Genomic DNA, 114,169 nt, shown 5'->3' with positions numbered 1-114,169 from the left:
TAGTAAAGACTAAACGGTTCTGTTTTTGCTTATAATTCAATATAATGAAAAGCCTTATTAGACCTGGTACTTTTTTTGGATAGTCATCAAGGAGATGGTGTATGAGAAACGTACAGACACAGAAAGCACAGGTATATGCTGCTTTTTTTCATTTTATTTCTAACAATGCATTTCTAAAAGGTGAATCTCTCAGATGTATTTGTATGTGAAGTTGAAACCTGGCAGACCTGGAATTTTCTTTCTTTCTTTTTTTTTCTTTTTAGGGCTGCACCTGCAGCATATGGAGTTCCCAGGCTAGACGTTCAATTGGAGCTGCAGCTGCTGGCCTACACCACAGCCCCAGCCATGCCAGATCCAAGCCACACCTGTGCCCTATGCCGCAACTTGTGGCAACGCCGGATCCTTAACCCACTGAGTCAGGCTAGGGTTTGAACTCACATCCTCATGAATACTAATCAGGCTTTTAACCTGCTGCGCCACAATGGGAACTCCAGGCCTGGAATTTTCAATTGTCATAATAGTCAATTCAGAAGGCAATACAGTTCATTTGACTAACGGTTATTCACTATTATTTAAATATAAATATAACATTTACTCTTCCTTAAATATAACATCTACTACCAGTAAATATTACAAAGCACTTTCCCCAATATTTTACATGAATTAAAGTTCTCAACAGCTCTGTGGGAAAGGAAAATCAAAACGGAGTCAGTATTGCTGAGAGTTCTCTAAACTGGAGCTGGGAAGCCATTAAGGAAGTGTGGCTTACGCATGCTTATAAAAGTCTGGTTGGAATCTGACCCTTTGACCTGATGAAGTCATCCAGAACATCTGCCAGAAACTCCTAGAAGTCTATCTACTGGTTAGACTTACCATAAAAAAACTCATGATTCTTTACGGACAAATATTTCCTGATTCACAAGTCATTCACAAGTCTTGCAAGGCAGCTTTTAACAACCTTGTGTACTTTTGCCTTTATAAGCCCCTGACTCTTTTTCTTCCCAGGAACCTTCCCTCAGGATTACCCAGGTCTGTGTCTCCCAAACTGCAATTCTTAAGATCCCAAACAAACTTTTCTTAATTGTAGCTTCCTGAATTACTTTTTGGTTGACACCTGGGAGATAGATTTTTACTACTCAGATTCACAAATGAGGAAAACATGACATAAACAACTCGAGTATTTAAGGTCATTAAACCCCTAAGTGGTGCTGGTGGGCTGACAACAGACCATTTGACCCCAAAGTTCTTGCTCAATATCACTTGAGTGAATGGAAGCTCAATTAACTGCTTCCAGGTGAACTCTTGAGCACTTCCAGGGGGGTACATTAAATGTCTTCAGCTGTTACCCCCACCCAAATAATCCAAAGTTGACCCTCAGAATGAAAATATTTTGGGAAATTCCCACCTAGTGCAGCGGCTTAAGGCTCTGGCTGGCCACAGCTGTGATGCAGGCTGCAGCTGTGGCACAAGTTCGATCCCTGGTCTGGTAACTTCTACATGCCATGGGTGTGACCAAAAAAAAAGAATGAAAATATTTTTAAAGTAATAGCTATTATCAATTATCATATAAGAAACTAAGTATCCTTTCTACATACTACCTCATATGTAGTAAATATAGAAACAACTCGCCAACCCCAAGATTTTTGGACTCTCTCTCAAAATAATTAAATTTGCAAAAGCAACTTTTTAAACTAAATGCTTTAAGTTGTATAATCTCTGAATGACTGAAGACATATCAAATGAGACATTTTGGAGGAATAATCACTTTCACTTGGAAGTCCAAAATTGTGCTCAAAAATTGAGTGGTAGGGAGTGGCATATACACACTACTACATATAAAGTCAATAAATTACAAGGACCCACTGTACAGTACAGGGAAATCTACCTAATACTCTATAATGACCTACATGGGAAAAGAATCTGAAAAATAATGGACATATATATATGTGTAACTGATTCTCTTTGCTGTACACCTGAATTTAACACAACATTGTAAGTCAACTATACTCCAATAAATTTTTTTTTTAAAGTATTACAGAGTTGTTGTGGCACTATGGGTTAAGAATTGACTGCAGCAGCTCAGGTCACTGCAGAGGCTTGGGTTCAGTCCCCAGCTGGCACAGTGGGCTAAAGGATCCAGCATCGCTGCAGCTGTGGCTTGGATTCAATCCCTAGCCTGGAAACTTCCATATGCCATGGGTGTGGCCATTAAAAAAAATACAGTTTATATACAAAAATGTTTTTAAATATTTAATCAAATTGAAATTAAAATATTGGCTTTACTGCTGTGTAGCATTGAGAACTATGTCTAGATACTTACATCGCAACACAACAATGGGAGGAAAAAGTATGTATACATGCATGTGTAACTTGGTCCCCATGCTGTACAGCAGGAAAAGAAAAAAAATAGCTTTAAACCATTTTGATCTCAATTTTTAATTTTCTTTCTTTTTTTCTTTTTTGTCTTTTGTCTTTTTAGGGTCACACCTGCAGCATATTGAGGTTCCCAGGCTAGGGGTCTAATCGGAGCTGTAGCTGCCAGCCTATGCCACAGTCACAGCAACGCCAGATCCAATCTGCATCTTCCACCTACACCATAGCTCACAGCAACGCTAGATCCTTAACTCACTGAGTGAGGGCAGGGATGGAACCCGAAATCTTTTTCTTTTTTTTTTTTTCTTTTTTTGTCTTTTTTGCTATTTCTTTGGGCCACTCCCGCGGCACATGGAGGTTCCCAGGCTAGGGGTCGAATCAGAGCTGTAGCCACCGGCCCACGCCAGAGCCACAGCAACAAGGGATCCGAGCCGCATCTGCAACCTACACCACAGCTCACGGCAACCGCCAGATCCTTAACCCACTGAGCAAGAGCAGGGACCAAACCCGTAACCTCGTGGTTCCCAGTCGGATTCGTTAACCACTGCACCATGACGGGAACTCCTGGAACCCGAAATCTTATGGTTCCCAGTCATATTTGTTTCTGCTGCGCCAAGACAGGAACTCCTTAATTTTTTTTCTTTTTTTTCCTTTTTGCTTTTTAGGGCCACACCCAAGGCATATGGAGGTTCCCAGGCTAGGGGTTGAATGGGAGCTATAGCTGCTGGCCTACGCCACAGCCACAGCAACGCAGAATCCCAGCTGTGTCTGCAAACTACACTACATCTCACAACAACGCCAGATCCTTAACCCGCTGAGAAAAGCCAGGGATCGAACCTTCAACCTCATGGATGCTAGTTGGGTTCGTTAACCACTGAGCCATGATGGGAACTCCAGGGAACTCCTCAATTTTTAATTTTCATTCTTGTAACTCGTATTTTGATTTAAAAAAATTTTTTTTGGACATGCCTGAGGCATGCAGAAGTTCCCAGGCCAGGGACTGAACCCTCACCACAGCAGTGACCTGAGCCCCTGCAGTGAAAATGCCAGGTCCTTAACCCACTGTGCCATGAGGGAATTCCTTGTCTTTTAAATTTTAAAATAACGCATTTGAAATTTTAATAAATCATTCAAAATGGTTTGAAAAATTGTGCTCAAATATAGATAGAAATAATTATTTAATTTCTGACTTCCTAGAGGGGAGGCAGAACCCTGCATATTGACCCAAAGTAGATTCATAAGAATCTTTTTTCCTTCTATCAGTTTGGCTTCATTAACAATCTGTTCATAAAAGTCGTAAAGGCTTATGACCAGCAGGAAACAAAGACTGGACCTTGAATGCATAATCAACGAGCGAAGGAAGAATTTTAAGTTTCTAGTAGCTGGAATTTGCTACTAAATCTTTGCATACACCCGCTTTACATTCAACATTGGTGCGCCTTTAGTCTCATTTATAGGGAATATTTCCTCTGCAAATTCAAAAAACACATAGCCGCAGTCCCAAGGTGTAGGATCCCAAGAGAATTATGTAGATGATGATTGCAGGACCTCTCCACTAAGGGAGCTTTACAAAGTTAAATTTAGTTATTTGGGTAACCAAACAGGAGATAAGGGGATGTGAATCTACACCAAAATATTCCACTACTAAGTAAGAAAGAAATGACAGACTATGCTAATTTTGCAAACCTTTGTGAATTAATAGATATGGGCATCATGCATCAACAGCTCGTAAGATCATCAGAAGAGACAGAACCTGCTATTACGTGCCTCCCAGGGGAAGACTACACTACCCTGCAAAATGCTGCTAAAGAGATCAGACCTAAATCTGGTCTAGACTTTCCAGCTGCCAATTTGAAGGAAACACAGAGAAGAAAGGGAGGGATTGGGCTGCACCTTGATGAGGCAATCTGACGTGGGAGACTCTACAGGTCAAAAGACCTCTGTTTTTCAAGACATAAATTGCGAAGTTTAAAAAAGAGATTTTGGAGTTCCCGTCATGGCACAGCAGAAATGAATCCGACTAGGAACCATGAGGTTGCAGGTTCGAACCCTGGCCTCGTTCAGTGGGTTTAGGATCCCGCATTGCCAGAGCTGTGGTGTAGGTTGCAGATGCAGCTCGGATCTGATGTTGCTGTGGCTGTGGCATAGGCCAGAAGCTGTAGCTCCCATTCAACCCCTAGCCTGGGAACCTCCATATGCTGAGGGTAGGGCCCTAAAAAGCAAATAAATAAATTAATTAATTAAAAAAAAGACTTTAAGTCTTTAAAGTCATTTTAAAGACATCTCAATATTTTAAAATGTGTGTTTATGTATAGAGGAAGACTATATCTAGGGGAGAACATTTGGGTGGCAAAACCATGAAAGAAAAAAGGAGGTAAACATAGTTATTGTGAAAGTTAGGATAATGGTTACCTATTAGATGCTGGTGGTGGTGAGACAGGTACGTGGAAGGGCTTCTAAGGGTAGGTAGTGAAGTTCTGGTTCTTGAGCTGGTGGTGGTTACAAGGCTGTTTGCCTTAGAATAACTGATTTAAGTCCGACATTTCCTTTGCGTTATCTTCTGTTTCTGTGTTTTATTTTAAGATAAAAAGATTTTAAAAGAAAATGTTTGGAGTGAAAGGCCAGTCCCAGCCAAGAGCTGAAATATATTTTCTCCACACTGAGCTATTTGCAAATGTATCATTTGGTTTCCTGGGACAATATTTAGGTTAAATTACTTTAAAAAGAAAATTCATGCTTAAAGAAAACTTTTGAATGATACTCCACATTGTAATACAATTTGGGAATTTTATTATTTTTATTTATTTATTTTTTGTTGTTGTTGTTGTTATTTCTTGGGCCGCTCCCGCAGCATATGGAGGTTCCCAGGCTAGGGGTTGAATCGGAGCTGTAGCTACTGGCCTACGCCAGAGCCACAGCAACGCGGGATCCGAGCCGCGTCTGCAACCTACACCACAGCTCACGGCAACACCGGATTGTTAACCCACTGAGCAAGGGCAGGGACTGAACCCGCAACCTCATGGTTCCTAGTCGGATTCATTAACCACTGCGCCACGACAGGAACTCCCAATTTGGGAATTTTATTTAGATGTATTTTTCTTAAGAAGGTAATGGACAAGTAGGTAGTAGTATGTATTTTGAGTGTTAGAGAAAATGGGTAAAATGGAATGATGAAAGATAAAGAGATTAGAACAATTTCTTTTTGTTGTTGTTTTGGCCACTCCCATGGCATTTGGAAGTTCTCAGGCCAGGGATTGAACCCACACCACAGCAGTAACCAGAGCCACAGCAAAAACCAACACCGGATCCTTAACCCACTGAGCCACCAGTGAACTCCTAGAACAATTCCTTGAAGCTTAATGGTTAAATCATAAAAGTCAGGAGAGTAATCTATTAACATTTCCCATTGAAATTTTGGTGGGAGCTTGAACTCCCTCCCTTTCTCACCCACACACCAGGACAATTAATCTCAGAACTTTATGATTTTATTTTTATTTTTAGTCTTTTTAGGGCTGCACCCACAGCATACAAAGGTTCCCAGGCCACGTTTCTAATCAGAGCTGTAGCTGTCAGCCTAAGCCAAGCCATAGCCACACCAGATCTGAACTGCGTCTTCAACCTACACCACATCTCACGGCAACGCGGGATCCTTAACTCCGTGAGCGAGGGCAGGGATTGAACCCACAACCTCATGGTTCTTAGATTCGTTTCTACTGCGTCACGATGGAAACTCCCTATTCTATATACTTTTCTATTATTTTTTTTTGTCTTTTTGTCTTTTCTAGGGCATTCTATGGATGTTCCCAGCTAGGGGTCCAATTGGAGCTGGCCTACCCCAGAGCCACAGCAATGTGGGATCCGAGCCGCGTCTGCGACCTACACCACAGCTCACAGAAATGCCGGATCCTTAACCCACTGAGCAAGGCCAGGGATCAAACCCAAAACCTCATGGTTCCTAGTCGGATTCACTAATCACTGAGCCATGACAGGAACTCCCTCTATGTACTTTTAAAATCTTAAAATTCTGGAGTTCCTGTCGTGGCACAGTGGAAACCAATCTGACTAGGAACCATGAGGTTTCAGCTTTGATCCCTTGCCTTGCTCAGTGGGTTAAGGATCCTGAGTTGCTGTGAGCTGTGGTGTAGGTCACAGATGCGGCTTGGATCCCACATTGCTGTGGCTGTGGTGTAGGCCGGTGGTTACAGCTCCGATGAGACCTCTAGCCTGGGAGTCTCCACACGCCACGGGTGCAGCTCTAGAAAGACAATAAATAAATAAATAAATAAATAAATGTACACAGAACAGAATACTCAGCTTGAGATTCAAGTATCAAATCTCTGTAAACAGAAGTCTCATGGGGAGTTAGAACGAAAGAGTCAAAGAATGTGGACATATGTTATCCCAGGCGTCAGCAGAGGCTGTGTGTAAACTGATAATATGTTTATCTATCTTCCGTTGCTCCTGTTACCTGTTTACAAACAGACTCTGACTTTCCAGTCCCACGCACCAGCTCTCACAGCTCACATCGCCCAACATCACAAACACATAGGTCTCATTCTTGAAACCAATACTGAGAATGTTGCGACATTTTTTTTTCTTCTAAACCTATATGTGTTTTAAATAAACTGCATTTGAAAAAGAAAACAAATAGACAAGCCCCCAGATATACATTCTTCATACTAGGATTTGAACGAGAGACAATTAAGCTATTTAGATGTCAGTCACCCACTGAGCTACCACAGAAAACCTTGAGGTTCTTTCACTTTGCTCAAATCATACCTTCTCCTTTCCCTGAACTTCCAATAACTGAAAAAAAGAACAAAATCTGTTTACCAAAGCATGTGTCCTGGCTCCTTATCTCTGCTCTCTGAGAAAATGTATAATGAAAAACAAACAGGTAAACAATAAGATAAATAACAGGAACAAGGCAAATTCAGAAAAGTTTATTCTGCATGTCAACAAGGAACTCAGAGCTCCCCTTGCTTATTTGGAATTGTGATGCCTTCTTGGAAATAAGTTTGTGAATGTACAAGGTACATGAAAAGGAAGTATAAACAGAGTGGGAGTTCCTGTCATGGCTCAGCGGAAACAAATCTGAGTAGGAACCAAGATGTTGAGGATTTGATCCCTGGCCTCGGTGAGTGGGTTAAGGATCCAGCGTTGCCATGAGCTGTGCTGTAGGCCAGCAGCTATATCTCCAATTAGACCCCTTCCCTGGTAACCTCCATATGCCACCGGTGCAGCCCTAAAAGGCAAAAACAAACAAACAAACAAACAAAAACAAAGTGACACCAGATTCATAAGGCAGTGTGAGGAAATGATGTGGTTAAAAAAAAAAAAAAAAAAAAAAACAGTGGAAAAACCAGACGGACTCGGTTTGAGGCTATTCCACCACTTACTGACTGAGCAAGTCACCCAAAAGCTTGAGTTTCCTAACTCATAAGATGATAATTGACTTATCTCAGCTATGAGATTGTTAAAAGGAAGAAAATATAATCAAAATGTATGCAAACGTATTTTGTAATTTCAAAGCATTAGAAAATTTTAAGGTACGTAGATTAATATTATGTAATACTATTGTTATACATACACTCCATCCAAACCGATATCCTCTTTAAAAGGAACACCCAAAGAATTTTTTGTGAGATAAAATTTGCCCTCCTTGAGTTCCCGTTGTGGCGCAGCAGAAACGAATCCGACTGGTATCCAGGAGGATACAGGTTCGATCCCTGGCCTCAGCTTTGAAATTCTAGGATTCCTTAGAGAGAAAATCCCTTTGGGCCTATGCTTCCCTTTTAGAAATTCCATCGATTGGGATTCAGTCATGAAATGCCAAATGTGGGGAGTTCCCGTTGTGGTGCAGTGGTTAGCGAATCCGACTAGGAACCATGAGGTGTCGGGTTCGGTCCCTGCCCTTTCTCAGTGGATTAAGGATCCAGTGTTGCCGTGAGCTGTGGTGTAGGTTGCAGACGCGGCTCGGATCCATTGTTGCTGTGGCTCTGGCGTGGGCCGGTGGCTACAGCTCCGATTAGACCCCTAGCCTGGGAACCTCCATGTGCCGCGGGAGCGGCCCAAGAAATAGCAACAATAACAACAACAACAACAACAAAAAGACAAAAAAGACAAAAAAAAAAAAAAAAAAAAAAAGAAATCACTTGTTTAGAAGGTCCAAAAAAGATCCTTGGCCAGTCTGTGGTAATGATTTATTTTCTTTCAGGCTTGTCCGAAATGTTCAATGTAATCTGATTCCATTTGGACAGAAAGAAATATATGTGGTGGGTGAGGAAGTTGAATTTTGCTTGGGCTCCAAAAGTTCTGAAAGATGACCTGGGTTATGTGTATAGGTATTGTCTGTCCCTGAACAGACATTTCCCCAAAGAAGATATACAGATGGCCAACAAGCACATGAAAAAATGCTCAACATCACTGATTATTAGAGAAATGCAAATTAAAACTACTAAGAAGTACCAGCTCCAGCGGTCAGAATGGCCATCATTAACAAGTCAACAAATAACAAATGCTGGAGAGGGTGTGGAGAAAGGGAACCCTCCTACACTGTTAGTGGGAATGTAAATTGGTATAACCATATGGAAAACAGTATGGAGGTACTTCAGGAAACTAAATATAGAACTACCATATGATCCAGCGATCCCATTCCTGGGCTTCTACCAGACAAAGCTTTCATGAAAGAGATACATGCACCCCTGTGTTCATTGCAGCACTATTCACAATAGCCAAGACATGGAAACAACCATGCTGTGACTGTGGAGTAGGCCTGCAGCTCTATCTCCAATTGAACCCCTAGCCTGGGAACCTCCATATACTGAAGGTGCGGCCCTAAAAAGCAAACATAAATAAATAAGTAAATAAGAAAAAGAAAAAGGGGGAATGAAAAAAGAAAAAGAGAGATGGAGTTCCCGTCGTGGCGCAGTGGTTAATGAATCTGACTAGGAACCATCAGGTTGCAGGTTCGATCCCTGCCCTTGCTCAGTGGGTTAAGGATCCGGCATTGCCGTGAGCTGTGGTATAGGTTGCAGACATGGCTGGGATCCCACGTTGCTGTAGTTCTGGCGTAGGCCGGCGGCTACAGCTCTGATTAGACCCCTAGCCTGGGAACCTCCATATGCCAAGAAATGTCAAAAGACAAAAAAAAAAAAAAAAAAAAAAATAGAAAGAAAGAAAGAAAAAGAGAGAAACATAGGAAGAAAAAAAGAGTTGAAGAGAAGAAGGAAAAGAAGAGGGAGTGACACAAAGTTAGAAAAGTTAGGCGAGTTAAGGGAGTTTTTTGTTTTTGTTTTTGGCTATGCTCGTTGCATGTGGAACATCCTGGGCCAGGGATCAAACCCTTACCACACCAGTGACCTGAGCCACAGCAGTGATGATGCTGGATCTTTAACTGCTAGGCCACCAGGGAACTCCAAAGGAGTTCTTTTTTTAATTCTACAAATATATATATATATATATATATTTCTTTTTTGTCTTTTCTATGGCTGAACCCAGGGCACATGGAGGTTCCCAGGCTAGGGGTCTAATCAGAGCTGTAGCTGCTGACCTATGCCACAGCCACAGCAACGCCAGATCCGAGCCGTGTCTGTGACCTAAACCACAGCTCACGGTAACACCAGATCCCTAACCCAGTAAGCGAGGCCAGGGATCGAACCCACAACCTCATGGTTCTTAGTCGGATTCGTTAACAACTGAGCCATGACAGGAACTCCTCTACAAATATTTTTTGCCCACCCACAGTTTACAAGGCACTCTGGTAAATTCATTTCTTTTTTCTTTCTTTCCTTCTTTCTTTTTCTTTTTCTTTCTGGCTTTTCTTTTTCTATCTTTTTTTTTTTTTTTTTGCTTTTTAGGGCCACACCCGCGGCATATGGAGGTTCCCAGGCTTGGAACAGCTGCCAGCCACCGCTAGAGCCACAGCAACGCCAGATCAGAGGCTCTCCTGCAACCTACAACACAGCTCACAGCAACACCGGATCCTTAACCCACTGAGTGAGGCCAGGGATCGAACCTTCAACCTCATGGTTCCCAGTGAGATTTGTTTCCACTGCACCACAATGGGAACTCCCCTAAATTCATTCCTTGAAAGAAAAAAATATGCACTACTCTACTGCAAAAAGAGTTCATGATTTCATTGCTTAAGTAACTTTTTTTTTTTTTCCTGAGAATGAAAGTAACTTATGCTTATTTAGAAAATTTAGAAAATGGGAGTGGGATAAAGAAACTCTAATCCTCTTTCTCTGGAGAAAGGAGGGGTAAAAAAACAAACTGTAATTCTAGCCTGTTGACATTTTGCTGTCTTTTGTTTTGCTTTCTTTCTGATGCTCAGTCTGAGGGGCATCAGCTACCCTGGGAAAAGTCTTCTGATGGAGATGGCAGAGGTACAAAAGGGCAAGCAGAAGTACACCAGGCCTCTTCAGACCTAGGCTTGGAAATAGCACCCTGTCCCTCTGCTCCAGAGTCATGAAGCCATTGCAGAGATGTGGATGCAAGATAGAGAGACATGGGGCCAACAATCATATATATCTAATTTTATATAATATAAAAAGTATAACTTTCTAAGTATAGCAAATTTAAATTTATATTTTTATCTCTCTGGGACAATGCAAGGACCTTAGAACACTTTTTTAGAGCTGTTTTTTTGTTTTTTTTTTAAACCAGAATCCAAAGTTCACGTATTGAATTTGGTTGTTTTATCTCTTTTGCCTTGTTTAAACTAGGGCAGTACTCCCCATCTGCCCACCATTTTATCTTCCCATAGTACTCATTTTTTTCCTTTTTTTTTTTTTTTTCCATACCCATAGCGGGCAGTGGCTCGATGTGGTATCTTAGTTCCCAGACTGGGGAATCAAAGCCCAGCCATAGCAGGGAAAATGCTGAGTCCTAACCACTAGACTACCAGGGAACTCCCAATACTAATTTTAAAAGAGAGATTAGCCAGTTAGCTTGCAGAATGTTCTGATGACTTTTCAGACTTAGAGCAATTTCCAAGGTCATTCTATTCTGAGGATTTCTTCGTCCTTATCTTTCAGTACCTAATTTTTTTAACTGAATTTTATATAGTTACAGTATTTGTAATTTCCAGCTGCTCTTTATTGCTCTTAGACTACTTCTTCTTTTAGCATGCTGTTCTTATTTCATAGTTATCTGATGATACTATGATTTCTTTGAAGTATTTTTGTGTTCCTTGCACTGTCTTGTTTCCTCTGATTCCTTTTTCTCCTGATTCTACATGCTGGAGGCTTTTTATTTTTTTATGTTGAAGTAGCTGATATCTGGTGATTTTTGTCCACTTATATTTTAAGCGTTAAGTCCTAAAAGTTGATTGGGGGCCTGAGTGTGTGTTCGAGTCTTGTCAATTGAAGAGATTCACTGTAGGCTTTTCCCACGAGTCCCCTAAATGTCAGTATCTGTGGCTCTTATTTCCAGCATGAGTAATTTTTCCTGAGAAGTACCATTTATTTTCTGCTAGGGAGTAGAACTTGGCTGTGAAGTTATGTAGCCGAGCAAGAGAAGAGACCTGAGGGTCTCATTTTCAGATTTGGACTTAATTCCTCTCTTTTCAGTAAGATGTCTCATTGACAATCTGCTCTATGCCTGGTATCCCCGAATCTAGAACTCCCTTGGCTTACTTTCTCCAGAGGTGACATTTCTTTTTTTTTTTTTTTTTTTTTTTTTTTTTGTCTTTTTGCCTTTTCTAAGGGGCTGCTCCTGCAGCATAGGGAGGTTCCCAGGCTATAGGTCCAATCGGAGCTGTAGCCGATAGCCTACCCCACAGCCACAGCAACTCGGGATCCGGGCCACATCTGCAACCTACACCACAGCTCACAGCAATGCCAGATTCTTAACCCACTGAGCGAGGCCAGGGATCAAACCCACAACCTCATGGTTCCTAGTTGGATTTGTTAACCGCTGTGCCACGACGGGAACTCCCTACATTTCTTTCTTTTTTTTCTTCTGGCTGTACCAGTGGCATATAGAATTCCCAGGCAAGGGATAGAATCTGAGCTACAGCTTCAACCATGCAGCAGTTGTGGCATCACCAGATCCTTAACCCAGTGTGCTACAGTGGAAACTGCCAGAGGTGACATTTTTTATTTTCCATGAAGGTAAAAATAATAGCCTGATTATATCAGGTAAAGTCGGGACCTGGGAATCTGACCACTTTTTTTCCTTTTCTCTTTTTAGGACTACATCTGCAGCATATGGAAGTTCCCAGGCTAATGGTCGAATTGGAGTTGCAGCTGCCGGCCTACACCACAGCCACAGCAACACCGAACCTGAGCCACATCTGTGACCTAGGCTGCAGCTTGCAGCAATGCCAGATCCTTAACCCACTGAGCAAGGCCAGGGATGGAACCCACATCCTTGAGGACACTATGTCAGGTTGTCAGACTGCTGAGCCACAACAGGAACTCCCTGACCACTTCTTAAACACATACTCACACAAATCTCTCTTTTCGACACTACACTCCTTCCATCTCAACTTTCTCCTGTGCTTTATCAGCTTCCAATTCCTGAGTCTTTGCAGGATTTCTCTTGGTGATCAGCCTTGCTTTTCCTTCCTCCTTCTCCACCACTTAGATTCGACCTACCTTGGGTCTGCTAAGTCCTTTACAATCCTCCATCCATTTTCCATTTTCATGCATTGTACTTTGGGGTGACTATCAGTTCAATAAAGGTGACATTTGTGTTTCTGGGTTTTGTTTTTCCTCCTTTTCATTTGTGAGAGAGGTGGTATGGGGACTATTTCAGCTTTTTTTTTTTTGTTTTTTTTTTTTTTAGGCTGCACCCACAGCGTATAGAGGTTCCCAGGCTAGGAGTCAAATCAGAGCTACAGCTGCCAGCCTATACCACAGCCACAGCAATGTGAGATCGAAATCTCGTCTGCAACCTACACCACAGCTCACAGCAACACCGGATCCCCCACCCACTGAGCAAGGCCAGGGATTGAACCTGAATCCTCATGGGTACTAGTCAGATTCGTTTCCACTGCACCACTATGGAACTCCCTCAGCTACCTTGAACTGAAGGGTCTTCACTGTTTTAATTTTTAGTTCTTCAAATGCCTTGAATTCTTTCCTGTCCCTGGTCTTTGGCATTTGGTGTTCCAGCTCTCTGAGACATTCTTTTTCCCTTCCTCATTTTCCCTCTTGGCCAATTCTAAGTTATCTTTTAGATTCCAGTTTAAATATCATTCCTAGGGAACTCCCGTTGTGGCTCAGTGGTTAGTGAATCTGACTAGGAACGATGAGGTTACAGGTTCGATCCCTGCCTCGCTCAGTGGGTTAAGGATCTGGCGTTGCCATGATCTGTGCTGTAGGTCGCAGATGAGGTTCGGATCTGGCGTTGCTGTGGCTGTGGTGTAGGCCGGCGGGCAACAGCTCTGATGAGACCCCTAGCCTAGGAACCTCCATATGCCGCGGGTACGGCCCTAGAAAAAAGGCAAAAGGACAAAATAAATAAATAAAATAAACATCATTCCCAGATGAGTCCTTGATCATCCCGACTAGGTTAGGTACACTCCCCATGGCAGATTCTCAGAACACTTGCCATGAGTCTATTTAGCATAAATGCCTGTCTCCTCTGCTAGACTGTCACCTCCACAGGGAAGGGACCATTTAACTGCATTCAGTAGGGGATCAATATATATTTTCATTGTTGATAACATATATTGCTCACTATAAAGATTTGTAGCTTAATTTACAATTGCTGCCACCAGTAAGTAGTTATTCAGAATTCAACAATCCCATTTATTATAATTGTCTAGGTATTGATATGAAAACACTATAATATGAACTCTGGTCCATCTTCCAAATTTATTTTACAGTGATCCCTTTTTAAATTATCATGCACTGACAATAATACAAAGTGCACTCAACTCAACATAGTATATGAGTTTGCTATTCCTGCTGTTTCAAATTACCACAGATTGGGTGGCCTAAAACAATAAAAATTTATTATCTTATGGTTCTGGAGGTTGGAAATCTAAAAATAGGTTGGCAGGGCTGTATTCCTTCTGGAGGCTCTAGGAGGGAATCAGTTTCCTTGCCTTTTTAAGCTTCCAGAGGCTGCCTGCATCCCTTGGCTCATAGACCCTTTCTCACATCACTCTGCCTCTGCCTCCACTGCCTCCTCCTTCTCTGACTCTGACTCTCCTAACTCCCTCTTATAAAGACCCAGGATTAGGTTGGGCCCAGATAATCCAGGATAATCTGTTTCTTTTCAGCCTTAATTTAACCATACATGCAAAGTCCATCTTGTTATGTAAAGGAAAATATTCATGGGTTCTGAGAATTAGCCTGTAGACATCTTTGGGGGAATCATTTTTCAGCCTCCCACAAACAGATAGCAAAATATGAACCCATGAATGAATGAGTCGCTGCAAGAAATAATAAGCATATATATATATATATATATATATATATATTTATATTAGAAAAACCTCCAAAACAGATAAAATTACTAAGTGAAAAATTCATAAATAAGTATCAACATAAGACAAGTACCTAGGAGTTCCCATTGCGGCTCAGTGGGTTAAGAACCTGACTGATATATGAGGATGCAGGTTTGATCCCTGGCCTCGCTCAGTGGATTAAGGATCCAGAATTGCCACAAGCTGCAGTGGAGGTCGCAGATACGGCTCAGATCTGGTGTTGTCATGGTTGTGGCGTAGGCCTGCAGCTGCAGCTGTAGCTCCAGCTCTGATTCAACCAGTAGCCTGAGAACTTCCATATGCTGCAGGTGTGGCCCTAAAAAAAGACAAATACCTAACATAAACCAATGATTATTAAATAGACAATATATATCAGCTCTGTAGTTGCCTAGGCTTTCCTAATGTCTTCTATTATCATGCTTTAGAGAACCCTGGGATTTCCTGGAGTTTTCAGGTTGGCGCAGCATAAAGGTCTCAAGGCAATTATACCAATCACTATATAAAAGTGCATAGAGTTCCTGTCGTGGCTCAGCGGTTAACGAACCCAACTAGCATCCATGAGGATGCGGGTTCAATCCCTTGCCTTGCTCAGTGGGTTAAGGATCAGGCATTGCCGTGGGATGGAAATCCTGTGAAATCAGATTGTTATGATCATTATACAACTACAGATGTGATAAATTCATTTGAGTAATTAAAAAAATGGAAAAAAAAAAAAGGATCAGGCATTGCCATCAGCTATAGTGAGGTCGCAGATGTGGCTCGGATCCCAAGTTGCTGCAGCTGTGGTGTAGGCCGGCAGCTACAGCTCTGATTAGACCCCTAGCCTGGGAACCTCCATATGCCATGGGTGTGGCCCAAAAAAGACCAAAAAAAAAAAAAGTGCATATTGTTTTTCTTAGATACATTTAAAAATAAACTTTAGATGAAAAATATAGTGGGCCCTCTGTATCCACTGGTTCTGCATCTTCAGATTCAACCAAATGCAAATGGAAAATATTTGGGAATAAAAATTCCTGAAAGTTTTGAAAAGCAAAACTTTGACTTTTTTTTTTTTTTTTGAGGATCAAACCCTCAACCTCATGGTTCCTAGTTAGATTCGTTTCCACTGCACCACGACAGGAACTCTGAAAAGCAAAACTTTGAATTTGCTGTGGGCTGCCAACTATTTACAGAGCATTTACATTCTAACTACTTACATGGCATTTACATACTACGTATTATAGGTAATCTAGAGATGATTTAAAGTATACAGGAGGATGTGCACAGGTTATATGCAAATCTATGCCATTTTAATACCGTACTTGAGCATCTATCATACTTGGATTTGGTATCCAAAGAGGATTCTGGAGGGGTTCCCCTTGTGGCACAGTGCAAACAATCTGACTAGGAACCATGAGGTTGAGGATTCAATCCCTAGCCTCACTCAGGGGGCTAAGGATCTAGCATTGCTGTGAGCTGTGGTGTAGTTCACAGATGTGGCTCGTATTTGGCGTTGCTGTGGCTGTGGTGTAGGCCGGTAGCTATAGCTCTGATTCGAAACCTAGCCTAGGAACCTCCACATGCCCTGGGTGCAGCCCTAAAAAGCAAAAAAAAACCCCAAAAACAAACAAACAAAAACAACAACAAAGAGGAACCTGGAATCAATACCCCATAGATAACAAAAGATGGCTTATAATTGGCATTGATTATTTTTCAATCTACTTGGGGAAAATAAAGTCCAACATTCCCCATTGTTTATTTTAAAAGACCATAGTTAGATATTTTACTCTCGGTTATTTAGCAATGTTATATGAACAACTAGAACAAAATGATAGTTTCATAATGAGATGATGGATAAGGCTTCCTGCTGGTTCTGTCAGGTAAGACTCTCACCCTGAAACTGCATCTTGACTGTCAAAGTTGCCCATTTAGGAATTTTTTTTTTTTTTTTTTTGTCTTTTGTCTTTTGTTGTTGTTGTTGTTGTTGCTATCTCTTGGGCCGCTTCCGTGGCATATGGAGATTCCCAGGCTAGGGTTTGAATCGGAGCTGTAGCCACCGGCCTACACCAGAGCCACAGCAATGCGGGATCCGAGCCGCGTCTGCAACCTACACCACAGCTCACGGCAACGCCGGATCGTTAACCCACTGAGCAAGGGCAGGGACCGAACCCGCAACCTCATGGTTCCTAGTCGGATTCGTTAACCACTGCACCACGACGGGAACTCCCCATTTAGGAATTTTATCCAGGGCTGATCTGGCTCTGATGCACTAACTGGAAAGGATAGCCTTTTCCTAATGGAAAGTTTACTCGAGAAATCAAATTAAGGTTAGAAGACTGCCTGATGAGTGTTGTTAAAACGTCAAGCCACCTAAGGCACCCAAAATGTCCAGGAACACACAACCCTTCACCCCACAGCTCCCTCTCCCCTAAATGGCCCAAGTTACAATAATAAAAATTTGTAGTAGCATTCTACACTGGAAAATGTGGGACATTTGAAAAATGATGAATCACCATTTTACTTGACGATTTCTCCCTCCTTGTTTTGTATAGCTGAGATAGCTGCTTATCACCTTTCTTTCAAAGTCATTTCTTTTCAATTCTTGCTTCTTTATCTAAAGCTTCAATACAGTCTTACAGTGCTTACTGTTCAATACAGTGGCCACTAGCCATATGCAGTTACTGGTCACCTGAAATGTGGCTGGTTTGAGTTGAGATGCATTGTTAAGTGTAAAATACATACCAGATTTGAAGACTTACATTAATGAAGGTGTAAAAGATTTCATTATTCATTTTTCACATTGATTACTTATTGAAATAACACTGAGTTTTATTTGGGGATATATTTAATTAAATAAAATATATCATTAAAATTAATCTCACCTATTCCTTTTCACTTTTTTGATGTAGCTACTAGAAAAATTAATGTTACATGTATAGTTCACATACTTTTACTGGCTAGTACTGATCATTGATCTAAGGTTCCTAAAGGCCTCCCCTGTCATTTTCTTCTTCTTCTTCTTTTTTTTTTGCTTTTTAGGGCTGCACCCTTGGCATATGGAAGTTCCCAGGCTAGGGACCAAATTGGAGCTGCAGCTGCCTGTCTAGGCCACAGCCATAGCAATGCGGGATCCGAGCTACATCTGCAACCTACACCACAGCTCATGGGCAATGCTGGATCCTTAACCCACTGAGCAAGGTCAGGGATTGAACCTGCATCCTCATAGATACTAGTTGGGTTCATAACCCTGATGAGCCACAATGGGACCTCCCTTCAATTGTTTTTCATAGTCTGACCTCTCTTATCCATTCCTTCCCTTTCCAGTAACTGCTTAGATTTGGAAGGTGAAATGGCAAGTCAAGCTGCGGCCAGCCTTTAAATAAGAGAACTAAGTGCACTGATAGACAATGAAAATCTTCAATTCTTCAACTTATTTGATGGGTGCTACAATACTAGAATAAAGGGCCGGGGGGGACTGGGCACAGGAGGATAGCTTTCATTAGTGTCTATAGAGATGGACCGTGTGTATACAGAGGATTAAAGAGGGAATACAAGACATCTGCGGAGGAGAACACACACAAATACACAAATAAGACAAAGAATGTGTTTCATTTCCATCCTTTCCTACCTGTCTAGTTTTTTAAATCTATTTTTCTTTTGGCTACAGTAATTTTTCTCTCTTCTTCTATGTGTACTAATTTAGACTGTTCACTTGATGGTATGTGGCTATTAAAAAGATGAAGAAAACTGCTGGGAGATGAGGATACTGGGTGGTGCAGCAAATCTAAAGACCAAAAAAACACAGAAAGACTTTCACTTAAGTTGAAGAAGATTGTAGAGAAAGATGACCCTGTTCCATTTTCCACCCAAATTCACTACCCTTTTCTATATGGGATAAAGCCTGCTTATGTTAGAACATCAGTGTTCATCTAACATATATACTGAGAAAAGGGGGAAAGCCTCTGAAAATTTATATCTTCCAACAGGGAAAAAACATGAAGAAAAAACATGATGCCATTGTTTGTGAACCTAAAGAATACTGAATCCCTCTCCCAAAGTAACAAATTGTTGCAAATCACTGTGGGTGAAATACAGTTTTCAGAAGGCTTACATGACTAGACTTGTCAGCTCCCAGCCAGTTCCAGCCATGTCAAGGAACCCAGGTAAGATATTATTTGTCTTAAACTAAGTTAAATATTCTACTTAGCATGTATTTTTCTTGGTATTGAGGACATAAAATTGGGCATTAAACAGAGTATTTAAACATTAACTGTGAGAAGGAGTGGTAAATCTATCCATCAAAGTTCTTCTGTGGTAAAAATCTAAAGCTGTCTTTGCTTCATGGTATAAATCTCTTAATATCTATTACCTCTGAATCACTGATGTGACAACTAATTAAGATGATTCCAAATCGGCTAAAATAGATCAAATTTATCTTTTAATAAAAACTCATCTTTAAATTTGACCCAAAAATCTCTGTATTGTTAAAGCAGGGAAAATTCAGTTTGGAGTCCTTCTTGATTTTTGTCACTATAGCAAAGAACATGAGAGAAAGATAAACTTGAAATTTTGTTTTGCAAAAATGTATGATTCCTAAATGTCCCAAAAATGTTAGGAAATTAAAGTGTTATGTTTTGAAAAACATTAAACATTCGGGTTAAATGTATGGGGTTTTGGTTTTAGACTTTTAGATTAAAAATATGCTAGACACCTGAAAGGAATTATTAAAACTAATCTCAAACTATTCTCCAATTTTAAAAGAATTACATGCCACTGAGAAAGCGGAAATTTCAAGGTCTCTTACCACCATGTCTAATACGGTATCCATTTTCTAAAAAGTACCTAATTGACTAAAATTTTGAATTTTCATCAGGGCGGGTGTCAACAATTATTTCTCAAAGCCCGAGACTTCTAGAACATATATTTTGTTCTTTTAAATTGAAACGTAACTCATACACCATAAAGTTCAAACTTTAAAGGAACACAATTCAGTGGTTTTTGTATGTTCACAAAGCTGTGCAATAGCCACCGCTATTCTAGAACTTGTATTTCGTGGTGAACCTTTTGCAATGTTTTCATTTCACTTTCATACCACTTAATCCTCACAGATCCTTCATGAAGCTGAGGTGCACGGTGGGCTCTTGCCACATCTACCCTCTAATGCTTTCCTAATTACACTTTCACCTCAAAAGCAGAAGCGAGGTGGAGAATTAATAATGCTACTACCTTTGAGTTAGAGAATTAACAGCTAACAACCTAATCTACGTGTTTCCTTGCCCGGAGTTCTGGTTTTACTATGTCCATAAAACCTTACTTGCGCCTCGCATTTTCGTCTGCTGCCCAACCAATGTGCATTCAAGGATTGCCAAACAGAAACGAGGGGACGCCCCCCAGTTAGGTGGCAGCAGACTCCTCCCACACCCCCCATTTCCTTCCCTCACTAGCTCACGGGGAAACAGCGCGTTTCTTCCCTTTTACTGTATCGCGGAAGAAGTGGGGAATGTGGAGACTGAGGCGGGGGCGATGTGAGAGGGACCGAGTTGTTAAAACGTCATGGAGAACCCTAAAGCCAGGGTAAGCTGAGGCTCCAGGCGGTAAACCCAACTGCTCAGTCTCCCGACCTCTCACTCAGGTCTGAAGGTAGGAATGAGCAATGCGCGCCACCGCGGGTGCGGGAGACCGCCTCCGGCTGAGCGCTGTGTGCACTTCTCATTGGTGACAGCCGCCCACGCGACCCTACTGCCAGCCCCGCCCCAAGCTCTTTTCCCGCCGGAGAGCTGGACTCCGAGCCTGCCCAGGTGCCAGGCACAGAGTACAGGACCCTGGGAAGCTCTCCTGCTGGGAACCTTAAAAATGGATGATGACAGATACACTGGATTACATGGATGGATGGATATATGATAGATAGGTAGATAGATAGACAGACAGATAGATAGATAGATATATACCCTAAATACTGCCCGAAGTAAAACTCTTACCTAGGAAGCTGATTATTGAGAAGGTCCCTTTCTCCTTTTAGTGGCTTTTTTGTCCAGGGTTGTGACACAGACTGTAAATGGACATCACAAGCTATTGTTGATTGAAAAGAGACTCGCTGAAGCCCAAATGTCTCTTACTTTGAGAACATCCACACTACACGTATGAACATAACTCCTTGAGGGAGGGAAAAAAAAAAACCCATAATATTTGAATGGGGAATTTAAAGACACTTCTTAGAAAAGTTGAGAGTGTGGGTAGGATTTTGGGAAGTCCAGAGCAATCATCCTGATGCATCATTTAAGAGAAATTAGACACTCTTGGGAAAACAAAAATAATTGAAAGCAGAAAGAGGCCCTGCCCACCTCTAAAAATGTTATAATTATTGATAGGAAAGGGCAGAATTCAAAATACATATGTATGCATACACATATTGTATAGGTAGTATAAATAGGATCTATTAATTGTAGACGTCAGTTATTCAAGTTCTTTCTCTCTTTGAGTGTGCTCAGATGCTCATTTTTGCCATGTGTGTGTGTGTGTGTGTGTGTGTGTGTGTTCTAAGGCTCATCGCCTCTCCCTTTCCTCCTCTAGATGGACATGTTTACTTTTTCAAATCATCCAAAAAAAAAAAAAAATACTAGGGCCTACCATATTCTAGGCACTGTGCTAGGTACTGGGGTGACAATAGTGAGTAAAAAATACTAACAGTGCCTCCCTTCCTGGAGCAGTCTGGTGAAGGAGGCAGGTAGCACATACAATGTTAATGTGAGAGAAGCTAAGAACAGCTCCAGATGCTATAATGGGGCTCTGACTTGGCAGGGAGGTTAGAGAAAGCTTCCTTTGAGATGTCACCCTGGACTGAGACGCGAGGGGGTTAAGGAGGGTGCAGGTTGCAGGCAGAGGGAGCAGCTCGTGTGAGGGAGAGCCAGTAGTCTATCCTCTTCCAAGGATTGCCCATCTCACCCACTTCCACTATGCATACCTGAATCTTGCCTCCTAGTTCTCAGAAGACACTTTTTTCATTCAGTTCTGAGTTTTTAGGGAGTAATGATAACCCATAGTTATTGTTAAACGTGCATTCTCATCTGTTATTTTACATAAGGAAAACATGCAATGATTGTAACAAAATCTAGATCATGATGTTTCTCAATAGAACTGAAAGTGCTATAGATATTCAAAGTGATGAGAGATCACATTATTTTGAAAGACTCAAAATAAGCATCTTAGGGAAAGTGATTTTTTGAGATATACTTTACAGGTAAGATTTGGTCAAATGGAGATTTGGTCAGTTTGGTTAGGGCATAAGGTTCAAGAAGAAGAGTAAGGAGGGTGAACAGATAAGTTGCAATTATTTTAAAGTCCTTGAAAATCAGTCCAAAGAGTTTGTAGAAAACTACATAGAAATGTTTTATTTAAGTTTTAAGGACTTTGAAAAGATGTTTTCCCCTTCTAAATTTACCTTGGAAAATTTAAAATCTATAAAAAAAGTTGCATGGATAAGTCTATGGTTACTCATATGCTGTTCACATGGTCTTCGCACAGAGTTACCTCTTTTTTTTTTTTTTTTTTTTTGCCACATTTGCTTTCTCTCTTCTCACACACACATACGACCATATACATGCACACACACTCATGCATGCATACACAGATGTTTTTCTTTGCTAAACTATTTGACATAAAGTCGCAGACATAACTAACTTCATCTCTAAGTAATTCCCCATATTGTCTCCTAAGAACAAAGATATTTTCTGCATAACCACAATACAATTATGACACTTCTGAGATACTTTTAAAATTAAAATTTGAATAATATTTATGTTAATAAATAAATAATTAAAACACACCACTTGGTTTTGATGGCTTGCAACAATGACACATTGTAAGTGCTGTATGAGTGTTTACGTAAAAAGATATTTTCATGAATATCTAAACTAAAGAATATGAAAAGGCATGTAGTGAAAAGTCTCTCCTGCATGTTCTATCCCCCCATCTGCTGCTCAGTTCCTACCATTTGGTCAGTGCCATTGTTCTTAGATTCTCAAGTATCCTTTCAGAGGTCTTTTATGTGAATATGAAAAATGGTGAATATAGATTTTATACCCTCTTCCTTTTTAGACAAAGATAGCATATTAAGCACACTGTTCTTGTTTTCTCACTTAACACAATTTTTTGGAAATATTTCTGCATTAATATGTACAGAGCTTTCTCATTCTTACAGTGGTATAATAGTCCACGGTGGGGATACACCATAATTTATTAAATAGTTTCCTACTAATGTACACTTGGGTTGTCTTTCAGTTGGTTAATACTGAAACCTGTTGCTACAACAGATAACCTTGAGCACATCTGCATTTGTAAAATTTGATAGATACATTGCCCCTCCACAGACGTTGTACTAATTTCCACCACCAATTGTGAGAGTGTCAAAAGGTTCCAAGAGTTTAGAATATGTGTACATTATTGTTGCTATCTTGCGACTTTAAATGAAAAGGGCAGCTGTCTTCAAGACAAACTAAAAGGTAGGGCTGTCCTGAGATAAACTGACAGGGTAGCCAACATTTTCCCTCCAACCCTCAGCTTCTATGTCCCATTCTCTCCACCCTCCTATGCATCTGCATCTTTATAATCATAATCAGCACTATCTGGGTGGGGCAATGAGCTAGGTCCCAGAGTTATGAAAAAGATACATATCCTCAAGGGTTTCACCGTTAGCTGGTCAGACACGCATAAAATAGAAATAGTTATTATGTTGAGTACCAGAATGCAAAACACCTCTCTTGCTTCAGGCACACTCAGTGCTCTGTTGCATCCTATTTCTAGGTCCTTCCTTCTCTGCCTCTTCACCTACCCAAGTGAGATACCCAAGGCTTGCTGGCATCCTTATAGCTCTTCGCTTCTCCCATTTGTCCATTACTGGAACTTATCCAATTTGTATTCCATCTTCCTACTGCAGATACTTGATTTTGTATTTCCCAGCTGACAATCAGTTGAAATAATAGTTCCAAGAGTTCTCGCTATGGTGCAATGGGATTGGTGCTGTCTGTGCAGCACCAGGATGTGGGTTGAAATTCCCAGCCCAGCACAGTTAAAGGATCTGGCTTTATGTAGGTTGCAACTGTGGCTTGGATCAGCGGCCGAAAAAGAAAAAAAAGGGAGTTCTCGTTGCAGCTCAGCAGAAACAAATCTGACTAGTGTCTATGAGGACGCACATTCGATCCCTGACCTCACTCAGTGGGTTAAGGATCCAGCAATTGCCACAAGCTGCGGTGTAGGTCACAGAAGAGGCTCAGATCTAGGCTCAGATCTAGCGTTGCTGTGGGTGTGGTGTAGGCCAGCAGCTACAGCTCTAATTCGACCCCTAGCCTGGAGAACCTCCATATGCCTCGGGTTTGGCTCTAAAAAACAAAAAACAAACAAACAAAATACAAATAACTTAGAAAAAAAAGAAAATAACTTGCAAATCATTATGCTTTTGATTGGCACGAGCAGGGCTGGCGCTCAACCCATTTTGCAGTTTGGAGGGTCTCACCACTCAGCTGCCCTTTCTTCTCTCTGGGCACCTTGCCTTTGGGGTGACTCTCAGCCCTCACTGGGAATCTCTCTCCTTTTCTTAGATAATTATCAAATTATCCTTGCTAGGCTGTTAACTATTAAGGTATCATTTCAAAATGGCTTGAGGTGAGATACTCTTGAAAACAGCAATAGAAACTGAAATGACAGGCAATATGGTTACAATTTTAGTCAAAGGGCCATCTATTTCACCTACTATTTAAGCCTCCTTACCCTTGGTTGAGGTGAATTAATGCACTGAGACCCTGGCCTTCCCTGTCCCCTTCTTTCCCCATCTCATCCCTCCCACTTTTTTTTTTTTTTTTTTTTTTTTTTTGCCACACCCATGACATGTGGAAGTTCCCAGGCCAAGGATCAAACTCTCACCTCAGCAGTGACAATGCTGGATCCTTAACCACTAAGCCACCCCTTAAAATCCCTTTTAACAACTGAGAAATCTGAGGCACAGAGAAGCTAAGAACAGGAAATTAGAAAGTTACTGAGTCTAGGAGTTCCTGTTGTGGCCCAGTGGTTAACGAACCTGACTAGTAGCCTTGCAGCTGTGGGTTCGATCCCTGGCCTCGCTCAGTGGGTTAAGGATCTGGCATTTCCGTGAGCTGTGGCGTAGGTTGCAGACATGGCTCAGATCCTGTGTTGCTGTGGCTGTGGCATAGGCCAGCAGCTGTAGCTCCGATTCGACCCCTAGCCTGGGAACCTCCATATGCTGCGGGTGCGGCCCTAAAAAGACAAAAAGAGACCAAAAAAAAAAAAAAAAGAAAAAGAAAAAAAAGTTACTGAGTCAAGACTGTCTCCTAAGTAAGGAAAGGATAAAAAATTTCTTTAGATCCAAGTTTAGGACTCTGGCCAGCTGGAAAGAGAATGCACATCAAGGTCATATAAATATTCTTTAGCTCCTGTTATACAACTCTAGGTAGCTTCCTGTTTTCCATTTCTATTAGTGACTAATTTTGGCTGCCTCAGGATTCCCCTCCTTCTCGGCAGAGGGTCGAGTTTTCTGCTTCATGTATAACACTGATGTCATCGGGGTAAACACCCGAATCCCCTCACCCGCTGTCAAAGGTTTCCCTCCACGAGCATCACATCTCATCGCTTTCTGTCCTGTCTCAAAGGAAGGACCTCCTTTCCTGTTCAAAATGAATCCTTCCACGTGTTTTCTTTCTCATTTCTCCTAAACCCTTGGGACTCTGCTTCACCAATCTTCCATTTTCCATCCCTCCTGCTCTAATTCCTCTCCTCAACCTACGAACCTGCTCAAGACTCAACTTAAGAGTATTCCTTCAACACACCTCTTCCTCTGGCTCCTGTCCATTCTCTCCCATCCTTCATCAGGGTACCTCTTGGAAGAGTTGTCTACACTCCCTGACGCCAACTCTAGTCTGGTAGCTCAAACTCAAATTTCGATGCTGTGAGCAAATTTCCTTTCATTCTCCATGTGTGACCAGTTCTCTTATACTTCAATTCTGGGTGATGCTAGCAATCCTTTTTAAAAGTGCAGTGTGTCCTTGGTAAGACACCTTAAGCCTTCCTGAGATTGACTAGTAGTTAAATGTAAGCACCATTTTTGGAAATTATATTCAGATTAGGTAACAATTGGACATTCAACTATAATACCTTTGATTGATTATGAGAGGGTGTGTCCTTGGAGATGGGGCAATTACTGTTGATCTTGAACTAGAAAGATTTAAATGTTAAAAGTGATTGAATTATTTTATTTTTTGGCCACGCCCATGGCATGTGGAAGTTCTCAGGCCAGGGACTGAACCTGCACCACAGCAGTCGACGCAAGCCACTGCAGTGACAACACCAGATATTTAAGCCACTGCTCCACAAGGGATTGAGGGAGTTCCCAATGTGGCTCAGCTGTAACGAACCCAACTAGTATCCCTGAGCACTAGGGTTCAATCCCTGGCCTTGCTCAGTGGCTTAAGGATCTGGTATTGACAAAAAACAATCAAACAAAAAAAGACGACAAACAGAAAAATGAATTTTATTTCATCACTCATCATACAGGTCAAGCACTGCAAAGTTTAACACAGAGGAATATCCTTTTGAAAAGAACTCTAAAACAAATCCTTTAGTTTATTTTTATTTATTTATTTATTTGCTTTTTCAGGGCTGCAGCTGTGGCATATGGAAATTCCCAGCCTAGGCGTCAAATTGGAGCTACAGCCACTGGCCTACACCACAGCCACAGCAACGCAGGATCTGAGCCGAGTCTGGGACCTACACCACAGCTCATGACAATGCTGGATCTTTAGCCACTCAGCGAGGCCAGGGATGGAACCTGCATCCTCATGGATCCTAGTAGGGTTCATTAACTGCTGAGCCATGAAGGGAACTCCCTCCTTTAGTTTAAACTTAAGGCACATTTTAATTTGCTTCATATTTGGACCATACACTTCCTGTATGAACTTTTATTGCTTTCTTGCCTCTCCTCTCCTCCCATGATTTCTTATGATATTCTCAAGTTTCCCCTGTTTTCAGCCATGCTGTCTCTTCCATCTAATCTCACTTTCCTCAGGGACTTCACTCCTAGGGCTGTTTCCTTGCTCCCATCTCAACACTCTCTCGGCCCCCCTGCACCATTGCCATCCGGAGACTTCCCTTCTCACGGGTTGGATCCATTTTTTGCTAAATCTTCTTTTTCTTGGTTTAGTCATACTCTGCTTGACTGCAATACTTCCTCAAGAGACTTCCTAAGAAATTATGTATGGGAGAACTACTCCGTGAATCCTTGCGTGTCTGCAAATGTCCTTATTCACCTCTCACAGACGACAGAGAATTAGATAGATGCAGACTTCTAGGGTGAAATGATTTTTAAAAGAAAAACCTTGAAGGCATTCATCGTTCTGCTATAATCTAGCATCCATTGTTGATGTGGAGTCAGTCACCAAATGAATCCATGTTTCCCTTTGGAGATTTTTAGCATCTCCTTATGCTTGGCATTTCGAAATTTCAGTGTGTTCTAGAGGGAAGGATTTTATTTCCCCATTTGCTGTCCTAAAATGTTGTGGGACTTTCTGTTTTCAACGGGACTTTCTAATCTGAAGTTTGGTGTCCTTTAGTTCTGGGAACTTGTTTTACACTGTCTTCATAATTTTCCCCCTCTATCTGTCTCGTTCTGATTCCTATCAGTTGCTGGTCTCTGTATCGCCTATCTTTTCTCATATTTTAACATTTCTGACTTTTTTTCTGAGTGATTTCCTTGACTTTATTTTTTTAAGACCATCAATTATATTTTTAATTTTGTCAATTGTATTACTGAAAATCTGAAAGATTTTGTTGTAGGATTCTTCTTTTTTCATAGCATTCTCTTTTGTTTCCTGAATGTAATATTTTCTTAAGTCTCTCTAAATGCACACAGTAAAAGTTGCAAATATTCTCTTCTTTTCCCTGAATAATATCTGTCTTCTTCAGGACTACTGTTTTGTTTATCTGGTATTTCTCCTTCAGTCTGTAATTCTTCTCAATTGCGTGGTGATCCTTTGTTATTTTAAAGAAACATGGACCAGCTAACTAGTGTGGGTTTTTTTCTGCTGTTATATGAGTGGGACTGTTTTTCCAGGTGGTAGCAGTAGTTAACACTTAAATAACATCTATCCATGTTTCAGGTACCATCCTACAAAGGCTAAATATATTAGCTCATTTAGTCATCTCAACAGCCCCTCTATGAGGTAGTTACTATGGTATCTTATTAAATTTAATATTCCATCAATTGTAAAATGTACCATTATTTTGCTTCCTACTAAGAAGGTAAACAATGCTTTACTACAGGAAATTTAAAATTAATATGTTGCTTGAATTATATTTCTACTGGACAGAGCTGATCTATTCCAATGCAAGGCTTTGCTTTTTGATGATTATTATACTGACGGGATTTCATCCTTCTCATTGTCTAAGGGTTTAGTGACTCGTAGTGAGTAACAGATAGTTAATGGAGTAATCTCTTTGAACTCTTTTTTTAATTTTTTTTTTTTTTGTCTTTTTAGGGCTGCAGCTGTGGCATATGGAAGTTCCCAGGCTAGGGGTCAAATCAGACCTGCAGGTGCCAGCCTATACCACAGCCACAGTGATGCAGGATCTGAGTTGTGTCTGCAGTCTACACCACAGCTCCAGGCAATGCCGGATCCTTAACCCACCAAGAGAGGCCAGGGACTGAACCTGCATCCTCATGGATACTAGTTGGGTTCGTTACCGTTGAGCCAAAACGGGAACTCCCTGAACTCTATTTCAAAACTGAAGTATAGCTGCTATACAATATTGTATGTTTCAGGCGAATAACATAGCAATTCACGATTTTTAACAGTTATACTCCACTTACAGTCATTATAAAATACTGGCTAGATTCCGGATGTCGTATAATGTATCCCTGTGGCTTATTTTCTCTGTGACCTCTTTTCTGTCAATGCAGATCACAACCCACCTTTTCAGCCCAAGGAGAATAGCACTGGCCAGAACCATCACGAGGAAGAAATAATCCACAAGCTGGCCATTCAGTTGAGAAACATTGGGGACAGCATCGATCAGAGGATGGTTCGAGAGGTGAGGCCTCAGTTTCCCCAGCAAGGGCCTGTCAGGGAAGAAGAAAGAGCAAAGAGAACAATGGCTGCCAAGTGACTGGGATGCCCAGGAATTAGCAGAACACACAGATTAATACTGCGCAGATTACCGAACATTAGATCTGAAAATTGTGAACCTGAGTGAAAGCCAGTATTTGATCTCATACCTGCTACTCAAAGCATGGTCCCTGTACTGGCAGCAGCAGCAGCATTTGGCAGCTGGTCAAATGTGCAGAATCTCAGGCCCCAGCCCACAGCGCTGGAATCTGAATTGACCATCTTACACATACCCTAGGAGATCTGTGCACACATTAACGTGTGAGCAATTCTGCTCCACACCCCAACCAGGATGCATGTTAGAATCACCTGTGGGGTTTTAAGAACTATAATGCCTGAGCCCCACCTTGAGAGACAGTGATTTCATTGGCATGAGGTTAGTCTGGGCATCAGTCAGTCACGAGAGAGAGAGAGAGAGAGAGAGAGAGAGAGAGAGAGAGAGAGTGTGTGTGTGTGGCTTTTTAGGGCTGCACCCTCGGCATATGGAGGTTCCAGGCCAGGGGTCGAATTGGAGCTACAGTCTGCCGGCCTACGCCACAGACACAGCAATGCCAGATCCAAGCCATGTCTTCGACCTACACCACAGCTCCCAGCAACGCCAGATGGTTAACCCACTGAGCAAGGCCAGGGATTGAACCCGAGACCTCATGGTTCCTAGTTGGATTCATTTCCGCTATGCCACGATGGGAACTCCCAGGCAGTCACTTTAAAAGCTCTCCAGGTAAATCTAAGGCTCAGTCTGGGAGGAGAACCTTTGCCTTAGATTGTGGTTATTATCCTTGAATCAACCCAGAAGTTATGATCAAAGCCTTGCTTCTTCTGATTTCTTTGTTTCTCCTAAGAGAAAACAAGAAAGAATAATGATTATTTTTTGAAATCTTCGGGGTGATGAAATACTCAGCCAACTTAGTTTTCCTCCAGAACAAGCTGTTCAGAGAGAGGATGATCACGTGGGACTCCGTTAGAGGGGTGGCTGCCTCAGAGCCCAACTTTCTGCCCTTAAATTCATCCCAGGACGGTACCTGTGCTGACTTCCTGTTGATCACTGCTACTTTCATCATGCTGACTTCAGGGAGTGCCAGACCACCTTCTGTGCTCTGGTCCCAGTGTGGCAGTACTCCGCCATTCCCTCAAAGAAAACATCCCCTGAGACAAAACAAATTGGGAGATCTTAGGAGCGCCCCTTGTGGCTCAGCGGGTTATAAACCCAAATAGTATCCATGAGGATGTGGGTTCAATCCCTGGCCTCACTCAGTGGGTTAAAGATCCGGCATTGCCATGATCTGTGACACAGGTCGAAGATGCAACTAGGATCTGGCATTGCTGCAGCTGTGGTGTAGACTGGCAGCCGCAGCTCCAATTCGACTCCTAGCCTGGGAACTTCGATATGCTGTGGGTGTGACCCTAAAAAGAAAAAAGAAAAAAAAAAAAAAAAGAATGGAAGGTCTCAACAATAATGTTACTCAGGAAACTATATCCAATCACTTGGGAAGATAATATGAGAAATAGAATGTGTATACATATGTATGACTGGGTCACTTTGCCGTACTGCAGACATTGACAACACTGTAAATCAACTATACTTTTAAAAAATTTTGGAGTTCCCGTCGTGGCGCAGTGGTTAACGAATCCAACTAGGAACCATGAGGTTGCGGGTTCAGTCCCTGCCCTTGCTCAGTGGGTTAACGATCCGGCATTGCCGTGAGCTGTGGTGTAGGTCACAGACACGGCTCAGATCCCGCGTTGCTGTGGCTCTGGCGTAGGCTGGTGGCTACAGCTCCAATTAGACCCCTAGCCTGGGAACATCCCATATGCCGCGGGAGCGGCCCAAGAAATGGCAAAAAGACAAATTAAAAAAAAAAATTTTTAAAGAGGAAAAAAGAAAACTAAAGCAAACTTAATGAAGGCAATTTACTAGCAAAGGTTTTAACAAACTGTTCCCTTATCTGTTGATCTGGAAGACAAGTTCACTAATTTCTAAATCAACTATAATTCAATATAAAAATTAATTTAAAAAGCAATAATATTACTAAAAGTAAGAAGGAAACAAACATGGACAAATAAAATGTTGATAGACCAATTTCAATAAAATATTTACTGAGTCCCGTGAGAGAGACTAACTGTAAAAGCAGATGGCTAGACTCTAGTCAGACAGGGATGTGGGTTCAAAGCAGGATCAGGAGACACTGAGTGATGGAGAGTGACTTTGATGGGCCATCAGGGAAGGCCTCTCTGGGGAAGCAATATTTGAGTGGAGACTGCAAGTGAGGGAGTAGGCTACAGGAGCACCTGGGGGAAATGTGTTCCGGAAAGAACTGAGAGTGCAAAGCTTTTGGGACAGGAACAGACTTAAGGAACAGCAAGGAGGCCAGAGTGGCTGGAATGGAGTGAGTTGAGATCTAGAATTGACCTCCTCTTAGAGGCAGTGGTAAGATGTCTGGATAGAAGGGAAGCTTCTGAAGAGGGAGGACAGGAGAGTGCCATGTGCTGATTCATATTTATTTAAAAATTTTTTTTTTAGGGCCACATCTGCAGCATATGGAAGCTCCTAGGCTAAGGGTCAAATCAGAGCTGCAGCTGCCGGCCATAGCCACAGCAACACTAGGTTCTGAGCCTAGTCTGCAACCTACACCACAGCTCTGGCAATGGCAATGGGGGATCCTTAACCCACTGAGTGAGGCCAGGGATCGAACCTGCAACCTCATGGATACTAGTTGGGTTCATTACTACTGAGCCATGACGGGAACTCCCAGATGTGCAGTTTTAAGGGAAGGAGGTCTTCTGAGTAAAACTTTGAGAGGGGGCAGGGAAGGGCTTGTGGAAATGGGGAGAGCAGTGAGGAGGTGGATAGAAAAGACCCGAAGCAGGATCCTGTCTGCCGTGTCTGAACAATAGCAAGGAGGCCAGGGCGCTGGAAGCTGAGTACTGGAGAAAGCAGCGAAAGGTACGGTCAGAGGGGAGGGTGGTAGGGCCTTGGGGGCCACTGAAAGGGCTGTTCTGAGTGAGGCTGCACCACTGAAGGTCCTTGAGCAGAGGGGCTGCATCTCAACAGTCCCTGAGGATGCTGTGCTGAGAACAGTGTGCAGGAGGGTAGGGCCAGGGCCAGCCCTTTGTGTTGGGCCCTCAGCCTTCTTTTCCCGATGCTCCCATATAAACAGTGGCATTTACTTACAGCTCCACAAAACTGCTGTAGTCTTTGTCCAGCTTTGCCCATATTAACTCCCGTCTTTACCATCTAAGTACATTCTTCTGACCCCAAGGCAGACGTCCTTGCTCCTTGAAGAGGACTAAGATCATGCTCTGGGAAGCCAGAGCAAGAGTCATCAGTTATCACCCCCTGCAAAGGGCCCCAAGCTGCTGATGCCCAAGATGGGAATACCCGTCCATAGGAACGCTTCCCAAGGTGGTGTGGAGGATATGGACATTATGGAACTGACCAAGATGGTCTTCCAATTCATAGAGCAGCCCCAGAAGCTTGTTTATGGCACTGATTGAATTAATATTTATGCTGAAGTTCTAATTTTGGATTATTTTATTTTTTATTTTATTTCATTTTTGCTTTTCAGGGCCACACTCATGGCATATGGAGGTTCCAGGCTAGGGGTCAAATTTGAGCCACAGACACAGCAACACGGATCCGAGTCACGTCTGCGACCCACACCACAGCTCACAGAGATGTGGGATCTTTAACCCACTGAGCGAGGCCAGGGATCGAACCTGCAACCTCATGGTTCCTGGTCGGATTCATTTCTGCTGTGCCACAACGGAAACTCCTGGATTATTTTTTTTACGGCTGCACCCAAAGTATATGGGCAGTCCCACACCAGGGACTGAATCTGAGCTGCAGCTTTGGCAACGCCAGATCCTTTAACCCGCTGCGTGGGCCAATGGGCCAAGCTTCCGCGGCAACCCCAGATGCCAGAGTTCATTTTTTTTTTTTTTTTTGCCATTTCTTGGACCACTCCCCACGGCACATGGAGGTTCCCAGGATAAGGGTCAAATCAGAGCTGTTCCCAGAATAAGGGTCAAATCTCCGCCGGCCTACGCCAGAGCCACAGCAACACAGGATCCAAGCCGCATCTGCAACCTACACCACAGATCACAGCAATGCTGGATCCTTAACCCACTGAGCAAGGCCAGGGATCGAACCCGCAACCGCATGGTCCCTAGTTGGATTCATTAACCACTGAGCCACGACGGGAACTCCTAGAGTTCGTATTCTTAACTCACTGTGCCATGGCAGGAATGCCTGTTGTTGGTTTTTTTGTTTAAACTTCTCTCTTCTTTTAAACAGGATTTTCAACAGGAAGGCAGAGCTCTCCTGGCTCAGTTTGTCTTAGTTTTTGCTGAAGGCGTGCACGTGTTACTGCGCTTTCTCTGGAATAACCATTTGATGTGAAAGGAATGTAAATGTCGTTCTATCCTCCAAGGAAACAGGAATCTCACTGGAGCAGGTGGGAGGAAGCCCCTCACCTGCCTCTTCACCGTTGTTGCTTTGTGCCCACTTTGTTGGAGAACTGTGGACCCACTGGCCATTCGTCTGTTCAGAACAACCATGGATGAGATGTCTGACCAAGGAACCCAGGAGACTTTAAACACGTCACGCCAGTGCTGTGGATAGTCCCGGTGCTCCTCCGAAGGAAGCCTTGACCATTTCCTTCCATGAGTGAAACTGAACCCCAAGCCCAAACCAGAGGTCACAGAAATGGGTGCTTCCTCCTGGGCCCCTCCCTGGGTCCCGGGCCCTGTTGGCCCCACTGCCGCCCGCCTGTGAACAGATCTGCAGTGCCCCGTCTTTTTACCTTTCTGTCTACCTCATATTCCCTCCCTCCCCTCTTTGAGAAGTCTGTTAAGAAAGTTTATTGTTATAAATTATAAGTTCTGTATATGCATTCTGAGTTCTTTGTAGGAAAAGTGTTATTTAAAACTAATAATTTTTAAGATGAAATAAACACGGTTATTTTATTGAGCATGAAACACCTATGCACGTTTCTTTGTGAAGCAGGGATTCCACTTGTTTCTGCTCATATGAGTTCGTAATTTTGTAGAGTCTGATCAAACTCTACAAAGGGAAATGTCCTTCCAAAGGAAAATGTCCCTAATTTTTTAGTCTGTCTCAGGCAATGCCTATCATCACTTAGGTTTTGGCTTCCTAGTGGGGAATAGAACCTAAAATGTCTTTCTTATTTATTTTTTCCCCTTTGGAATAGGTATTTATTTATTCACATGGTTAAAAAAAATCAAAGCCATATCAAAAGGTTTACAATGAAAACCTTTGCTCTTATTTTCTATCCTGAATCCCAGTTACATTTATCATGTATTACATATCCTTTCAGTTTCTTTGTACAAATACCAGTACTGTACATGGTGTGTATCTATATTATTTACACACACACAAGGAAGCATGTAATATACACTGTTCTGTACCTTCATTTTTTGCTTCACATGGTGCTCAGGCACTATGCTAGTTGTCTCACAAATGTTAACCCATTCACTCTTCCTAAGGACCTTATGAGATAGGTTTTATTATTAGCTCTATTTTACTGTTAAGGAAACTGAGGCAGTAGTTAGTAGAGAGAGGCAGTGCATCGGTTAACTGAGTTGCTCAAGGGCACGTGGCTGGTAAGTGGCATAGCTGGGTTTCCAAGGCAGGCAGGCAACTGTCCTCAGGGTCTAGGTTCTTAACCGCTCTGCCACGTTGCCTCTTGGAGAGCTTGCCACGATTCGCAGAAAGCGCCCTCAGACAACACACAGGATTCTGTTAAATGGATGTAGCAGAATTTGTCTCATCAGCCCCCTGATGCCTGGGTTGCTTCTAATCATTTGGTATTAGAAGCCATACGGAAAAAAATAACCACGTACATTTTGGATATGTGTGGGTGTATGTGTCGAATACTTTTCCAGCATTGGGACTGCTGGTGAAGGGGAAATACATCTGTGACGTTGCTAGGCCTGCCTCGCTGGCCTCCGTGGGACCGCATCACTTTACATGCCTGGTGTTCTCTGTTCCCCTCAGCCTCTCCAGCAGCTTATGCTACGAGACTTTTCTTTTCCAAGCTAAAGGATTAAAAATATCTCAGAATAACTTAAATTTTCCCTCCCTCCCTCTCTGTTTCTCTGTTTTCTTCTTTCTTTCTTGCTGAACTCGCAGCATGTCGAAGTTTCCAGGCCAGAGATCAAGCCCTCGCCAGAGCAGTGACCCAAGCTGCTGCAGTGACAACACGGGATCCTTAATCCACTGCTACAAGAGAACTCCTCTGGTCTTGTTCTCATTGATTTCCAGAAGCTCATGCTTTAGCAGTGCTAAGCCGACAGCATCTACACTTTCAAGAGTCTGGGCAAGTTATTAAGGCTTCTTGCTTTCTTATCTTCCCCATGTATTGGTTTGCTTTAGTGCTTACAACCTTTCTCAGCTTCCTCTCAAGGCAGAGGGAGCTGAGACAGGTGTGTGTGTGGGGGGGGGGGGGAGGTGGGGGGTGGATAGGCGGGTGGGCACCACACCAGAGCAGCCAGAGGCCTGAGGAAAGGTGTCAGTCAGATGCCACTGAGACCTGGGTCTAGGTCAGGAAGAGCATCACAGCCTCTCTGACAGTGGCCCTTGGACTTGGGGTAGTGGGGACTCCTTCCGGCCAAAGGGCAGGCGGAGGCCGAGCTGGGGCCGGGGTCACTCGCTCCTGAGGGAAGAGGCATCTGGTCCAGGCAGACAGCATGAGAGGCTCCTCCCATCCATCTGCGAAGATGCACAAGTGTGTCGTGAAGTTAGCCTGTTCTTGTCGCCAGCCCAGGACCAGGGGTTCCTTCCGCTCTCTAGAAGCACAGAATCCCACCTCTGTGCCAGGCTGCGTGAGGAGCTGTCCATCCGCTAAAGAATGTAAGCAGGACCGCCGCCTCCCAGCCGGCAGCGGAGAGCGCCCCCGGCCTCCGCTACCGCAGCGGCCAGCCCCCGCCCTTCGCCAAGCCGACCTGGGCGGGTGTGGAAGCCGGATCCCTCTCTTTCATTTTCGTTTCCCGGAAGGATAGCAATTACTGAAGCGCCGTGCGCGCCTGCTCGCCCGGGAACCGAGGGCACAGACCCGGCTATATGAAAGAGATTTCCTCCCAAGCGACCTTCCCGTTTTGAGGCCAAGTTAGGGGTCTGGGGGAAAAGGGCCCGAGAGCGCGCAGGCCTAGGGCCCAGCGGCTGCAGCCACCGGAGCGCTCACGACGGACAGCCGGGAGACTCCCTCGCCTTCACCTGTAATGCAGGTAAGAGCCTGGAGACCAAACCACGCAGCGAGCACAGGGAGCCACCTGCCTTTCACCTGTTTCTCCAGCTCCTCAATTTCCATACCCGTCTCACCAACCTTTTCCCAGCCTGGAACCTCACTTTTCAACACCCCCCAAACCTCACCATCCATCCCTTACCTGTCTTTCACTCTCCTCCACCTTGCTCACTTCCAGCCCCTCACTCTCTCCCTCTAAGCCTCTCTGTGCTGCTCCTCCTCACCCCTCCGTCAACCAGATGTGGCTCCGGCACTAGCCAGACCCTCACAGCCAGCAATGCAACCAGAGACTCGCTCCCCACAGCAGTCTGGCTCCATTTGCCCATTTCCCCAGGAGCCTCAGGTGCTCTCAGGGCTGGATTCCCTTCTCCACTTCCCTCTCTCCAGGATCCATATCCACAACCATGTTTTATCAGACCTCTCTCTGGCCTTCGTGCTGAAACCCAGAGCTAATGCCCTCCGAAGCTCCCTGGCGGGCATTTCCCAGGCAGCCACAGCTGGAGTCTCCCTGCCTCACACTTGGAAGAGTGTCAGTCAGGGAACTGCCTGCAAGAACCAGGCAGGCAAGCCTAGGCTTTAGCCCCTTCTCCAGCTTGGCAAGCCCCCTCTGCCAGGTCGCAACCTCTCAGACGGGGTCACCTCGGAAACAGCACCAACGAGGGCAGGGGGGCTGGGGGCAGACAAGAAATGCTGGAGAACTACCCCCAAAGGTGTCTAGTCCTTTTCTGCAGTGGCCATGGCTTCTGGAGCTTGCTTTGCTGGCTCCAGATCACTGCACATCGCCCTCCTCAGAAACCAAGAGATGAACACACTGCTCTTGAAAATCCCAGGGTGAGAAAAATGACTCTTGCTGGGATTGGTTTCGCTTTTACTTTCACGATGCATCCCTAAGGACCCCCTGTTCCTACAAAATCCTGTCACTTTTTCCATCCCCTCATCCTGATGCTGAGCCCAATCACCTCTGCCCTTGGTGAGACCTTGGGATTCAGAAACTTATTGTCTCTTTTGAAAATAGCATTTGTTTTCTGTTTTTTGGTTGTTGTTTTTTTTGTGCGAGGCATGTGGAAACTGCAGGGCCAGGGATCAAACCTGAGCCACAGCAGTAACAATATGGAACCCTTACCACTAGGCTATCGGGGGACTCCGAGCATTTGCTTTTCTATATATTTCTGGTTTAAGGACTTTTTTATCCTGGCCCCTCAAGTTTCCTGTGTCTTCTCACCAAGGTTTGTAGGATCTCAGATTTCCAGCTTATAAGTCAAGTCTTGGCAGGGGGGCCTTCTGGTGGGGTTACAAAAAGCTGGAATTGAAACGACGAAATTTATCAAGTGTCCACTGTGTACAAGATGTTGATGGTACCAAGCTGAAGACATATGTGGTTCCTACCTATAAGGTAGACAGTGATGGACACTCTTCCCCTTTGAAAAAAATTCTTAAGGATGCCCGAACCTTCACCAAGACGCTCATCTTTGCCTGGTTTTCCTCTTTCTAGGAGAGAGCTTTGGCCAGTTCTCCTGTGAGCCCTGAAGCAGCCACACTGCACCCAGGCACCCAGGCCCGAGGCAGATGTGAAGCCAGAGTAAAACTGCTGTTGGAGAGGGGACTCTGCAAGCTGCCAGGAAGACTCCGTGAGTAGAGGGAGGAGAGAGGCTGATGTTTTTAGAGGATGTGAACGTGACGTGTAAACTTAGCCAAGGAAGCACCTTCCCTCCATTTGCTATTTCTTTGCTGGTTTTCTTTAACCTTTCCTTGGGGAGGAAGTCAGAGGAGGTCAATGTGAATTCTCCTGTGGGGAACACAGTTGACATGGCCGAGCGTGTCATTGTGAAGGCAGCAGTCTTCTTGTTGGGACTGGATGAGCTATGGGGTCCTTTCCAGCCTAAGGACAGAGAGTTGAGGCTGTTGTCAGTGAGGAAGCCAGATGGGGCTAACCAAGGAACAGCTGTATGTGTGGAGAACCCTCTTTTAAGTAATTATATTTAATTTCCGTTGTCACAAAAGAAGCATGTACTTGTTGCCAAAAATCAGGAAATGACAGAGAAGCATGAGAAGAATACAGAGAACTATCCAATCCACTCAAAGACACCCACGGGAAACGTATGGGCCATATCCTTTCATTTCATTTTCCTAAGTGAGACCCTTGCCTGAGGAAACTCCTAACCATGAACAGGCTGCAGATTAATGGCCCTGTGTGGCAGAGCTGAGAGGCAGAAAAGCTGGGCGACAGGCTCACGCTCACACAGGTCTCCATGCTAAGGTTAAACCTTGGTTCTGTAGGTTCTCCATTAAGAGATTTTCAGATGCACTTCCTAAGCTGTGGAAATCATAGGAGAGGTGGCTGGCTGATCACCGGTGGGGTCTTTAACCTGGGTGGGGGTCTTGGGACAGCTGTGGGCAGGCATATTGGCTGTGAAGCATCCTGGCCACTTCCTGCGTGGCTGGCCCAGGGTCTGGAACACTCTTTGATTTCCTAGGCACAACCTATTTTTTTGAGCTGCTGACAGGATTAAAATGTGGGCTATGACTTCACATGCTTTGGGAAGAGCTTGCTGCCCCCAAATGATGGGCATCCCTTTAATGGAGCACAGACCCTACCTTTCTCAGGGTCAGAGGGAAAGTAGGGACTCACGGACACACGAGAACCCAGAGCTGGAGGACAGCTGGCGCGTCTGTGTAGCGGAGGAGGGAGGTGGCAGTGTGATTTGGGAGAACGGTGGGCAGCTCTGTAAAGAGCCTCTGCTGTATCCTTTTGTCCAAATACCAGTCCTGACCAGCAGCTTGGGGCTTCGGGCTGCTCCAAGGAGATATCTGGCAACAGTTACACAGACGGTAGGATCTGGGCTCCATTCCCAGCCCAGGAAAAACAGGGCTTCGGATCAGACCTGAAGACCCTGAGTGTTGCTGCTGAGGAGGATCTTAGAAGTCATCTAACCCAGTCCCCTCGTGGCCACTGAGGACGTGACGCCTCGGAGAAAGGGGCTTCTCTGCAGGTCCCACAGGGCCCTCTAGATTGTCCCCCATATCTCCCCATTATTCAAAAACCACCCCTCATTGGCTCACCAAGTCCTGGAAGGCTCACACTGGCAGAGACCCTGGATGTCACCTCAGGCAACTCCCTCCTATAATAAGAAAAGTGAGGCCCAGAAGGCTGTGTTCTGCCCATGTAACCTTCAGTCCCCTCCCCTTCCCTGGGTGTGAAGCTCAAGGTTGCTGGTGGAGAAGGTGTAGGAGAAGCAGGGGACTTAGAAAGTTTAGTCATCACCTTGCAAAATACAATTACACAGCCTTTTCAAGTTCTGAAGCCCCTTTGGTGGGGCCCCTCTGAGAGGGTCACCAGGTCTTCCTGCCCTTTTCTAGTGACAGAAATTTCCTCCCCTCTTGCACCAGTCTATTCCTTTTTTTCTTTTTTTAAGGTCAAACCTATAGCATATGGAGGTTCCCAGGCCAGGGGCTGAATCAGAGCTGCAGCTGCCGGCCTGCACCACAGCCACAACCATGCTGGATCCTTAACCCACTGAGCAAGGCCAAGAATGGAAACTGCACCTTCAGAGAACATCGGGTCCTTAACCCACCAAGCCACAAGGAGAACTGCAGCTTGTTCCCTGTTTACTCAGCTCAGGATGCAGAGTCATTGTGACCTATTTTGAGTTCCCAAGGTACTAGTCCCATTGCCTTGGGGTAGATTTCTCCAGAAGCAGACCCTGAAATGCTTCCCCACAGAAGAAAGAAGGAAATCCAAGAGCAGAACCATGGACAATTGGAATTCAAAATGCATGGGGTCCTGGGATCCCCACGATGGCTCAGCAGGTTAAGAACCCAACTAGGGAGTTCCCGTCGTGGCGCAGTGGTTAACGAATCCGACTAGGAACCATGAGGTTGCGGGTTCGGTCCCTGCCCTTGCTCAGTGGGTTAATGATCCGGCGTTGCCGTGAGCTGTGGTGTAGGTTGCAGACGCGGCTCGGATCCCGCGTTGCTGTGGCTCTGGCGTAGGCTGGTGGCTACAGCTCCGATTCGACCCCTAGCCTGGGAACCTCCATATGCCGCGGGAGCGGCCCAAGAAATGGCAAAAAGACAAAAAAGACAAAAAAAAAAAAAAAAAAAAAGAACCCAGCTAGGATCCATGAGGATGTGGGTTTGATCCCTGGCCTCTCTCAGTAGGTTAGGGATCCAGTGTTGCTGTGAGCTATGGTGTAGGTCTAGGATGCAGCTTGGATCTCTTGTGGCTGTGGCTGTGGCTGTGGCATAGGCTGGCAGCTGCAGCTCTGATTGGATCCCTAGCCTGGGAACTTCCATAGGCCTTAGGTATGGCCCTAAGAAGAAAAAAAGAAAAAAAAAAAAACCAATGAGGACCTATGGGGGACACCTACCCCACCCAGAGGGAACGAAGCTGAGCCCACTTCCTATCCATCTCGGGATAAGGGCTGCTTCCAGGGGTGCTGAGTCCCAGCTTCCCCACTTGCCCAGTACACTGGCTGAGTCCAGCACTGAGTGAGGTGGTAGCATCTGGCATCCTGCCGCCTTCAAGTGCAGAGGTAAGAATCAAGGGTCATGGGCAGGGCCTTCTATACAGCAGTGTCTTCTATGTTCATCTTAGATTCCATGACTCATATTTTCTTCTGAAAAGAGTCAGGCAACACAGTTCTGGCCTTTGGTAAATATCTAATCATCTTGAAAGATAAGGAACACTAAATGGCTCACTTTCCTATAAACAGGATCCCAAATAAGCAACCTGCTGAGACCCCAAATGAGGGTTTCACCTTTCAGGTGGCTATGGTGGGGTCGGCCCCGTTTCTTACCGGGTTTCTGCTGCTGGACATCTTTCTGACGTTTATTCCCAGGCGTCCACCCCATTCCTGCCTCCACTTCCAGCTTCCGCCTCATCATCGGGGCTGATGTGCCTCTGCAGGGAGGTAAACAGACAAATCTTGCTTCGCTTTGGGAGTCAGGGCCAAATGGAGCACACAAGCTAGTTCCCTGCAGAGCCCACTTTCCCATGTTTCTTGGCTGGAGAAACAAAGACGTACCGTGGAGCAGTGGAAAGTCCACTCTGAGGATGAGTCCACTCTGACGTCCAGTGACAGGAGGTGGGCAGGGATGGCAGGGCGGGATCCACGGGGGCTCCGGCCGAGGGCCCCCACTCACAAAACAAGATTCACAACCATGCTTCCCTCTGTGGAAGTGAAGGGTGAAGGGGGATTTGCACCCACCTTCCCCTACCCCACCCCATCTGCATCTCTGGGGGGAGCCTCAGGAGCTATGAAGGTAGTGAAGGCCCCAGGACCACTTGCAGGACCCAGCCTAGGGTCACAGGGGAGGGAGTCTGAGAGGGGGTGATGCAACCTCCAGGGACAGCTTGTGGCCTTTTGAGAGGAGACAGTTTTTTTGTTTTTGTCTTTCTGCCTTTTCTAGGGCCACTCCTGCAGCATATGGAGGTCCCCAGGCTAGGGGTCTAACCGGTGCTGTAGCCGCCAGCCTACACCACAGCCACAGCAACACAGGATCTGAGCCACGTCTGTGACCTACACTGCAGCTCATGGCAATGCAGGATCCTTAACCCACTAAGCAAGGCCAGGGATCGAACCTGCATCCTCGTGGATACTAATTGGGTTCGTTACCACTGAGCCATAACAGGAACTCTTCATTTTTTTTTTTGAGGTGTAATTTATGTACAGTCAATCTTAAACATACAGCTTCATGAATTTTTATGTATGCAGCCATCACACAGATCAAGATTTTGACCATTTTGAACACTCCAGAAAGGTCCCTTCTTCCTCTTCCCTGTCAATTCCCCTCCAAAGGGCCACCACTATTCTGATTTCTCTCCCTAGATTAGCACTATCTATTCCTTTTTTTGAGAGAGAGAGAAGAATATAGTATTTTTAAAATATTCTTTTCCACTATGGTTTATCACAGGTTATTGACAAGAGTTCCCTGTGCTATATGGTAGGACCTTGTTGTTATCCACTCTATGTACAATAGCTTGCATCTGTTAACTCCAAACTCCCACTCCATCCCTCTCCACCCTCCCTCGCCTTGGAAACCACAGGTCTGTTCTGTTCTCTGTCTGTGAGTCCATTTCTGTTTCATGAATAAGTTCATTTGCGATGTTGTGTATGTGTGTGTGTATATATATATATATATATATATTTTTTTTTTTTTTTTTTTTTTTTGTCTTTTTGCCATTTTCTTGGGCCGCTCCCACGGCATATGGAGGTTCCCAGGCTAGGGGTCGAATTGGAGCTGTAGCCACCAGCCTATGCCACAGCCACAGCCACTTGGGATCCGAGCCTCATCTGCGACCTACACCAGAGCTTGGGGTAACGCCAGATCCTTAGCCCACTGAGCAAGGCCAGGGATCGAACCCGCAACCTCATGGTTCCTAGTTGGATTCATTAACCACTGCGCCATGAAGGGAACTTGTGTGTTATATTTTAGATTCTGCTTATAAGTATTATCATATGGTTATTTGCTGTTTTCTTTCTGACTTACCTCACTTAGTATGATAATCTCTAGGTCCATCCACGTTGCTGCAAATGGTATTATTTCATTCTTTTTATGTCTGAGTAGTAGTCCATGATATATATGTACTACACCTTCTGTATCCATTCCTCTGTCAATGGACACTTATTTAGGTTGCTTCCGTGTCTGGGCTACTGTGAAAAAGCACCATCTCCTTTTGATCCTGTTTCCCTAGCTGCCCTCTTTCTCCAAGGCAGCATCTTGGAGCTTCATTCATGCGTCAGAGCTGAAGTTGTTTGTACTTTCTGGTTTATTGCCAGGCAGCATTCCATTGCATGGAAGCATCATGATTTGACTGTCCATTCTCTGACTGATGGATATTTGTGATGTTTCCAGGTGTTTTGTTTTTTTTTTTTTTTTTTTGCCTCGCCCCCAGTATGTGGAAATTCCTGGGCTAGGAATAGAACCCACTCCCCAGCAGTGACCATGCTGGATCATTAACTACTAGGCCACTCCTCCAGGTCTTTTCCTATGTGAGCAGAGCCCCCACGGGCACTCACACCCATGTCTTTGGTAGATGCGCTCACCATGTCTCAGGTCTTTACTTGGGGGATGGGAGTGCTGGGTAGCATGGTATGTAGCCTGGGCACCTAAACTTTGCACCACACTTCCCTTCCAACAGCCCAGCATCTCAGACGGGCAGAGTTAAGTTCGCATTTCTCAGAGTGGGAAACTGAGCTGGAAACTGGACCATGAGCTTGGGGATTTGGTCTAGAACTTAGGTGGCTGATCCAGTGAGTGGCAATTTGACTGGTGTGAGGGGCTTCGACCCACTGCTGGGTTTGATGGAGACCTTGGTAGCTGACCCAATGCTTGGAACTTGGGCTTTTCTGGGGTTCAAGTCCTATTGGAAAAGACTTTTGACCTTAATATTCATTGAAGACACGAGGAACAAAAAAGTCCCTTTTCAGAGCTCTCTTGTGATGCAGCAGGTTAAGGATCTGGCATTGTCACTGTAGCGGTGTGGGTCGCTGTTGTGATATGGGGTTTGACCCCTGACCTGGCAACTTCCATACGCCGTGGGCGCGGCCAAAAAGTCCCTTCTCTTTATCGCTGGACTGGAGGTGCTGACTGCAAGGGGATGAAAGTGAGGGTGGGAGTGAGCAGGAGGAAATGGAAGGAAAACCCACTGCACCGCAGGAAGGTGACAGGCTTCAAAGTTTCAGGTGCTACCAGGGGCTGTGTGTGACCTCAGGGTCCCTCAGAGACAGCATGGGAATCCCCTGCCCATCTTTCCGGAACTGGGACCAGGACCACATCTGTGGTTGATGATGTCTGCAACATTCAGGGTTTCCCCTTTTCGCTGCAGTTTCTGTGTTGTCACGGAGGCAGACCAGCCAGAGGGTGTGGAATCCAACCCCGTTCTCTGGACAAACCCAGGAAAAGACTCCTTTGACTCAGGAATTTAAGTTTTGTATTTTAAGGCTGGCAGCCCCAAGCACCATGGATTAGGGAGCCTTTGAACAAAATGCAATGGGCAGCTGGTCCCTGGAGCCCAGCAACCCTGGCTGGCCGTGCAGGCTGCGCAGACACCTCCTGAAGGTCATCACCATGCAGTCTCAGAGGTTCATGTCACACAGCTTTTTGTGTCTTGCTTCTGCATCACCAGACTGATTTTCCATGGAGGCTCTAAATTACTATTTCCACCCTCAATGCATCCTCTTCCCTGCATTTGTGCCAGGTGTACGTATCACTATTAATGTGTCATCTCATTCTTCTCTCCCTGCTCTGACTACTGAAGCGTCATGCCACATGCTTATTAGCGGATTTGCTCTACTACAGAGGTTCTTAAGAGGCAACGTTTTTTTTTTCTCAATTCCCCAAGTACATGGGGCAGTGTCTGCAGACGCTTTTGGTTGTCACAACTCGTGAGTGGGGGAGGGGTGCTGCTGGCATCTAGGGAGTAGAGGTCAGAGATGCTGCAAAACATCTTACCAAGCTCAGGATAGCCAGAGCTTGTCAGGCCCACAGTGTCTATAGGGCTGAGGTTGAGAAATCCTCCTGTGCTGTGAATTGCTGGTAAGACTATTTTTGTCTCTAAAAGAAAAAAAATCAATTTAGAGATGCTCTTACTTATGACAGGCATTAGCCCTTTATCTGTCATCTGCATGGCAAGTGTGTCCCTGAAATCTGTCCTCTTTTAGTTTATGGTCTTCCAACACACATACAAAAATTGATACAGTCAAATGTGTTTCATTTTTATTACAGCCTCTGCATTTCCTGTCGTGGTTGAGGTCAATACTACCCTTGTTGAGCACGTATGGTTTCCTATTTCTACTTGTACTAAGGTTTCTATTGTTCTTTTCATTAGGCCTTAGTCCCTCTGGAGTGGATTTTGTGGCAGGTGAAGGTCCACATACAGATTTTTCCAGGTCGAGAGCCAGTTGTGGCTTTGTCAAATCTTAAATTAACTACCCTTTCCCACTGAATTAATCCCCCCCCTCCTTCTTCTTTTCCAGTGGTAGCTATCGATCTTAGGTTAACACCATCGGATCTGGATTATATGGCTTTATAGCACCACAAAGGCCAGCTGTCACCTCTATTCTTTACCCCCCCTTAGGTAATTTTGGGGTCAATTTCAGACATTCCTCCTTCTTCTTTCTTAGGTCCCCAGATAAATAATGGCAGCCTCTCCTTCCTCCCACACTGGGTTACATAGCCCAGCCTTCTGTGTTTGCAGCACAGTGCACTTTCCTTCTGTGCTGCTGAGCAGGACTGTCATTAGATGATCACTGGTGGCTGGGGTCCATCCTTCCCACCAGCCTCATTGGTGCCTTGTCCCCAGCAGTGGGACAGGGCCGGGCACATGGCCAGTGCTTGTAGTTAGTGGTGGAATGAATGAAGGAGGGAGGAGTGATGCATCTCTTTTCGGGGGGGGGGGCATGCTCACAACATGCAAAAGTTCCCTGGCCAGGGATCAAACCTGTGCCACAGCAGCAACCTGAGCCACAGCAGTGACAAAGCCAGATCCTTAAGCTGCTGAGCCACCAGGGAACTCCTTTTTTTTTTAAACATGAAAACCAGTTCTCTCTTGTGTTGTTTTTGGGAATCGAGCAATCAGAGGTTTGTGCAGTCCTTGTCAGTGCCAAGGTGTGGCCTCAGACAGTGGCTTCTCTCCTCCACCTCAGTTTTTTTTACCTGTCAGGCTGGATCTGATGAGCCCTGAGCTCTTTCCCCTCTTACACCCAGGGGCCCACAGGGCGAGAAGGGCTCTGGGGAGGAGAAGCACCTCACAAAGTGAAATGCCAGGCTGACTCATCACAGTGGGCACAGTGCCGGGGGTCCATGGAAATGGTTGTTTCCAGAAAAAAACCACCACCTTTGGCAGAAGAAAATGTATCAATATATATATAATATTGTACTCATCTTTATAACAATACAGACATTAAAATATAAGTTAAAATTTTTTTAGGCGTTTCCACTGTGGTTCAGTGGGTTAAGAACCCAACTTAGTGTCCATGAGGATGCAAGTTCAATCCCTGGCCTCACTCAGTGGGGTAAGGATCTGGTATTGCCACAAGCTGTGGTTTAGGTCACAGACGCAGCTTGGATCTTGTGTTACTGTGGCTGTGGCGCAGGCTGGGAGCTGCAGCTCCAATTTGACCCCTAGTCTGGGAACTTCCATATGCCACAGGCTTGGACCTAAAAAAAAAAAAAAAAAAAAAAAAAAAAAAGTTGTTTGTTTGTTTGTTTGTTTTTTAGTGGAGGAAGGGACCCCATGAAAGTCATAACGTGCTAAAAGCAACCCAGATTAGTGAGGTAAATACTTGGCAGTAAGGAGTTCCCTGGTGGCTCAGTGGGTCAAGGATCAGGCATTGTCACTCACTGCTGTGGCTTCGGTCATTGCTGTGGTGTGGGTTTGATCACTGACCCAGGACACAGCCAAAAAAAAATGGCTTTAGGAGCACAAAGGGCCCAGTCAGAGTCGAGTCATGGGGGACTGGAAGAAAGCAGCCACCTGAGTGAGTACTGCCAGAAACAAAGTGCAGGAGATGAAGATGGGTGTGGGAGACTCCATCCCTCAGGCTGTTTCCTGAGCAAACCCAGATCTGAGCTGGCACAACAGGGTGGAAAAGCGTGGCAGCCAGAAAGACCTGGTTCTAGGCTTGACTGTACCTCACGCTACCTGGTGACCTTTAGCTGGTCACATAACCTCCAAGAGCCTCAGTTTCTTCATTTGGAAGAGTTACATTGACCTCTCCCTAGCAGGACTGTTTGATCACTCACCAGTCATTCACCGTGTGTTTATGGGGCACCTCCTGGGGTCCAGGCACTGTCCCAGGTGTTGAACACATACAACAGGGTGCCCAGCATACATGACTCGGTGTCTGGCACACAGTAGGTCTTCTTTAACCATCTGTTGTTTGAATAATTGGAAAATGGGCCTGGGGGTGGGTGAAGGGGGTACCAAAAATAAGTGAATATATACATAATGCACAGATAATGATAAACAAACATACAATTATATCAGATATAAGACATAATTACAAAAAAAGTAAGGTGACTGAAGGACAAGAATAGGACATGGTGACAGAGGAAATGACTGTAGGTGGGGGGCAAGAGAGGAGAGCCTCTGCTCAGATGGAGTGTTCCTGGTGGGCTTCTCTGAGGAGGCGACATTCAAGCGAGGGCCTGAAGTAGGAGGGTGAGGGTCCGTCCCCGGCCTCTCTCTAGCCCCAGTCCTCGGATTGCAGGCATCCAGCCAGTGCTCTGGAGCAGGGAGGACGTGCTGCACTGGCTGCGCTGGGCTGAGCAGGAGTACTCTCTGCAGCACACGGGGGAACACAGCTTTGAGATGAACGGCCGCGCCCTGTGCATCCTCACCAAGGATGACTTCCGGCTTCGCGCCCCAGCTTCAGGTCAGGGACACTCACTGGCTTCTCTGATGCAACCCCGGGGGGCAGGGACGGGGAGGGAGGCAGAGGGGGTGCTGGCTGGAGGATCATGCTCCCTTCTCAGCCCTGCAGATGCGCTCTTTCCACATGTGCCTGGTGGTTCCCACCTCGAGCAGGTCAGCAGCAAAGGTGTCAACCTGGGTGTCCTTTCAGAGCCTGGAATGGGGGAGGGGGGGCTGTCCTGTTCCCTTACTCTCCCCTCCCCATTTCCATCCTACGGCCTTGCATCTCCCTCAGCACGAAGCTTGGGATGGGACATGCCAGCCCGCACCTGAAGGCAGGTGACGGCAGGGGCCTGGTCAGCAGTCTGCCCTCCCGCTCCACCCCCAGGTGACGTGCTGTACGAGCTACTCCAGTACATCAAGACCCAGCGGCAAGCCCTGATGTGTGGGCCCTTTTTCGGAAGGGCCTTCATGCAGAGGATGCCCCCCCAGCCCTGCCCCTACTCCCTGGAAGGTGAGGAGGCTCTCCTGGGACTCCAAGACCTTTCCCCAGATCGGCCTCAAGGGGAAGGCGGGGCTCCCTCCAGGCAAAGTGAAGAGGAGGCAGCGCCCCGCCTCCCTCGCTGAGATGGCCCTCTGGGCCGCAGGCCTGTCTCCTTCCTCGGCTCTGCTCTCCTCTCCAGCCCCGGCTGTGTGTGTGGCACCTCCATCTCTTCTCCTGATCTCGCCATGGAAACCGCTCCCATAAGGGTCTGATTCCAGGGACCTGCGCACAAACTGTCCAGGTCACCCCAGTCCTAACTCCCGGCTGCAGCCTTCCTTTGCTGGGGACAAAATGTTAGACAACACCTTTGATTACTTTCTCTCGCTCTCACCCTCATCCTGTCAACAAATCCCGTTGGCTCTACCATCAAGATCTATCCAGAATCCAACCACTGCACACACCTCCACTGTGGCCACCTCTGCAGAATCTCCTTGCTGGTCTCCTTGCTTCTGCCCTGGACCTCCTATGACCTCAACAGAGCAGCCAGAGATTCATACGACAATCATGTTACTTCTCTGCTCAAAATCTGCCAGTGGCTCCCATCTCACTTGTCAAGCCACAGCCCTTACAAAGAGTTCCTCACCCTCTGCCACCCCCTCCTGCTTGTTCTTACTGCTCCAGCCACACCAGCCTCCTTACTCCTGGAACAAGCCAGACACCCCTGCCTCAGGGCCTTTGCTCTTACTGTTCTCGCTGCCTGACACTCTGTCCTGTAAAAACCCACAGAGCTCACTCCACAGGTGTCTATACTCATGTTAACACAGCAGTGAGGCCTTTCCCAGAACTGCCTTTATTTCTCTCCCACCCCCACATTGCACACTGTTTTCTTTTTAATTTATTTTAATTTTTATCTTTTTAGGGCCGCACCCATGGCATGTGGAAGTTCCCAGGCTAGGGGTCTAATCAGAGCTGCAGCTGCTGGCCTATACCACAGCCACAGCAATGCAGGATCCGAGCTGCATCTGTGACTACACCACAGCTCATGGCAACACCAGATCCTTAACCCACTGAGCGAGGCCAGGGCTTGAACCTGCATCCTCATGGATACTAGCCGGGTTTTTAACCCAATGAGCCACAATGGGAACTCCTCCTTTTTTACTTTAATCATCTCTCCCCTGGCCCCACCTCCATGAGAACAGAAGTTCCATGAAGGTAGAAGATTTTTGGGTTCAGTGATGTGTCCCCAAAGTTCTTAGAACAATGCCTGATTCATAGAAGTTTCTCCATAAATATTAATTGGTGGATAGTGAGGACACCTGGCTTCTGGACCTGACTCTGTCTGCTCTTGGCTTTGTGAATAATTTTACAGATGAGAGAACAGGTCTGAGAGACTACGCTGCTTATCTGGGAGCTGGGGTTACCACCTGGGCTGTCTGGCCCTCACCCGTGCCCTCTTCTGCCTCCCTGACCTTCTAACCAGGGGCTGGGAGCGGGCAGGACACTAAGAGTCCAGCTCCATGGGCATGTTGTGGGGTCTGGGCCTGAAGAATCAACCACGCTCATCTGCTTGCAGAGGGGACTGGCTTCCTGCAGCAGCCACCCGACCCAGGGCTTGCCAGCTCCTGGAGCCACCTGGATGTCCCTGGCCCAGCCAGCTGGCCCCTTAGTAAGCAGGAGTCCTTCAGTTTTTCTCGCTGGGCAGAGCTCGGCTGCAGGGCAGAGGGAGCCGGCTCCTTCCCCACAACGTCAACACGGCAGGCCCCCATTGATGGCAGGATCGCAGGTGAGTAGGAGGCTGCGCTCCCCTGGCCCCCAGGGAGGTGGGTTGAGGCTGAGTCCCAGAGTGGTGGTGGGTGACGAGGGGGAGGGTTGTTTGGACCTGGGGGTGAAAGGGTCTGTGCTTGCCCGTGGGGGAGTGGGGTGACTGTCCTGTGTGCTGACCACAGTGTGGCTGCAAGGGGCAGCGAGTGCTGCCTGGGATATCCCCAAACCCACTCTGTGTCTGCGTCACAGTCAGACAGACTGGCCTGGAGAATGGCCCTCTCCCTTTAAAACTATTTAAAAATAGTTGAGTGGGTTCCCATTGTGGCTCAGCAGGGTAAGAACCTGACACAGTGCCTGTGAGGATGCAGGTTCAATCCCTGGCCTCTCTTGGTGGGTTAAGGATTAAGTGATGCCATGAGCTGTAGTGTAGGTCACAGATGTGGCTCAGATCTGGCGTTGCTGTGGCTGTGGTGTAGGCTGGCAACTGCTGCTCTGATTTGACCCCTAGCCTGGGAACCTCCATATGTCACAGGTGTGACACTAAAAAGAAAAAAATAAAATCGTTGAGTGCTTACTATGTACCAAGCATAGTTCTAATGCTTTTATTTAATCCCACAACAGCCCTCTGAGGTTAGTGCTATTATTTGGCCCATTTTACAGATAAGGAAAATGAGGAACAGAGAGGTTAAGTGGCCTTTCCATGATCACAAAGCAGTAAGTGGCAGAACTGGGCTGTGAATCCAGGCTGCCTGGCTCTAGGGCCCAAGCTCTAACCAGGTGATACACTTCTCTACATGTGTTGCTAAAGGACTGACTAACAGACAGGCAGCCAGACAGACTGACAGATAAGCTGACTGCCTTCCCAAAGTGTGTTTTCTAGTCATGGCAGAGCTACTGTATTTATTCTAGATGCCGCAGAGGGGGCAGCAGCCCAGCTCCTGGGTTGGAAATGACTGGGCGTCCCTGAAACACAGGTGTATGATCTTTGTAATATCATGCTTGACACTGCACTCACCCCGTACCAGGCACTGCGCTAAGGGTTTTTTGGGTCTATCATGTTACTTAATCCTCACACCACCCCACCCGAGGGACCTATGGCTTGGAAGAGGTTGGGTAACCTGCCAACGTCCGAGCCAGGCGGCCCACGAAGGACTTAAGATCTTGCTTACAGGCTCCTTCTGCCACTCGCTCTCCAGACAGCACATCTGATTTTCCCAGACCTCCAGTTAGCTGGCTTGACAGGATGGATGTCACATTCCAGGAGGCTGAGATACCAGGCCGGGGCTGAGAGGGACCTGAGGCAGGGCTCTGGCCACCAGCCAGAGTCCCCACGGCCTGCCCCGCTCTGCCTGCCACCTGGGGGCCTGGTGACTGGGATATGTCCACACCTGTCTGAGGCCACTTCCTCCTCCCTTCCTGGGGGTAAAGGCAGCCACCTCCTTGAGCTTAGGATGATTGCATGAGACGAGCCATAAGCCCTACATGTGGCCGCTTCTGTTAACACCATCGTCTTCACCATCCCGCTGCCTGCCAGGGTGCGGATCCAAGAGCCGCAGGGTGCCTTTCTCAGGCCTGTCCTCACAGCTCCAGGAAAGCACCCTGTCTGCACCCCTGTGCTCCATTGCAGACTGCCGGCTGCTATGGGATTATGTGTACCAGCTGCTTTCTGACACCAGGTACGAGCCCTACATCAAGTGGGAAGACAAGAACGCCAAGATCTTCCGTGTGGTGGATCCTAATGGGCTCGCCAGACTCTGGGGAAACCACAAGGTGAACTCAGCCAGCAGGCAGGATGGTCTCAACAGATATATCCAGAAGAGGACAGGGCAGGGGTCAGAGTGGAGCCCCAGCCCAAGGGTCAGGCCTCAGGGGACAGGGGATTCACTAGCAGCCTGAGATGTACTGGGATCATTTTATTTGCAGAGACCACGAGGGACAGGCAGTTACTTCTTGATGGGGGCTGTCCCTGGAACTCAGGAATCTTGCCTTCTGATGGCTGAATCACACCCCTGCTGAGCACTTGAGGCTCTTAAAGCATGTTTACAGGAATTGGGCATCGTATGCTGTTAAGCCCGATGAGGAAGCTGGTTCCCTGGAGGAAGCTGGGCCAGAAACCCAGGTCTCAGGCCCAAAGGGTCAGCAGTGTCAGGGCTGGAAAGGCCTGGGGATGGCTTAGGTCAGCATTCCCGGTGTGAGGAACGCCTGTACTATGTGGGTGTCCACACGGGAATTTTAGGTGGTTTACTCCAAATTCTAATAAGTATTTACCTTAGTAAGAATTAAGACTACAAAATTTAACTGCCTTATCTTTTTATTTTTTATTTTTTGCTTTTTAGGCCATACCCACGGTATATGGAGGTTCCCAGACTAAGGATTGAATTGGAGCTACAGGTGTCGGCCTACACCACAGCCACAGCAACACTAGATCCCAAGCTGCATCTGTGACCTACACCACAGCACAGGGCAACGCTGGATCCTTAACCCACTGAGTGAGGCCAGGGATCGAACCCGCAACCTCATGATTCCTAATTGGATTTGCTTCTGCTGTGCCACGACAGGAACTCCTAATTGCCTTATCAATCTCATGATTTTCAGTGGTGCTATAAAGCCAGTGTCCTAGTCTATATATAAATTCATTCAAGTTAAAAAGAGTTTTGGAGTTCCCATTGTGGCTAAGCAGTAACAAACCTGACTAGACACAAGAGAACTCCTAAAAGACTCTTTTTATTATTTATTTACTTATTTTTTGCCTTTTTAGGGTCACATATGCAGCATATGGAAGTTCCCAGGCTCGCAGTTGAACTGGAGCTGCAGGTGGCCCACACCATAGCCACGCAACACCAGTTCTGAGCTGCATCTGTGATCGACAACACAGCTCACAGCAATGCCAGATCCTTAACCCACTGAATGAGGCCAGGGATCGAACACATGTCCTCATGCATACTAGTCAGGTTCATTACCACTGAGCCACACGGGAATTCCAGCAATTCCACTGAATGAGCGCCCTCCTCCTGGACAAGATAATTTAATCTTCACAACAAATCTGTGAGATGGCTGTTTTTTTAATCATCATTTTATAGCTGGGGCAACTGATTCAGAGAGGTAAATAAACTGATCCAAGTTCACACAGTGCCAAATGGTGGTGCTGGGGCTTAAACTGACACCAAAGCCTCTTTGCCCCTGCTCTGCACTGCCCATCCCTAGAGAGGGGACAAAGTGACTCGGTCAAAGTCACGCAGCTGGTGACAAGGCCCTCGTGCTACCCCACCATGCTGTCTCTCCCAGGAAACATATATTTATTTGAGATGACTTGTGACATCTGCCATTTAAAAGCAACATAACAATTCACTCCTGCCCCCTCAAGGGTCACAGCCAGGTGGGTGACCGAACCATCCCGGTATTTATGCCCCAGCCTCCCCTGCCTTTCTCTTCCCAAACTCAAGAGAACACACTGCCTCACAGACTCCCGGGCTGAGGGGCGTAAGAAGCCGTGCACTCCAACCAGATGTGGAAACTGAGACCTGGAAGGCGCAAGGTGGGGCATCGAGGTGATGTGGCTGCTTTGCCTTCCAGAACCGGGTGAACATGACCTACGAGAAGATGTCGCGTGCCCTGCGCCACTACTATAAGCTGAATATCATTAAGAAGGAACCTGGGCAGAAACTCCTGTTCAGGTGAGTGGCCTAGGAGCTAAGGTGCCAAGCACGTGTGGGGCTGGGGTGGGGTGGCCTGGAGGCCCCTCTGCAGCTGGGGCAGGGGCTGGTTTGCAGCTGAATTCCATTTTTTTTTCTTTTTCTTTTTTTTCTTTTTGGGCCGCATCTGCAGCATATGGAAGTTACTAGGCAAGGGGTCAAATTGGAGCTGTAGCTGCCACCTACACCACCGCCACAGCAACACCAGCTCCCAGCCATGTCTGTGACTTACACCACAGCTCACAGCAATGTCAGATCCTTAACCCACTGAGAGGGGCCAGGGACTGAACCTATATCTTCATGGATACTAGTCGGGTTCGTCACCACTATGCCACAATAGGAACTTCTTTTTCTTTTTTTGGCCACGTGGCGGCATGTGGAGTTCCTGGGGACCAGGTATCAGATCTGAGTCGCAGTTGTGACCTACACCACAGCTGCAGCAACACTGGATACTTTAACCCACTGTGCGGGGCTGGGGATCAAACCTGCATCCTGGCGCTGCTGAGACGCCAGCAATCCTGTTGCGCCACAGTGGGAACTCCCTGAATTCCAGATTTCTGAAGACACCCGGGAAGACCATCCAGGACGAGGACAGCGGCAGGGAGCTTCTGGAGAGCCAGGAGCAGGACAGACTAGATTCCAAGGAGGAGATGCTGGAAGTCTCTCCGTGAACGGCACGTGGACTCCAGGCACCAGGCACCTGCAAGACAGAGACAGAGTCTCACATGAAAGCCGCTGTAGAGCCCTCCTCCCTCCACCCAGGGCAGCAGGAAAGCCCAGCAGAGTTCTGCACTCACAGCTGGTGTCTCAGACCTCAGAGCCGCCTGGGAAGCTTGGGGAGTGAGAAGGGCTGAGGACATGGCGGGAGTATCATTCTTCAGGCAGGGCAGCCCTGACGCTGGGCGGGGGCACAGGGAGTGAGCTCTCTTCCTGCCCTTCGCCTTGGTCCCTGCTCAGCTCAGGAGAGGAAGCAGATCTCCAAGAAAACATCTAGTCCAAAGAAGGAAGCCGAAGTCCCTCGCTGAGCCTCCGCTTTCCTCATCTGCAAAAGGGCATGCTCATGAAAACCCCCTTGGGGGCTGGTGCATGAAATGGAAAAAAGGATTGCTGCTTTGTCAACTCTGGTGATAATAATAATGATACTGGACATTGAGGGGCTTACTGTGTGCCAGGCCTTGTGCCAAGAGCCTAACTTACATTTTATCTCATTCAATTCACATTCCAGCCCCCTGAGGTTTAAAGATGAGGCAAAGGAGGCAGAGGCTGGCAGAACTGGGATGCTTGCCCTGAGCCCAGCGCTGTGACCTATTCTTTCTCAGCACCACTGAATGTACTGGGCACTTCTCAAGCAGAGGCCATGGCCCTGCCTCTCCATCCTCAGCATCTTCACTGAACAGTTCACCTCACCTGGCCCAATCCCCTTGTCCTCAGTTTTCAGTGCGTGGCGACTCTGACCCATCCCCACTCCAGCTTATCATTTACCTGCATTGGCCAGGTGACCTCGGGTAGGTTATTCCATCTCTCTGGAGCCTCATGTTTCTTGTCTGCAAAGTGGGGGTGCTATTCCTGGCCCAACCTCACAGGACTCCCAGAAAACCTCAATAAGACAGCATTTGTGCTATGCTTAGTGCAGGCCTGCTGTGTGAGGAGCTAAGAAAACCCCGCAAATCCAAAGCTGCTCCAAAGCATGAAAATGCCCCTCCTATTGGCTCAGCTCCCCAGCCCCCCAGGTACCTCCCGATGGGGTCAGAGCCTCTGCCCTCAAAACCCCAGGGTGGGAAAGTGAAGGGAGTGTTTTCACTACATCGAAAACACAACTTCTTGGACTCGCATCTTCTTTTCTGGAAGGAGGAAACCACCTCGGCCTCTTGCCTCCAACAGATCAGGAAACCCCCCCTGCCTGGCTGCGCCTGAGCTGGCCTTGGGTCACTGTAGGGAAGCTGATAAGGATTCTTGGATTTGGGGGCTCCAACTGTGACTGCCCATAAGCAGGGAAAATCCTGGCTTAGTCCTGCCTGGGGCCCTGAACAATTCTGCACCAGAAGAGGCCCAACAGGGGCCTCAGCAAAAACGTTCAGCAGGAACATCCTGGGCCCCTGAGTCTTTCCTGAGACTGTTCCCTCTCCTTGACTTTGCTTCAGGATGAATGCACACCCCACAGCCCTTATCATCCCAGGCCCAGAATTAGACTGGGAGGGACCAGCGAAATTGACTCATCCAGGCTCTCCTGCTATAGATAAGGCTGCTGAGGCCAGAGAGGGGGAGTGACTTGCCCAAGGACACACAGCCCTGCTCAGGGTGCCGCCCCCTAGCGTTGCCTCATTTCTAGTTGCTTTGTACCTTGCTCACAGGTCTGAGATGCAGAGATTTAAAAGAGAGGATGGAGTGGTAAGTCACTTCTTCCAGTTACAGTGCTGGCATCTGCCTGCTGTCATGTTCATGGCTGTCAGCAGCTGTGAATCCCAAGGACTGTGGCTTCACAGTGGGGGGGTTAAATCTTATTCCATGCTGGGACTTCTGGGGCCAGGGGTGGGCTGTGGGCCTGGGCAGAGTCCACCAGCCCAGATCCCAGAGGCCTGGACTCCCCACTCGGCTCTGGGTTGAGGTGCACCCCACTTCTCCAAGCACATTTGGCTCTGGTCTGGGATGGACACCCAGGTGCCAGGAATAAGGGGATTCATTCAGCCCTTCCTTCCATGAGCATTAATTGGGCACCTGCTATGTACCTGGCACCAGAGAAGGCCTTGGGTTTATATCTATTTATTATACCATTAGATTCCTGAAAACTGGTGGATCACTGAAAACAAATTATGTCAAAATGGACTTTCTCACAAATCATTTTAACAAGCAAGAAACAGAGTCCCATGGTTTGAAAAAGCAGCCAGCTGTGACCCTTTGTGCCACATTATATTAATGTTAACAGGAAATAAAGAGTTTATAGGAAAAAAAGTGAGTGTACTAAGGAGCGGGTGCTCCACGTCCAGTCCAGTCGTTTACAGCATTAACCCAGGAGCCCAGGCTGCAACACGTCCATCTCTCCTTCTATGGATTCTTGCCAACGAAGGCTCTTACTCTTTTTTTTTTTTTTTGTCTTTTTTGCTATTTCTTGGGCCGCTCCTGTGGCATATGGAGGTTCCCAGGCTAGGGGTCGAATCAGAGCTGTAGCCACTGGCCTACGCCAGAGCCACAGCAACGCAGGATCCGAGCCGCGTCCGCGACCCACAGCACAGCTCACGGCAACGCCAGATCGTTAACCCACTGAGCAAGGCCAGGGACTGAACCCGCAACCTCATGGTTCCTAGTCGGATTCGCTAACCACTGCGCCACGACGGGAACTCCAAGGCTCTTACTCTTGAAAGGAAGCTCCAGATCGAGCACTTTCCCCCCAGCTTCACTGAGATGTGACTGACATATAATGTGCAAGTTTAAGGTGTACAATGTCTAGAATTTTTTTTCTTTCTTTTCTGTCTTTTTGCCATTTCTTGGGCTGCTCCTGCGGCATATGGAGGTTCCCAGGCTAGGGGTCAAATCGGAGCTGTAGCCACCAGCCTACACCAGAGCCACAGCAACGCAGGATCTGAGCCGCGTCCGCGACCCACAGCACAGCTCGCGGCAACGCCAGATTGTTAACCCACTGAGCAAGGGCAGGGATCGAATCTGCAACCTCATGGTTCCTAGTCTGACTCGTCAACCACTGCCCCAAGACGGGAACTCCTAACATTTTAATCCTGGTGGCCCAGCCTTGTCTCAGGCTCTTAATGCAGGAAGCTCGGGCGGACACTGGTGACCCTGTGTCTTTCTTGGGTAGGATCCTAGTTGTGCTAGTCTTTCTTGGCTTCTTCCTCCCTATAATGTTACTCTACATTTTCATGTGTTCTCTTGGGAATCTTATAGAGGAATTCTCCTGTGGCTCAGCGGCTTAAGGATCTGGTGTTATCACTGCAGCAGCCTGGGTCACTGCTGTGGCGTGGTGCCATCCCTGGCCTGGAAACTTCCATATGCTGCCGTATGGGGGAAAAAAAAAAAAGCTTTATAGAGACACACAGAACACACACACACTTACAGAGCAAGCTCCTGATGCCTCCAAGCCATTTATGTCTGGTGGCGAATGTGAAAGTGGTCTGGGCTCAGGAGGAGGACTGATTGTCCAATGCTGGCATCGGGTCCCCTCAGGCACCTCCTCCATGCTGGCCTGGCCACTCAGGGTGACCGTCGAACTAAGCCCACTCCCTTTGGATGGGGAGTTTAAAGTGAGTTGCCCTGAAATCAGAATGTGAATGTTTAAGAAATATTTTAATCATGATTTTAATTTTAAAAATTCCCTAACCTAGTAAGTTAACTGTTCATATGGGGAGCTGGGGGTAGCATACAAAAGAGGAATTCCTGGAGTTTCCGTCATGGCTCAGTGGTTAATGAATCCGACTAGGAACCATGAGGTTGCAGGTTCAATCTCTGGCCTTGCTCAGTGGGTTAACGACCTGGCGTTGCCGTGAGCTGTGGTGTAGGTAGCAGACGTGGCTTGGATCTGGCATTGCTGTGGCTCTGATGTAAGCCGGTGGCTATAGCTCCAATTAGACCTCTAGCCTGGGAACCTCCATATGCTGTGGGAGTGGCCCTAGAAAAGGTAAAAAAAAAAAAAAAAAGAGGAATTCCCGTTGTGGCTCAGCAGGTTAAGCACCCAGCACAGTCTTTATGAGGATATAGGTTTGATCCCTGGCCTCACTCAGTGGGTTAAGGATCTGGTGTTGTTGTGGCTGTGATGTAGGCCGGTAGCTGCAGCTCCGATTTGACCCCTAGCCTGGGAACTTCCACATGCTGCAGGTGCAGCCCTAAAAAGAAAAAAACAACAACCAATTTTTAAATAATTAAATAAAAACCAAAGGAGAGTGGGGCCCTGCTGCCCTTGGGAAGGTCACATATCAGTGTGGGAAGCAGAAGTGGCTGATGAGCAGACTTTGTCTCCAGGGAGAGATGAATGAGAGGTGGCTGTGGGGACCAGGTAGCTCTGGTGAATTTTGCTTGGGAGGGGAGGGGCTGCGGGAGTGTCACTAAGGAGGCTCACTCAAGCTTCTGTTCTGTTTTCTCCTTCCCTTTTGGAGGGGTGAGGTCTGAGGTGAAGCAGGGTGGGGGGACTTCTGATCAAGAGGGGTCCGGGAGAAAGGCAGGGTGCAGGGGAAATGGAGGCAGGGCTGACTGCAGAGGCCCCTCCCTGAGGAAGGGCAAAGGGGTCGCAAGGATGAGGAGAAAGCCTTTGGGGGGGCCCTCCTGCCTCTGACCCATGAGAGACATAGGGGAAACTCCCAGCAGCCCCTGCACCAACTTCACGTGGCAATTGATGCTGTGGGGATAAAAAACACTGTTGGAAGCCTGTCTGGAGGGAGCTTTCAATGGAGGAGCTCAGTCCCAGGCCCTGTGCTGGGGTTTCCCTGTCATGGGAGCCTAGCTGGCCTCTGACACCAGAGTCTGGTTTGGGATGGACCTTTGATTGAAACTGCCTGCTCTTTTCTCGGAAAGGAAGAGAAACTAGAAGGGGAAAGTAAGAGGAGCAGCCAGCCCAGAATGGGGCATGTTCCCCCAGGGGCAGCTGTGCCCTGCAGTTCACCACCCAGAGCAGGAGCTGGGGCCCATTTCAGGGCTGGAGGAGGGATGAGCAGAATCCAGCACCCACACCAGATGGCGCTGTGCTGGCCCACTGAGCTCTCAGGTGTTTTTGCTTTTGCTCAAAGTGGATTCTGTGTGGTAAGCTTAACACATGAAGCTTTTCGCGGCTTCTACCAATAGATGCCAACGCCTTTGAGGATAGTAAATAATGCAGTAAGATAAGCAAATAACAAACAGTACAACAAATATAATGAAATATGCACTTCGGTAGACAAAATCTTTCAGAATCTGATACCCATGGAGCAATAACAGAGGGTTTTTTTGGGGGGGAAGGGTGTTGTAGTTTCATGGAGGCTTCAGCAGAACTGAACTCGACTGGGAAACTTTAATTCTGGGCTAAGACAATTCAGGGCCACTCCCAAATCAGCAGAATGAACAAATGAGTCTCCTCCTATATTCCTCCAGGTAGCTTCCCAGTTTGTCATCCCAGGAGTCTGGAATAAAGTTTGAGAAGGGTGTGTCTCCTCCAACTCCAGGGACATGCCTCACAACCCCTGAGTCCCATTAATAAGCCTTCCCTGTAATAGTAACCTCTCTGATGCCTGCTGGTGCCTGGCCCAGTGCAGGAACCTCCCCCCACCCAAGCTCTCACAAACCCTGCAGTCCTCACAAAACACTCAGAAACTACCTTCTGGCTTCTCTAGCTTGGGGACACTCAAGGCATCTCTCCTTGGGAGAGCCTGAAGTTTAAAATCATGTCCACCAGGTGGCGCAAAGCTCCGTGAGTTGGTGTTGGGAGCACTCTCTGCTGCCAGTATCCGTTCTGACAGAGCACGCCTGCCCTCTCCTGCTAAGACGTAAGTACTACTCTCCAGCTCAGGCGTGGTCTGTAAGTAGACTGAAAACATCTAGTGATGGGGAGCTTGCTGCCTCTTGGGACAGAGTCAGTAGCAGGAGTGGGGATGGAATTGAGGGCACCAAAAAGCTACCTGTTCACTAATGTTACCCTTCCTCTTCCAACCCACAGGACAATGGTTTATGAAATTTCTGTCTTCCCAGTCTCTTTCTTGGGACTAACTCATCTCCTTTTCTTATCACCTTATCTTTGAGTAGTTAATTAACTTTCTGAACAGAGGCCCAGATGAGACCTTCCTGGGACATAGCCCAGGGTGAGTCAAAACCCTTGCTACCCTCTCCCCACACCTGCAGCCCCTGATTAAGAATCAAAAGGACTATGGCTCCCTCAGTTCCCTAGTGGCCTCAGTGAAGTCAGCCTCCTGGGCCTTCTGTGTCCATGTCCATAAAATGAGTAAGAGCATCCTCTCCCCTGCTGACCACATTAAATTACTGAGAAACTTCAAATAAATACTTTATTCATCTATTTAAATTTTTTTTTTTTTTTGGTCTTTTTAGGGTCACACCTGAAGCATATGGAAGTTCCCAGGCCATGGTCGAATCAGAGCTGAAGCTCCTGGTCTACACCACGGCCACAGCAATGCCAGATATGAGCCTTGTCTGCAATCTACACCATAGCTCACGGCAACATCAGATCCTTAACTCACTGAGCAAGGCCAGGGATTGAATCCAGATCCTCACAGATACTAGTCGGGTTCATAACCCGCTGAGCCATGACGGGAACTCCTTAACAATTTTTTTTTTCTTTTTACAGCTGCATCTGTGGTATATGGAAGTTCCCGGGCAAGGGGTCGAATCGGAGCTGCAGCTGCCAGCCTACACCACAGCCACAGCAACAGCAGATCCAAGCAGCATCTGTGACATACACCGCATCTTGCATTAACACTGGATCCTTAACCCACTGAGCAAGGCCAGGGATGGAACCTGCATCCTCATGAATACGAGTTGGGTTCTTAACCCACTAAGCCATGATGGGAACTCCTACTTAACAAATATTTACTAAGCACCCATGATATACTAGGCACTGTTCTAGAAACTGGGGAGTACAGAGGTAACCAGGACAGGTAAGACCTGGGTGATGATAAGAGTCATGAAGGAAAACAGTCGAGTGAAGGGGCAAGGTCTTTTTTTTTTTTTTTTTTTTTTTTTTTTTTTTTAAGGGCCACACCCACAGCATATGGAGGCTCTCAGGCTAGGGGCTGAATTGGTGTAGCCTAAACCGCTGGCCTACCCCACAGTCACAGCAACGCCAGACCCAAGCTGCATCTGCGACGTACACCACAGCTCATGGCCATGCTGGATCCTTAATCCACTGATTGAGGCCAGCGATCGAACCTGCATTCTCGCGGATACTAGTCAGATTTGTTTCTGCTGAGCCATGACGGGAACTCTGAAGGGGCCAGTTTTAATTTGACCTGCCAGAGCTGTGAAAAACACATGAAGGTAGAAGCAAGCCATCTTCACCTACATCAACTGCTCCTGCAGTCTGCCTGTCCTCCTTCTATTTGGCCTGTGGTTCCCACCATGAAAGTCATGCCTGAGATAGTCAATGTTGTTGTTTCTGTGATGTTGTTTTGTTACATGCAACCCATTGCAATCCTAATGGGTATGAATAACGCAGACAGGAAGGCTGTTGCCGAAACTTGGCCTCTGTCCACCGGTGCTAAATAGAAATACGGAGACAGAGTTTGGGACGAAGGAGAAAAAAATAGATTTACTGCTTTGCCAGGCAAAGGAGGCCACAGCAGGCTGTATTCTCCATACTGTACATTTCATACCCATGACTCATTTATTTTGTAACTGAAAGTTTGCACCTCCTAATCTTCCTCACCTACTTCCCTCCCTCCCCATCCCCCTACTCTCTGGCAACCACCTGTTCGTCCTCTGTATATATGACTCTGTTTGTTTAGTTATCATTGCTCATTTGTTTTGTTTTTTGATTCAACATGTGAGATCATACAGTATTTGTTTTTGCTCTGACTTATTTTCACTTAGCATAATGTCTTCAAGGTGCATCCATGTTGTTGAAATGACAGGATTTCATTCTTTTTTATGGCTGAATAATATTCCAGCGTGTGTGTGTGTGTGTGTGTGTGTGTGTGTGTGTGTGTGTGTGTGTGTGTGATCTTCTTTATCCATTCATATGTTGATGGGCACTTGGGCTGCACCCATATCCTGACAATTGTAAATAATGAATCTCTTTTTTCCATTCCCTTTCAGTCTTTAGACGTGAAGAAAAAAATTTTTTTTTGTCTTTTGTTTTTTTAGGGCCACACTGCGGCATATGGAGATTCCCAGATTAGGGGTCAAGTTGGAGCTGTAGCTGCCGGTCTATGCCACTGCCACAGCAACATGGGATCTGAGCCATGTCTGTGATCTACACCACCTCGCAACAACACCAGATCCTTAACCCAATGAGTGAGGCTAGGAATCAAACCTGCGTCCTCATGGATGCTAGTCATATTTGTTTCTGCTGAGCCACGAGAGATCTCCTGAAGTGAAATCTTTATAAGCAGCATATATATGGGTCTTGTTTTGTTTCCATTTAGCCACTCTATGTCTTTTGATTGGAACATTTAATCCATTTACATAAAGTAATTATTAAAAAAAATTTTTATGGTCACATCCACAGCATATGGAAGTTCCAGGGACTGAATCTGAGCCACAGCTGTAACCTATGTCACAGCTGCAACAACACCGGATACTTTAACCCACTGAGCCAGGCCAGGGATCAAACCTGAACTTCTGCAGTGACCCAAGCCACTGCAGTTGGATTCTCAACCCATCTGCCACAGCAGGAACTCTGACATAAAGTAATTATGGGTAGGCACATATCTTGCCATTTAAAAAATTGTATTTGGGTTGTTTTTGTAGTTCTTTTTGTTACGTTCTTCTTCTTTTGCTCTATTCTCTTGTAATTTGGTGACTATCTTTAGTGTTACGTTTGGATTCCTTTCTCTTTTGTGTGTATGCATATTTATTATAGATTTTTGGTTTGTGGTTACCATGAGGTTTACATGACTATATATATGTATATATACACATATACAACTCAACATAATCATGACTTGCCATATATCTTCTAACTTCCTCTTATAGATTGAATTGTATTCCCCCAAATTCCTATGCTGAAGCCCTAACCTCCAATACTGCAGAATGTGACTGTTTGGAAATAGGGTCTTTAAAGAGGTAATGAAGTTAAAACAAGGTCATTGCAGTTGGCCCAAATTTAGTTGGACTGGTGTCTTATAAAAGCAGAGATTAGGACACAGAGAGTAAAGACCATGTGAGGACACAGGGAGAAGGCAGCTGCCAAGGAGAGAGGCCTCAGAAAACACAGACCCTGCAGGTACCTTCATCTTGGACTTCCAGCCTCCAGAGCTGTGAGGAAGTATCTGCTGTTTATGCCACCCAGCCTGTGGTACGTTGTTACGGTAACCTGAGCAAACTAATATATGTCTTGTCCTAGGTTCTGGCCCTTTAGGGCTTCTCTGTGTTATGGCTCAGGACTTTGATAGATTAACCTGCAATGATGTTTTAGCGGAGGTGGTGGAGTCTTTCAAATGTCCCTCAATAACATATCTAGGAGTTCTTGCTGTGGCGCAGTGGAAACGAAACTGACTAGGAACCATGAGGTTGCAGGTTCGATCCCCCTTGCTCAGTGGGTTAAGGATCCGGTGCTGCCGTGGCTCGGATTCTGCGTTGCTGTGGCTATGGCACAAGCTGGCAGCTGTAGCTCCGATTAGACCCCTAGCCTGGGAACCTCAATATGCTATAGGTGTGGCCCAAAAAAAAAAAAAAAAATCTAAACTTGAAACCCAAATTTTAGTGACTAACCCCTAAGGGAGACTGGCAGTGAGGTAATTCAGGGATCAGCCCAGCACCCTCTTGCCATCCTCCTGGTGACAACTGATTCTGCCTCTGGGAGTGGCTCCTCATCACAGTCTCCTGCTCCTGGCAGTGGGGGAGGGCCCTGGAAGAAACTCCTTCCCCTGACCACCGTGATTGGCCCAGAGATGGCACATGACCCAGGTCAAGCCAGTCAGAGATTTTTCTAATTGGAGCTGGCAGGAAGTCATCCCCAAGCCTGTGGTGGCCATGAGGGGATGCCGGGAAGCACTAAGGTGAAGTGGGGTCCCAACAGGGGCTGGCCGCCCATGTCCAATTGGTGGGATTTCTGAGCTGTCCTAATCCCTGGGGCTCTCCCTTCAATTCTTTGACAAACTCGATACCTTCTAATAAATTTCTCACTTAAACTGGTTTGAGCTGGGTTTTTGTCCTATGCAAATCAGAAGACTCTGACTGTATTTTGAGGAGGTGGTACAATTTTCAGTCAAAGGATTGCCTGGAACCTTTCTTTTGGGGGGCTGTACCCACACCATGCAGAAGTTCCTTAGGCCAGGGATTGAACCCACACCACAGCAGCCACCAGAGCTAGCGTAGTGACAACATCAGATCCTCAACCTACTGAGCTACCAGGGAGCTCTGCTTGAAACCTTTCAAGTTCACTCCCAAGCCTGCCACTTCTCTCTTTTCTAGAAGGTGAGTTCCCCATCACTAGAGGTTTTCAAGCAGAGAAGGGATGTCCTTTGTCTGGGATGAATCAGAGGGAATTACTGCTTTGGAGCTAAAGAGATTTAACTGGGTGGCATCAACTATCCTCAGTAATAATCACTGGTCCTACTGTGTATATCATCCTCCTGCCAGGGATTAGAGGCCTAGTATTTGAATACAGTCCTAATTTTCTCTCAAACCCACAGACCAAGAATTTATGAGCATCAACGTAATACACCATATTAGCGAGATGAAAAACAAAACCCACATGACCATCTTAATGGACCAGAAGAGGCAGTCGAGAAAGTCCAAATGTTTTTATGATTAAAATACTCAACAAGCTAATACTGTAAGAAAATTTCTTCAACCTGATAAAGGCCATTTTTGAAAGCCCTACTGCTACTATCATAGATGCTTTCTCCCAATATCAGGAGGTTTTAACCAGGGAATTAGGCAAGGAAAAAAAAAAGGCATCCAGATTGGAATGGAAGAAGTAAAACTAAGTCTGTTCAGAGATGACATGATATTGTATATAAAAATCTTAGGGAAAAAAATCTATTGGAATTAATAAGTGTGTTCAGTAAGGTTGCAGGACACAAGATCAATCTGCAAAAGTCAACTCTATTTCTATACAATGAATATCTGAAAATGAAATTTTAAAACAATTCTACTTACAGTAGTATCAAGAAAAATAAAATACTGGAGCCCCCACTGTGGCTCAGAGGGTTAAGGACCCAATGTAGCCTCTGTGAGGATTCAGGTTCAATCTCTGGCCTCACTCAGTGGGTTAAGGATCTGGTGTTGCCATGACTATGGCATAGGCCTCAGCTGCAGCTCCAATTCCACCCCTAGCCTGGGACTTCCATATGCTGCACATACAGCCATAAGAAGACAAAAAAAAAAAAAAAAAAAAAAAAAAGAATAAAACACTTAGGAACAAACAAAAAGCTAGAGATACTCTCAAAACTACAAAACATTGTTGAAAGAAATTAAGGAAGACCAAAATAAGTGGGCAGACATCCCATGTTCATAGATGGGAAGACTTAGTATTATTACAATACTTCTCAAATTGATTTACAGATCCAGCATAATCCCTAGCAAAATTCCAACATTTTTTTTTTTTAAAGAAGTGGACAAGGAGTTCCCGTCGTGGCTCAGTGGTTAACGAATCCCACTAGGAACCATGAGGTTGTGGGTTCGATCCCTGGCCTTGCTCAGTGGGTTAAGGATCTGACATTGCTGTGAGCTGTGGTGTAGGTTGCAGACACGGCTCGGATCCTGCATTGCTGTGGCTCTGGCGTAGGCTGGTGGCTACAGCTCCAATTAGGCCCCTAGCCTGGGAACCTCCATATGCTGCGGGAATGGCCCAAGAAATGGCAAAAAGACAAAAAAAAAAAAAAGAAGTGGACAAACTGATTCTAATATTCATTTGGGATTTCAAGTGACCCTGAATAGCCAAAACAATCTTGAAAAGCAAAGCAAAGTTGGAGGACCCATATTTTCTGATACCAAAACTTACCACAAAGGTACAATAATCAAAACAGTGTGGTACAGGCATAAGGACAGACATACAGGCCAATAAAATAGAATTGAGAATCCCGAAGTAAATCCATATATCTATGGCAACTGATTTTTTTTCTTTTTGGCTTTTTAGGGCCACATCTGTGGCATATGAAGTTCCTGGGTGAGGGGTCAAATCAGAGCTGCAGCTACTGGCCTACACCACAGCCACAACCACAGCAACGCCAGATCCAAGCTGCATCTGAGACCTACACTGCAGCTCACAGCAATGCTAGATCCTTAACCCACTGAGTGGGGCCAGGGATTGAATCTGAGTCCTCATGGATCCTAGTCGGGTTCATTACTGCTGAGCCACAATGGGAACTCCATATGGCAACTGATTTTTAATAAGGGTACAGAGAATGTTCAATGGGTAAAGAATAGTCTCTTCAACAAATGGTGCTGACAATAGCCAAGACCTGGAGGCAACCAAAATGTCCATCGACAGACAATTGGATTAGGAAAATGTGGTATATATGCACAATGGAATACTACTCAGCCATAGAAAAAACAAAATAATGCCATTTGCAGCAAATAGATGGAACTAGAGACTCATACTGAGTGAAGTAAGTCAGAAAGAGAAAGACAAATACCATATGACATCACTTATATCTGGTGATATCATTTGTGCTGTGTCCTATAGAGCACAAATGAACCTTTCCACAGAAAAGAAAATCATGGACTTGGAGAATAAACCTGTGGTTGCCTAGGGGGAGGGGGAGGGAGTGGGATGGATAGGAAGCTTGGATAGCAATAGCTTGCAATGGATGCAAACTATTGCCTTTGGAATGGATTAGCAATGAGATACTGCTGTGTAGCACTGAGAACTATGTCTAGTTACTTAGATGGAGCATGATAATGGGAGGAAAAAAGATTGTATACATGTATGTGTAAGTGGGTCACCATGCTGTACAGTAGGAAAAAAATTGTATTGGGGAAATAACAATTTAAAAAAACCCAAAAAACAAAAAACAAACAATGTTGCATATTCACATGCAAAAGAATGAAGTTGTACCCTTACTTCACACCATATACCAAACATAACTCAAAATGTGTCAAAGACATAAAACATAAGGGCTAAAATCATAAAACTCTTAAAACACAGGAGTAAATCCTCATGACTATAAAGCAATAGTTTCTTAAATATGATACTGAAAGCACAAGCAACAAAGAAAAAAATAGGTAAATTGAGATTCATCAAAATTTAAAATTTGCTTCAAAGGATACCATCAAGAACCTGAAAAGAGGAAGTTCCCGTCGTGGCTCAGTGGTTAACAAATCTGACTAGGATCCATGAAGTTGTGGGTTCGGTCTCTGGCCTTGCTCAGTGGGTTAAAGATCCGGCGTTGCCATGAGCTGTGGTGTAGGTTGCAGACATGGCTCAGATCTTGTGATGCTGTGGCTGTGGTGTAGGCCAGTGACTACAGCTCTGATTCGACCCCTAGCCTGGGAACCTCCATATGCCATGGGACCGGCTCTAGAAATGGCAAAAAGACAAAAAAAAAAAAAAAAAAAAAAAGAGAGAGAGAGAGAGAGAAACTGAAAAGTCAATGCAAAAATTGGAGAAAATATCATGTATCTGACAAGAGACTTGTATCCTGATATGCAAAGAAAACTTAAAACCCAGTAATAAAAAGAAAAATAAAGCAATTAAAAATTGGGCAAAAGACTTGAATAGATGTTTCCCCAAAGAAAATATACAAATGGCCAATAAGCAAATGAAAAGATGCTCAACAGAGTTAATCACTAGGGAACATGGATCAATTCATGAGATACCATTTCATTTCTATTAGGAAGTCTGTAACAAAAAAGATGAACAAGTGTCGCAGAGGATGTGGAGAAATTGGAACCCTCATATATTGCTGGTATGCATCTGCTATGAAAAACAGTGTAGCACTTTCTCAAAAAGCTAAAGTAGATTTATATTATGATTCAGCAATCTCGTTCTTAAATATATAACTAAGAGAATTAAAAATGTATGAATAAATGTTCATACACAAATATTCATAGCAGCATTATTCATAATATCAGAAAAAGAAAAACAAAACCACCCAATTCAAAGAAACAAACAACTGATAAGTGGATAAACAAATGTGGTATATCCATACAATGGAATATTATTTGGCCCATAAAAGGAGTACAGTTACATGCTATAACATGGATGAACCTTGAAAACATTATGCTAAGTGAAAGAAACCAACTACAAAAGGCTATCTATTGTATGAGTCCATGTATATGAAATGTCCACAACAGGCCAATCCATAGAAGTAGACAGTAGATTTGTGGCTGCCAGGGGCTTGAGGGAGGCAGGAATGGGGAGTGACAGTAATGGGTATGAGATTTCTTTGCAGGGTGATAAAAAATATTCTGGAATTAGATAGTGGCAATTGACACACAACTGTGTAAATATACTAAAAACCAAAGAATTGTACACTTTAAAAGGGTGAACTTATTCAACATAGTTTTGGAAGTCCTAGCCACAGCAATCAGAGAAGAAAAAGAAATAAAAGGAATCCAAATTGGAAAAGAAGTAAAACCATCAGTGTTTGCAGATAACATGATACTATACAAAAATCCTAAAGATGCTACCAGAAAACCATTAGAGCTCATCAATGAATGTGATAAAGTTTTAGGATACAAAATTAATACACAGAAGTTCCCATTGTGGCGCAGTGGAAACAAATCTGACTAGGAACCTGAGGTTGCGGGTTCGATCGCTGGCCTCGCTCAGTGGGTTAAGGATCTGGTGTTGCCATGATCTGTGATTGTAGGTTGCAGATGTGGCTTGGATCCTACATTACTGTGGCTGTGGTGTAGGCCAGCAGCTGTAGTTCCAATTAGACCCCTAGCCTGGGAACCTCCATATGTCATGGGTGCGGCCCTAAAATGGACAGAAAAAAAAATTAATACACATAAATCTCTTGCATTCCTATACACTAACAAAATCAGACAGAGAAATCAAGAAAAAAGTCCCACTGACCATTGCATCAAAAAGAATAAAATTCCTAGGAATAAACCCACCTAAAGAAGCAAAAGCAGGCAGAAAACAGTAAGATGCTGATAAAAGAAATCAAAGATGACATGACACAGACAGAAAGATATACCATGCTCTTGGATTTGGAAGAATCAATATTGTCAAAATGACTGTAATACCTAAGGCAATCTACAGAGTCAATGAAATCCTTATCAAATTACCAATGGCATTTTTCACAGATTTTCAAAGAACTAGAACAAAAAAATTTTAAATTTACATGAAAACACAAAAGACCTGAAGATCCAAAGATCCTTGACAAAGGAAAAGAGAACTGGAAGAATCAAGCTCCCTGACCTCAGGCTATACTATGAAGCTACAGTCATCAAACAGTATGGTACTGGCACAAAAATGGATTATATAGATCAGTGGACCTATCTATATAATCCACAAAAATGGATTATATAGATAGAAAGCCCAGAGATAAACCCATGCACCTATGGTCAACTAATCTATAACCAAGGAGGCAAGAATACACAATGGAGAAAAGACAGTCTCTTTAACAAGTGGTGCTGGGAAAACTGGGACAGCTACATGTAAAAGAAATAGATCAGAACATTCTTTAATACCATACACACACACACAAAATTCAAAATGGATTAAAGACATACATCTAAGGTCAAACACTATAAAACTCCTAGAGAAAAACATAGGCAGAATACTCTTCGACGTAAATCACAGCAATAGCTTTTCTGATCCACCTCTTGGAGTAATGAAAATAAAAACAAAAACAAAAACAACAACAACAAAAAATGGGACCTGGGAGTTTGCATCGTGGCTGAGTAGAAACAAATCTGACTAGTATCTGTGAGAATGCAGGTTCAATCCCTGGCCTTACTCAGTGGGTTAAAGATCTGGCATTGCCATGAGCTGTGGTGTAGGTTGCAGACACGGCTTGGATCCTGCATTGCTGTGGTTGTGGCACAGGCCAGCAGCTACAGCACCGATTAGACCCCTAGCTTGGGAACCTCCATATGCCAGGGGTGCAGCACTAAAGAAAAAAAAGACCAAAAAAAAAAGGGGGGGCCTAATTAAACTTAAAAGCTTTTGCACAGCAAAGGAAACCATTAAAAAAAACTGAAAACCACCCACAGGATGGGAGAACATCTTTGCAAATGAAGTGACAACAAGGGATTAATCTCCAAAATATATAACCATCTCATGCACTTTATATATATATAAAAAAAATGGTCAGAAGATCTAAATAGACATTTCTCCAAAGAAGACAGATGGCCAAAAACACATGAAAAGATGCTTAACATCACCAATCATTAGAGAAATGCAAATCAAAACCACCATGAGGTACCACCTTACACCAGTCAGAATGGCCATCATCAAAAAGTCTACAAACAGGAGTTCCTGTTGTTGTGAAGCAGAAAGGAATCCGACTAGGAACCAGGAGGATGTGGGCTGGATCCCTAGCCTTGCTCAGTGGGTGAAGGATCCAGCCTTGCAGTGAGCTGTGCTGTAGGTCACAGACATGGCTCAGATCCTGCATTGCTACACCTGTGGCATAGGCTGGCAGCTGTTTGACCCCTATCCTGGAAACCTCCATATGCTACAGGTGCAGCCCTAAAAAGCAAAAAAGCAAAAAAGCAAAAAAAAAAAAAGGGCTACAAACAATACATGCTAGGGAGGGTGTGGAGAAAATGGAACCCTATTATTACACTGTTTGTGGGAATGTAAATTGGTGCAACCACTGTGGCAAACAGTATGGTGATTCCTCAGAAAACTAAAAATAGAATTAGCATTTGATTCAGCAATCCCACTCCTGGGCATCTATCCAGAGCAAACCATGACTCGAAAAGATACATGTATTTCAATGCTCATTGCAGCACTACATATAATAGCCAAGACATGGAAACAACCTAAATGTCCATTGACAGAGGAGTGGATAAAGAATATGAGGTACACAATGGAATATTACTCAGCCATTAAAAGGAAAGAAATAACTGCATTTGCAGCAACATGGATGGCTCTAGAAATTATCATGCTAAGTGAAGTTAGACAATAAGGCACCAACATCATATGCTATCATTTACATGTGGAATCTAAAAAAAGGACATGATGAACTTCTTTGCAGAACAGATAACTAAAACTAAAAATGGACTTAGCATATGATCCAGCAATCACTGGGCATCTATCCAAAGAAAACCACAATTTGAAAACATATGTGCACCCTAATGTTCATTGCAGCACTATTTCCAAGACATGGAAGGAACATAAATTTCCATTGACAAAGGACTGGCTAAAGAAGATGAGGGGCATATATACAACAAAATATTACTCAGTCATAAAAAAGAATGAGAAATGCCATTTGTAGCAACATGGATGGACTTAGAGATTATAATACTAAGTAAGTCAGAGAAAGATAAATATCCTATGACATCACTTACATGTGGAATTTAATAAAAATGATACAAAAGAACTTATTTATAAAACAGAAACAGGAGTTCCCTAGTGGCCTAGTGGTTAAGGATTCAGCACTGTCACTGCTGTGGTGAGGAACTTCTGCATGCTGCAGGCATAGCAAAATAAATAAAATGAATAAATACATAGATAGATAGATAAATAAAATAAAACAGAAACAAACTCAGATTTCAAAAGTGAACTTATGGTTACTAAAGGGGAAACTGTGAGAGGGAGGAATAAATTAGGAGGATGGGACTGACATATACACACTACTATATAAAATAGATAGGCAACAAAGACCCATTGCATAGCACAGGGAAATCTACTCAATATTCTGGAGTTCCCATGGTGGCGCATCTGACTAGGAACCATGAGGTTGTGGGTTCGGTCCCTGCCCTTGCTCAGAGGGTTAACGATCCGGCGTTGCTGTGAGCTGTGGTGTAGGTCGCAGACGCGGCTCGGATCCCGAGTTGCTGTGGCTCTGGCGTAGGCCAGTGGCTACAGCTCCAATTTGACCCCTAGCCTGGGAATCTCCATATGCCGTGGGAGCGGCCCAAGAAATGGCAAAAGGACAAAAAATAAAAAAAATAAAAAAAAAGAATGAAATCTACTCAATATTCCATAATAACCTATATGGGGAAAAAGAATGGATATATTTATATGTATAACTGATTCACTTTACTGTACACCTGAAATTAATACAACATTGTAAGTCAACTATACCCCAAGAAAATTTTTTAAAAATAATAATAATCCTGGTGCTGCAGATGCTAATTCTGTTGCTCCACAGTGGGAACTCCAGTAAATGATAGGTATTTTTATTATTATTTTCTCTTAGATAGAGGAAGGAGTTCTCCGGAAGGAAATTTTGGCCTTGGATGAAAAGTGGAAAGAAGATGAGTTCCTGCTGTGGTGCAGTAGATTAAGAATCCAACTGCAGTGGCTCTGGTTGTTGTGGAGGCGTGGGTTCTATTCCTGTTTTGGCACAGTCGGTTAAAGGATCTGGTGTTGCTGCTCAGATTCAATTCCTGGCCCAGGAACTTTCATATGCCATGGGTGCAGCCATTAAAAAAAAAAAGAAAAAGAAAAAAGAAAGAAAGAAAGTGGAAAGAAGAGGCTCAGCTGAAATAAGGAGACAAACATATTGGAGGTTGCAGCTTAGGCTCAAGGGATACGAAGGGTCCTCTCCAGGCATAGGGAGCGGTCAGCATGGGTCCAGGGAGGGTGACTGAAGAGAAACAGTATAAACACAGCCTCCCGCTGTGCCTGGTGTGTGGGTTAGAACTGGAAGACAAATGGGACAAGCTATTATCATCACGTTCTGTTGCTCCAGCTTTCCCCCTTGACTCTGTGAGCATCAGCTTCAGCCCAGACTCCCCCTGGCTGACCTGGTCATTCCACGTTCAGTAAACAGGAGCAGCAAGCCCATTAGGACCAACACTCCAGAGGGCCTGAATGTTTTCTTCTCATCAATACCTGATTCTTACAGTTGGGAAGTGCAGGGCAGTAGCCGTTTGTAGAGGACTGTATGGAGGTTCCTCAGAAAACTAAACATAGAGCTATATATGACCCAGCAATCCCACTCTTGGGCATACATCCAGACAACACTGTAATTCAAAAAGAAACATGCAACCCTATGTTCACTGTAGCACTATTCACAATAGACAAGCCACTGAAACAACCTAAATGTCCATCGACAGATGAATGGATTAAGAAGATGTGGTACATATACACAATGGAATACTACTCAGCCATAAAAAAGAACAAAACAATGACTTTTGCAGCAACACTGATGCAACTAGAGATTCTCATACAGTAAAGTCAGAAAGAGAAAGATAAATACATGGTATCACTTATATATGGAATCCAATAAATGGCACAAATGAACATACCTACAGAATATAAACAGACTCATAGAGAACACACCTGTGGTTGCCAAGGGGAAGCTGGGAGGGAGTGTAGGGTTAGAAGATGCAAACTATTACATTTAGAATGGATAAGCAATGAGCTCATATTGTACAGCACAGGGAACTATATACCCAGTCTCTTAGGACAGAACATGATGGAAAACAGTATAAGAAAAAGAATGTATAGGAGTTCCCGTCGTGGCGCAGTGGTTAGTGAATCTGACTAGGAACCATGAGGTTGCGGGTTCAGTCCCTGCCCTTGCTCAGTGGGTTAACGATCCAGCGTTGCCATGAGCTGTGGTGTAGGTTGCAGACGCAGCTCGGATCCTGCGTTGCTGTGGCTCTGGCGTAGGCCGGTGGCTACAGCTCCGATTCAACCCCTAGCCTGGGAACCTCCATATGCCCTGGGAACCTCCATATGTCACTATGCTGTACAGTAGAAATGGACATGGACACAACACTGTAAATCAACTATAGTTTATTTAAAAAATTAATTAAAAAAACAAAAAAATTTGATTCTTGTGGAATAACAGATGGTTTTTATTTCATTCTTTGTACCTTTTACGTACTTTTCAAATTTCCTCCAGGGATGAGGTATCTGATTAAAATGCTAGTAGGGAGAGTTCCCGTCATGGCGCAGTGGTTAACGAATCCAACTAGGAACCATGAAGTTGAAGGTTCGATCACTGGCCTTGCTCAGTGAGTTAAGGATCCGGCGTTGCCCTGAGCTGTGGTGTAGGTCACAGATGCACCTTGGAGCCTGGATTGCTGTGGCTCTGGTGTAGGCCGGTGGCTACAGCTCCGATTAGACCCCTAGCCTGGGAACCTCCATATGCCATGGGAAGCAGCCCTAGAAAAGACAAAAAATAAAAATAAAATAAAATAAAATGCTAGTAGGAAAACCATAACAAGCAAGATTCCTGACTGCACTGCCCTTTGTATAGACTTTTCTTTCCCGTACCTCACGTGGCTCCATCAAGATAAGCATTTGTGAGCTGTATCAGTCAGGGTTTAGTTGGAGGAAAACAGAAACTACATCAGCTAATTTTAGAACAGGAATCAGGGCCTTACAAAGTCACTGGAAAGGTTAGAGGACTGGGTTCCAGGTGGGATTTTCAGGAATGTTCCAGAACACCACCACCAGACAGCAATATGATGGAGTCCTGGTGCTAAAAAATACACGGCTTCTCTTTACCTTGCTTTTTCCAGCAGCAGCTGAAGTCAAGGAAAGCAGCCCCCATCTCAATGGCTCCTTCCAAATCACAGCCCAGGGCATGAGAGTTGTCAGATCTGAATTCACATCGGAAATTAGCTGCCAATTATGAAGCACAGGAAAAGACCCTTAGGGGAGGAGACTGGGATGAATGCAAATGGGGTCAACCCATCGGGATTTTAATGTTTAACAACATTTACATAAATTTAACATTTAATACATTAAATCACATTTAACTTGGCTCGGTATTTACTTGAGCTAAACAATTGATGATTCCCTCCCTCCTTTTTTTTGCCTGGGTAAAATCTGTATTTGCATTGTGAAATGGCTTTTTCCCATCCACGGAGTCTAAATTTACCCCTGAAGCCCCATCTGTGACACAAGCCCTTGAAACCTGGAAAGGTGGTTTCCCTTGAGCATTGCTCATATCTGGCTGTGAGCACTTTGCATTTGGCTGATGTTGATGTGAATAATTGCTTTCTCTACAGGAGATGAGAAACTCCTGTGCGTTATAGGCAGCGAGAACTTCCTGGTATTCTCTTAGGCATAATGAGCACTTCCTGGAGGAAACAATATAACTTGAGAAGCTGTATTTTTTTTTTTTCAATTAAAGAACCAGCTGCTCAAGAACAAAATCGGAGGCCAAGAAGCATTTAAGAAGATGCTCAGCTTCATTAATAACTGAATAAGGCGAGTTCCTGTTGTGGCTCAGTGGGTTAAGAATCCTACTAGTATCCATGAGGATGCAGATTCGATCCCTGGCCCTGCTCAGTGGGTTAAGGATCTGGTGTTGCCACAAGCTGTGGCATAAGTTGCAGATGCAGCTCAGATCCCACGATGCTGTGGCTGTGGTGTAGTCCAGCGGCTGGAGTTCCGATTCGGCCCTTAGCCTGGGACCTTCCATATGCTGCAGGTGTGGCCCTAAAAAACAAAATGAAACAAAAAACTGAATAAAGGTGAATTAAAACCAGGTGATCATTTGACAGACAACAATGAACAGGCTCAGAGGTGTCATGAGTGGACGCAGCTGCCACACTCACAGACCAGAGCTGGAGGTGTGAAGAGCGGCAAAGTCTTTTCAATTACTCAAGGAATTTTACTACATTTATAGTTGTACAATGATCATCACAACCCCATTTTACAGCATTTCCATCCCAAACCCCCAGCTCATCCTCCTACCCCCCCCAACCTGTCTCATCTGGAAACCATAAGTTTTTCAAAGAGGGGCAGTCTTGGAAAGGAATTCGGTTGGGTCTACAAAAGATTTAAATGTCTCCCTAGTGACCCAATTCTTCTATTTCTAAGAATATACCTTTCAGAAATGTTCTCGCATATCACAGAAATATATTTAAAGAAATACCCTCTGGAGTTCCCGTGGTGACGCACTGGTTAACGAATCCAACTAGGAACCATGAGGTTACAGGTTCGAACCCTGGCCTTGTTCAGAGGCTTAAGGATGTGGCATTGCCGTGAGCTGTGGTGTAGGTTGCAGACATTGCTGTGGCTCTGCTGTAGGCCGGTGGCTACAGCTCCGATTCGACCCCTAGCCTGGGAACCTCCATATGCCGTGGGAGCAGCCCTAGAAAAGGCAAAAAGACAAAAAAAAAAAAAAAGAAAAAAAAAGAAAAGAAGTACCCTCCTAAGCACTGGGTTACAACCATAAACACCTGCGAAAATTCAGGTGACTAGCAATGAGGTTTGGATAAATACAATGGAATACCATGCAGCTAATGTAAAGAAGATCCGTAATTAGTGCCATGGAATGGAAATGTGGGCACTCCTGCAGATGCAGGGCTGGGAGGTCTCTCAGCTGTTTCTCAAGCAGTGATGCAATCCTTGTCTATGAATATCTGGAACCAGTAAAACCAAGAATCTGAGAACATGGCATAGTAAGGCTTAGGTCTCTTTGTTCTATAAGATAATTTATATAACCTGCACCAAGGAATTAGACTTAAAGCATGGGATATTCTCTAGGCTTCATGTCTTCCGTTAAGTCAGTGCCTCAGTGCCCCAAGGGAGATAGAAAAAGTTGAACTTGGATGTCTTAACTGTCAACCATCTTGGGTTTAAAATAGGCATGGGGGTTGCCCTGGGGAGGAAGGCAGTGACCTAGCTGTGGACAAGCTGATTTGGGCCCACCTCCCTCACCCCTGCTGCCTAGGTTGATGTGGGAATCCGGAGTCCAGGCTGGGAATTCCACTCCAACTTTCCAAAGTTTCAAGGAGAAAGGTCACCCACAGAAAGCGGAGGAGCCCGTGTAGGTAAAATGCAATTTTCTTCATGTCACCGTGTGTGGGAAACACAGGGATGTTGCTGAACACCCCTCCTGAGTACTGGCTGTCTCTTGGGGGTCTGAACCCTTTCACACACTATGTTAGAAAAAGAAACGATCTCGGGCTTGGAAGGGAGAAGGGAGTCTTCCCTGCTTTTTGGCCAAAAACTCCCTTAAGACAATGTTTACTGTGGAACCATCACAAGAACATTAAAAAAAAAAAAAAGTGAGATATGGAACAGTATATGTTGAATGCTCCCATCTGTGAAGAAAATAATAATAATAAACAATGAAGCTACACTATTTTCTATTAAAAGTATCCCAGGAGAGCATATTCAAAACAGTGACTCTCTCCCACATGTGCGGGTATAACCAGGTGCCTGGCATTTTAAGTCATAGCCAGACATGTATATTGTAGCAGTGCAACAGCTCTGCTTCCAGCAAAGCTAGCCCCACAGGCTTGCCTGCCTGTCAACAAGGCAATACCTTTGATACGATAAGACCTTCCAAGTCTGCCCGAACAGCTCACGTTCAGGCTCCCTAGTGGGAGGGGAGTGATCTTACTTATCAACTGAGGGCACAGTCACCTGCTAATGCAAAGGTCCACCTCTTCCCTGAAACACGGCTCCTTCCAGGTTGAGTCCTAATGCCTGAAATTCCACCATCTGATCATGCTCCTCTGGGGAATTTCAGGATGGTCAAAAGAGCCCAGCCCTCAGGTTTCACCTTGTGGGCAACCTTTGCAGGTGGAAACCTGGTCCTACCCTGGACTTCAGTGGAAAGTCAGCACTAAGAATGAAAGTCATGAAGGGCAGAAAGAGTTGTGACTAACACTTTAGGGATCAACCTTGGCTTCAATTTCCTCGATATTGGCTTCACATTTTTAATCTCAAGATGAATTATTTTCTCTTTTACTCACTTATTTTTTAGGGCCCATGAAGGAAACACTTTTTTCCCCCCTCTTTTTACAGCTGCACCTGTGGCATATGGAAGTTCCTGGGCTAGTTGCCAGGGTTGTATCAGAGCTGTAGCTGGGATCTACACCACAGCCACAGCAACGCCAGATCCAAGCCACATCTGCCACCTACAGTGCAGCTTGCAGCAATGCTGGATCCTTAACCCACTGAGTGAGGCCAGGGATCGAACCTGCATCCTTATAGAGACAATGTCTGGTCCTTAACCCCCTGAGCCACAAAGGAACTCCAAGGGAACACTCTGAAAGTGACAGGATGGTACTGTCATCTGCCTGACAAGCACGCGTTCTGCTGGACAATCAGGCAATTAGAGCGTGTGCTCTTGAGCGATTCCTCCGGCAGGAAGGGGAATATCCCAGTAGCTGACTCGGAAGAGACGGGCAACTGAATCATGAGCCTGGATGGCCTAGCTGGTGGGAGTTCTGGGACCTGGAGACCCAGACTGCTGAATGGCTATGTGTGAAAGAGTGTGTGTCAGTTCCTTGTAGCTACCGTGACAAACTGCCACAAGTTTAGGGGCTTAAAATAACAGAAATGTTTTCTTCAAAGGAGGCCAGAGGTCCAAAGTCGAGGTTTCAAAAGGGTTGGCTCCCTCGGGAAGCTCTAAGGAGAACCCATTCCACGCTTTTCTCCTAGATTCTAATTGCAATCCCAGGCTTTCCTTGGTTTGTGGATGCTTCATGCCAATCTCTGCTCCATCTTTACATGGTCTTCTTCCCTCTGTGTGTCTCTGTGAATCTCAAATCTCCTTCTGCCTCTCTTATAAAAACATCTGTCATCAGATTTAGGGCCCACTCTAAATCCAGGATGATCTCATCTTGAGATCCTTAATTTTATCCACAATGACTTTTTCTAAAGAAGGTCACATTCACAGGTTCCAGGGGTTAGAACCTGAACATACCCTTTGAGGGGTCACTGCTCAACTCACTACAGAGAGGGGGCCCAGTGGGACCAAGGACAGTTGCTGCTCCTGTTGCCCTAGGAGCTACTACAGCTATTGGTAGCATGTTGCAAATCTCTCTGTGCCTAAAATTTTGCATAATTTCCTATCTGAAAAAGAGGTCCCAGCTCCTGGAGACTAAATTGCATCCTTTCCAACCAGTTCAGACCTGGCACCAGGAGGAGTGTAATGAAGTTCATTTGCAGAGGAAGCTGGGAGGCTGAATGGAAGGAGAAATAGATGGGCATCTGGGGCAGGCGGCCTCCTTGAATCCCCTCTCCTCTCTGCTTGTCATCACCCCCAGGCCTTGGGCCAGTGGGGACCTCCCACCTCCCCAACCCTCCCAGATGGGGAGATTTGATTTGGGTTTGTTCAGTGGCTGAAAAGCCAGACCACCGTTTGGCATTCTCTTTGAGAGGGAGGTCATGACAGAGAGGACCTGGGCCACAGCCAGTGTTTCTCCATGAAACTGAATCCCAGAAGGACATGTTTGAGGCCCCACGTGGACAGGAAGGCAGCTTTCTGGGAGGCCCAGCAACCTGGGAACTGTCACCAGGGAAGATACTCCATGAATCCTCCCTTGCAACCCCCTTTGTGAAAGGGGAGAGCCATTTCTATCATTTGCCTGGTGGGGCCAAGCCAGGGAAATGCTTTAACCAATTCTGGAGTATGTAAATAACACACACTTCCTAGATAACAGTTGGAACATGAGGCAAAGAATAAAAAATAAAACCACCTATAATTCCATTTCAAAGGAAAGTCATTTAAAATATTTAGGTGGCTGTATTTCTATTTTAAAGAACACATATATGCAGCAGAGGAAATCACTAACGAAATGAAAAAAGCAACCTACTGAAGGGGAGAAAATATTTGTAAACTACATACCCAATAAGGGGTTGATATCCAAAATATACAACCAACTCCATACCAAAAAACAAACAACCCAACAGAAAAATGGGCAAAGACGGAGTTCCCGTCACGTAACAGCAGAAACGAATCTGACTAGGAACCATGAGGTTGCGGGTTCAATCCCTGGCCTCACTCAGTGGGTTAAGGATCTGGTGTTGCCATAAGCTGTGGCATAGGTCAAAGACATGGCTCAGATGCTGAGTTGCTGTGGCTATGGTGTAGGCTGGCAGCTGTAGCTTCCGATTGGACCCCCTAGCCTGGGTACCTCCGTATGCCGCAGGTGCAGCCCTAAAAAGCAATATATGTACATACACACATGCACACACACAAAGAACTCGAAAGGCCATTTTTCCAAAGACATAGGTGGTCAATACGTACATATAAAGGTGCTAAACATGACTAATCATTAGGAAAATATAAATCAAAACTACAATGAGATTATCACCTCACACCATTAGGATGTCTATGATAAAAACAAAAACAAAAAAACAAGAGATAACAAATACTGGTGAGGATACCGAGCAAAGAAATCCTCATGCACTGTTGGTGGGAATGTCAAAGGATGCAGCCACTATGAACAACAGCATGGCTCTCCTCAAGGAGGTAAATAACAGAATTACCAGTGATCCTGCAATCTCACTTCTGGGTATATATCCAAAGGAAACAAAACCATTATCTCAAAAAGATACATGCCATCTGTGTTCCCATGTTCACTGCTACATTATTAACAGCAGCCAAAGTATAGAAACAAGCTAAGTGTCTGTCAATGGCTAAATGGGTAAAGAAAATGGGGGGGGGGGGCGATGCGGGTGTGGGGAACATTATTCAGCCTTTTTTTTTTTTTGTCTTTTTGTCTTTTTGCCTTTTCTAGGGCTGCTCCCACGGCATATGGAGGTTCCCAGGCTAGGGGTCGAATCGGAGCTGTAGCTGCCGGCCTACACCACAGCCACAGCACCGTGGGATCCGAGCTGCATCTGCAACCTACACCACAGCTCACAGCAACGCTGGGTCCTTAACCCACTGAGCGAGGCCAGGGATGGAACCTGCAACCTCATGGTTCCTAGTCGGATTCGTTAACCACTGAGCCACAATGGGAACTCCAATTCAGCCTTAAAAAAGAAAGAAATCCTATCATCTGTGAGAATATAGATGAACCTGGAGAACGATCTGCTAAGTGAAATAACTCAAAGACAGATACTACATGGTATCACTTATGTGGAATCTAAAAAAAAGTCTTACTAATACAGAGAGTAGAATAGTGGTTGTCAGAGTCTGGGGACAGGGAAATGGAGAGAGGTTGGTTAAATTGTACAAACCTTTGGTAATAAGATAAATGAGATCCAAGGATCTAATGCATAGCATGGTAACTATGATTGGTAATACTGTGTTGTATATTTGAAATTTGCTAAGAGAGCAAAAAATGTGTGTGTTACAGAACACACAAATTTAAGTGTTTTCACAAAAAAAAGGGTAAATATGTTAATTAACTCAACTTCTGGAATCCTTTTACAATGTGTACATATATCAAACCATCACATTTTACACTTTAAATATCTTACAATTTTATTTGTCAATTATACCTCAATAAAGCTGAAAGGGAAAAAAACAATGTAGTATGTGACCTACATTGCAGCTCACGGCAACACGGGATCCTTAACCCACCGAGCGAGACTAGGGATCAAACCCGTGTCCTCATGGATACTAGTTGGGCTCACTAACTGCTGAGCCACAACGGGAACTCCCTGATTTTTCTCCTTAATGTTGTGTCATAACATATAATTGAAAGTAAACTGTGTTTACAAGATGTAGTTATACATTAAAAGTGAAGTTAAACATTTATTATGTGCTTATTATTTACTTTTAAATTTGTATTTATTTTTGCATGCTTTATTTTTTGCTGCAAATTATTTTTTCTAGTTTGGTTGTTTGCCTTGTAACATATTATGGTGTTTCTGACGTGCAGAAGTTTATAATTTTGACTTAGTAAAGTCTATCATCCTTATGTAACTCTTTTCATTATTTGTTTTGTTCCGGTTTTTTTTTTTAAGGGCTGCACCCAGGGCATATGGAGGTTCCCAGACTAGGGGTCGAAATGGAGCTATACCTGTTGGCCTACACCACAGTCACAGCAATGCAGGATATGAGCCGCCTCTTCGACCTATACCAGAGCTCATGGCAACGCCGGATCCTTAACCCACTGAGCAAGGCCAGGGATCCGTCCTCATGGATACTAGTCAGATTTGTTTCCGCTGAGCCACGATGGGAACTCCTGTTTTTTTGTATTTCAATATCCCTTTATTAAGGGAAATATATTCATTTATTACTATATTACTGAAATATATAAAGAAACCTTATGAGTTTACAGGAAGATTACCAAGACTGCTGTAGTTAATATGAGGCTTCATATACTGAAACAATTCATCTTCATCATAGAGCATAGGACCTTACATTATTTTATTTTTTGGCTGTACCCCTGGCATTCAAAAGTTCCCGGGACAGGGACTGAACCCTTAGGTCTGGTGGTGGCACCAGAGTAGTGACAACAACAAATCCTTAACTGCTAGACTACCAGGGAACTTCAAGAATCTTAAATTTTTGAAAAGCTAAATAAAAGTCTACCTAACCTCAAGTCTGTTCCATGAACACATCTTTAATAATCATTTAACATGCTTTTAGGTGCTATACTATAGCAAATTATATAACAATAACTTTAACAAAACAAAACTAATTTTGTTCAACTAAAAAAAGGCAGTATAAAATAAAATTCTGGGTTTTTTTGTGTGTGTGACATGGTAGAGGCTATAAATTATTGGGTTCCCTGCTCCCTGAGCGCCTGGAGTATCTCAGCATACAGTCAAATAATATAAGTATAAAGTGTTTTGTTAAACTATTAATTGCATAAGGAAAAAATGTAGCCTTCACCACTGGAAAGATGACTACTAGCTTTGGATTACTATTGGATTCAATTACCACTTATTCACCAAATTTTCTGAGTGCCCACTAAAAGCCTACACTATTATAGATACTGAGGATACAATGAAACAAAAAAATTGTCATGAGACTTGTGTTCTGCTATGGGGAATAGACAAAAACAAATACAAAAAAACTAGAATTATAAATGTGGTAAATGTTAGTAAAGAGACAAACAAGGCTTTGCCACAAATTAGTCATCAAAAGTTAAATTGTGGAATTCTAAAACCTGAAAATAAAATATGAAGAGCTGTACCAAGATGACAGAGATTCTACAGACCTTTGCTAATAAGAAAACTACAGACTGCCAGTGAAAACAGAGATCAAGCTTTCATTGTCAGAGCTACTAAAGGGCATTATTTAGCAATATAATAGCCTTGAAAGATAATTAACCTCACAGTTCCACAGAGTTAAAAAGCATGTAAACACAATACTGAAAAAAAAAAAAAATCTAAGGCACCTAAGGAGACAGGACAATCAAATGTAATGTGGTATTCTGAAATGAAACAGAAAAAAAAGTAAAACTACAGAAATCTGAATAAACTACAGACTTTAGTTAATAATGTATCAAAATTGGTTCATTCATTGTAACAAATGTACCATTCTAATGTAAGACCTTAATAGTAGGGGAAATAGAGTGGGGGTACATGGGAATCCTCTGCATGATCTTAATTTTTCTGTAAATCTAAACTTGCTCCAAAAAAATCAAGTATACTTTAAAAAAAAAAAAAAACTAAGATGGCTTCTGGAATTATGGTGGAAAGGAGGGGAGTTAATAAAGACTTACATTAAGAAATGAGAAGTCATAAAACTATGTAATGTGAATTAGACTATAAATTACAAGATTAACATTCAGAAATCAGCTGCATTTCTATATATTAACAATGAAATCTTAGAAAAGGAATATATAAAAACAATACCCTTTAAAATCACACCCCCAAAAATAAAATACCTAGGAATAAACCTGACCAAGGAGGTGAAAGATTTATAAGCTGAGAACTATAAAACATTAATCAAGGAAATTAAGGAGGGTTCAAAGACATGGAAAGCTATTCCATGCTCCTGGACTGGAAGAATTAATATCATTAAAACGCTATACTATTCAAAGATTTAATGTGATCCCTATCAAACTGCCCATGACATTTTTCACAGAATTAGAACAAATAATCCAAAAATTTATATGGAACCATAACAAATCCAGAATTGCTAAAGCAATCCTCAGGAAGCAAAAAAAAAAAAAGCCAACAACAAAAAAAAACCCAAAACTAAAACAAAACAAAAAAAAAAAAACAAGACAAAACAAAACAAAAAACAGGAGGCATAACTCTCCCAGACTTCGGACAATAATACAAAGCTACAGTAATCAAGACAGTATGGTACTGGTACAAAAACAGACACATGGATCAACGGAACTGAATAGAGAGCCCAGATATAAACCCAGACACCTATGGCCAATTAATCTTTGACAAAGGAAGCAAGAATATAAAATGGGAAAAAAGACAGTCTCCTCAGCAAGTAGTGCTGGGAAAACTGGGCAGCTGCATATAAATTAATGGAACTAGAATACACCCTCACGCTATGTACAAAAATAAACCACAAATGGCTTGAAGCCTTAAATATGAGACATGACACCATGAAACTCCTAAAGAGAACATAGGCAAACATTCTCTGACATCAACTCTACAAATGTTTTCTTAGGTCTCCCAAAGCAATAGAAATAAACACAAAAATAAACAAATGAGACCTAAGCAAACTTAACAAGCTTTTGCACAGCAAAGGAAACCATAAAAAAAAAAAACGAAAAGACAACCCATGGTGTGGGAGAACGGCTTAATCTTCAGAATATACAAACAACTCAAATAACTTAACAACAAAAAAACAACCCAATTGAAAAATGGGCAGAAGACCTTAACATTTTTCCAAAGAAGACATACAGATGGCCAGCAGGCACATGAAAAAAAACGCTCAACATCGCTAATTACTAGAGAAATGCAAGTCGAAACGACAAAGAGGTACCACCTCACACGAATCAGATGGTCGTCATCAAAAAGTCTACAAACAGTAAATGCTGGGGCTGGGGCTGGGGCTGGGGCTGGGGCGGGGGGGCGGGTGGACTTCCCAGGGACGGGGAAGGTTAGAGCGCTGAGAGCGGGAAGAGGGCTGCGAACAAGGGTGGGGCTCAGGGAAGCGGGCGGGGGTTGCCGAGGCTAAGGGACCCTGGGCGGGCTGGGGACTGCAGAGGGCCCCGCGGCTGGGAAAGGAGCGGACAGAGTCAAGACCGAAAGGTCAAAGTCCCACCGATGGAGCCGGCGACACGAAACCAGCAGCTAAGAGGGGTGGGCGAACGCAGCCACGGGCCGTGGCGGAGACAGAGCGCGGACGCGCGCCCGCAGGGAGCCTCCGCGGACCAGCTGGCACTCACCGCTCTGCTTTCCCACGAACGCCCGCAGGAATTTCTTCAGCTTCCCGACGTCTCGGCCTGCGGACGGGACTGAACACGGGGAGCGCCGCCGCCTCAACCCGGCGGGCTTCGTCCCCGCCTCGGCTCCAGACGGCTGGGGGAGGGGCTTCAGGAAGGGCGGGCGCCCAGCCCCCACCGCCCCTGCGGGGCCCGGCGGCGCAGCGCGCCTCAGGGCGGGCTCCTTCCCGCAGATGGGCTGCCCTCGGGGACCGAGCCCCGAGCAAGGCTTGAGGCTGGCGAGGGAACGGGTGCGCCGGGGTGGGGGGGGGGGTCCCCAGGCTTGAGCGGCTCGCTTCCCAACGCGCGGCCCGGCGATTGGGGTGAGGGCTGCGGCCCGAGCGCGGACGCGCCTGGGAACCGCGGCGGCGCTTCGGCTCAACCTGCTGCGTGCTCCGCCTCTGGAGCGCTGCGGGCGAGCCTCCCTCATTACTTTTATTCATTCAAACTTAGTTATACTTCATCAAAACTTAGTTATCTACCTATTGTTTTGGTTTTTTTGGTTGGTTGTTTTTTTGTGGGTTTTTTTTTTTTAGGAGGGGTTGTCCCCGCCGCATGCAAAATTTCCCGAGCCAGGGATTGAACCCGCTCCACAGGTGTAACCAGAGTCACAGCAGTGATCCTACAACGCTCGTCCTTAACCCACTGAGCCGCAAGGGAACTCCCGTTTTAGTTTTTTTTAAAGTGTAATTATTGTTACACGTAGTGCTTTAAAGCATATGGAAAATATTTTATACCACAGTATAAAGTGTAGGTCCAAACTGACCGGATTTCCAGCCAATTTCTCCAACAAATTTGCTGCATTTATCCTCTCTTCTTATTGATTTGTGAGCTTTCTTTCTCAATAAATTCATATGTTATTCAGAATGGTTTCAGAGTTATCTATTTTTTCTTTTCCTGATTGATTTGCCCATTAATTCTTTTTTTTTTTTTTTTTTTTTTTTTTTTTGTCTTTTCTAGTGCCGCACCTGTGGCATATGGAGGTTCCCAGGCTAGGGGTCTAATCAGAGCTACAGCTGCCGGTCTACACCACAGCCACAGCAACGCCAGATCCTCAACCCACTGAGCAAGACCAGGGATCTAACCCGCAACCGTATGGTTCCTAGTTGGATTCGTTAACCACCGAGCCATGAAAGGAACTCCTGCCCATTAATTCTTGTTGATATAGTCCCTGGTGGTGCAGAGGGTTATGGATCTGGTGTTGTCACTGCTGTGGCTCGGGTCATTGCTGTGGTGTGGGCTTTATCCCTGGTCTGGGAATTTCTGCATGTCCCAGGTGTAGCCAAACAAAATTTTTTTTTTCAAAAAATATTGTCTCAATCTCCCTCTTTCTCTTCCTTTGTCATCTTCCCTTGTGATACTTTGTTGGGAACTATCTGCATCAGAGTCTCTTTTATGGCTGTGTGACCTGTACAGTTGCACAGGTTCTGCACTCAGAAGGACCTGCCATTAGTTTCATGCTCTGCTGTCTTTGTCCTGAAATTCTTAACACTTTTTAAACAAGGGGTCTTTTGTTTGCATTTGGCACTGGGCTTTACACATGTAGACACCCTGGTCACAGGCAGCTATGAGTGTCTCTCACAGAACCCACCTAATGCTTGGTCCTTGAAGGGCACTGAGGACAGGGCTAGGTTGCCCCACTGTCTGTTTAGAGAAGGTGCGAAGTGCCCATGATGGCCCTGGGGTGCTTTTCCCTTCAGCAAGAATTTGGGATTGTACTTACCTGCAGATGGAATTACTAAATCAGAGGGTAGATTCACACATAGTGCTCTGTGTGGCTCTCTGCCCCTTTGCTTCCATCTGCCTTTAAAAAAAATTGCAGTAAAATATATATAACTTCATGTTTTTTAAGGCAGATAGAAGCACAGGGCAGAGCACTATGCACAATAGCCATAATACGGAAACAACCTAAATGTCCATCATCAGAAGAATGGATAAAGAAGAATGTGGTACATAATACAATGGAATATTAGCCATTAAACAAATGAAATAATGCCATTTACAGCATCGTGAATGGACATAGAAATTATCACACTAACAAAGACAAATATCATGAGATCACAAATATCATGTGATCACAAATATGTGGAATCTAATAAAAATAATACAAAGGAACTTAACTAAACAGAAACAAACTCAAAGATTTCAAAACCGAACTTATGGTTACCAAAGGGGAAACATGGGGCAGGGGGGCAGGGGAGGGCTAAATAAGGATGGTTGGATCAACATATACACGCTATTATGTATAAACAGATAGTTACAAGGACCTGCTGTACAGCACAGGGAAATCTACTCAGTACTGTGTAATAACATATATAGGAAAAGAATCTGAAAAGGAATGGATATATGAATATGTATAACTGATTTATGTTGCTGTACACATGAAACTAACACAACTTTGTAAGTCACCTTTACTCCAATAAAGTTAAAAATATATACAAATGTAAAATTGACCATCTCAACCATTTTAAAGTCTATAGCCCAGCAGTATTAAGAACATTCACACTGTTGTGCAACCATCTCCCCCATCCCCCTGGAGAACTTCTTCATCTTCCCAAACTGACCCCTTGTACCCCTGAAACAGTAACTCCCCATTGCCTTACCTGTTTTAGTAATTTTTTTTCCTGTGTCTCTCTTCCCAACTACATTGTGAGCTCCATGCAGGCCACGTGGGTTTTAGTCCCCTCTGAATAAGGAGACACATTCATGATGCACGTGGGGCCTGGAGGACATAGTTAAGAAAACAGAGCCTAGGAGTCCCCTTGTGGTGCAGCAGGTTAAGGATCTGGCATTGTCACTGCTCACTGTAGCACAGGAACCTCCATGTGCTGTGGGTGTGGCCCCAAAAAAAGAAAACACAGTTTTGTTAAATAAAAGTATGGAATATAATTTAACCCTGGTTTGAAGACTGGGCTAGTTCTTGGGCTAATAAATTCTCTAAATTCAGCGTTGAGCCAGTCAGTACCCAACACAGCGCTAGATCCAAAGCCTGTTTGCTGACAATGACTAAAGCATTAACTCTGCTCCCAATAATAAAATATTGACTCTTTATTAAGCACTTACTAGGAGTGAGGCACTCAGTCTACATAAACGGCTTAGAAAAGTACCAGATGCAACAGATTTTTTTTCTTTGTTTTGTTTTGTTCTTTGCTTTTTAGGGCCGTACCAACGGCATATTGGAAGTTCCCAGGCTAGGAATTGAGTCGGAGCTACAGCTGCCAGCCTACACCACAGCCACAGCAACGCCAGACCTGAGCCACGTCTGCAACTTACACCACATCTCATGGCAATGCTGGATCCTTAACCCACTGAACGAGTCCAGAGATCAAACCCCCATCCTCATGGTTCCTAGTCAGATTCATTTCTGCTGCACCATGATGGGAATTCCCATGTATAAATTATCTTAAAAAAAAAAAAAATCAGGCACTTCGGAAAGTGAAAATTTGAATTTTTAAGACTTCTTAGACTGTGCTGTCAAGATCATGGTGAGGAGTTCCTGTTGTGGCGCAGAGGAAATGAATCTGACTAGGAACCATGAGGTTGTGGGTTCGATTCCTGGCCTTGTTCAGCAGGTTAAGGATCCAGTGTTGCCATCAGCTGTGGTATAGGTCAAAGGTGCCACTGCTGTGGCTGTGGTATAGGCTGGCAGCTGTAGCTCCCATTCAACCCCTAGCCTGGAACCTCCATATGCCACTGGTGAGGCCCTAAAAGGCCAACCCCTCCCCGCCCCCCACGTTTTCCATAAGAGCTTCTTGTTTTCTATCCCATAGATTGGACTTCCTCCACCCAGGACTAAGGTCATTTTATGAGCCTGGGTTTCTTGCTGGGCTTTGTGTGTAATAAGGAAGTTGTCAAGCGAAACTGTTTTTTCCAGGGTGGCTGAGGTAAGCCTCCTCTTGCTGGAGGTGCGGGAAGCTTGCTGGGATAGGGCATCGGGGCTGTAGGGCAGTCCCTGGATTGGCTGGGCATGAGCTCACTCCTGGGAGATAGGGTTTATATGCCTCTGACCAAAGTGTCTTCTGAGACAGTCTGGAAACTGTCAGCATCTTCTCCCTGGGAGCTGGGCCCACTACCCTTCACTGGATACAACTTCCAGCAGAGAGAGAGAGAGAGAGAGTGGTGCCTGGACGTTTTGGGGACAACCTGACGCAGAGCCCCCCTTCCCCCATCAGGAGGTCCCAGCCCAAGGCGCCCTGGTACAGGAAACTTTCGTGGTCTGAGGTTGGTTGAATGGTACACTTTTCTTATAAGCCTGCAGGTGTGGGTTGGTATCTTGGGAGCCTGAAAGGAGAATAGACCCTGAGTGCAGTCCGAGTGTTGCTTCTAGCTTGCTGGGCTTCTTGTCATCTCTAGAAAGAAAGTTTGATGATGTGCTCTCAACCAGGCGTCATGCAAACAGCTCTGAAATGACTTTGACTTGCAAGCTCTGAACTCAAGTCCCTGCCCTGCTGCATATTAGCTCAACGATTCTGAGCAAGGGACCTCACTTCCCTGAGCCTCAGTTTCCTCATCTGTAGAATGGGGCCGTGTTACATACCTCTCCTGCTCATTTCCCTATTGGATGTTGTGGAGGTCAAGTTAGAGACTTTATGTGAAGGTACATAGCAAAGGGAAACGTCCTGTAAGTGGAGATGTTGTTATTATTCCCTATGGCTGGGTTAAGGTTCCATCATTTTAGGGTGCTTGGTGGCTGGTTCAAGAACAGGGAGATCTTATGGAAAGAGTTCTGGTGGCCTGCGGCTCTGACAGGGATTGAGGGGGGTTATAACGCTGCATGGTCTGTAGACTTGGGTGGAGGACAGGACAGGGTGAGAATAGGGTGGGGGCGCCTGCGGAACATAAGCTCTAGTGTTGGAGGGAGGGGAGCTATCGTCTGTTTTCGGAATCCTCTAGCTTTGTGAGCAATGAGCCCCCCTGCAAGTCAGCCCCAGGGCTCTATCAGTGTGCCTAAAGTTTGCTTTGGGGGGCTTTTGAAAGATCCTCAAAAGATGCAAATCCCCAACCTTTTGGAAAATGGGTACCAGGTGATGTGTTTGAGGGGGATGATAAGGATCCAGCAGATGATCCAAGTCTAGCTCTTTACATTGAACTTGGGCAGTGTAAGTTCAGCTCAGGTGGAGTTGACACCCCAGGGGCCCCATGTGATATGAGGCTTCATGCAAAATCCCACTGGACTCTGCCATGGTGGGGCTGTGGCTGGAACTCTCCCTCCCAGCCTGGCCTCACATTTTGAAGTGGACAGGGACCAGCCAGGGAGTACCCCGGAATGGGTGCCCAGGCAAGGGATGGGTTCAGAAGCAACATGATTTGAGGAACCACCTAGAGACCTGGGCCATAGGGGGTGGGCTGGAACAGAGAGGACTTGGGGGCTGAGGTGACCTCTCCTCAGGGCGTGAGGGACTGCCAACGGCCAAGTCAGCTTGGTCTGAGGAGGACGGTCCTTAATTCCCGCTGGTCACAGTGGAATGATCTGAATGAAGGGTGGTGAGCCCCCACTGCAGGAAGGGTTCCAACAGGGGTTGTGAATCTGCCTGCGGGGAGTGTGGCACAAGGGGGTCCTACCCCGCAGGAGGCGGGCTGTATACTCCTCATCCCTTTCAACCCTAGGAACCTGCTAGGGGCCCCACAAAGGAGAAGGAATACCTGAGTTGTTCCCACATAACACCACGGAGGTGGGCGCAGGAGCAGCACGGGTCTAGTGTTGAATGAAGACGTGCCCACCTTGTCTCCCACGCGAGTCCTGCCAGTGGAGCTTGGGGTGTCCCCCAGGAACATGTGGGATGGGAGCCAAGGAGCTCAGCTGGAGGGCTTTGAACTTGAACGGGCACACAGCCTTGGGGCTCCATGGGGTCACCTGTGCCTATGAGAAGTATAGGTGAGCTCAGGGTGCAGCCCTTGACCACGGACTGGCTTTCAGCCAAGAGGCCTGTGAGTCCCACCCTGTGTTTACAGTCTTTGCCTCTGAGACACGGATGTCAATACTTGGGCACATGTGAATGTGTGACTCCAAGTGTACAGGTCACAGCAGGCATGTGCGTGGACATGGTTATCCTTTCTCTGGTACTTGGAGGAAGATGTGGAGGACAGACGGCAAACAGATACTCAGATAATCACCCCCTGTACCCTTGGGGCAGGACATTCCAGAGTTTATGAGTCCTTGTAGGTTTGTGGTATTTGTGCCTGTGGGTCACATGAGTGTCTTGGTCTGTTTGGGCTGCAATCACAAACTACTGTAGACTGAGTGGCTTAGAAAGAGTTCTGGAGGCTAGAAGTCCAGACTCAGATTCCACGTCTGGTGAGGGCTTCCTGAAGTGATCAGGTCTCTCTTGTCCTCACGTGGTGGAAGGGACAAAGGAGCACTGTGGGGCCTCTTTTATTTGTTTTTTGGCCATGCCCATGACATGTGGAAGTTCCTGGGCTAGCAGTCAAATCCGTGCCACAGCAGTGACCTGAGCCGCTGCAGTGCCAATGCTGGATCCTTAACGCTGCTGTACCACAAGGGCTCTTTGCCAAGGGCACTAACCCCTTTCAGGAGAGCGCTGCTCTCATGACTTCATCACCCCAGAGGCCCCATCCCAACAACCTCACACTGGGGATTAGGTTTCAACATATGAATTTGAGAGGGACTCAGACATTCAGGCTATAGCAACCAGTGTCTGTGGGTGTGACTCTGAGTCCACACACACTCTGCCTTAGAGGGGCCAGCTATCTGTTGAATTTCTATTGTGTGAGGTTCAAGGGTGGAACAGGGGAGTGGCTGAATTCCTCTCGGAAATGGCGCTGGAGCAGTTACAGGGTAAGGGGACAGGTGTATGGATGAGATCAGTGTATCACTTAGAAAATAAACCCCAAAGGGCAGCATGCTCGGGAAAAGTTGGCAAACTTCCCACTCCAGAGCAACTCAAGGTCAGCTCTGTGCACTTTCTCTGGTGTTTTGTTGTTTTTAAACACGTCACCGGCACACATCATGTCTTACCAGAAGTCCTGTGATCTGCAGATCACTGGGGTATTTTCTGAGCATACATGGACTTTGCTCTGAAATCCAGTTTCTGCCGAGGCCATCACCAGGTTTACGAGAGCAGCCTGGCCTCCACGCAATGAGCCTGCTACTGTGTCAGGGTCACTGCCCGTCAGCGCATCCCAGACTGGGTGGGAATCCCCGACAGCCAGGCAGGACTTGGGTGAAGTCTCTTGCGCAAGGGCTTTTGCGCAAAGCAAGGGCATAAAACAAGAGAAAAGCAGAAAAAGAAAGTCTTGTTTTGACAAATTCTGGTTAGGCAGCAATTATAATCAGGAAGTCTGGAAAGATTTAATTTCAGCACACAAATTCCATGCGTGCATGTATATGTATGGTATGTGGGGGGAGGTGATATTAAAACACAATCTTCTCAGGACTTAGAGGCTTTATTTTTTAATTTTTAATTTTTTTTTTTTTTTTTTTTTTTTAGTGCTGCACCCACCACATATGGACGTTCCCAGGCTAGGGATCTAATCAGAGCTACAGCTGCCAACCTATGCCACAGCCATGGCAACGCTAGATCTGAGCCATGTCTGCGACCTCCACCACAGCTCACAGCAATGCCAGATCCTTAACCCCACCGAATGAGGCCAGGGATCGAACCTGCAACCTCATGGTTCCTAGTCAGATTCGTTCCTGCTATGCCATGATGGGAACACCTAAAATTTTTATTTATTTATTTTGTGTTTTTAGGGCCATGCCTGCAGCATATGGAAGTTCCCAGGTGAGGGGTCAAATCAGAGCTATATAGCTGCCGGCCTATGCCACAGCCACAGCAACACCAGATCTGAGCCGTGTCTGCAACCTACACCACAGCTCATGGCAACACCAGATCCTTAACCCACTGAACAAGGCCAGGGATCAAACCCTCATCCTCCTGGTTACTTGGGTCACTGGGTTACTTGGTGTGGGTTTGATTCCTGGCCAGGAAACTTCCACATGCTGAGAGTGTGGCCAAATAAAAAAATAAATAAAACAAAACAACAACAACAACAAAAAACACAAGTGAAGTACACTGCCAACACCCCAGCTTTCTTAAAATGCTGCCCAGGAGCAGGTGGTTCCTTTGTCTTTTCCATGGGCAGCTGCTTCATTCTGGATGGAGAACGGAAGGGCCTCTGCTGCTCTAAGATGGGACTGGTCCAAATATGTTTATTGCATGTTCACCACATCCAGAGATACCATAGGTATCATACAGTTGACTAAATGTTTGTGTTATACATTTCTTTCTTCATTTACGAAGTACTCACTGAGTGCCCGTGATGTGCTAGGCCTTCTACACACTCAGGATATAAGACACAGCAAAACAGACAAAGGAGAAGAGAGGCTCAGATGATAAACCACTAAACACATAAAGAAACAATATTGAGTAACACTGGCGGTGACATAACAGAGAGAGAGAGGGTGTGTGTGCTCGTGGGGGAGGGCCTCTACGGGAAGGCGACATTTGAATAGATCCCTGAAGGGAGTGGGGAACAACCATAAGGGGGTCTAGAGGAAGAATGTTCTAGAAAGAGGGAACAGCCAGAGGCCCTGAGGCAGCGCATGAAGAGAGTGGAGTGGGGTGAGCAAGGACAGAAGAGATGATGGGGCCAGGTCGGTGGGGCCTTGCCGGCCACAGGAAGGACCTAGACCTTAAGCCACTGGAGCCAGGAGAGTGACAGGATCTAACTTACGCTGTAAAAGTGTCCGTGGCTGCTGAGGAGAGTTCCTGTAAGGACGGCAGGAGGTGAGCAGGGAGACCAGCTGGAAGGTGGATATGCAACCTAGACCTGGGCAGTGGTGAGGAGGTGGGGAGACACGGTTCAGGCCCAGATGTGCTTTGAAACTGGAGGCCATGTTGCTTTGCTGATGGATCAGATGTGGGGAGTGAGAGAGAGAAAGGCGTCGGGATGGCTTCCCTTGTTTGGCCCTAGCGATTAGAACAGAGTTGTCAATAATTGAGTTGTCTTGAGAAATATCCTTCATAGCCTGTGAGACAGGGAGACAGGTCTCAGGCACGTTTCAGATGAAGACACTGCAGAGAAGCTGCAGGACCTGCCTGCAGTCCTGGGGGGGACAGGACGTGGCCTCTGGCTCCAGCCATGTTCGTTTCCTGTTGCTGCTGTAACAAAAGACCACAAACTGGGTGGGTTTGGAACAAGGCGAATTAATTATCTTACAGATCTGGAGGTCAGAAGTCCGGAATCAGTGGCAAAGGACTAGAATCAAGCTTCTGGCAGGACTGTGTTCCTCCTAGAGGCTCTGGGGGCCTCGCTCTGTGATCTGGGGCATGACTTCCGGGTTCGGCTTCCTCTTCTGGGACTTGGGGACAGAGTCACTGAGAATTTATACAAGACAACAGCTTTTTTTTTTTTTGCTTTTTAGATCTGCATGTGCAGTATATGGAAGTTCCCAGGCCAGGGGTCAAATAGGAGCTACAGCTGCTAGCCTAAGCCACAGCCACAGCAATGCCAGATCCGAGCCACGTCTGCAACATACACCGCAGCTCACAGCAACACCAGATCCTTAACCCACTGAGCAAAGCCAGGGATTGAACCCAAGTCCTCATGGACCCTAGTTGGGTTCTCAACCTGCTGAGTCACAACAGGAACTCTGAGACAACAGCTCTGAGAGTTGATATTACTCACATGAATGGGGAGGGTGGGTGGGCGCAAGGGCAGTATTGCTGGCTCACGTCAGCAGTCGACGGGGCCTCTACTAAGGGAGCTGCTTGTTTGGTTGCAGTGCAATGGAGCCTCCTCAGGGCCCAAGGAAGCCTCTGTCTGGGAGGAGAGCCAGGTCTTTGGACAGGTCGCAGGACCCCAGGAGGGATTCAGAGCCAGGGGACTGCCAGTGCCTTTCCATGCCCGCCACCCGCTCTAGGAGGATGCTTCGCCGAACGGCCAGCGATGGGACCAGATGCGCTAAGAGTCTGGCTCAGTCTTCGGAGGCTCAGGGCCCCACGGCCACAGCCCTCAGCCCTGAGGAGACCCGGGAATTTCTCCCCAGTGAGCCAAGACCTCCACAGGACACCAAGAAGGACAAGGCCCAGTGGCGGACCCAGCAGGGGTGGCTGAGAACCATGATGAACTTCTTCTTTGGGACAGGCCATGAGGAGTCCAAGGAAAAGGCCAGCAAGAGGGCCAAGGGGAAGGAGGGCCCCCCTGAGCCTGCAGAAACCCCCGAGACATTGGGGGAGCCAGCTCCCAGGAAGAAAGCCCACCACAAGAAGGCCAGCCGCAAGAAGCACAGTCATAAGAAACACAGTGCTGAAGAAGTCAAGGGGGCCGAAGGCCAAGAGGCCAAGGCGGCCGCTGCCTCCTGTTGTGGGGAGGCTGACCTGGGCCCAGGAGCTGGGGGTGAGCAGACCTTGCCCATTTCCATGGTAACCCCAGGGCCCCACCCCCAAGGGCTAGGGTGCTTTGAGCAGCACCTCACACCTCTCAACAGAGGGGATATGCAAAGTAGGGCCACTATCAGGGACAATACCACTTCTTTGAGGCAGAACAGGACTGAGGTGAGCACCTGAGATCAAACCCTGGTTCCACTGCTCACTGGCTGTGTGATCTGGGGCTGGTGACTTCTGTCTCTGAGCCTCCATTTTTCTCACTGATGCAATGGAGATTATGACAGTTGCTGTCCCTTGTGGTGGCCGTGTCCCAGAGCTGGCACAAGGGAAGCGCTCCGTAAATGGTATCTGTTATTGTTATGTACTCTGGTTTGAGGAGCAGGGACCAGGGAGAAATAGGAAGGTGGGGGGTGGGAGTGGGGGTGGGGCAGGCAAGGAGGGAAGCCCTGTCCCCCAACACTAGTCAAGTACTGGGGGTGGGTGACAGGGAAGCAGAAAGAGCCAGCTGCTGGGGTGCTGGTTCTAGACTTGGCTCCGGTGGGGCTAAACTTGCTGTGTGACCTTGAGCAAGTTGCTGTCCCTCTCTGAAACACTTGATTCTCATTCATAAAATGAGGGAGTTGTTCCCCAAGGTGCCTTCCTTTTCTGACGCTTAGGGTCCTGGAATTGCATGTCCCAGAGGCAGCTGGAGAAAGGTGAAGCTTTCCCTGTAGGACTCAAAACTCACCTTGTTTTTATCGGGAAGAAGAGACTCAAGGAAGATCTAGGATGTTTTAGGGGGTGGAGGGGAAGGATGTCTGGGCTGAGGCAGCAGCTTTTCAGATGAAAACCCTGGTGGGTTTCTGATTTTTTTTGGTTAAGCCTAGAGCTGGCTCCAGCAGAACGTGTCCTGCTGTGAATTCTGAGCCATTTTATTGTGCTGATGAGAAAAGTCAGAAGAATGTCACGGACAGTCCACCCCCCCACCCCGCCCTGCCACATACCCACCCCCCAAAACTTGCTTTCATCTTTTTTCCAGAAGGGGACATTTCTGATCTCCATTGCTTCTTGCTCTTCGAAGGCAGGAGTGCTGGAGTCCAGGGGATTTCTTCCCAAGCCACAGGTCACCAGCGGGAAGAGGAGCTCCGGAAGCCTGACAGTGAGTCAGAATCTGCTCTGGGCCCTCTGCTGGGGCAGCCGATAGCAGACCGGATGGACTGCTCTGGTGACTGCTCAGACCTTGGCTGGTGGCTCTTGAAAAACATGTGCCTATCATGCCCCTTCTGGTGCTTCTGGTCATACTTGCTTATGTTAGAGCCTCACGGAAGGGATTCCCAGGAATTAGGCGACAAATCCTCCTGTTTTATGTGTTCATGAGTATGCGACATTTTTTTCCCCAGTCATTTAAATTTATAGAATAAAAAAATAAAATAAAATGTGTAGAATATAGACATGTAGATATATATGTGTATATGTATATATGCATATGTGTATACATATGTAGGTGTATATGTGTACGTACATGTGTATATGTATATATACATGTATGTGTGTGTATACGTATATACACACATATGTACATACATATGAGAAAAGAGTGTTTTGTGCATACTCATATACTCACAATTGTTTACACTCAGCCATATTTGCTTTGTGTGTGTATGATTTTGTTGCAGGACCATTTTAATTAAAATGATGTTTCATCCTTAAATACTTAGGCACACATCTACAAGAAATAAGGACAGTCTCATACACAACCACAACTTTGTCATTGCCCCTAATAAAAGCAAAAGTACTGTATTAGTCTAATTCCCTGCAAAGAATGGAAATATTGTAAAAGATATGAAATGAAGGAGCTATGCATCTGTCAAAGAATAGCCGAAAGGCATGCAGTTGGTTACTTTGCAGGATGTTTCATTTTATACGCTAATCATTTTCTCCTGTGAGAGGGAGTTGGCTGGTAGACAGGAGTCAAGGAGCAAAAGCCTGACAGGATTTATAAATGAGGGAGAAGTGAGGCGTGAAAAAACCTGCAGAGAGTCTGGGAAGAGGGAATTTTGTTTGTACCTTCTTTTGTGCAAACTGATCAGCTGGCAACTTGCAGAGCCCCCTTTGGGTACCCTGTCTTTGGTAGGTTGGCTGAAATATCAAAGAACCCTCTTTCTGTTGTTTGTGGTTAAGGGCTTGGCAGTGTGGTTTAGGCACCAACGTAGCAGGCTGTCTGTGTCCTGCCTGCTGGAATTTTGTAGGTTGGAAGGTCAGCCTTAGGCTGGCAAAGTGTCTCCAAGCACCGTCCCTCATTTGATGACCCAACGGCCTTCTGAGGGAACCAGGACAGGGTTGTGATCCACATTTCACAGGGGAAGAGAGGAAGGCCCAGAGAGGATAGAGACATACCCAAGGTCACACAGCTTGTCAAACCCAAAGTAGATATTCATAGATCTGTAAAGTTGAAAGGAAATAGCAGCATACCAGTTGAATACTTGAAGGACTGACGTGAAACTTCCTGCATGAAGTTTCATGCTTTGGCCTAGTGCCATTCCGCCATTGATCTTCCAACCCTCTTTCAGAAAAACCAGCCCCTGTGATGTGAAACTACCCCCACCACGACCCCCTTTCTGTGGCTAAAGGACCTGTTTTAAGAGGATCCTCATATAATACAAAAGGCCCAAGCTGGTCTCAGAAGTCCAAGACAGTCATTAGAAAGTGTTCTCTTTGTATCTAGAAAGATTAACTGGGTACATTTTTCTTCCAGAGGATACCATCATCCAGAAGATAGTGGAATTGCTCCAGAAAGTGGGAGACCAGTGGGAGGAAGAGGTAAGAAGCAAGGGTGGGAGGGATGGACTGGGGGTGTGGGATTGGCATGTGCACACACTGAGGTATACGGAACGACTGCCCAACGGGGACCTGCTATGTAGCACAGGGAACTCTACCCAGTATTCTGTGATAATCTATGTGGAAAAAGAATCTGAGAGAGAATGAGCATGTGTGTATGTATATGAGTGGGTCACTTTGTTGTACAGCAGAAATTATCACAGCCTTGTAAATTAACTACACTTCAATAAAATTAAAAAAATTAAAAAAAAATTAAAAAAAAGGAAAGAAGCAAACTCTGCATAGGTGCCCAGGGCCCTGCTGCCTTCCCTCCCCCTCCCCCTCCCCCTCCCCCTCCCTTCCTCATCTTTGCTCAAGCCCCACCCATCCTTCCAGGCCTCTGTTGCCCTTTCGCTCCAAGCTTTGTCACCTCCCTTACCTGGGGCCACCCTGAAGCCCTTGGTTGCTCCTAGGCTGCTTCTCAGGGAGCTTTCCCCTCTCCTCAAGATCAGAGGCCTGACCCAGTCTCTCCTCTCCCCCACAGCAGCGTCAGGCCTCCCAGCCAGAGGTGGCTCCACATCCCCCAGCACCAGTCGCCGGGAGGAAATCCCAAGAGAGAAAGTCCAGTGTTACGAGAGCCTTTTCTCATAAGAAACACAGCCGGGAGGAGCCCAAGAGAACAGTGGCTGCAGAGGTTTCCAGCCCGGAGTCCCGGCCACCCAAGAGGCCCAGCTTTCTGCCCCTGTGTGTTGGTAGCCATCGGGCCTCCAACTCCAGCAGCCTCGGTGAGCATGCTCACCGTTACCATAGCAACTCTGCAGCTGCCTCCAGGCACTAGAACCTTCCCTAAGGCCTGAGTTGGCCATTTTAAGAGCTGTCTTCCCAGTTGTGACTTTTGCTCTGCCCTGAGCAAGCATGGGGAGGGCAAAAGGGAGACTACAAGGTCACTTCCACATACAAAGCCTCACAGACTGGGCAACCCAGCTAAGCCCCCAGGGGAAACTGTGTTCCCCTCAATGACCTCCATTTCTCTGCAGCCTCAGCTTCCACACCCTGGCAGAGGGCAGCGTGTGCGGAAAGGAACTGGAGCTTGAGAGGCAGGAGACTGGGGTTCTGGGCTGTGCTTTCTATGTCATCCCTCATTTCTGTGCCTCAGTTGCCACTCCTGTAAAATAAGACACTTCCCCGCCGTGTATCTACATGCACTCAGTCCTCATTTTAGGAAGCATATTTCATGATTCCCGTTTCACAGATGAGCAAACTGTGGGTGCACTAGCTCTAGTCACGGGGAACACCTGGGGTCTCTGCTGACTTCTGTGCACGGGTTGACACCCTCAGACTGATGAGGCAGCTCTCCATTTCCTCTTGCTTCTCAGGCATGGAAGCGCCTGAAGTCCCAGTGGCTCCGTCAACAGCCGATGGCGACCCCAGTCCCCTGGAGCTTTCCACCCCTGCAGGAAGTCGGGGACCCGAAGAGGACCTGCAGCTGGACAGAGCCTCAGAATTCAGTCAGTACCCCCCTCCCTTCCTCAGAGACCTTGGAAGGAAGGTCTTGCAGAAGAGAAGCTGAACCAGAGACAGGCCAAGTCCTGTCCTGACCTCCCTCTGAGGTCTGGGGAGGCAGGGCTGGGGAGGCAGCGTGGGGTCCAGAGCACAGGCCCTGAGCCAGGCTGCTGTTCTCACCCTGTCAGAGCTTCGGATGTAAAATCACAAGAGGATGAGGCCAACAAAAGCTGGTGCAGGGAAAGCTCAGGCCCCTGGCCAGGACTCCGTAGATAGTATGATCTTTGGGGCCTGAATTCGAGTTTGGACTCTGACCTCTCCAGTTATGTGAACTTGCCCAAGTTACTTCATCCCTGGCCTCAGTTTCCTCCTCTGTAAAATGGGAATAATAATAATAATAATACCTACTCCCCAGGGCTGTTGGAGGCTCTAAATGAATTAATGACCATAAAGCAGGGAGAGCAGTGACCTGAAAGCAGCTAATAAATGTTAGCTGCCGTTTATTGTGACTGTTATTACTGTTGTCACATAGCGTAGCACAGCTTGAGAAAGAGCCTCCAGAGGAGTAAAGGGGACAGGAGGCGGGATAGGGGTCTTGGGGGAGAAGCAGAACTGATGGTGGCTGCTGTCACTATGATTATTTTATCATTGGCAGAGCCAAGCCTCCCATCATATAGTCCCTGTGGATTCTGGCTGTCTGAAGATCTGCTTCCACTACCTCCCCTATTCTGCCTTGTTCGCTTTTCACAGAAAATATGCTTCAAAGGGGAATTGAGAAGGGCCTCTGTTTCACCCAGAGGAGGAGAAAGGAGAAGCGTGGGGGGGACCTGTGGGGACCAGGCCCTGTCACCTTCTGAGGCAGGGGCCTCAGGCTGTTTCCTCACACCCTACATGGCACATCTAGGCCCTCAGTGAATAAGTGAGTGTATTCCCGTGAAAACAGCTGTGCCTTCAGGCCACCTTTGAGGAATCTGCGGTCCCCTGGGTTGGGCCTGGGACAACCTCCAATGTAAGCTCATTAGCACCTCACCCTGGAAACCTGTGCCAATTGCCCAGGAGGCCACTGGGCCTTAGGAAAGACTGACCATAGAAAAGCTTTCCTCAGCACTCAAGCAACCAATTTGTTCTTTTTTTAGAGGAATTTATCCAGAAGATCATTGCCCTACTCCAAGATGCAGAGGAGCAGGTGGCAGACAAGGTGAGGAAGACATTCCCTGTGGTTCCCCCGACCTCACTGTGGACACCCCACCTCCACCTGGCACAACTGCTTCCCTGCCCCTCCCCCAATGCTACATCTTGCCAGAGCCCAGCTCTAGTCTCCTTCTCAGAGTTTCCCCTGACCACTGCAGGCGATATTTGTTTCCCCAGCTCTGAGCATCCATCACCCTTCTCCCTGGGCTACTTCCTCTGATCCACAGTGGGGTCTCTGTTTCAGGAGATGCTGGAGTTTCAGGAGGTGCTTTCAGCTTACTTGCAACCTCCTCAAAGTCAGGGGCCCTGACTTAGTTTCTCTTATTTCCCCCTGTAGCAAGTCCAGGAGCCAGAAGTGGCTGTAGAAAACCTGGCCCCAGTCTGCAGGAAGAAATGCCAAGAGAAAAAGTCCAGCTTCAGAAAAGCCTTTTCTCATAAGAAACACAGCTTCAAGGAGACCAAGAGAACAGGGGCTGCAGGTGCTGCCAGCCCGGAGTCCCGGCCGCCCAAGAGGCCCAGCTTTCTGCCCCTGTGTGTTGGCGGCCATCGGGCCTCCACCTGCAGCAACCCTGGTGAGCCGGCCGGGGTTGCCGTGGTAACAGAGGCTGCCTCTGGTCCCTAGGCTTTCCTCAGGGCAGGGGTGGCCAGCTGCGTGATGTTCTGTTCAGCCTTGACTTTTGCTCTCTGCTCTGAACAGAGTGGGGAGGTGTGGAGGGCTATGGAGAGAGAAACGGGCTGGTTGCCACCAGGACCCACCCCCACAACACTGACCTTCCATCCCCACACATAAACACCTAAAAACAAATGTATAAGAGCAGTGCACCCGCTCATCAGGTACATGCATCAGAATCACCTGAAAAGCTGACAGAAAACCAGAGACCCTGGTGTGAAGAGGTAGGATATAGGAACTGGTCCCCTATTTTGTTACTGCATCCAAGTTGAGGGCCACTGATATCCAGCAATTACCCTGACATGTACAGAGTGCCCACTACATGGCACTGTCACACACAGTATCTCATTTAAACCACTCACAACCTTGTGAGGTCAGTCCTATTACTCCCATTTGACAGTTGGAGAAAGTGAGGTTTAGACAGGCTAAGTGACTCGGCAAAGGCCCCCAGAGTTAAAAGGAAAGTGGGCCAGCTTGGTGGGACCTGATGGCAGACCTGCTTGCTTTCCTCCCAGGCTGTGAGGAGGCTGAGGGAGTGGGTGGAAGAAATAATGAGATTTCTGGAGGGGCTAAGAGGACCATGAATTCCACTGAGGCAGGTCCAGTGGGGTTCAGGCTTCCCCGGGGAGCCTGAGAAACCAGGCCCCTCTGGAGCCAGTGCATTTGGACAGCGTCTTGTTAGAACTTGGCTTCAACTATGGACTCAAGACAGGTGCTCATACCAACTCCTTTTGGCCCTTAGATCTGGAGGATCTTGAGTTCCAGGAGTTCTCACCTGCAGAAGGGAGCCCAGGTGGATGCTCAGAAGCACCTTTCCAGGCCAGAAGCCACAAACCAGAAGTGGGGCTTCAGCCAGAAGGAGCCAATGAATCAAGTTAGTGTCACCCTGCTCTCTTCTGTGATGGCTGCCCGGGGGCTTCCCTTTTGCATGGATTTCTCAGGCTGAATCTAGTAAGGAACTGGGGAGGTGGGTGACAAATACTCCAGGAGACTTAAAAGGCAGGGAGGAGACAGAGTTGGCTTTTGAACGGGGTTGATGGGCGGAGTTGCAGGTGGACTGCCTTCTCCAGGTAGAAGAGGGCTACAGTTTCACCCCCAGCTGCATGCCATTGCTTTGCCTGGATGTTTCATATAAAATGCCTAGTTTGCTCTGGGTCTCATAACCAGTGGTGTTCTGGCAAATAAACTCTGGGGGGAGTGTGAGGGGAGCCTTATTTGTAGTATTTGCAGATTTCTATGGTATAAAATTCCCACCATGGCCATTTTCAAGCTGCCAACAGATTCTAAGAGTGGGTCCACAAATTTCCTGAATTTTTACAATTAACTCGGTGCAAGCAGCCACCTGCATGCCGCTGTTTATAGCCCAGACTGTGGTGCAGCATTCTTGTTGCAGCAGTAACTGTGGCCTTTCCCCTCCCTGCATTTGGATTTGCTGCTCCCAGTCCCAACCCTATTCTTTTTTTTTTTTTTTTTGTCTCTTTTTTTGTTGTTGTTGTTGTTGCTATTTCTTGGGCCGCTCCCGCGGCATATGGAGGTTCCCAGGCTATGGGTTGAATCGGAGCTGTAGCCCCTGGCCTACGCCAGAGCCACAGCAACGCGGGATCCGAGCCGCGTCTGCAACCTCCACCACAGCTCACGGCAACGCCGGATCGTTAACCCACTGAGCAAGGGCAGGGACCGAACCCGCAACCTCATGGTTCCTAGTCGGATTCGTTAACCACTGCGCCACCACAGGAACTCCCCAACCCTATTCTTGACTGAGATACTCTGTAGCCTGGATAAGGTCTCAGTTTCCCCATCTGTCAAACGGGGCCGAATGTGGTAACAGGTGAGTGTCTGCAGGCCAAAGTCCTATCTATTTCTAGAAAGAAAACCCAGAGCTCTCATGCTCCTGCCCTAGTTTAGGGGAAGCTCTGTGTTGCATTTTAGAAACAAAATACTGTCAGTGACCGAAGGATGTGTTGTTGCAGAACTGGTCAACTGTCCCTCAACGTTCTTTATTTTCCTTAGAGGAGCTGAACATCCAGAAGCTGGTGGCCCTTCTCCAAGAAGCTGATGGCCAGTTGGGGGAGCAGGTGAGGATTGCTCAGTACCCACCCCCCACCCTATCTCTGCATCTAGATGACTATGACATGTCCTTGAACCTCCGTGAGCCTCCTTTCTCTCTTTTGCAAATAGAGAAATTCCTACTTGCCAGATAGGTACATGTGTCATATATAGAAGATATAGAAAATGCCAGACACATAGCATTTGAAATAAATGTTAATTTGGAGTTCCCATTGTGGCTCAGTGGAAATGAAACTGACTAGCAACCATGACGATGCAGGTTCGATCCCTGGCCTCACCCAGTGGGTTAAGGATTCAGCATTGCCATGAGCGGTGGTGTAGGTCATAGACGCAGGTCAGATTTGATGTTGGTATGGCCGTAGGCAGGCGGCTATGGCTCTAATTTGATCCCTAGCTGGGGAACCTCCATATGCCATTAGTGCGGCCCTAAAAAAGACAAATATATATATATCTCTGTGGCTCCCCCTGCCATCCAAGACCTCCCTGAGTCCAAATCCTCCTTGAAGTTCAGCTCCTATCCCACCTCCCAGGAAGCCTCCTTCCCCGAGTCTGGACTGCCAGTCCCTCTGATCTCGTCCTCTGCCATCTGTCTAGGCACACATTTCAGCATTTAGAAAGTCTCCGATTCTTTAAGCTTTTAGATTTTCCTCCTCTGCTAGAGAACCTGTCACAGGAGATTCCCTGCCTTGGAAAACCTCCCGGTCTTGGAGAGACAATCACTGGTCCCATAGGAAGAGGTGTCAGGTGTGAGCACAGGTCATAGATGAGGAATCGGTGTACCTGGTGATGCTGGAGCCTCACCTGATCGCCACAGAGCACCTGGCCCAGATTCTGACTGCCAGCACCTGCATCCTTTCACCAGATTCTGACTGCTAGCACCTGCATCCTTTCACCTGAAGACTGCCCCCAGAACCATTTTCCCACCCAGATGGTGGGCCAGGACGAGCACTCTGCCCCGCCCCCCAGGAATAGCCCCCAACCAAGAGCTGATGGGAGAGGGGTATACATATCCCAGCTCCCTCACTCCTTGGGGGGTAACCCCGAGGAGTGTGTTTTTCCAGAGCTCCCAAGCACCTCGAGGGGATCAGGCTCAGCTGCCAGCCCCAGTGGGCTGCCTTCCCATCCTTGTCCCAGGTCTCCAGTCCCCCGTCCATGTTTGCCAGGATCATTTACCACATAAGTGAGCTATGCCTGTGTCCTAGTCTTTCTGCATCTGCCTCTGGGTGGTGGGGAGGAACCCAGCCTAAGACATTTAGGATCAAGGGACAAAGGCTTAGGGTGGGAACTGAAATTCATCCAGCATCCACTCTGCACAAAACCTTCAACCGTCTCATTTAATCCTTTCCCCTCAACAACAATGTTGTGGGCTATTATTATTACTCTTATTTTACACATGACCAAACAGAGGCTCAGAGAGGTCACACAGCTATGAAATGCCATTGAAGCATCCATTACTGGAATCTAAAGACCTGCACTTTTGTGTGTGTGTGCTTTGTTCTGCTGCTTGGGCTGAGCCTTGCAGAACAGATTCTGAGCAGCTGGGGATGGGGGGGTGGAATTTAACAAAGGATGCTCATCACAGGGACAATGAGGCTGCATGGAGTTGGGGGAGGGGGCGATGGTGAGAGGAGGCTATTTTCCAGTAACCCTGACGGCCCACCTTCATTTCTCCTTCCAGATCAGACGATACCCCAGCTTTAAGAGGTTTTTTTACAGGCTCTCAGACTCTTCCCTCAGAAAGCTGGTAGCCACCCTGCACTGCCAGGAGGCCCACTCCGCTGAGCCTGACAGGAACCTTGCCGAGGGATCCTACCCATTTGTCTTCGACTTGGCTAACAAACCTGCTGGCAACAATTACCAGGCTGTCCTCAGCCTCGTGGGCCTGCGCTACAGGCAATCCAGCTACGGCCAATTCCCGTACAGAGAGGCGCAGCCGGTGAGAAAGGACAACATGGCACAAGGGGGACAGGCTCACATTCACAACAGGGGCTACTCACTGTCCTCATCCCTCCCTTGCTTCGTTCAGGCCTTTGGGGGTGCAGTCAAATGCCTCCTCCTTGCTGAGGCCTTCTAAGACAATTCTACACCAGGGTGGCCTTTGTTTTCCAAAACCCTTCTTGGCTTTACCTGGAAACTAGCATCTTCTTTCTTTGGCTCTGGTCTCCAGTTGGATGTGCGTGTTCATACTTCTTGACCTCAGTATGGAATACTGAACTGGCTACCGTCTTAGCCTGTCCTCTTATTATTTCATGGGTTGTGCTGCTTGGCTTTCCAATTGAGACTGTCATAAAATTGAAAGAACAAAGCAAAGTAAGATTATCTATCAAATAAGGGATGATTGAGGTGGACGAGAAAGACTCTGGGCTGTTTGGTTCTAGAGGGCTAGGGGAAGAGACAAATGTTTACTGATGACAAAATTTGGCATCAATTAAAAGCGCTAATCGAGGTCAATGAAACGAGTTGGTTCTGGGAGACTTCCAGGAGGTAGCAGGCATTGATTTTGACCTGTGAGGATGGAGAGGCTGTAGATGGGGAGAAAGGACCAGGAGGACACTGCAAGCAGGAGGTCCTGCGTGAGCAAAAACCCAGAGGTGGGCACTAGCAAGAAGCCTGTTATCAGGGTGGGACCCGCACGCACTTGGGCTATGGCTAAAACCTGTGTTCTTTTTCTTCACCCAGAACATCACAAGTCCTCAGAGCCAGAGTCCAGACTGAAAGCTGTGCTTTGCACTCAAGTTCCCTTAAACTATCGGAACATCGGCAGCTTTAGCCAGGAAACCCTGAAGATGCTCCATGATGTCCCAGTTCAGTGCCTCACCAACGTAACGGTGTCCACCAGCATGGACTTATTGAGATAGCGAATGCACAAGGTGTCTTCCATGAAGCTGGAGGCAGAGGCCATGGCGGGGAAAGAGCACCGGACTGGGAGTTAGGAGACCAGGACTCCACCTGCCAATCTGCCCCAAACTTGCCGCTACACCCTGTACATGTCCCAGGTCCCCTCTCCTTTCCAGACCTTGGATTCTGGGCTGGACTAGTGACTGATCAGATCCTTTCTGGCTCTGTTATGCTGACATATCTCTTTAGAGGCAGTAAGTGCCCTCACTCTATGGCTAAATACATCCACCCTATGAGCTGGAGGCAGTCTTTCGGTACTGACCAAATGAATGAATGGATGGATGGATGAGTGAATGAATGAATGAATGATTGAATGAAAGAATGAATGAATGAATAAATGAGGGGGGCTCCCGAGATCCAGGCAATTCTGCCAGCCATTCCCTTGGAGACCTTGGTCTCCAACTGGAAATGTGCAACCAGTTGTTCCAGCTCTAAATTGGGAGTCAGGGAAGAAATGCGGGAGCTACCTCAACAGGCATTGGTCCAAAACACTGAACAGGAGTCAAGGCTTTGCATTCTTGGGCTAACCCTAGTGTCTACTGCTGACTTCTGTGCCCCCCCCCCTTTAATTATGTCTTTTCTTGATCCACCAGGGCTAAAAACATGCCCACATCATGTAAAAGGCCTGCCCATACTTTTACAGATGCTAGCTTTAAATGTCTTAGTTTTAAAAATAGGTTTTTTTGGTTAATCTCTCACCAGAACATTCACATGCACGTAACAGATGTGCATCTGTGTGTAACACATAATTTATTCAGTTGACCAACAGTGCTTAATACCATATGGATTTGTAAACCCTCCCAGGATCTCTGCAGCCTCCAGATATGGAAGACCTATAGACTGGGGACAACTGGTCTCTCAGAACTCTTCCAACCCTTTATCCTATAATTCTATGACCAGAGAAATGAAGCTGATGCCTTGCATCTCTCCCACCTCACAGGAGTTTGCCAGAAGCCAGTAAGAAGAACGTGAAGAGTTCTGAAACCACATAGTTCTGTGTCTACATATGTTGTTATTCTTATTATAGCTACAGTCTCAGTAGTTTTCAGGAAATGGGGAAGGGCTTTGAGCTGGATTGCCATGGATGGTTGCATGAGTGTGCACTGCTCAAGACCACCATACCCCAGGAAGTGCTCTTCACTTCCAAGATATTCTGGATTGAAAGATTTACAGTGATGATTTTCTAGCAGAGGGCAGTAAAGAGTCTTGAGAAAGGGGCTCCTTTTTTGTTTTATGCACAAGGGTGAGGTTTTGTCTTCTACATGACTGAAGAGTTCCAGCAGCTTGGCTCAGGTGGACAACTTGCCATGTATCCATTATCCGCATGTAGGCCTGACAGGGCTAAGAACATAGCCCTTGGACTCTGCCTGGCGCATGCGGCCATAGGGGAGAGGGTGTTAACACCTGGATGGCAAGTTCATTATTGTAACCCTTGGTGGACACTGTTTTGCTGTGTTGAACTTGTGGTGAGCACCATGGGATGGGGCTGGGGGGTGGGAGGGAAGCCAAGGGCAGAGAGTCCCTAGGCACTTAGATCGGACTGGCCTCATACATGAGGCAGAGTTTTAGATTTTGAACATAATTTAGTGTTATTTCTGCTTCTAAGAAGTAGGGGAGAGGGGAGCTATTTATGGATTTATTTTAAGCAGTGTTCAGAAACACTTCACGCCAAAATGTGAAGGGTCAGAATCATGAGGGTCAGGAACCTTCTGTACATAGCTTACTTGGAATGATGTTCTTCAATTGTATGAGTATTTGGTATGAGTTCCTGATGCTGGCATCTGAATATCATTTTTGTACTGTGTTATTTGAGCAAATAAACTCGCCTTGGATTATTCACTGTGGGGGCCTGATGGGACTGTCTGCCACATCTAAGCCAGTCTGTGGGGGTCTTTGTCCCTGCTGGGGGGCCTTGTCTGGATAGTAGGCAGTAAAAAAACTGTCCTGGGATGAGCATTAGGTGACTTGGGTTTTAGTCCAGCCACCTATAGGCTGATGACCTTGGAGATAAGACACTTCCCCTCTGGACTGGACATTCTACAGTTCCATGACTGTTTGGGTGACAGTGAATTATACGGTCAGGAAAATCTGGGCCAGTCCTGATGCTACACCATCTGTCTTATTAATCCCTAAACATTGGTGCCCAAACCCTGTCACTCAGAACCTGGATAAAAATGAACAGAATACAGTGCCTGGTTTTTGGTCCAGAAAATATGGGCTCCATTGAAAGGCATTTTTAGGCCTCCTTGCCCCTGTCTCAGAAAACACGTGAGTCCTTTCAGCAGCTGCCTGGGGAGAAGAACTTTTACCCATGGCTGGTCTTCTGTTGTGAGGGGCAGCTTCCTGCTGTGAGGAGGGCAGGAGAGGGCAGCATAACTGTCCTCATCTCACAGAGGAGGAAGCTGGGGCTGGGAGCAATCAAGGCCACACAGCCAGCTGCAGAGAGAACCAGCCCAGGACACTGTTCCGGGAAGCCCTGTTATAGTGCCTATCGTCTAATCCATGAGTTCATTTATTCAACCATCATTTGTTGAGCACTTACTATGTGCCAGGTCTGAGGCTAGCTCTATGGAAAACACAGATGTAGAAGACACATACCCTCGCCCTGGGTATGGGAACTTTGTGCCAAGAGGAATCCAGGGCAGTGGGATGCCATGTGAGGGTGGGGCTCCCTCAAGTCACAGCATGGAGGCTTCAAGATCTGTGAGGGGCAGAGGAGACCCTGCTGCTCTGAAAGGCTTTTGAAAGGGGGGCAAGTGACATTAGGATGTAACGAACCTAATTCCAGGCTGGGTGGATGAGTCAGACGTAACGGGGTTGGTAGAGACCTGGCTGAGCTCAGGTGGTTGGCTGGGTTAGGGGAGGGCTGTGCTATAGGTGCCAGAGATGCTCATTTGGAAGACCAGGGAGTATTCCAGCTTTGGCTTTGGCACCAGTGACACCTCCCAATTTCAAAGCACAGTGACTAGCACATCAAAAGCAATTCATTCATTGTAAGAATTAACATTGTTAAAATGGCCATGCTACCCAAGGCAACCTATAGATTTAATGTGATCCCTGTCAAATTACCCATGGCATTTTTTTTCACAGAACTAGAACAAATTATCCTAAAATTTATATGAAACACAATAGACCCGGAATTGCCAAAGCAATCTTGAGGAAAAAGAACAAAGCTGGAGCCATAACCCTCCCAGACCTCAGACAATACCACAAAGCTACAGTAATCAAAAGAGTGTGGTACTAGTACAAAAACAGACAAATGGACCAATGGAACAGAATAGAGAGCCCAGAAATAAGTCCGCACATCTACAGTCAATTATCTTTGACAAACGAAGCAAGAATATACAATGGAGGGGTTCCTGCTGTGGCTCAGCAGTAATGAACCCAACTAGTGTCCATAAGGATGCGGGTTTGATCCCTGGCCTTACTCAGTAGGTTAAGGATCTGGTGTCGCTGTGAGCTGTGGTGTATGTCACAGATGCAGCTCAGATCCCACATTGCTGTGGCTGTGGTATAGGCCAACAGCTGCAGGTCAGATTCTACCTGTAGCCTGGGAACTTCCATATACTGAGGGTTTTGCCCTAAAAATTAAAAAAAAAATGGAGAAAAGATAGTCTTTTTGGCAAGTGATGTTGGGAAAGCTGGAAAGCTGCATGTAAGTCAATGAAATTAGAACACTCCCTCACACCCTACACCAAAATAAACTCAAAATGGAGTTCTCAGCAGCTTAAGTGTTCGGGGCTTCACTGCTGTGGTGTAGGTTTGATGTCTGGCCTGGGAACTTATGCATGCTGTGGACATAGCCAAAACAAACAAACAAAGCAAAAACAGGGGAGTTCCCGTCGTGGTGCAGTGGTTAACGAATCCGACTAGGAACCATGAGGTTGCGGGTTCGGTCCCTGACCTTGCTCAGTGGGTTAACGATCTGGCGTTGCCGTGAGCTGTGGTGTAGGTTGCAGACGCGGCTCGGATCCTGCGTTGCTGTGGCTCTGGCGTAGGCCGGTGGCTACAGCTCCGATTGGACCCCTAGCCTGGGAACCTCCATATGCCATGGGAGCGGCCCAAGAAATAGCAAAAAGACAAAAAAAAAAAAAAAAAAAAAAAAAAAAAAAAAAAAAAAAAAAAGCAAAAACAAAAAAATTCAAAACTAAAATGGCCTAGAGACTTAAATATGACATGACACCATAAAGCTCCTTAAAGAGTCATTTCTATATTGAACCTATGTTCAATATTTTGTAATAACCTATAGTGGAAAATAATCTGAAAAAGAATATATATGTCTAAATGAATCATTTTGCTGTCCACCTGGAACTAGCACAACATTGCAAGTAAAGTATACTTCAATTAAAAACAAACAAACCATGAACCAAAAAAAAAAAAAAAATCCATTAGTTTTGGTTTAAAAAAAAAAAGGCATAAAAGGAGTAAGGAACTATTAGGGTTACTGAATTTAGTAAAGAAAAATATGGGTGGCCCAGCTGAGTTTGAATTTCAGATCTACAAAAAATAATTGCAGTGCTGGGGACATACTTACACTAAGTAATTATTTGCTGTTTATGTGAAATTCAAATTTCACAGTGTCCCCTATTTTTTCTGGCAACCCTAGAACTAATGCCAGAACAATTCTCTAATTACCTCAAAGTGGGGAAGAGGAAAATTAAATCAAATGAAGGAACATATACGAGGGGATTTATTTATACTTATCAATAACATCAATGATAATCAACTAATAACAAGCACGTCTGGGCTCTGAAAACAGGCTTCGAGTTAAGGAGTTCCTGTTGCGGCTCAGTGGTAATGAACCTGACTAGTATCCATGAGGACGCTGGTTCGATCCTTGGCTTCACTCAGTGGGTTAAGGATCCAGTGTTGCCATGAGCTGTGCTGTAGGCTACAGATGTAGCTTGGATCTGGTGTGGCTGTGGCTGTGGCATAGGCTGGCAGCTGTACCTACCTCTGATTCCCTTGCCTGATTTATATGCTGTTGGTACAGCCCTGAAAGAAAACCAAAAAAAAAAAAAAAAAAAAAAAAAGAAAAGTTAATATTATACTCAATTCTCTACTGCACACCAGGGGATAAGCATTCCTGAGTTGTGCAAGACTGAAGCCCTCCCCCCAGCCCCCAGCTCCCTTTCTCAGGGCCTCTGAGCACACAGCCCCCTGCAAAGAGACCGTTCATGGAGAAATGGACTGGAGCTACTCCATGTAATTCTGGGGTTCCTCCCTTCACTGGTCTGGGCTGCAGAATCATAGCAGGCGCAGGCAACAGGAACACCTGAGACTTGATTCTTCGTAGGCCACTTGAAGGTACATCTAGGCTCCTCCAGGTAGAATCATCTAAAGGGGGCTTGTGTGGACTCTTGCTCCCTGACATGGCTCCACTGGGGCCTCCATAGTATCACCTCCTACCCTCCATGGCTCAGATTTGCATGTCTCCTTCTCAGGGGCCACAGTCCAGAGCTGTCCTCCACCTGGGATTTGTATTCTAGGATTTGGTAAGCAAATGCATCTGAGGCCTGTGGGCAGCCCTGGCTTGCTTACTGGGCCTGGCTGGGGTTAGAGGTTGTCCACACTCTGGGAAGCAGTGAGCTAATGTGTGTGTGTGTGTGTGTGTGTGTGTGTGTGTGTGTGTGTAAAGGTTGGAAAAATTGAGGCTGGAGGTGTCTTTCTCGTAGAACATTTTTACTGTGTGTGAACAGTGGACCATCTGCCCTCATTCGGGCTAGGAGTGCAGGGGGGAGAGACGAAGGGCCTCCTGCTTTGTCCACAACCACAGCAGGACTCAGGGACGGCTAGGGTGCCCGCGCCACCCAGCCACACCACATACTCCCTGGGGGGCTGGTAAGGGCTGTGAGCCCGATCAGCTCCATTGGGGGCTTCCCATGGGCGGCCAAGGCTGTGTCCAGTGATCCCAGGGAAGCCTTTATTGTGCTGTGTGAGCGAGTAGGAGACATGGTCTCTTGACACCAAGGGAAACAGGAGAAACTGTCCCTCAGGAGTTGCCCTGTGGATGAGATCCGGGGGCTAGGACCGCAAAGAAGCCAACTCAGGCTGGCTTGGGAGGAAGGCCCAGAGCCCCATCAGCCAGGAGGAGGCTGGGCTGCACGCTCCTCTTCAGTGCCCGTTTGCATTGTCCGTCTGTCTGTCCAGAGCAGAGTAATGGAAGGACCACAGGGACACTAGGAGGATGTTTAGACAAGAAAACAGGACCCTCTAGACTACTGGGCTTAGTAGTTGCTGGCACCCTGGTCCCTGAAAGGCCTGGGGTGAGGGGAGGGCGGCTGAGAGCATCGGGGAGAAGGCTCAGCCTCCCAGTAGTCAGGTTCTCTCTCATCCCAGCTCAAGTGTTCTCTCTTGGCTCACAGCTGCCTAGAAAAAGGACACGGGTCATCATTTCTATTTTTTCCCCTCCCTTCTTTTCTTCCTTCCTTCTTCTTCTTCTTTTTTTTTTTTTTTTTCCTTCTTTTTTAGGGCTACACCTGTGGCATGTGCAAATTCCCAGGCTATGGGTAGAATCCGAGCTGCATCTGTGACCTTCACCGCAGCTCACAGCAAGGCCGGATCCTTAACCCACTGAGCAAGGCCAGGGATCAAACCTGCATCCTCATGGACACTACGTAGGGTTCTTAACCCCCTGGGCCACAGTGGGAACTCCAGGTCATCATTTCTAAGTCCTGCATCAAGGACTTCCAACCTCCCTTCCACTGAGAACATTCCTCACAGCTTGATACACCTGGGGCATCCTGAGAAAGCGGCCAGGATGACGTGTAGAAACTGGAAATCTCAATTTATACCAAAACCCAGTTTGAGGGTTCACTTTATTATACAGGGGTCTGGAGTTCCTGTCGTGGCACAGTGGAAGTGAATCTGACTAGGAACCACGAGGTTGCAGGTTCGATCTCTGACCTCATTCAGTGGGTTAAGGATCCAGCATTGCCATGAGCTGCGTTGCCATGAGCTGTGATGTAGGTCACAGACACGGCTCAGATCCCGAGTTGCTGTGGCTGTGGCCTAGGCCTGTAAACCCCTAGCCTGGGAATCTCCATATGCCATGGGTGTGGCCCTAAAAAGCAAAAAAAAAAAAAAAAAAAAATATATATATATATATATATATATGTATACATATATACAGGGGTCTTTTTGCCAAGGAAGAATTCCATTTGAGAGCAAGGGTTGATAAAAAAGTGTTTAGAACATAATTTGAGTTACAAAAGTCCATTTGCTGTTTGATTTTACAGGAAAGGGAAAGAGGTAGAGTGGCCTCCAACATGCTAAGTACAGTTGTGCAGATCGTGTCCTGTATAAGGGTAGAAAGCCAGTAGAAAAGGGTAGGCGTGTCATAGACATTCTTAGGTCATGTGTTATTTGTATAGTTTTCTATATGTTATTTATACATTCTGTAGCTTTGTATGTCATTCACAGAGTTTTCTAGCAGTCGGCAGTTCAAATGAAATCAGTGTGT

The 114,169-nt window shown here is 46.0% G+C and overlaps 4 protein-coding genes and 1 long non-coding RNA gene across 14 annotated transcripts; 3 read left to right on the top strand and 2 right to left on the bottom strand.

Moving 5' to 3' along the window:
• On the top strand, positions 18,055-33,500 carry PXT1 (peroxisomal, testis specific 1). Its single transcript, XM_013977855.2, is given in 4 exon segments — positions 18,055-18,829; positions 18,832-18,957; positions 28,755-28,885; positions 33,254-33,500. Coding segments are annotated over 4 exon segments (402 nt in total). The 5' UTR covers positions 18,055-18,789; the 3' UTR covers positions 33,359-33,500.
• Positions 33,855-47,436, bottom strand: LOC106504396. The gene is made up of 6 exons (XR_001297833.2): positions 46,968-47,436; positions 44,676-46,059; positions 41,246-41,391; positions 41,018-41,121; positions 39,282-39,340; positions 33,855-38,100 (listed from the first exon to the last, which is right to left on the bottom strand). It is a non-coding gene; the product is annotated as an uncharacterized LOC106504396 (long non-coding RNA).
• On the top strand, positions 33,922-56,466 carry ETV7 (ETS variant 7). 4 transcript variants are annotated; one of them, XM_021098641.1, is made up of 8 exons: positions 33,922-36,204; positions 37,714-37,849; positions 47,435-47,599; positions 47,966-48,091; positions 49,635-49,844; positions 51,453-51,595; positions 53,399-53,499; positions 54,071-56,466. In XM_021098641.1, exons 1-8 carry the CDS (start codon positions 36,199-36,201, stop codon positions 54,186-54,188), a joined length of 1,005 nt encoding a protein of 334 aa, XP_020954300.1. In that variant the 5' UTR covers positions 33,922-36,198; the 3' UTR covers positions 54,189-56,466. The 4 variants fall into 4 exon arrangements, 3 of the variants coding, with proteins under 3 accessions (XP_020954300.1, XP_020954301.1, XP_013833302.1); XM_021098642.1 differs by having other exon boundaries at positions 47,435-47,751; XM_013977848.2 differs by lacking the exon at positions 47,966-48,091.
• Positions 54,082-86,139, bottom strand: LOC106504394. 3 transcript variants are annotated; one of them, XR_002345689.1, is made up of 5 exons: positions 85,198-86,133; positions 74,693-74,809; positions 57,581-57,777; positions 54,315-54,559; positions 54,082-54,217 (listed from the first exon to the last, which is right to left on the bottom strand). XR_002345689.1 is itself a non-coding variant. In XM_021098643.1 (4 exons), the coding sequence occupies exons 1-4, from the start codon at positions 85,661-85,663 to the stop codon at positions 54,476-54,478; spliced, it is 864 nt and encodes a 287-aa protein (XP_020954302.1). In that variant the 5' UTR covers positions 85,664-86,133; the 3' UTR covers positions 54,227-54,475. The 3 variants fall into 3 exon arrangements, 2 of the variants coding, with proteins under 2 accessions (XP_013833307.2, XP_020954302.1); XM_021098643.1 differs by lacking the exon at positions 54,082-54,217 and having other exon boundaries at positions 54,227-54,559; XM_013977853.2 differs by lacking the exons at positions 54,315-54,559; positions 57,581-57,777 and having other exon boundaries at positions 54,110-54,217; positions 85,198-86,139.
• C7H6orf222 (chromosome 7 C6orf222 homolog) lies at positions 89,244-109,464 on the top strand. Of its 5 annotated transcripts, none has more exons than XM_013977845.2 (12): positions 89,244-89,454; positions 94,979-95,592; positions 96,601-96,720; positions 98,317-98,381; positions 98,923-99,163; positions 99,755-99,886; positions 101,018-101,079; positions 101,410-101,644; positions 102,485-102,616; positions 103,753-103,817; positions 105,488-105,745; positions 106,489-109,463. In XM_013977845.2, exons 2-12 carry the CDS (start codon positions 94,983-94,985, stop codon positions 106,522-106,524), a joined length of 1,956 nt encoding a protein of 651 aa, XP_013833299.2. In that variant the 5' UTR covers positions 89,244-89,454; positions 94,979-94,982; the 3' UTR covers positions 106,525-109,463. The 5 variants fall into 5 exon arrangements, with proteins under 5 accessions (XP_013833299.2, XP_020954299.1, XP_020954298.1 ...); XM_021098639.1 differs by lacking the exon at positions 89,244-89,454 and adding an exon at positions 93,061-93,980 and having other exon boundaries at positions 96,643-96,720; positions 106,489-109,464; XM_013977844.2 differs by lacking the exon at positions 89,244-89,454 and adding an exon at positions 93,061-93,980.

This window comes from Sus scrofa, chromosome 7 (assembly GCF_000003025.6).
Source record: "Sus scrofa isolate TJ Tabasco breed Duroc chromosome 7, Sscrofa11.1, whole genome shotgun sequence".
Lineage (NCBI taxonomy): Eukaryota > Metazoa > Chordata > Mammalia > Artiodactyla > Suidae > Sus > Sus scrofa.
Note: the sequence above shows the minus strand (reverse complement) of the source record. Positions and strands in the feature narration are given on the sequence as shown.

Coding starts and splice junctions, on each gene's coding strand:
- ETV7 (XM_021098641.1), top strand. Junction 47,600..47,965: donor GCTTCGCGCCCCAGCTTCAG/GTCAGGGACACT, acceptor CTCCACCCCCAG/GTGACGTGCTGTACGAGCTA. Junction 48,092..49,634: donor CTGCCCCTACTCCCTGGAAG/GTGAGGAGGCTC, acceptor ATCTGCTTGCAG/AGGGGACTGGCTTCCTGCAG.
- LOC106504394 (XM_021098643.1), bottom strand. CDS start 85,663: ATGAGGGAGGCTCGCCCGCAGCGCTCCAGAGGCGGAGCACGCAGCAGG. Junction 74,810..85,197: donor GTTCGTGGGAAAGCAGAGCG/GTGAGTGCCAGC, acceptor CATAATTGGCAG/CTAATTTCCGATGTGAATTC. Junction 57,778..74,692: donor CTGCTGCTGGAAAAAGCAAG/GTAAAGAGAAGC, acceptor TTCTGATTTCAG/GGCAACTCACTTTAAACTCC.
- C7H6orf222 (XM_013977845.2), top strand. CDS start 94,983: ATGGAGCCTCCTCAGGGCCCAAGGAAGCCTCTGTCTGGGAGGAGAGCC. Junction 101,080..101,409: donor AGGAGCAGGTGGCAGACAAG/GTGAGGAAGACA, acceptor TTCCCCCTGTAG/CAAGTCCAGGAGCCAGAAGT. Junction 105,746..106,488: donor CGTACAGAGAGGCGCAGCCG/GTGAGAAAGGAC, acceptor TTCTTCACCCAG/AACATCACAAGTCCTCAGAG.